Source organism: Cricetulus griseus, chromosome 2, assembly GCF_003668045.3.
Source record: "Cricetulus griseus strain 17A/GY chromosome 2, alternate assembly CriGri-PICRH-1.0, whole genome shotgun sequence".
NCBI classification, from domain to species: domain Eukaryota; kingdom Metazoa; phylum Chordata; class Mammalia; order Rodentia; family Cricetidae; genus Cricetulus; species Cricetulus griseus.
Window position 1 is genome coordinate 281,580,415 of NC_048595.1, and position 144,179 is coordinate 281,724,593.

A 144,179-nucleotide genomic window follows, 5' to 3' on the forward strand; every position below is an offset into this window, starting at 1 on the left:
ACTGATGGAAGTGGAGATGAAGAGAAAGGACGGGTGGGAGAGGCATAAACAAACAGTGGGTTCTACTTGGTGCCATAAGGAAGTGGTGTTATGGCTATTGTTTATTGTCTGTGGGCTTGGATTTATGAAGAAGGCTGAATAACTAATAGAGACCTTAATGCTTTAATAAATGAGATTTTTATTTCATTTGTCAAGAAGATGAGCCACAAAATATATTACCATACCATACCATACCATACCATACCAAAGGGTCACATTTAGGTCCCAGCATCATTAAGAATGCTGGAGGGACCTCAGAAAACTTTCTACTTGGCCAGAGCCTTTATTCATTGGGGTTCAGGGAGAAAGACATTGTAGGGCACGTGCATAACTTAGGACCAGATATGGGGTTGATCTAATGGGATTTAGGTTTGTCACTTGCCTGATCCCTGGCTCTGGGTTGGTTTAGGGAAAAGGAAATATTGGCTGGGGGTATGAGAGTGAATCAGGAGACGTTTCAGGGCTTGGATTCTAGGTGGCAAGGGAGAAGGAAACTATTTGGTTGTTAGTTGGGCTCTTTGATTATAGACACCAATTAGATAAATACTGAATCTAAAAAGTCCAAGCTAAAGCATAGAGCTATGTCCTGGGTAGCGAGCTGAGAACTTCACACACATCACAGTGATCCTGTCAGCACTCTGATCAGTACTAATGTCCCCTTTTGCACTCAGTCGCTTCAGCAGTCTGCCCAAGTTCACATGAGTAATAGCAATGCTTGGAGTCAAGAGTCAGCCATTTGGAATAATTCATGACAAGCCCCTGCACTAACCATAGTGCTTGATGCACATAGCCTTCTCTGCTTGACTATTCCTCCTCAATCTAGACTCAGTGTGAATCTAATCCTGTTCAAAACGAGCTGTTGGGAACCTGGAGAAGCCTTCCCAGGGCTCACAGGGCCAAGGAGCGGTGGCCAAGGCACGGGGTCTGCTGTTTCCCTGTAAGCCCTCAAGGATTTTTGCCAGAAGAGCATAAAATGTATGTAGATAGTGTGGCCTGTGTTCAGCATGTTTTAAATCCAGAACAGTGAAATATGTGGCTTAACCCCTGTCCCCTCTCAACTTTTGGCTTGCCTCTCTGATTATTATAGCCCTGAATTTTGGATGCTCTCATATCAGAAGCAAAGCACAAATTCCCCATGCCTCTGAGCTCCCTGGGAGAGACTCTGAAGTCTTGCATCTGTAACCACCCTCTCCTTCATCGTTCTCCAGCATAACTCTTTAGTTGATGCCAAATGCCCTGCGTATTCCATGGCCTCAGCCTAACTTTGTTCTCTACACGTGACCACCTCTTAGCTCTGCTTTCTGCATGAACTCACTGGTTGCTTCCTCTGCGCTTCTTGGGTACATGTGTTATAAATCACATATGCATGTCTATAGAGCACCTGTTTGCATAGAGCTAAGAGGATTCAGAGCCACAAGTGGCCCAGCTCAGGCTTTCAAGGACCTTGTGACTAGTTTAAAAGGCAGGATAAAGGTGCAAATAGTCCTTCAAAAGCATATATGCTGTGGTGCTTGAGAATTTAGAAGTCTCCCTGACCAGTTAGCACAGGCTCTATGGATTATTACTATCTTGCCTGCCTCGGTCTTTCTTTATGTTCCTCATAGTCAGTTTACAGGTTTTGAAACTTTTTCTAGACTGAGAACACTATTTTGGAGGGGCCTCTGCTAAACATACAGCAGAAATTTCTGTTTTGTATACAGCATTTGTGAAGTTCTGTGGGGACAGTACCTCTCCTTGCATGCAGGGCTCTACTATAGTTCTCTACAGAGAACTCTGAGCCCCAAGAGTTGACCCATCAGAATTCAAATACCAGTGTCACCACTTACTTGTTGAGTAACTATAAAACATACTTCCTAGGTAGTGCACACCTTTAATCCCAATACTCAAGAGGTAGAGGCAGACAGATCTCTATGAGTTCAAGGTGAGCCCAGTCTACATAGCTAGTTCCAGAGCAACTAGGGCAACATAGTAAGTTACTTCCTGTTCAGTGTCTCATCTTTCTCAAATACAAAACAGAGGTGACAGTAGCACCTGCCTTTGGAGATTACTGTGAAAATTTAAATGCATTCATGTAATGGGGGAGCTTGGAATGGTCAAGACTACATAGAATGTACTCAACGGTGTTGGTCCTGCTGAGCAGCTATTATGACACAGCTGTCTCTGTCCATTGGGTGGTTTCCTGGGTAATTCCTAGCAACTGGAGCCACTTGCCCTTGAAAATTACTATTTATTTATTATTTTCTCCAGTTCTGGGGATCAACCACAAGCATCCCCCATGCTAGGCAGGAAGTCTACCACTGAACTGCACCCATAGCCAATAAGTCATTTTGCTTATGTACTGGTGAATTTCTATGAAAGTAGTTTAAAATCCTCAGCATAAGCAATCCCCCTGGAATATGGGGGGGGGGTATTTTATTATCTCTGCACTGACATTTTAATAGCCAATGATGGCCTTCAAAAGAATTGGGAAGATTGGGAAAATGCACAGGCCTGTAGGTCTCCACCCTGGAGTTCCTATTGTGTTTTTTGTTGCCATGTAAACCCTGGTGGTGGTGGTGGTTGTTTCAAGTTTATCAGCCTTCTGCTCCACAGTGACATTCAACAACTAGTTTCTGTTCCAAACAATAGTATCTGTCTCACTGAAAAAATCAGCCCTGATTTTCATTCTTTTCAAAATGACTACTCGGTGCTTCTGGGACTTAAATTTAGCTTTTAACAAGCCTAATTTTCCATATTTGATCATTCTGAAGACTTTGATTTCAAATACCAAACCGCTGTTAGTTGGTTTTAATTTCAGATAAGGGTGTGGATGCACTGGAAATGTATTGGAGATTGATCTCAGTCCTTCAGACTAGAAGCTTGCACAGTGAAAAGTTGTTTCTTCCACGTAGAGAAAGTCTGCTTTCTCTGACACTTCCAAATATAGGATGTGAGTTAGAAAACTCACACAAGAGGAAGCAGACTTGGATGGTGGGCTGGCTCCTCTGTTTATGAATTGTGTCACCTTGGATTTGTGATGTAGTGTGCTGAGCCTTGAACTGCTCATCTTCACAATGAAGACATTCTTCTGAGGGCTGAATGTGTCCCTGCGTATCAGTTGCTTATGCTGGCGTCCACACAGCCCCAGTTCCCTTATACTCATTAGTGCCATTTTTGCAGAGACCAGACTCCAAAGTTCCTATCGTGAATAAAAAAATCTAGTCATTGCAATTTCATTAGGATAAAATATGCCCACCTGGAATGGGGGTTTCGTGCATAAATCTCTAGAAATCGATTAAGTATATTTCTTTAAATCACCCATAGGAAAGAATCAGGGAACCATCAATGTAACTTAGACTTAGAAATGTGGCCTTAAATGTGGAGAAAGGGGAGCACTTCTCCACTGATGGTGGGAGTGCCAACTTGTACAGCCACTTTGGAAATCAGTATGGCGACTCCTCAAGAAAATGGGAATCAGTCTACCACAAGATCCAGCAATTCCACTCCTAGGCATATACCCAAAAGAAGCACATTCATACAAGGACATCTGTTCAATGATGTTCATAGTAGCACTATTTGAAATAACCAGAAACTGGAAGCAGCCTAGATGCCCCTCAACCGAAGAATGGATAGAGAAATTGTGGTACATTTACACAATGGAGTACTACTCATCGGAAAAAAACAATGGAATCTTGAAATTTGCAGGAAAATGGGTGGAACTAGAAGAAACCATTCTGAGCAAGGTAACCCAATCATGAAAAGACAAACATGGTATGTACTCACTCATATGTGGATTTTAGACATAGAGTAAAGGATTACCAGCCTACAATCCACACTGCCAGAGAAGCTAGTAAAAAAGGAGGACCCTAAGAAAGACATGCATGATCCCCTGGAAAAAGGGAAAGAGTCAAGATCTCCTGAGCAAATTGGGAGCATGGAAAGAGGGAGGAGGGAGCTAGGAGAATGAGAAGGGAGAAGAGGAGGGATGCAGAGGACATGAGGGAGCAGAAAGGTTGAGTCAGGGGAAGAATAGAAGATAACAAGAATGGAGATACCATATTAGAGGGAGACATTTTAGGTTTACAGAGAAATCAGACACTAGGGAAATGTCTGGAGATCTACAAAGATGACATCAGCTACAATCTAAGCAACAGAGGAGAGGCCACCTTAAATGCCCTCCCCTGATAATGAGATTGATGACTGACTTATATGCCACCCGATAGCCCTCATCCAGCAGCTGGTGGAAGTAGAAGCAGACACCCACAACTAATCACTGAACTGAACTGGAATCCAGATGCAGAGAAGGACGAATGAAGAGCAAAGGGGTCCAGACCAGGCTGGTGAAGCCCACAGAAACAGCTGACCTGAACATCGAGGAGCTCTTGGTCCCCAGACTGAAAGCTGAAATACGAGCATGGGACTGATCCAGACCCCAGAAGCATGGGTTTCAGTGAGGAAACCTCGGAAATCTACGGGACCTCCTGTAGTAGTTCAGTACTTATCCCTAGCATAGGTGTGGGCTTTGGGAGCCCATTCCACATAAAGGAATACTCCCTGAGCCAAGCCACACAGCGGGGGCGGGGAGGGGGGGCTAGGCCCTACCCCAAAGGATGCGATAGACTCTGATGACACCCTATGGAAGGCCTCACCATCCAGGGGGAGCAGAAAGGATATGTGATAGGTAGGGTTTTAGTTGGGGGTGGTGGTAGGGGAGGATGGGAGGGAGAAGGGAACTAGGATTGTCATGTAAAACAATCTTGTTTCTAATTCAAATAAAAAATCTGCAAAGAAAGAAAGAAAGAAAGAAAGAAAGAAAGAAAGAAAGAAAGAAAGGAAAGAAAGAAAGGAATGTGGCCTTAAACACAGTTATCGTTAACTGTGTTCACAGCAAGTCAGCATGGGGCCATTTCTGTGTTGGCTGTGCTTCAAGAAAAAAAAAATACCTTCTCAGCCTGAAATAGTGTCCCGTGTCCTGGCCGTATGATGTGGTTGCAGTCACAGTGTACTGGGGCATGCCTGCCTTCTGTGAATATATTTAAATCCTCATGTCCTGTAAATCAATTTTTGACAACTTAGATGGAAAATCTAGGAAGTCTAGCAGAAGATTTTAGCAAAATCAAGAAACAGACACTAACACCACAGACAGGGAGAGTGGAGCACTCTTGGATGGCATCATTTTCCCCGTCCCCAAAACTCTGTGCCTGGTGTGGAAGGCTGCTGGCTCTGGAATAAAATCCTCAGTTTCTAATTTGAAGTCATAGGCACTCATTAATCGTGCCATAAACACTTTGAACATCTGATTACACATACATGAACACACTCACACTTTTTGCCTTCTTAGACTGGTGGCCTGGGGTGCACTGGTGGCTTTTTCCTCAACCCTGTTGGCCTGGCTTTGTGGGTGTGTTTTAGAACAAGAACATCTCTGTGTAAAGTGTACTGGTTTAGTCTCAGAAGTGGAGGAAGGAGTAGCTGAGTCGTGAGCATAGTTTTGCGAGTGTCGTAAGTCCATAGATAAGAAATCTAGGAAGAGGGAAAGTGTCTCAGAGTATCTGTGGAAGTATAAATCTGAGTCCTCTGAGACTGAAAAGCTATTTATGAGGAGTGGGCTATTTACATATTATCTATTAAACAGAAGTCTTCATTGTATCACCAAAACAGTATGAAAAGTTATGCTATGTCCAATAAAGAATTTCTTGGTTTTAAACATATTGTTTTAAATATATATTTTATATGTCTAAAATGTTATACACATATATGTATGTTATGTATATATGTGTATATGTTTATCTGCATATATATGGAGAAGGTGAGTCATCTGGCGCTGGCTCTGGGATGGGCAGCCCTTCTATAGAAGTTGTGCATGGTCATTGAGAATTCAGATGACCCCAGCAGAGTTTGTCAGCTCTGTGGACAGCTGGAGGGGAGTTTGGCTTCTCCACCCATTGAGACATCTGTTTACCCTGGCCAGCCTCACTGTAGAGAGAGGATGCAGACAGTCCCCTAGAGTGAAAAGGGACAAGGCTGTGTTTTGTTTTCTAATACCAGAGCAGCTTTCTTATAAGAAGGATCAAAAATATCCCCACATTGGTGTCTGCTTAGGAATGTAATTCTAGACCTTTTTATAATAGACTCAGAGTCTGTTTTTTTATGAACTTGCAAGGCATTTTGTTCTGGGCTTTTTTTTTCTTCTTTAATATGATGTTATAGGTAAAGATTAAATGTTGATAATGCATTAAACAGTTTTCTGTGAATTTCAGTAACTGGAATTTTGTTACTACAGCTGCTTTTTAGTTTATAAGTTGTTTCTAATAATCCTTGGTGTTCCAGAATCAAATTATCATATAGATTCTTTTTTAGTACCTAGAGACATTGGAGCTCAGTTGTGAGTGGTCTTATCATCAAAGCCATCAATTTTGATCATATTATGTCAGTGATGTTTGTTAAGAAATCATTAGTATATTAATGATTTGATTCTTTAAACCAACTACACATTATAAAAACAAGACATACAGTATTCAGTTTTATTATTCTCATACACACACACACACACACACACACACACACACACACACACACACACACAAAGCCTTAGCTTAGGCTTGTCCCACTAGCTCTTTTAACTTAATTTAACCTGTTTCTACTCATCTATGTTTTGCCTCAGGCCTTTTTATCTTTCTTTCATTTTGTGTGTCCTACTTTGCTGCTTCCACTGTGTCTGACTGGTTGGCCCCTAGGGTCTCCCTGGTGTCTCCCTGTATGTATTCCTGAGCCTAAATTCCTCCTCCAATTTACTCCCCCAGCCTGGAAGTCCTGACTATACCTCTTCCCTCGCTATTGGCCATTCAACTTTTTATTAGACCAATCAGGTGCCTTAGGCAGGCAAGGTAAAACAGCAACATATCTTTATATAGTTAAACAAATGCAACACATCTTTACATTGTTAAGCAAATATTCTGCAACTCGCACACACATACACACAGGAAATCAGTGTATGCTCCAGGAAGCATGTCTTATATAATTTTAACAAATTGGCTGAAAAAAATATATAACAAATACAGTAATGGTAATTGCTAAAGACTATTTTCAGGAGTGTAACAGCACACAAGCACCTGTAAATGTGACTAGAACTTGGACAATGTGCAAAGTTCTAAGGCCTTTTATCTGTCCTTCCCTGACAATTGTGTGGGAGTTGGGGTGGGGGTAAGTGAATATAGAGACCACATGTCAGATCTTGAGTTCAGTTCTCCAAGAGAAATGAAGTGTTTTCACTGGTTACCCCTGTACCTGGAGATGTCTTCAAAAAAATTTATTTCAGTATGATTTGATCATTATTGCCAAGATGAGTCTCTGCCAAAAGAAAAAAAAAATCAAGTGTATTTCGGGCAGTTTTTTTTTTTTCCTGTAGTTGGTGCAATGAGACATTGAATATCAGATGATAAGAAGTTGGTAATGCTGCTTGTTGCCCATTACATGTCCTTGTCATTACTCACAACTAAAATGCATCTGGCATCCAAGTAGAAAATGGATGTTCCCTATGAACTGGATTGTTACCAGTGTCTACCATCGTATGTTAGCTCTATAGGCCGTCACGTTTGAGGAAACTTAGTGCAGGGTCTAAGAGATCCTTGTACATTTGGTTTTGTCTGGTTTGGGGTTGGGAGCGTGTTTCCCTCAGGATTTATGATTATTTAAAAGTAAAAGGGACTAGTCAGAAACTGTTCTGTAGAACCCTTACCTGGGAACTTCAGTGCCTGGCAGATACTCAAGAAAAGATGCTGTGACTCAATATGCAATGAGTACTAACTACCATGTGTCCAGTCCCAGGAGGCATCTGTGCAGCAGATAACTACCTGGTAGATGTCGGTGCTCCATAAATATTCTGGGATGCTGCTCTTTCTAAATCCCTTCTCCATGGGGGAGGAGAAGTTTGAGATTATGAGGCTGTCTACCCAACCAGATTCACACCATTTGGTTCCTCCCTATTCACCCAGGAAAATACCCAAGCCCTGATGACATTCTATGAGTACTTCCTAGGTGCCAGGACCAGTAGGCCATATACTTATTAAGTCACTGAAGCCTCAGAACGCTCCATAAGGCCACAGAAAACTAAACAAGGTTAGATGTAGCAAGCTTAAACAATAATTAAAATATTCCTGTTTTAAGAATACTTTATTAGGGATTTTAATGAAGGTGATGGACCTTCCCAGCTAACCAAACAAGCAAAAAAAAAAATCCTTTTGATTTATAATGTAAATAAATGAAAACTTTGAAATGGTCTAATTTTCCTCCCCTTCTGAGGATGGATACTGGCATTCCTCCATGGTCCCTGCTAGTTCTGCTAACTCTTATGTTTAGCATTCATAGAGCCAAACTTTAGATCACAAGTTTTGATAAATAGCTCCCAGTGAGAATAATATTTATCCTTGACAGTGAGAAGGTTTTTATTGTTCCATGTAAGCTGTGCTGGGGAAATGCAGAGGGTCTTGTGAAAGGCCACTGTTAGAGTGGGTCATGGGATGGAGGACCAGAAGGAGTCCCATGTATCTCACCCATGGGAGAGCTAATTATGCTGACATAGGCTGGCTCTTAGAAAATGCATTCAGCACAGCTGCCCTCTCCCTGTCTGCATGGCTAGCATCCACCCTTATCAGAACAATGCCACCAACTGAATTAGTTCTCAAAGTGCATCCCTAGCACTAAGGTTGCATTAGCCTTCTGAGAATTTGCTAGCAGTTCTGGAATCACCCCCTCCTCCACCACCCCACTCCCAGTTCCATGGAATTACAGGTTCTTCAGCGAGACTGTCAGTCGGGACTTGTGGTGCCAGCTCAGGGTTAAAACTAAGGGAACAGATGACCCAGGATGATCCTTTTGCCAGACTTCAGTTTCTTTTATAAAATGAAAAAATCATAGTAAGTAAGTTTACTCTAAGACATTCCCTCTCCCCCACAGCCCTAGGGTTCATGTCCCAAGCTCTCAAAATCCACCCATCTGTGATGCTAACTACATACCTGGCAGTGCCGTATAGTAATCGAGAAGACAGACTGAAATCTGACTGCCTTTATTCAAATTCTTTTTTTTCCCCTTGCACTACAGGTCTTTTGCTTATATATTATGGTTTCCAATTTTGTGTTTTTAACAGGATTTCTGTGTTTGCCAACGTATGTTCTCTGTGCTATATGTTTCATCTGCTTTTTTTCTTTGGCTCTTTGTTTTTCTGTTTGTTTTATCCTATTCATATTTGTTTTTTAATATTATTACTATTGTTGTGTTTGTTATTATTACTGTTGTTTTTCTAATGAGGGGGAGCAAGGAAGGATGTGGATTTGGATGGGCAGGGAGATGGAGAAGATCTGGGTGGAGCTGGGAGGAGTCAACATAGTCAGAATATATTAATCACCTAAAGTTGCTATGTACTGAGCTCTTGTTGGCTGAAAACAATAGTACCCATGCCTAAAGAAGGTAGTGAGGGATTAGCACACAGAACAGTGACCTGACACTTAAGAGGCACTCTCCAGTCAGCGGCCACATGCTGCCTTTCTCTACAATGTTCTGAATCATTGGGCATGGAAGTGACACCGTATACAGCTTTATTTCCCATGCTTGCGTGGCATGGTTTAATATGCATTAGGGGGCTGGAGAATTGGCTCAGCAGTTAACATTACCTGTTGCTCTTGCAGAGGACCCAAGTTCAATTCCCAACACCCACAAGGTGGCTCATAGACACCTGTACCTCCAGTTCCTGCCAACCTTCTTTAAGATGAGGTTTCTTACTGGCCTAGAATTTACCAAGTCAACTAGAATGGCAGGCCAACAAGCCTCCTGGGATATGCCTGTCTCTGCCTCCTCAATACTGTGGTTAAAAGCTTATGTAACTACTCCCAGCCTCTTTTACAAGGTTTTGTGGACCCAACTCGGGTTCTTATGCTGTGAGGCAAGTGCTTTACCCACTGAGCCAGCCAGCTCTTCTTATAGGAACAGCTGTCCTGTTGGCTTAGGGCCCCACCCTTGTGACCTCATGTAACTTTAATTACTTCCTTGGGTGTTAGGGCTTTGACAGCAACAATTCAGTCCACTGAGGGTTAGGTCATACCTGGAAGAAAGGCAGATGGGAATGTGTGTGTCTGACATTGGCAATTGCATTCATCAAGAATTCGGTCCACAGCACCACTGCAATAACTGGTGTAATAAAATGCCTAAATAGATTAAACTCTCAACATCCACAATAGATGGATGCAAAGTCTATTTTGAAGACACCATCAGAACACTCATTTTCACCGCTTATAAATGGTTTAGCTTGTCTTCAGGAAACAAAGTCGAGGTCATGTTCATCCATGTAGAAGATGTAAAGAACTCACTCTTTTTCTTGCCCATGGGGTTCCCGTAGAACCTGAAGGGCGAGCATGCGCAGAAGGCCAGGCACCAGCCTGTACTCATGGGCACTGAGTGGTGCTACCCATCCTTGCTCCACTCCTACCTTATTGTGCAAGTAGGAGGTGCCCAGGCTCCCCGGAGGAGGTTGCTGCAACCCTGTGGGCTCTAAATAAGCCTCAGGTTTGGGGAGGGAAAATACATGCACAGTAAATACTCTGAAGTCAGACCTGTTTGATCCCTGGAAGCCTGGAGAAGGTTTGGGGTCTCTGCTTTTCTCTTTCACACCAGCCTTAGGGGAAAGTGGTCAGGTTTGTTTTTCTACCCCTCCCCCTTCCTTCTCCCCCTGTGCTTCTGAGGGAAGATATTGAATATCAGAGAGGATCCTGTGTCTGAGAGTCCTCTCGGAGGCCTCTGTGTAATTTGAATTTTTGTCTTCAGGGTTCAGAAGGAAATAAACACTGGTACAGGGGACAGGATGGGGTTTTACTCCTTTCTAGGAAAAATTCTGCTGATGGACTAGTGCCTCCAGCCACCCTCTGAAGTGACGAGAGCAAAGGCTCTTCCAGGTCAGGGAGGCCCTCTCCTCATCCCTCCTTCCTCCTTGCCCAAAAGCCCAGCTGGGCAACACTGTTTGTTTTTGTGGGATTAAAACCTCCAGTCTTAAGTCTGAACTTCAGTCCTATTGCTTTTCAGAAGTCTTGTGAGCATAGAATATGACATGCAAATCCTGGCATTTACAACAAGTGGGCCTTGGCTTATTTTTCACAAGAGCAGCAAAGCCAAACCCCACTCCAGTTCCTCTGTAAGAGTGTATAAAGGGCCAGACCAGTTCTCTTCCCTGTCCCCCAGATGTCACCAGCCAACTCAGGGTCCCCTCTGTGGAGGCTGCGCATTTATTTGTATTGCTGTTTGGAGGGGCCTTCCCCCTTTTATTGTTCTTTGACAATCATTTAATGTCAAAAACGTTGACACTAGTTATCTGGGTTTAGCCAGCTCACCAACTAAACTGTTTCTTCCATCTAACTCCCTCGTGGAGACCCTAAGCACATTGAATTTTGCTGAAATTTTGGTTTATCAAACATCTGGTAGGATGCATAAGAGACTAACATATGACTAATGAAGTAATAGGGAAAGGACACAATATTTACTGCCCAGTATTACAATTAATATTCTTCCCGCCCTCCCATTGTGAACAGTCACTCTCTCACTCCTCTCAGAGAGAATAATTATGGTTTTCTGTTCAAACTTTGTCTCAGGCAGTAATATTGTACTTGTTTTTAACATCCCATCTCCATATGGCTTACACAGTGAAGAGAGATAAATAGGGCCTTCCTGCGTCATACCATTGGGGATTTCTAAGACCACTAAGCTAGCATACAGTGCAGTGTCCAGATGTGTTCATGTGTGCAGTGCAGGATCACAGGCCACGGGTCAGGCAAATTATAAAAAGGAGAGAATGGAGACAAGGCATGCATGTCTTCAAATGATACTTTGCCCAGCTTGAAGTCACAACTTCTCTTGGGGAAAGAGGGAGTCCTTGGCTCATCCCAGGCCCATAGGAACAGATGCCTATGGGTACAGATGAAGGCCAAACTTTGTCAGCTCAGTTGTCACTGTCATCGGCATTAGGAAAAAGACCTTACTTCCCTAACTCTACACCCATCTGCACCTCCTGAGGCCTCGCTTGAAGATACTCCCGCTCCCATTCTCTCTGGAGGAGTTCCCCTGGTGGCCATCAAACCTCTGAACAGGCTGGTAGCCCATACCACTCTTCTCTTTATGGGAGAAGGTCCCTCTATTCTTCCATTGGATGAACAGATGCCACGGCTAAGTACGGTCATAGTATTTCCGGGTTTTCTTTGGTTTTGCTTTGTTAGCTACCAGTCTCTTCTTCCCTTGTGAGTACTCAGGGACTTCTAGGTTCCCTGGGAGTCTCATTCACTGTGTACACCAGAAACAAGTGCTTCCCCTGCCCCTCAAGGCCTGTGCCCATTCTTCTGCCACATTGCTCCTCTCTCCCTGATCTTCTCAGGCTACCAGATCTTTCACTATTACCACACAATCAGCCTCACCCCGGCCTCCCACATAGAATTTGTTATATGCACCTAAATAAAAGCTGAATGCCACTTTTAGTATTGTCAGAGTTCTCCTTCCAGAGGACATCTTAGCCAGGCCCCATGTAAATCAGTTAAACAACCGAGAAAGTAAACTAGAGCGGGGACAGCCTCAGAGTGTCTTTCAGTCTCACTCACCAGGCCCAGGCAGGTCACCTTGTTAGAGTGACTTTGTTTTAACTATCATGCCTGATGGTACTTGAAGAGGACAGCACCCTGGATGACTTTGAATCACGACATTTTTTTATCTTCTGAGAGCATCAGTTATGGTTTGTGGGCTGTGTCCAGCACAGCTCCAGGGACAGAACTGACAGGGAGGCAAGGCAGTGAAGGAAAGCCTAGCCTGGGACATACAGAAAAGCTGGGGCTCTGTAGCCTGGGCTCTCTGATGGAGAAGCTACATTCTCCCTGGAAACTCAGCATTTATTGTATGCAGTTGAACGGGGAGGTAAGGTTGTTTCATACAGCTGTACAGAGAGGTGGGGTTATCACATACAGATAAACAAGGAGTCAGAGTCATTCTATACGCTTGAACAAGAAGGCAGGGTCACCATAGGAGCAGTTTCTGGAGGGAGCAGTCTTCAGGCTGTAAACATCCAGGGAGAGAAAAACCTACAGTGGACATTTTCTGCACCCACTAACAACATGGGGGATAGCTTTGCCATTTTCCTAAGAGTCCAAGGCACTGGAGTCCTTGATATTTCTGTCCCCGTGTCAACAGCATACATCCACTCATGAATTCCCTCACTCAGGTCTCCTCCCTCCCTACATTTGTGTTCTTATGTTTTGTTTTGTTTTGTTTAATCTTTTGTCTTGTTTTTGTTTTATAAGACAGTGTCTCTCTGTGTAGCTCTGGCTGCCCTGAACTTGCTCTGTAGATCGGGCTGACCTCCAGCTCACAGGGTTCCACCTGCTTCTGCCTTCCAAGTGCTAGGTGTAAAGGTGTGCTCCACCACTGCCCAGCTTGTTTTGTTTACTTTTTGAAACAGAGTTATGGTAGCCCGGGCTGGCCTCCTGTCTCAGCTCCCTAATGCTTGGGAACATAAATTTTGCAATCGTATAGTTGGTTCAATTTCTTTTTTAAGGATTTATTTTGAGGAAAGGGGGTGCATGCCATATGTATGTGGGTGCCTATGAAGGCCAGAAGAGAGGGAGAGCATTGGATTCCCTGGATCTGGAGTTACAGGTAGCTGTGAGCTGCCTGATGTGTGTTCTAGGAGCCCAGCTCATGTCTTCTAGAAGAGGATCAAAAGCTCTATATCCACTGAGCAATCTTTCCAGCCTCTAATTAGTTCAGCTTCTGTGTTCCTGCCATCCAACCCAAGGCTCTATTACAGCAAGTTGGGATATAGCCACCAAATTGGGACAATGCCCCTGTGCTAAAATGAGCTCTTTTTCCTTTATTATATGGTTTTCAGAGTGTCATTTTGCAGAAAGTGGGGCAATGTCAGTGAGCAGCCACAGCTTGACCTGAGTTACAGACGTGGCCAACCATCAGATGATGCTGCAGCTTTGGTGCAGTGGTTCTCAACCTTCCTAATGCTGTGGCCCTTTAATACAGCTCCTCGTGTTGTGGTGACTCCCAACTATAAAGATTATTGTCATTGCTAATTCATAGCTGTCATTTTGCCACTATGAATTGCAATGTAAATATCTGTGTTTTCTGATGTTCTTAGGTGACCCTCAAAGGTGTCTCAATGGTTGAGAACCACCACTCTAGAGGGAGTTGTGCCCTTGCTAATAATTGTGTTGGGCTGAAATTATGGGGAAGAAATTATGGGGATTTTAATTCAGCCTCTCTACACAAAGATCACACATTCCTGGCCCATGTATCAGTGCATGGTTATGAATGCTGGCAGGACCACTTTTAGGAGGCTAAAGTCATCTTGTAACCTGCAGGAAGATGGTCTGTGAGTTCACAAGTAGGTCATGATGCCAAGGCATTACCCAGAATCATGGAATCTTTGGTTTGTTTCATAACCTTTGGAAAGGTGTTTTTAAATGCTAGAAACTTCAGGTCTTTCATCTTAGTAGTTAAGGTAGAATCTGGGTCAAAGAGATGTTAGCCACTCATTCACAGTGACAAACGTGTCCAGGAGAGTTGTGATTCCACGCATCTCAACCCAGCATCTCATGTTAGACACTCGACCACAGTGACAAATGTGTCCAGGAGACCTGTGATCCCACATATCTCAACCCCGGATCTTGGGTTGAGAGCCCGCATCTCTTTTCATGAGCACAGTAAATGATGACTTTGATTGTACAAATCAGTTCAGCTTTCAGGGATATTTTGCTTTACTAAATCAGAGGGTGATCAGTAGGGTGACCAGTAGCCACTACTTGAAATGGCTTAATTCATTGAGGCTCATCATTTTGCTATGACTAATTTGTATAGACCCTGAAGTGGATGTTCTGTTCAAAGCCATATGAACAACTGGGCAATTGTCTCCAGCCTCAGGTCCCCTACTAAGCCACTGAGTGGACTCATCGGCTTCCCCTCCATCAGCCCATTCTTTTGTGACTCCTTTTAGATCACTGCTCATTTTGGCCTGACTGTGCCTAATGTAAGCGCTGGGGATGGGAAATTTGCATTGTGGTTTATATTATGAAAAGACCCCATCCAACTGGCCAGACAACGACAAAGTCATGGTTACTGTCTATGCAGCTCTGCCCAGGGTTTGGAATAGGAGAAAAGACATACATACAGATAAAAGGAGAGGATCACTCCAGAGTGGGGAGGGACAGTTTCTAGGAGAGGAACTATTAGAACAAGCATTGTCATTCATTGTGTTGTATAACTGTGTGGTGTTTACACACAAGAAAAAAACATAGGTTGGGTGATCACCATGTGTGTGAGCAGTTGGTGCCTACAGGAAATAAAGGGTCTTTTATTCCCTGGACAGATGGGTCTTTTCTCCCTACCTGGGACTCCTACCTGATTCCTCTCAGGTTTCAGGTGTTTGTTCACACATCCCTTCCTCAGGAAAGTCTCCCCAGATTGCTTCCAACAATCCCTGTCCTTTCTTCTATGCTTCCGTGACACCTGTGCCTTCCACACCTACACTTCTCATCAGGTCACCTGCTCAGATGATGGTTCTGTGTCTGGCTCCCTGGCTGAACTCTAAGTCTGCAGAGGACCTTTAAGAATGGTATTTTCAGTGTTTTATAGTAGTAAGTTGGCCTGAGGACTATAGTGGAAGCAATGGGAAAGCGGAATCTTGAGACACCTGGAGGAGGTGGCCAATGAAGAATTTCGAGCTAATATCCCAGGATCCCCAGAGCCAAAAGGTGCAAGTCTCCTCCTTGTCCCTTACCAGGACTGTGGAGGAACCACTCAGAAGTGGTCACCATTGGACATCAGAGTCCAGATACATAACTGAATGGAAGAAAGGCCCCCATTTCCTCTCTTCTTATGTCATACTGCTGGCTCTTCCAATTAGCTAAACCTGCCCGGATACCTAAAAGGAAGGGAGCAAAGTGTTCATCCTTAAGGACAAAGTAGAGCCCTGGGAAATTGGGGTGGGACGGAAGTGTGTTCAGCACATGGGGGTTGCCATCATGAGAGCTTATTTTGTCCCCTCATATTATAATTATGCCAATAAACATATTCATCAACAAAAATGTGAAGACAAGAACCTAGTGGGAAACAAACAGGCTGGCTTCCACCCCACCTCACCAAAAACTAATATTTACCTGAGGCCACCCTCCCCCCCTCTTTTTCCTCTTCTCTCTTATATTTGCACAAGGATTTGGTGGGTTTTTTTTGAGACGAACCACAATAAGTTTGGCTACACTTGTTTTAGGACCTAATTAAGACCAACCTGTCTTGGAACAGAGCTCCCTCTCCTTTCCTTTGTTCTGTTACTACAAACAAGTTACTTCATGTGCCCCTGTGGGAAATGGGATGAGGCAAGCACCGGGGCTCCCAGAAACTTTCAGCAAGTTTGACTCCCTCAGCTTGGATCCCAAGTCATTAAATGTAAGATGAAAGATGAGCCTGCTGTGGGATCGGAATGGGAAGTATGGGGGAAGGTAGCCTAGCAGAGCTGGAATTTACTGTCCAGAGTACATACAGTACCTCTCTCTCTCTCTCTCTCTCTCTCTCTCTCTCTCTCTCTCTCTCTCTCTCTCTCTCTCCTCTCCTCTCCTCTCCTCTCCTGAAGAACAGTTTGAGAACTTGGGGGAGAGATGAGCTAGAAAAACGGAGCATGCGTATATAGTCACAGTTGTTTCTATCTGCAGCGCCCCTCACAGCCAGCTGTCTGGCACTCATCACACTTAATATGTATTTGAGGCTTGTCCCATCCTGCTTGACAAAAGCTCCAAGAAGGGGAAATTGGTGTCCAGGATCAGCTTCCAGTGTGGAGCCTGAGATTTAGTGGCTGCCTCTATGTGAAGGCAAATGAGGGGCGAGGCTGTTACAGCCAAGAGGAAGGATCTTCAGGCCGTTGCTATGTATATTGTATTGTTCTGCCTTCTGAATGGCAAAGATCAGTTCACCATGGCAACACATGGGCAGTTCAGATTGTTGTAATCACATGTTCGGATCTGTGGTCCCTGTTGCCTCCTTTAGTTTAAGACAAAATCCCATAGAGAATGGAGTCGTCTCCACTCTCTCGGGAGTAAGCACTGCTCTCCTGCAGCAGATGTTTCTTCTGGCCTGGTACATGCTCTACCTGAGTGGGATGGTTCCCCATGGTTAAGATCAAATGGATATACACGTCCACATCTCTCTCCAATCCTAGAGATTATACTGCATTCTCTCAAATGAATCCATTTGCTCTCAGGCTGTGCATCATAGAGGTCATCACCCCTGTGTTGATTTTATTTTGAGGGCACAGGAAGAAGATTTACAAGGACCCACACTCGAGCATGCACAAGCAAACACACACACACACACACACACACACACACACACACACACACACACACACCGCGTGCCCAAACACCACTGCAGTGATTCCTGGAGGTGATGCAAGTGGGGGTAAAGGGTCTGAACAGGTTCCTGCACTGATTTACATTTGTTCAAAGCAGTTTGTCCATGTCTCCCTGCAAACTTAGGCCATCACCTCTGCTGTTTTGATAACTGCCTCTGAAGCCACCATTACTGGGACTATACAACAGCTGGAAACAGTGGGCCATGAGACTTCCTCTCAGCCCAGCACACCCACAGAGCTGTGCTTGCAAGGAGAGGGGGAAGCCAGTAAACAGGGCTTGTTTCTTATGCTGGCGTGTGAAAATGATGGTTCCTCTGAAACTGTAAGCATTCTTTTTATTAGCATTTTGGAAATACAACCGTGGGGCTTCAGCTGTGCCCCCAAGTCCCCCCTCAAGTTCAAGTGCATTGTGACAGTGTCTGCAAAAGTCTAGATTGTGTGGAATGCCTCTGGCTACAAATGGGTTTGATGTGTGTTATCTCCTGGTTGGGGGGTGTGTGTCTAAAAGCCAGCTACATTCAGCAGGGATAATTCTTCCATTGTGCTTTGCACAGAGAGTCCTCCTGGGTGTCCTTAAAGATAGGACTGATAGATTGTTGAAAGCAAGAAGCTATTTGTAACATATTTGCTTGCTTGTTTGCTTGCTTGCTATCTAAAAGCTGCTCGGCTCAGAAATAACTAAGACATGATTTTGTTGCTCGGGAGAACAAAAGCCAATGTCCTAACCAAAGGAGAGCACAGCATAGAGCTAAGCCTTGTCCCCAGCAGAGGCATGAGCAGCAGAGGAAGGCCTGCAACAGAGCAAGATTTGAGTCCAGAGATGAGTTGGCCCACCCCATTCCCTGCGTGGCTGACCATGGTAGGAATATGGGAGAAAAGCTAAATCCTAAACCTTTTGGGAGGGTGGACTATGAAAACCAGTGTTTTGGGGAAAAAAATGTGGGTGCTGTGTATTTGGTCGCTCAGATTAGTCTTGTCTTGTTTTGGTTTTGTTTAAGACAGAGTTTCTCTGTGTAGCCCTGGCTGTCCTGGAACTTGCTCTGCAGACCAGGCTGGCCATTAATTCAGAGAAATCAACCTGCCTCTGCTTTCCGAGTGCTGGGATTAAAGGTGTGTGTCACCACCAGCTGCTCAGATGTTTGCTCAGAGTCTTATGATTACTCCTCAGGCCTTATGTTTAGTGCAGCAAGGCTAGGGGCTGGAGGAAAAGTGGGACTTTTCCATTGATTGACATGAGTGTGTGTGGTTCGGTTTCTCTTGGATTTAGTGCTGCAGTACAAGTGGAAAAGACTCATATTTCTCTAATAGTTGAATGATTTATATCTACCTTAAACTGCTGTGTCTTCTGCTGAGAGTCAATACTTTCTGAATTGATGAAAACGCCAGATGCCATTGAGGCCATGTCACTTTACAAATAGCCCTTTGGAAAGAAAGTTGCCAGGTCTTTTCCCACACACCTTTCACCTTTTGTTTGATCTGAAACTTCACCAATGAGGCTAGGGTAGCTGGCCAGTAAGGCACAGGGATCCCCCGGTCTCCTCCTCCCACCTCATCATCATCGCTGAGATGATGTAGGTGTAATTCTCTCTGACTTTTTCCATGGGCTCTGGGAACTGAACTTGGTCCTCGTGCTTGCAAAGTAAACACTTTACTGATAGAACCTTCTCCCTGGCCCAAGAGTGAGTTTCTAACATAGGTTATGCACCCTTATCTGAAAATCTGACTGTGAAATCAGAAAAACCACAAGAGCTGAAAACATTTGGGGTACTGACATGAAGTCACAAATGGAAAATTCCAGATCACAAAACTTCATTTCATGCACAAAAGTATGACAAATGTTGCCTGAAATTAATTTCAATATATGTACACAGGTGTATATGCTACATAAATGAATACATGTTTGGACTTGTGTCCCATGCCCAAGATAGATGGATTATGTATGTATAAATATTTCAAAATCCAAAGAAATCTGAAACGCTACCCATCCTAAGCATTTTAGACAAGAGACAGTCAGCCTGTGGTGGGATTCTAGGCTGTAGCAGACTCCAGGGAGGGTTTTATTTTTTTCATTGGTGAAGACTTCCTCACCCTGCTGACTTTCTCTGTTGGCCTGAGTTTTCCTTTCTTGCTAGCTTTCATTCTGGTGGCTATAGATTTGTCCAGGTGTGTGATGCTTTTACAAGTCCCAGTTCCCCATTCCGGATGACAAAGTGGGAAAAGTCCCCTTCTCCTGGTTGTATAACCAGTGCTGATAGAGAATTCAAAAGAGTTGCTTTGCAGCAATGTATCTTTATCCACTAGCAAGGACACATGTATATTTACGTGTCTAATATCACTGTGCTTGAAAAAAAGTTTGCTGAGCAACAACTATTTCTTTACTTGGTGGCAATGCTGGAGAGTGACTTGGGCAGCAAGAACTGGCAAGGACAACAGCCCTGGTGCCTTCAGTGTGTCGGAGGCCTTTTCCTGCTATATGCACAGAAGGTGGAAAGATAGCCTTTTCTTTCCAAGAGCTGTTACCTGTCCAGTTAACGGGTATGTGAGTGTGAGCTGGGAAGGCCTGGAATGCAAAGCCTTTGTAGATTTCAGAGTTCAAGTCGAGCCCAGCTGGGCTGTAAGAAAACAGGACCAGTGTGGTGAAAGGCCCTTGACTCTCCCGCCTCCCTGCTGTTAATCGTCCTTTGAGCCTATATGCTATGCATTTGTTAATTCATTTTGCCAAAATTGTGGTACTGGTATAAATACAAAGATACAAAATGTGTATGTGTGTCCTGGTCTAAGGAAAAAAAATACTTCTAATTTAAAAACTCAGATTCAAACTACTTTAATCTTTTGTTATTTGTAGGCACCATGTACTTGGTTTCGGTTACTAGCACGTTCCTTATATGAGAGGTCTTTGTATGAGTTGGTGATCTGAAAACAGGAATCATCCATAACCTAGCTCATGACCGTCCACCTAAGAGTGGTCTGGCCTGTACTGTCACTTCAGATCTGTCCTTCAGAGTCATCATTTATCCAGTGGGTAAATGCAGCAAACCACCTATTGGCCACATACAAAGCAGCTAGGCTATAGTGTTTCCTGTAACACATATAGCATCTCTCAAAAAACTACTAAAACAAAACAAAAACAACAGCGTGTTTGAGAAGAGGGAGGATCCAAGGGCAGAAATATTTTCTTGAAAGATAAAAGTAGTTAATTTGGTATCCGAGGATATACCCAGAATGCATACAAGCCAATAAGCACCTCTGCATATTTGAGTCTGTATATTTAAAATCTGCAGTAAGGAAAGATTGCTTGCCTCCCCCTGTGATAGTTCAGGGAGGGGAGAAAAGAGAGAAAATGATTAAATATGAGACTGCAGTACCTATTATGAGCATAATAAGTAACAGTCTGACCAGTAGGACCTGTAGTGGGATGGGGTGGCTGTGAAGACTTAAATGGAAACTTGTAAGATGGAGGGTATTGGGCTGAGTGGAAAGCAGGGTGTATCTGGGTCCTGGTGTGGGGTGCTAATGAGGACAGAAAGACCACTGTACAGTCAGAGGAAAAGGTAAGGCTGTTTCCATAGTCCAGGGGCTGGTGGTGAGGGGCTTCCTCCCAAAAGATCTCCTAGAACTCTGGATCTCCATCAATCTAGTGGGTATGAGAGAGTAGCCACAGCAACACAGTGACTTCCACACTTGCATTGCTGTCTGAAGCAGTGAGTGAAGAAGCCTGTGGATGTTCAGACTCAATCAAAGCAAATAGGCATTAAAACAAATTATCCTATTATGCTGTTAGCTTCAAATCACCTAATAGGCATGATAGAAATTGCTGTATTAAAGATGATCTGCGAATGCTGTTTCTCATAACCACCGTTGAAGGCTTTCGGTGGAACATGCATTGAAAAGTGTCTGATCCTTTTAGGTCATTGAATTTAAGGCATCCACAGATAAGCAGAATCCAGTCTTGGGTATAAATATATAACTATAAACCTTTATTGGAACTTTATCTCAAGATAAATGTAGTGTTTATTTTATTTTATTGTGTGCATGTGTATAGGTGTGTGCATATTTGTGACATGTGGCATTTTAAAAGACAAGTAGACTTAGAAAAATTTAAAATCACAAATAATTTGAAGTATAATTTACTGAAATGTAGGAATTAGATCATTCTGTATTTATTACTTAGCATTTATAAATATAAGACCACAGGATTTAGCTGTTTCCCAAAGAAATGCCTCCACATTTTGATTTTAGACATTTGTCTACAGACAATTTTTTTTTTTTAACTCTTGTTTAAAGTCCGGCACAAACGTAGTATCTAACAGAATCTAACAAGCAGCCTAAGGCTGCCCAGGGCATCCTTAGCTGGGCATTAGTCAGCCCTGGACACCCCTTTTAAAAAAGTTCTGCTAAAGTTGTGCGAATCACTTTCACACAAGCTTGTAAATCAGGAAGTGAACTTGAAAATATCTGACATCCAAGGAGCTAGCTCATTTTGATGTGGGGCTTTGGAGAACTGTGGCCTGAGCCAGAAGGTAAAAGCCAAGGAGCTTTCAGACTGTGGGTTTTATTTGATGTGCACAAAAGAGTGGAAGCCGTAGGGTGTCGCTCAGTGAAGTGTGCGTTTTCGACTTACCCACAGTGGTGCCTATTGTCCTATTTCTCAATTGAATGATGTCATGTTTCATTTAAGGCCCTCAGTGATGCTGAAGTCTGTGGTCTATGCACGAGGGGGAAAAGGCAGCCAGAAAGTTGCAAATCAGGTTTTTTTTGTAAAGCCTTTGTGTGTTGGGTTTGAGAGATAAAAGCTGACTCATGCAATATTTCAGTGGAAGACTCTGCACAGACTAGTAAATGCTTCTTGTTTTACCTGACTGAGTGCCAGTGCGGCCACTGCACCAGCTGAAGGCAGACGGCATGTTCAGCCTCGGTGGAGAACAGGTAGGTGCTGGTAGAAGTGTTCCCAGGGAACTGATGCCAAAACCCCTTACTCCTTACCTCTCTGAGCAGCTAAAGCCACAGCAGCCACAGATAGAGGAGAAACCCTCACAGGGAACTTTCTTTAAAATGCTATGCAAGGACAGAAGCTCGGTTGGAGGCAGCACGCATGTCCCCTTGCAAATGCCCTGAAGTTATCTGACAATGGAATTCATCCAGATTACCGCCACCCCACCCCCTGCATCTGAACTGCTGTTGTCCGTCCATATTAACTGCTTTTTGTCTTGTTTGAATTTCGTGGGACTTTGCTCGTTCCTTAAAGTTAGTTTGAAATAACTAGAGCGCCCGTGTTCTTGGCTCCGAGGAGAAATTTCCAAGTGTGCATTGAATGCTCCACATTTTAGTATCTTTTCTTATTAAGGTTCTGGCGGGCCGAGCTGGGGGGACAAAATGTATGCTTGCAGACTCCATGCTTAGCAGCTACAGTGATGCAACTTAGATCGAGTCTCACAGCAACCAAAGTGGACTAGGGAAATGCAGTTTGAGTTTGCTTGATTGATAGAAAGTGCTTTTGATAAGAAATGACTGGGATGGAGAAGGCACTTGGCCTTGTATTCGATGTTATTGTCTACTGGAACCTAGCTTTTTATCGTCTTACTCATTATCTCAACTTTGTGATGTTGACATTTTTAAGGGTGTATAGACTTAACTTTATCACATATTGTATATGGAAATCAAATTGTTTTCATTTAAAATGTTTAAATATTTGATAAGATGGGGACTGTGGTTTTAATTTTTCTTAAGTAATTTGGACAGATTTTGAAAGATACACAGTTGTTGACAAAGACATTTTTTAGATAAACAGAGGAAAGGAAAAAGATCCGTTTCTACTAGGGAAAAATCGTGCTATTATTTGACGATACATCGTTTTGTAGCAGTAAAATAGTTAGCATCTAAAATTCAAAGTTGAGATCACATTGTTCACATTTATTAAGCCATTCATCTTTTCTTAGCCAGGGATTCTGAATACACAGTTTCCTCTACCTTTAAGGATGTAGGAGAGCCTGACATTGAATCGTTTTATGTTGTGCCTTCCAGAGGATTTATTTATTCTGACCTCTATTGTTAGGCATTTCAATTTCCCTTCCTCCTTTGTCATGAAGAAAGTGTTTAATGTGCTTGGAGAGGGATTTATTTATGAGTGCTGTTGCTAGTCCATTGGAATTCTCTCCTTTTTCCTCCTTTTTCTTTAAGAAAATGTTATTTGGCTTTGTGCCTCCTTCACAAATATTGGGACATTATTTGCGGAGATATTGGGGACAGAAGTGTGTTCCACACAGATGAGGCTCTCTCTCTCTCTCTCTCTCTCTCTCTCTCTCTCTCTCTCTCCCTCTCTCTCTCTCTCTCTCCCCCTCTCTCTCTCTCTCTTTCTTCCACGTGCGTGCGTGCGTGTGTGTGTGCGTGCGTGTGTGTGTGTGTGTGTGTGTGTGTGTGTGTGTGTGTGTGTGTGAGAGAGAGAGAGAGAGAGAGAGAGAGAGAGAGAGAGAGAGAGTGCGTGTGTGTGTCTGTTTTTCACTTACCGCTTGAGTCCAGCAGTTTCATGCTAACAGGAAAGTGCACTACAAAGTGTATCTGCAGCTGGTTATTTTTTCAATCGAAATTAAAAATAAAGGTTGTTTTGTTTGCCTATGGTGAAGTGAGTGATAAACTTTTCTGGCTAAAACCTGGCATCAGTGCCATATAGGACATGGTTAGCATTGAGTTATTGCTTATGTCTGTCTGAAGTTAGAAATGGGAAGTGTTGGTGTTAGCTAGTGACCTGCTGGTTACTTCAGGGCTGGAGGTATGGTGCAGAAGGTTGCACCAGGCCTGGGAAAGCCATCTGTACATGCGCGCGCGCGCACACACACACACGCGCACACACACACACACACAAACGTAGGCCTGTTGGGTATAGATACCAAGTGTTCTAGACAAGTAGCTAGACTGTGTTCTTTAATTTCTCATCTCTAAGCTTCCTTCTCCCCTAATGGTTTATCAATCCCTAATGAATACAGTGAATGACTATCTAGAAATCAGAAACCATAGTCTCCGTTTCATGGTTCAACTATGAGCACTGTGTGCCCAACCTCTCTGAGGTTGTTTTAGTTTTTATTCTCTTTTTATAAAATCTTTTAAGCATGATGAAACACATGAACTTCAAGGATCTTGATGGGAGAGGGTAAGGGCAATTTTGATGTAGATTTGTATTATGGAAGGTGGATCTGCTTGGGTAATCTTGCTGCAAGCCAAACCACTCCCAGACCTCAGTAGTTAGAGACGGGGATAATCATGTATAACCTCGAGAGTTGGGAATTCGGGAGACACTCTGCCAAGTGGTTCTGACTTGGTTCCTGCCAGAGTGTGATGTCATCTGGCATGGCAGGGATACACGCGCTGAAGGCTTCTCACTCCAGCAGCTGGAGCTGGAACAGCAGAGGTTTACAGCATCCTGGGGCTTCTCAGCATGTCTCACTGCTTGCTGCCCCCAGCATGGCAGCTCCAGGAAGTAAGACTTGTTCTGTGTCAGCAAGCAATTTTTCTTCCAAAATTATTATGGTTTAGTGTTTTACATCTAAGTTTTGTTTTAATTGCTTTGGATTGTGTGTGTGTGTGAGTAGTAGTAGTAGTGATAATAGTATGTAAGGAATATTGCTCAGCCATGAGAAAGGAAATTCTACCTATCACTTGTGACAACATGGATGAGCCTGGAAGGATTGTGCCAAGGAAAATAAAAATAGTCAAACTCACAGAAGAAAGAAGTACAAGGGTGGTTACCAGGGGCTGAGGAGACAGAAAAGGAAATGCTGCATGGAGCTACACAAAGGTCTAGCATCTCCATTTCACAAGATGGATACAAACATCACAGGCCTATAGTTAATAATCCTATGTTGTATGCTTCAAAATTTGTCAAGAGAGTATATTTATTTTTAAGGAAAAGAAGGTTTATTTGGGTCACAATGCCAGATTATAGGTCATCATTATGGGGGAGTTGGAGTGGCAGGAACTTGATGTTTAATAAAATACAATAATAAAGAAGGCACAGTGATATTTGGGTAGTAGTTCTTCCGAGGAACTGGGTGGAGGGTTGAATGTCAAGAATAGCAGTGAGCAGAAATTGGTGTGCTCTACTGCTACGGCAGGAAAGGTCTCAGTCTTGACTTATAGCTGTCTCCTTGGGAATTGTAGGCTAGGAAACCCTCAAGTCTTCACATTGTACATGTAAGCCAGGTGACGTGGAATCAGGGAAGTTTATGTATTAACGTTGTCTCAAGGCGAGTTAGAGGCAGCAAGTAGTGCTCTTGATTTCAATGGTGGCATTCCCAAAGAAAGAAATTAAAATAACTGGAGTTCAAAAGACAAATAAAGAGAAGCCAAGGAATGGGATTGCTTCCCCTACAAAGACTCATTGGGAGTAAAATATGTGAAACCCTGTCTTTTTACTGAGAATAATACACAGAAGATGTGGTATGGTTAACCAGTACATCTAGTTGTCAGAATCAGCAAGCCTCCAGGACCCTTGCAAGTGCTTCTACCCTAACTACCTCCAGGCTCACCAAAGATGAGTCTGGCCATGAGCCCCATATAGGTAGAACTGGCTAGCTTCATGGCAGAAATGGTCAGACATGCAAGTCCGTGAGCCACTGTTGGCAAGGAGTTCTCCAAAGCTGTCTAATTTTCATCCTTGACTTGGGATTTAGGAAGATAATGATGCTTTAGGAAGGAAAGCAGAGTAGTATACAAACGTTAATCTTTCACTCAACTCAGATAAAAAGGCTCCGGGCAGAGTTTTCTATCTGGTTCAATTTACTATGGAAAATTAGTCACCCTACTCTCATTCCATTTTTCTACAACAGTTCTCTCTCCTGCTCTTTCTCCTTACTCCTAATAATATTTTACATGCATGAATACAGTAAAAAAGAAAAAGTTTCACACATCATTCCATTCACTATTACTTAAATAACAATGGATAAGCAGGTAAATTTAAATCTTTTAATCATTATAATTTCAAATTATGTGTATGTGTGTAACTGTGGAGGGTTATGTGCACATGTATGCAGGTGCCCACAGTCTCCAAAAGAGAGCATCATTTCCCCTGGAGCTGGAGTTACAAGTGGTTGTGAGCTACCCAGTGTGGGAGCTGGGAATCAAACTCACGTCCTCTGCAAGAGCAGTATGTGCCCTTGAGTACTGAACCATCATCTCTCCAGCCCCTAAGTTTATAGATTAATGTAGTTATCTAGATGATCTTAATATAAGCTTTATTTTTGGTTGTGAGCCTAGCCTTTAACAGCTGAGCCATCTCTCCAGCCTCAATATAAGCTTTATTTAATAATAATAAAAAAACACAAGCTACACATAGTTTAAACTGGCTAGTAGTGATATTTAAAAAGATAAAATGTAAAATTTTAGCAAGAATTTAAAGTTATCTCATTATTCTAAAATACTATTTCTACAGATAATCAATGTAACACTATTAATGAAGTGTTTGATAATTTTGTCTCATATTGTCATTTAAATCCAGCATGTATTGTACACATGCTACCCACCTCAATTCTGGACCATCTCCAGTGCTCAGTGGTCCCATGTAGCTAGTGACTACTATGTTGAACAGCACAATTTTATAAATGTTAATCATTGGAGATTTTCATTAGAAAGAAGAGTTCATACAGTAGAAATCTCCAATTATTTTGAGGGAGGTGAGAGCAAGACTGGACTGTTTTTATGAGGCATGTTGTCTTATGTGAGAAAACTGTAATTACCTTCTAAATCATGAGTCAACATAAAAAATGTTACTCATTAACTTAGCCTCACATCTCATGCCATTATATGATTTTAAATTTCTTATTCCTGTCTTTGGTAGTTTTAGAAGATATTTAGCCAAGTAAGGTTGGCTGAATACTACAGACACCAAATATCTGCACTATTCTGTTTTATAAGGTATCTAACTGGCAATTGCAGAACAGGCTGGTCCCAGGGGCTTCAGTGGCCTGGTATAGAAGCATCCTAAGACCAGTGCCCACTCGTGTTTCTGTTTATGAGCTACCCAGAAGGGGTCATCTGTGAACTTCACTCACTGTCACATTCCATTTTTGCCTGTCTTTGACAATATCCCAAAGATGTTCCCATCCATAGCAGCACAACTTAGACTCTAAAACCAAATTCTTCTTCCTCAATCTCGCCATCTTAGAGTGAAAATAGAAAGAAGAAATGGTAAGGAAGAAGTGGTTCTGTCTGTTGATATAGTGCCAGACTATTTCCTAGACCAGAGAGAGGACTGATGCTTGTCTAGTCAGGAAGCGGGGAGTTGCCCTGGAAACCAGCCTGTCTCCATCTGTGGGGGCTAATTGTTCGATCTAGACCTTTCCAGGTGTCCACGCTTGAGTAGTGAGCGTATCTAACCTACGTTGATTTTTAATCATAGCCTAGTTGGACCTTTAGGATCTTAAATGATCCTTGTTTCCCAAGAAAGTGGGACCAATATCAGAGTCACAATTATGGTAGATGCCACTGAAAGAAACCCGACTGTGTCTGCCATTTGTAAGTATTCAGGGCTCTCTCTCTCTCTCTCTCTCTCTCTCTCTCTCTCTCTCTCTCTCTCTCTCTGTGTGTGTGTGTGTGTGTGTGTGTGTGTGTGTGTGTGTCTGCACAGGTCAGGCTATGTGGCCTGCAAGCTTGAGAGATTCTTCTGCCTCTATCTTCCATCTTGCTATAGGAGCTTCACACACACACACACACACACACACACACACACACACACACTACTGTGTCAAGCATTGTGTGGGTTCAGTGGTTTGAACTAACACCCTCACACTCATGGTGCTTATACCCACTGAGCTATCTCCCCAGTGTATCACAGTCTAGATTTGTCTTAACAGAAGTTCTGACCTTTGGCAAGTGCATTCTGCAGCAAGCAGGTCTGAATGCATGGCCACTTCTTGGATATTCACCACACTCAAGTTGAATCAAGCTTTTTCCAAGCTTTTTAGGTCAAGTGCATTTTAACTACAAACTAATCCATGTTTTATAGGCTATAAAGTTGTTGTAGAGCAAGCAGAAAGCATATTTCAAAAGCTCTAAAAATTCATAGCAAACTCACACCATGTGGTGGCGGTCTTATTGAGTGTGTTCATCTCCTGTTACTATTCCTTGTTGTCAACAAAAGTGTTGTATTCACAATTTTAACATTTTTTTCATAGATTAGCACTAATATTTTTCTGTGCATGTAGCCTAGGGAAAGGACGGGGATCTGAAGGAATTACAGTCTAAAAATCTTGATACCAACTTTTTGATGTTTGTTATAAAGTCAAAATAAGTTCACATTCCTATCAAAAATGACCATAGGTGATGGTGCATGCCTTTAATCCCTGCACTCAGGAGGCAGAGACAAGTGGATCTCTAAATTCAAGGCCAGACTGGTCTACAGAGTGAGTTCCAGGACAGCCAGTGCTACACAGAGAAACTTTGTCTTGGGCAGTTGGGGGGGCATGAATCTATATATTTAATACATCGGTTATATTATAACATTTCCAACATATCCCACCCCCCTCTTGTTTCAAACAAAACCTATAAACATGGATTTTGGTAGTGAGGTGACCTGCCAAGATTGAAGCCAATTCCATTGTTCATCAAATCCCTTATCATAAGGTACAATCTCATTATTATGGGGGGGAAAATACTGATCCTGCCTTGACAGCTAAAAAGATTTGGATTCTTGTATGTCTCGTAAGAATAATTTTGGAGAGTTTAAGTTCAGGTATGGCCTTTTGGAACTCAGGATAATTTTCTTCTACTCTCCACTTGGCAGATTTACCAAGTGTTTTCCATAATATAACATAACTCCACTTGTGTTAACAACCCAGCTGTGCTTAATTTTTCTCATCATTTAGTTCCTAATTTAAAACTGTTGTTATATGACTTGGTGTATGGACTGCCGGAGTTACTCCAATAGCTCTCAGATATCGTGACTTAATAGACACTGCAACAACCATGTTTATCTGTTTGTCTTAGGCAGATGAATTTCCTATGACATAAATTTGTTTATTTATTTGAGAGAGAGAGAGAGAGAGAGAGAGAGAGAGAGAGAGAGAGAATGGGCAAATGGGCATAGCACATTACACATTGAAGGCATCTACTGGGCTGGCTGGAAATGTGGGACAGCTGGCAGAAGTCGGCTCTCTCCCTCTCTCTTGTGATCCTGGGGTTCAAAGTCAGGTAGTTGAGCTTTGTGTGAAGTGTCTACCAGCTGAGCCATCCTGCAGTCCTGGCGACCCAGTTGTTAAGATGGGCTTTAGGAACAGACTAAGGTGAAAGATCAATTTGAGGTAGGATGTGGGTCTTATTATTTCAGTTTGTTTTCTGTGCCCCGCTGTTAGAAAAAAAAAAAAAAAAAACAGAGCCCACATAGTTCTATTTTCAATGCTGTGTGTGAGTGGAATGTGCATCGGTCAGTATCAATTAAGCCGAGTTGCCATACCCCAGGCCTCTTGCTTAAACATGGTAGAATTATGGTGGAGGATAAAATCTAAAACAACCTTTTGCAGGATGTTTGTAAAATCAGTCTCCCTTCTTGGCACGCAAGAACCATGCATGATGTTGATTAAAGTTGCCTGTTCTTGTGCCCTGACCGCTGAGGCTTTAAGTTGGTAAATCTGGACTCATCTGCATATGTGAGGCAGTGCAGGTGGTCACATTGAGAAAGGGCACCCAATGGATGCCCTGATTCTCACAGTTTAGGGCATCCTGGCTGGTTCTGTGATCTGTTAAGTTGCAGAATCAAGGTTAGGAGGCCTGGGGCAGAGCCTGAGGCTGCATTTCCAGCTGGCTCAGAGGCTGTCCTGCTTCGCCCATCCTCCTCCTCTGTCTCAGCCTGCCTTTCTGAGCTAACTTGCTGCCTCTCGTTATAATGATGCCCCGAACCTGCAGTGGGTTTTGACCTCCTTTCTTCCTTCTGTTCAGAGGGTGCTCACTGACCTTCCTTTTGTCTTTTCTATCTTTCTGCCATGGAAGCAGATGGACATCACCGGCTGCAACTTGAAGTGCCATCAGCTGTAATTCAAGTCCCCGATTCCAGGACCACAGCTGATCCTTCCCGGTCCCCAGAACCAAAGACCATGGAGCTTTCGGACAGTGACCGACCCATCAGCTTTGGCTCCACCTCATCCTCAGCCTCCTCCAGGGACAGCCATGGTTCCTTTGGCAGCAGAATGACTTTGGTTTCAAATAGCCATTTGGGCTTATTTCACCAGGATAAAGAAGCTGGGGCCATAAAGCTGGAGCTAGTTCCAGCACAGCCATTTTCCAGCAGCGAGCTGCAGAGGGACAACCCTTCCGGGACACAGGACATGGATGGGGTCAGGGAGAGGCAGCCTGGGACCCCATGGAGAGTGGACACGAATGGGACACCCCAAACCACTGCAGACTCGGACAGCAGCCCCAAGCTCCTCTATGTGGATAGAGTGGTACAGGAAATCCTGGAGACAGAGAGGACCTACGTGCAAGATCTAAAAAGCATTGTTGAGGTAAGCAGACTCTACAGGCTTTTAAGTTTTTCAAGCAGGAGAAACAGGCTTGTAAAATATAGAGGAAAGTGAAGGGCTTTGTTTGGGGTGGGGATGCTATCTTCGATGATGCCAGAGGAGAATACTAAAACAAATTCTTAAATTAAGAGCAACCCAATGCTGTCACCTGGTCAATGGAGTAATTAATAGTTACTTAGCAAATCAACTGTATGTCAGGGGCAATGGTGATGATACTGTGCACATATTCAACCAGCATATGGTTCTGCTAAATCCAAGCCAGGGGTCTCAGGGTGCCTCTCAGCTGCGGAGCAGATGATAATGGGAGTGGAGGGTGCCCCAAGCTTCTTGGTGAGTAGATGCTAGATGTCTCTGAACTCAACTGTTGTGACCACAGCCACAACTCTGTGTGTATGTCTAGACGTTTCTGAAACTACTGATCCCTGGATCCTGCCCCCCAGAGAGGCTGTGAGTTCTGTATCCTGGAGTGTGGGGCCTGCAGGGTGGAATTGGTAAAGACCTCCAGGACCATATGCAGTTCCCTAAAGCCACTGTTGAGGGGGGACTCTGTTACTTGGTGTTTGGGGAAAGGGAGTAAATGAGGGAAACAATTTTATAAATTTGTACAAATGATTACCATATTAATTCTTTGTATAAATTATTCAGTGGGAACTTAGTTCAGCTTATGTGCCAGATCACCTCCCCTGAAAATCCAGTTGTTAATTTGTCTGTGAGTTATAGATCAGTTTCCAGGGGTAAAGATTAAGTAGAGCTCAGATATTAACTCAATTTTAAGAATATTAATACTTCTAGGGTAAATCTATGTATTACAAAGATACTCATTTTGCTGCCTAGTGATGCACCACCTTCATTTTTCTAGTAACTGAAGCCTGTTTTAGATTTTTTTCCCTGGCCTTGAGCTCCTGGGCTGAGCCCCCAACCTCAGTCCCCCAAGGTCTGGGATTTACAGGTGTGCCCCACTGCACTAGCTTCTATCTTACACTTTCAGTTGAAAATGTGTTTCAGAACATTGTGGGATATTGCTGATGAACACATTCGCCACTATGTGCACACATGCTTACAGCTTTAGGAAAAGACATTAAAAAGCATGATTGTGTGTTGAGTTCCACAGATGACAGACCCAGACACTGTACCCTAAAAGCAGCTATGACATCATTCCCAGTAAAAACAGAAAGCTAACTGATGCTCAACCAAAACAATATGTGGTACCAAACGGACTAAAGTGGCTCAGTTTCTAATTTCCAACTGTGACGTCATTTAAGCTTCAGAAGAAATACCTGTGAAACTGCCAACAGTTTTACAACCTCTTAGGAAACTTAACATTATTAAAGCTCTTATTGGTTTGTGCTCATTTTTTTTCTTATCATTTTCTTAGTAACTTTTCCACAAAATCAAAAATCATCTGCTATGAGAAAGACCTTGAGTCACTCAACTGTCATTCGTCATGTTCCTTTGTCAAGGCTGCTTGATAAAATTTGGGTGAGGAGAAATAAGATATGAATGGGAGAAACCAGATAGGGAGAGGTGGTTTTTCCTATCCAAGTTTCACCCCATCAATACTGTTTGAAGCCGTCTAGTTGTCTAGTTGTACCTGCCTTGCCTCTGTGTAGACTCCTTAACGCTCTCTGCACAGATGTTGGGGAGCTTTTGAGCACAGGGCAAGACAGGTATGAGTATCAGCTTCCTCTGCCCAGCTTATGCTTTTGTTTCTCTCTGCTTTACTTTCAATTGGTAGTGTTCCCAACCGAATGAATTTTGCTGGACCGGATACATTTTAGCTATATGTACCATCTGAGCAGAACCTCCACAGCTCAAGTTGAGGTTTTGTCATTAGGATTTATGAACAGTGATATTTTGTGAACATTATTGACACAGACACTGATTTAAGAGATGACCACAGTTCAATTTGACCTGTCCCAACCAGCTGATTCTTAAGAAGACAACCTTGTAACCTGAGTGGTTGGGTTCCACATGCCAGTTATATGGACAGAGAAAATACCTTTTCCACCCCACCCCCCCATGTGCAGAGACATTGTATTAAACTAATCCAAAATCCATAAGTAATATTTTTCTTTCTCTTGCCAGATAGGCCCATGCCATCATTACTGAATCCTAAAGCTTTTGGAACAATTGACTTTATGTGTTGGTTTTCTCATCTCTATTGCTATTTATTCTTCATGATTTTACTCACTCCCTCAATCTCTGGACCCCTGTCCCATCTGCCATGGTGGCTCTGTCTCATCCACTGCTCCTTTCAGCATCTTAGTCATTTTATCTTTAACATTTGAAAAGGGCAAATATCATTTTGGCTGTCACCATACCCAAAGGAGCAAAAGGTAGCCCTTCCCATCTTTTTATATATGGTTCCGATATTTCATTGTTCACCAATGAAATGAGGCAATAAACATGAAAACAAGTTGAAAACAAAACTGCCAACCATACACTTTGTGGTGAGATGGGAGTCTATAGCCAGAGGGTTTCTTTCATGTTTAATGGGTCTTTGACAGACCAGGCAAGGTAGGATTCTTTTAATCTTTTCAAATGATCTGTAAAAGAGCCTTCAAGAGCCCCATGAGATTGGATCTCTGATAGAGCTCACAGCCTCTTTTACCCTTTTAGTGAATTTTAAAATAGTTTAGAATGTTATATAATGCTGTGTAATTGGAAGTCGAGATCCCACTACAAATGGCATCTTTGAACTCTGAGGTAACAAATTAGGCCATCTCTGAGGACGTAAAAAGACATGTATACTTAGTGGAGGTGGATAATATAACATGAATCTTTTCCCCCATCACATACCAGAGACTTAAAATGCTTTTCAAGTACCTTTATCTACAAAGTATTTTTTTAAGAAGCTAAGAAGTGAGTTGTATAGCCTTAATGTCCAAAATTTTAACAATCAAAGCCTTGAAATATTGTTTGTAATGGCCAGTGAGATGGATCCAACAACCTGAGTTAAGTCCCCAGGACCTACATAGTGGTCTGCATATAGTGGGCCTACATATAAAATATGCTATTTAGCATATAAACTAATTGGTTCCATCATGATATTTTCATACTTGTATAATCATCTTCTTAGTTCATATTTGTTCCCCATTACCCTCTCTTTTCCTCCTTTCCCCCCAAATAGTCCCTCTTTTAGTGTCACATGTGTGCATGCCTGTGTATGTGAGAGTGGGGGATAGGGACGGTGGGGGGGAGATTGATACTACATACAAAAGAAAATGTAGTATTTATCTGTCTGGATCTGGCTATGGCACTTAGCATGATGACTTCCAGTTGAATCCATGTTCCTACAGGTGACATCATTTTATTCTTCTTATGTGTTTATGATGCATTTCCTTTACCCTTCCATCTGTTGATGGGACTATAGACTGTTTTCATATCTTGGCTGCTGTGAATAATGCCACAGCAAACATAAATGATGGCAGGTATCTTTAAATAGTAAAGGCTTAAGAATATATACCTTGAACAGGGCGGTGCTGGTGCACACCATTCATCAAAGGCTCAAGTGTCAACCTCTACTCATAGTACATTTGTCTATTGAGTGGATAGTGTCAAGACAGATGAATAGTGAAGAATGATTTCCATACCTTACTGACAGGAGATCCATGGGAAACTGTTCTGCCTGGTGCCGAACCTTAGAGGAGGGTGTTGGTGGTATCACATTTGTCAGAAGGACAATGGCATGTCTCTCTAGTTATACAGAATGAAAGAAGAATACCAAGGCCAGGCCTTGTGCAGCAAGTTCCACCCAGTTGCTGTGACTGGGACGAATGGAATCTGAGCGGGCCTTTGTTCTGGGACACCCTGCCCTTGAGGACAACAGTGTGTTGTAGAATCTGGAGACTTTCTAACAAGGCTCAGCTCCCCAGTGATCTTGGGGAAGACAGAATTGTTGGCTGTGGAAATGGCAGTGTGTGTCTCTACTAATCAAATGGTTATTTTGGGAACGCTTTGGATGGGCCATATGCCCTGCACAGCTACCAAAGGAGAAGGGCTATGTACTGAGCTAGAAGGCTGACCCAGAAGGATCAGCTCAGATTTCATTGTCATTCTCTTTGCTTGGGTCCTCAGTGTCTAACTCTCCTCTAACTTAAGCAGCATTTATCATGCTGACACGTTTTTTTAATGGGGCTCATTTAGATGGAAGATTTTTAATACCAAGGGGAAAATGTGTTCCCTCCTAGACTGTAGGACCTGGCAGGGATATTCTTCAATGAAGACCTATTCTGTGGGTGGATTTAATAAGGAATTTGCACTGTAGTACTTGGCATAACTTCACCGACATTGCTTAATGTGGTGTCTGAGCACTTCCATGTAGATGCCTCTTTGTCTTTTAAGAAGTCTCAGCATAATGAGTGCATGGGGTCTTTCTCAAAGTCATTCGAGATTCATGATCCTGAATCTCGAAGATCACCCTGGTGATCTCCTCCTTGTGTTGAAGATATTCATAGAATGCGCTACACACAGAATTGACTTGAGTGTGTTCTCGTCCTTTTTCATTATTATTACTGTCTGGCCCCTTGTCCCCACCCTGCCTTGCTTTCATACCTGAACACCTCTTGAAACACAGAGTAACTACGAGTGTCCCTCTTTTCTACTCACAGTCAGCTAATGTGGGAGGGAGGACCTTGTCATATGCTCTCACCAGACTCCAAGGGAGGCGAGGACCTGTATCCTAGCCATGTCCCCAAAGGAGATAGGAAACATTTGTATCAGCAACTGGCGTTTCCCACCATGTGTTTTATATGGAACAAGTATAGTCTCACTGGCAAACCTATACCATTGTGTTCCCACCCCACCACCAAAAATAGTAAAGAAGAAAATAGGACAGATATCGATCATGCTCATGTGCTGAGGTTGTTATTGTCCCAACTAAATAGAACTGACAGCTCTGAACCCACATGTACCTGCAGCTTCTAAGTTGCTGAAACTGTGTCTTTGTAACAATGAAATCACTAAAAATGACAGTAGCAGCAACTGAACTGTTGATCATACACCAGGCATTGAATATATGTGTGTGTATGTATATATGTATAAAATTATATGTGTGTGAGTCCTCATAAAATATTATAAATGAAGTCTTAGGCCAGGTGGTGGTGGCACACACCTCTGCACTCGGGAGGCAGAGGCAGGCGGATCTCTGTGAGTTCGAGGCCAGCCTGGTCTCCAGAGCGAGTTCCAGGCCAGGCTCCAAAGCAATACAGAGAAACCCTGTCTCAAAAAATAAAATTACATTAAAATATTATAAATGAGGTCTTCCTCTAGGACTCAGATAAGATGCAAATCAATGCATCTCCTTTTTACTCTTTTTCTCTATACTTTCTCCCATTACCTCTAATTAAACACATACACTTTTGCTTTCTTACTCATCCTATCCATTCAACTGACATTAAGGCTCTTTGGAATTCAGCATCATTATTAATACTTCAAGATAAAAAGGAGGGCTGCTGGGTACAGCCTAATTTAAAGGCACAGGCTGTTTATCTTGATTGTGTTCTGGAAACCTTATGGGTAGAAGGGAACCAAGGAACAGAAGTGACAAATGTATCAGCCACCAGATACTTATCAGAATTTCATGTGGGAGTTTCAAGGTTCTTGGCACATTGCTTAGGCCCTTAAGACATTAGAATATTTCCTTTTATATTGTCCTTCCTTTCTATTAAAGACAATTCTAAAGGCATTTTGATAAGTATGACTACTTAAAGAAAAAGTAAACAATGAGAAAAAAGGTCGTTAAAATTGATCTAGTCCAAGGAGAAGCTGTGTACTAGGCAAATCCACATTATCATGAGTGCATTCCACAGAAAACTGAGTTAACATGCATCTTTATAATAGTGAGTGTTTCGGGAAGATTCTACTTTTGTTGTTAAACTTTACCAGGGTATCATTTTCAAATTACTAAAGGCTTTGGTGATGGTCACATAAGAATCACCAACAACACGTAAACAGTTATGGACATAATAACATTCTAGAATCTCACTCCAGCCCCTGAGTTTCTGACAGTCCTGACATTTCCTGAAACTGGGGGCTCGGATGAGTAGCTGAGATCAATCTAAGGCTCTCCAGGGTGCTGGGGTCCAGGGGGCAGGATTCATTTCACAGAGCTATCTTCCTTGTTTTCCTCTGGTTCTAAGAATATATGCTCTTCACATAGATTATAGATAGGGATGTTTTTTAGCACTTGTAACAGATATCTAAAGCCCAACAAAAGGAAATGCAGGTGATAGAGGGGAAAAGCTGTAGGGGTTTCAAAAAATGCCTAACAGTTCTGCTATAATAGGATGTGCATATTCCTTAAAAATCATTCTCCATGCAAAGTCTCTTGTGGGAGAAGGAATTATGGGAAAATGGAGTTTTGAGTACCAAACTCAGTACTCAAAAACTCCATCAGTAGAACATTTATAAAAAAGGAAGCTAGCAAAACTGGAGGCATTGTTTATACATAGTTATATATAACCAGTTATAGTACATATAACTAGTTCATAAATAGTTATATATATATGCATAGTTAATACATAGTTATAACATATATAACTAGATAAATAATTGACAAACACATGCTGTCACAAATGTGATTTGTGACCTTGAAGGAGAAACTGAAGTTGACTGTGGAAGCTCCAGACTCCCAGCCCCCCACCCTGTATGTGAAAAGAAAGAGAACAAAAAGAAGCAAGGGAAAGAATCAGAAATCAGAAGCACAAGGGAAAGAACAAGAGAAAATTATAAGGTGGGCTCTGAGGACAGAGACCTTGGAGGAATGTGCAGTCACCACTCATGAGCTAGGGTGGAGGAAAAAGGCCTGATGTGGGTGGAGAATTAAGGCTAAGATGGTGGAAGCTGGTGGGTGGTCAAGGTATGTGTTCATACTACGTGTTCCTGCCTGCCTTCTGGAACTGGACAAAAACTTCATGAACAAAGGGAAACTTGAAATTTTAAATTGGAGTCTAATTGTTCTTTAACATATTATATACATCATGAAAACAAATTCGTATTTTGTAAGCAAGGGTTCTATTAGAAATGACTCACTTATTCTTTGGGATATCATAACTCACCCTAATTTTCAGGAAAATTACATTCTGCAAAAACTAACCTGCATTTGGGAGACATTTCCTATGGCTAGGTGTGTCTGCTAAATCAAAAGTGTTACCTGCGCCTGGTAAAATTAATCGTGGAAGAGAATTTACCCAGATCTTGAGAAAGGCCTGAAGACAATGCAATTTCAATTTCTCGCCTCTCCACAAAGACTATTGTGCCCCTTAAAGCCAATGACATCATTCTATTCAGCACCTTGAACAGAACTGCTAAAACTGTTTTTTATAGTGCTGAAATATAAATAAAAACAACTGTGTTGCTTTTGGGTGTGACCCAAATACCCAAGGACAGGTTAAAGGGAGAAATTGCTTATTTTGGCTCACAGTGTTCTGAGGTATCAGTCTACCATGGTAGGAGAGGTGTGGCAGAGCAGAGCCACTCAGAAACAAGTAGAAGAAACCAGAAAAACAAACCAGAAGCGTTTTGCTAAATGTCTCACAGATACCAGTTAAGCTGAGTCCATATGAAAACTCATGAATGAAGTTTCCTAGAAGCAAGCTACTTTTGCTCAGTCTTCTATGCCTCCAGCATTAACAAAGAAAATGTAGAGCATGGGTGTGTGGGAAAGAAAGCGTTTGTGGCTTTGTCTGTCTTTAGTGAGTAAATTCAGAGAATAAGATAGAGGAATCCACAACAGTTAGGGTCACTTTCATCTCGGGGTGAGGCAAAAGCAATTCACAACTTACCCCCTCCCTCAATAATGTTAGTCCAAATCACTTCTAAGGTGAAAAGTCACTTTCCTTCTCCTGCAAGAACAGGTCTTCCTGGGTTTGTCCATGTGTGGTCACTGGCAAACCAATTGGTCCCTCTGGGGGCCTCTTTTACACACCTCTATTCTGAGGGGGGAGCTGCCTCCCAAGTCCTATTTAAAACAAAATAGGGACAAGAAGGCTATGGATAGGATGTGTAAAGGTACCCATATTTAAACTATCCAGCGTGTTCAAAGCTGACTTTGTATTCTCCCACTTAGAGAAAATTCCTACTTCAAAAATAAGCATTAATCAAACATCATAATGATCCCTCATGAGAAACAGACAATTAACGGTCATCAGGTAGATTTGTGCCTGGGATAGTAAGCCCTGTAAAAACCTTCAAAGGGGCTATTATTTGAGCAATTAAAAGCTATCACTTGAGAAATCTCATTTGGAGGAGCAACAGAAACCTAAGCAGGGATTTTCTAGAATAGAGGCTGCTGGGGAGATGACCATGGGAATATCACAGCTCCCAGCCAGCCCTGCACTGCACTGCAGCCTAGGCTGGTGGGATCACATCTGTATGGCTAGGAGGAGCTCTCCTCAATGCTTCTCATATTCCAACAACCATTCAACATAGAGGTCCCTGGTCCTGGAGAGATTTTTTTTGTTGTTCTTCTTATAAACAAACAATAACTTGTAAAGGCAATGTAAATCACCCATCACTCTCTCATCCTCAGGCTGTAACAAAATAATGGAAGTATGGGCTTTCAGAGCTGCCGGACTGAGTCTGAACCTTTGCCATTTCCCAATGAAACCCTCAGGTTCTCAAGAATTTTAAAAGATTTTTTTTTAACCTGAAAAAAATGGGACTAAGCAGATGGAATCCTTCATGTACAATGCTTACATAGTGCTAAGAAAACAGTAAACATTTTAGGGAGAGTCACTATTCTCATTAAATTAGCTCTTGTATAAAACCAATCACTTCTGGTAGATTTTAAAGTATTTTAATAATGGCATGCCTGTATATCTATATCAAAGTTTTAATTAAGAAAGCTATCTTGGCCAGGCCATGGTGGTGTCTGCCTTTAATCTCAACACTTTAGAGGCAAAAGCAGGAGGATCTCCATGAGTTTGAGGCCAGCCTAGACAAGACAGTGAGTTCCAGGACAGCCAAGGATACAGAGAAACCCTGATCAAAAAGGAATTTTTTAAAAAAGAAAATTAACTTTGTATGTGGTGGGGGAGAGAGAGAGACGGAGGGGGGGGAGAGGTAGCTCTCTCCTCCCACCATTTGGGTCCCGGGGATCAAACAAGCTCAAGCCATCGGGCTTGGCAGCGGTGCTTTTCCTCTCTGAGCCATCTCACTGACCCTTAAATTTGTACTTTAGAAAGATAACGCTACATGGACTGGAGATAAGAGATGGCTCAGTGGTTAAGAACACATGCTGCTTTCCCAGAGGAATTCCTAGAACCCACATCAGCAGCTTACCCCTCCCTATAACTATACTTCCAGCCCATCCGACTTTCACTTCTGGCCTCCCTGAGAATCTGGATTCACACGTATGTGCCCACACACACACACACACACACACACACACACACACACACACACACACACACACCTAATTAAAAATAAAGTATCATTTAATTGAAAGATACATATGTTTTGCTGTACTTACAAACCTACATGTAATTGTAATTCATTTCTAACATATCAAATGATAGGTTTTCGTAGTGGAATGAATTTATTCCTTCAGGGTTTCGATTTGGGCTGAATCGAACTGAGGTCAATTTAATGGACAAAGAAGCTCCTGGTCTAGACTCCAGGCTCATGTGACAATCAGCTGTGTGTCCAGAAACAAATGGCCAGTTTGATGTCAGCTTCTTCCTCTGTAAATGAGTCTAATTCAGAAAGCCTTCATCTACAGATGACTGGCAATCACATCCCCACCAGCCTCAGCTCTCAAGAATGCAGCCCAGACACAAATGTGTCTTTTGAGCTGCCAAAATAGATATTTCAAACACTAGACAGTAAACCCTGTGTCTTTACCCAAGAGGCCCAGGCTGTCACTAGGAGCCTATTTACCCTACATGTCTAAAATAAGCTTAATTACTTGGTTTCATAGCCTACGGCGAGTAGAGGGATAAGACGAGGTGGGCGTGCCAGCACCAACAAGTCAGGAGAAAGACTTCCTCAAAAGTCTAAAGCAAGACTCTGGAATGGGTGCAATATCATATCAGTCACACTGATGAATTTGATTAGTGAATTAAAACTCAGAAAGCAGATAAGAGTTATCTATTTTATTTTATTTTATTTTATATGTATGTTTTGCCTGTCTTCCCCCCCCCCCTCTCTCTCTCTCTCTCTCTCTCTCTCTCTCTCTCTCTCTCTCTGTGTGTGTGTGTGTGTGTGTGTGTGTGTGTGTGTGTGTATACCACATGTATATGTGCCTGGTGCCCAAAGAGGTCAAACCAATGTGTCAGATCCCCTGGAACTGGAGTGATAGTAAAGTAGACACAACTGAATGTCTGTGCCCCTATACCAGCAGTAAACACACTTACAATGTTGTGTCACCATCACTATTGTCAATTTCCAGAACTTTGTTAGCATCCCAGGCAGAAACTCTGGACCAGATAAACAGTAACTCCAGAGGCTGAGATGGCTCCGTGGGTAACAGTGGCTGCTCTGCTAGCAGGGGACCTGAATCACCAGAACTCACACTGAAAGGGAGGGAGGGAGACAGGGGGGAGGGAGGGACAAAGAAAAGAAAGAAAGAGAGAGAAGGAAGGAAGGAAGGAAGGAAGGAAGGAAGGAAGGAAGAAGAAATGGAAAGCCAGCCATGACTTCATGTGCCTGTAACCCTAGCACTGGGAAATGGAGACAGGCAGATCCCAAGGGCTCTGCACACAGCCCCGATAGCTGAAATAACAAGCTTCCAGTTCAGTGATTGGTAATGACAATAGGAGTGATAGAGGAAGTCACCCAACGACCTGCGCTAATCCCAGAGTATACATACATATATGCAGACAGACAGACAAATATGTAAGTGCAACCTGCTGAGTCCACTTTTGCTGTTCGTGCATATATGGTTTCAGGTCTGAGAGCTTTGGATGAGATGACCAGTCAGGGGCTCATCATTTCTGGGCAAGGCCAATTCTCCCTCTCTCAGCAGTCTTTAGTTGTCTATAGTTCTCCGTCTAGAGATAGGACCTGCACTTATCCAGCACCAAATATGAAACAACATCTCATTAAAAGAAAAAAAATCCCTACAAGGAAAGGCGAGGGGGCTCTGACAGTGACAGATACACAGTGAGACACTGTGGGCATCACTAATAAGAAACAAAACTCAGGGCTTGTTGAAGAGGCTGTTTGCTTTATCAAACTAATCTATAAAGAAACCCATTCAAAAGGAGTCCACAAAGGAATGGAGAATGGATGCAGACTAAGTTTTTCCATAAGCAGCCTTCAGAAGTGTGTGGTGTGTGTGTGTGTGTGTGTGTGTGTGTGCACATTGAGAGAGGGCATTCTTTATACTTTAAAATATTTCCTTTTGTTATTTTTAATTAACACAGACAAACAGTGCCCTGTTATTGTAGATTAGGCCTTCTGCATCACAGGGGTTGGTGTGGGATTTTAGCCGTTACCCGCAAAGTCTTTGCATTCATATTAATCTTCATGGAACGAATTCCATATAGCTATTTTTTGTGAAAGTAAAACTACTTGTATTTTAATCAGGGAATTAATGAAGCTTGCTCAAAGGTTAAAAAAAGATCTCTTTCTGTGTCAACAAGAAAAGCAAAGAGTGTCTCTTCTGTTTTGGTGCAGGGCTTGCCTTTGTGCAGGCACTCAGGCTACCAGCAATCTGTTAAGTGGGAGGAGAGTAAGGCGGGCTCTGTGAGGTAGCCCACAATAAATGCAGAGTTGCCAAGCAGAGGGCCCCTTTTGTTCTGGTTTTGTACAAAGCAGGGGATAAATCACTCCCCCTGGGGTCTCTGTTTCAGGCCTGGACAATGGTGTTGCAAAGGGTGGAGTTAATCTACTTTTGATTAGAAAAGCATTTCTTTTCTTGTGTGGAGGCAGGAGTTCAGCCAGTGTGGGTTAGAGTTAAAAAGGAGAAGCAGGGCTGAGAGCCTTTGTCATCTCCCAGAGATGGTGTTGTAAGAGCTATCCCCTGTGACAAAGGAGGGAGCACAGGAGGAATGTTGAGCTGGGTTGAAATTCTAAGCAGCTCTTGTCACTGATGGAGAGTGACAGGGTCTCTTTTAACACTTGCCTTTCTGGATCTTTACCTGGCAGCAAAGGCTCACCTTGCAGACTTATTCTGTTCCTCATGATGGATAAGCTGGTGGGCTCACAGTTCCCACCACTGCTCTCATCATTCTGTGTGAGAGCCAGAGCTCCAGAGAGACCTGCTAGCTCATGTGAGGAATATTCTAGAATTACTAAAATAACCACCCAAGAGAGCACCCAATTCACAAAGACACAGGGAAAGAAGGACCATAGAAGAATCTCAAAGGATGAGTTAGCTAGGTGTTTTAGTTTGCTTCCTCTATCGCTGTGATAAACACCAGAAACAAAAGCAACCAAAGTAAGTGCAGGGGCAGAAAGCAGGAAGCTGGAAGCAGAAACTGCAGCAGAGAGCATGGAGGAACAGGCTTACTGACTTCACCTTTCTTGTAGCTCCCAGGAATACCTGTACAGTGGTAGTACTGCTCACAGTAGGCTGGGCCTTCCCACACAACCATTCATTTTTGAAAAATGCCCCACATACGTACCTATAAGCCATCTTGTTGCTCAGAACTTAGAGACAGCATGGCAGAGACAAACAAGAGATGGCGAGATTGGAGAGTTGATGCATTCACAGGACAAGGTTTTCATAGGTAATATTTTGAGACATTATATGGATAGTTGTAATATCAGTTTGTTGTTTGTACTGCTGAGGATTGAACCCGGAACCTTGTGGGTGCCAGGCAAATGCTCTACCACAGAGCTATATCCCCAGCTCTAATTTTGTGATCTGAATGAAAGTAGCCTATGTGCTTTTTGCATAATTGCCATTTCCATTTTTTGCAAGACAGCAGATTTTGTGGAGACAGAGTGTGGCACTTAGGGCCAAAGGCAGGGTTCTTCAGGGAAGGTCTCGCTCCAGGTGGGTTCCAGGCACAATATGATGCTAGTACACCAGCCCACCAGTCATCCCCTTCTGAGTCCTGGAGAATGCTGGTTACTGACCTCTTTTCAAGACTCCATTGTTTTAACTCTTTAGTGGGAACCATACAAAGCCAAGCCTAACATGGCTTACCACCACAGCCCTATACTAGGTGTCTGGTACCAGGGGTTCTACCCAGGAAGATAAGAGCCACTTTGGGTTCAAAAGAAAATGAACTCTATTTGCACACTGAAAATTTACAATAAACAATGCTCCCATGTGCTCCTCTGCCACCAGCGTCAACATTGATAGTGAAGTACTTGCTACCAACCATCCATCCATGGTGGGAGATGACCCTATAATTGTTGGGAAGACACAGCATCAAGAGCCCTGTTACCATCTGTGTGGGCTCACAGTTCAGAAAATGGAAAGCTAAGCTATTCTCTTCCACCTTTTTCATCTTTCTAGATAATTCTATCCAGGTAGCCCCTATCTTGGTGGCCAGTTGAAACCTTATTTTGTGTCAGGGTCAGAGTTCCAATAAATTCAGCACTAACAACTCAAGGCTTTGTCTTTAAAGCTGTTTCTTCTCTATTGGATGAACCCTGAGAACACAAGCTAGGAGATTTAGCTACATTGTTGTTTCAGGCTTTATAGACTAGCTGGGGAGGTGTTTTAATTAAGCAAGTAACTGATATGATTCGATACTGTCTAATTTAAGTTAAGCATATGATACTGGTAATGTATATGTGGAAAAGCCATATCTGTTTGAATGGGCCATTACTTGGTCTTTTTATTTCAAAACTCCTAGAATTCATTTCTGGGTAGGCTGGAGGTCATTATTGGATTTGTGACCAGGAGTATTTGGCATCTGAAATCACTAGCCATTTTTTCTGGCTAGTGAAGCTTTTAAGCTACCCATGGAGCAAAGTGAGTTGCCGAGCTCATGGAGGGAGTTGGAGCACCTTGAAAGAATATATGAGAACGCATGTGCATGGCCTGTGTTACTCTGAGATGTTTGCATCATCTACGTGCTCCTTTGTGAGACCATGGAACGTGCACCAATACACAGTGACAGAATCCTTCTCATGCTGGTCCTGAGCCCTGATGTATATCTGTCCGCTTCCGTATGGCAGCATCTCCTTCTGACTAGGGCTGTGCTGGTCAAAAGTGGTATTCTTTGTGGCTTCACACTGGGTATCTCTGGATTTTCTTTCAAGAGGAATGCCCAACATACCAACCTCAAAACACAGGATTTTCAAGCTCTTATCATGGAAATGGTTTTGTTTCTGTCTTTGTTTGTTTGTTTTGAGACTTGAAAATTAGCACAGTACTGAAACTGCAGGTGGCAGGCAGAAGTGGCTGGATGACCTTGAGTTGAGAGCAGATGCTCATGAGCAGGTCAGAAGACACAGTAGAGTCTGGATGTTAGATGGCAGGACGAGGGAAGCAGCTACAGTGGAGATTAACTGATGAAAAACCATACCAGGAGTGAGTGTGTACAAACATCTGGCAGTGAAGAGTTGGATGTGTACATGGGACTGGCAGTAATTGAGATTCAATCTGTAGTGGTCCTGGCACATAGTAGGTGCCTGGTAAGTAAGGGTGGTTGTGTTTGGTAGATTCCTAATGAAAATTACATTTAACTCCTAGAATAAAGAAGTAGCGGTTGTCCCTCTTGTTTAAAGGTATGTGTTAAAGAATAAAGGCTTTGACGTGGGATGCAGGGTTTCAATGTTTGGCCAGCCAGCGGATCCCTGTGTACACACGACTTGGTAATTTACTCTCTGAGTGACCCTGGAAGAATTGATGGGAACTTTCTAGGCTTCCAGAGAAAGGGAGTCAATAATCGCCTAGGGTGTGGTGCAAACTAAATGAGACAATGTATATAAAGTAGAGTTGGTAGCTAGCAGTAAATCTGAGAAGAATGATGGGTGGTGATGATAATGAATATAAAGGGAAGCTAAAATCCTAATTATCTTATAATGTACTCTTTTTTTTTCCTGATGTTAAATTTTTTTCCACAGAGAACAACAGCAGGTTGTTTCAGAGTTGTCCTCATGGGTTTAAAATAAGAGGAGACTAGTTTGCACGGAGCCTAGCAGGAGTGACTCCACTCTGGTCTGGTCTGCAGGTGACTAGAGCTGGAACATGTCCCAAACAGCAGCCTCCTGTGGATTTGTTTTTACACCTACCTGGTCAGTGCCCACCAGGAGATGGGGCCTGTCCCTTTCTCTAGTGGATTCAGGTAGACATTGAACAACTGGATCAATTTTTATAAAACTCTGCTCTGTAGACTCTGTTCTGCTTAAAGATTTTAGGAGAAAAGAATCCAAACATCCCCAGCTGTAGTGCTTGTCTTTCTGCTCAAACAGGTCTGTTTTTAACCAAATCCATGCTCCCTCCTCCCTCCCTGAGTTTCTCCTTCGGGGGAGAGCTGCCAGCCCACACCTCCCCCCTCCACCTCTCCTCTCCTCCTCCGGCTTCCCCCTCGCCTCCCCATTCCAGCAGGTCTAGTGTCCTGTCTCCTCCCTGTGAGGAAATCTTAGCAACCTTGTTCAGAGGGAGGAAGGGGGACAATAGAGAGCCCTGAGCAAGCACAAGTGTCATTTGTCACAGCTTGACTAGAGGGCCATTCCTGGCATTTTTCACTGGTTTCATGTATTGAAAATGTTATAGAAGGTAAATGAGGCTGAAACCTCTGGGTTTATTACTCTTTTATCAAAACATCCCCTAGTCCTTAACAGACATCCCCATATTGTCAACAGGACCAGCCTCTGTGTGATAGATTAGGAAACCTGAAATGAGACCTGACCTCATGTCAGCCAAGGAGCTGCCTCTAACTCTAATACTGGGTTTGAGGCCCCCCACACCCTTTCTCCTCTTTCCATTCCCCATTTTTGTCTTTCATCTTCCCTACTGTTTACTTTCTTTCCCCTTTCTCTTCTGCTTCTTTTTCTCCCTCTCTTCCCTTTCTTCCTTTCCTTCTTTCTTCCTTTCTCTTTCTTCCTTCCCCTCCTTTCTTTCTTTCTTTCTTTCTTCCCTTCCTTCTTTCTTCTCTTCATTCTTCCTTCCTTCCTCCCTCCCCCTCTCTCTTTCTCTCTTTCTTCCTTCCTTTCTTTCTCCTCCTCTTCCTTCTCCTCTCCCCTCCTCCCTTCAGAGATACAGACAGATCTTTGTGGTGTTCGGTGTCCATGGAGCTTCCCACCCTGTTCTATATGGATGTGTAGGCTTCATGCCATAGACTTGAGGCAGCACTGTCTCCATGGTGCCAGCTTTTGTGTGGGGCCTGATGGAGCAGCTGAGACCCTCAGCTCCCCCTCCTTTGACAGTGTCTTCCTCCCAAATAAGCAGTGGATAGAGAAAGATATGGACAGATATGGGCCTGCATATTAGACCTCTTGGACTTTATCTGCCAACCAAGCAAGGATTCCCACTGTAACATTGTTCAGTGGCTTATTGAGGGTGGGGGAGTTCAGGGGATTAAAAGTTTATATACTTTGAAAACGGATTCTTCAATACTCTCAAAACACTTTGTAAGTAATGCTTATCCCACTCAAATTGTCATACCGTGACTCAAATTTTAAGTGTTTTTCTCCTTTGTTTTTGTCTTGTGTGTGTGTGGGGGGGAGCAGGGATAGAATTGTCATCATTTCCCACCCCCTAAATACAGTACCTAATGCATAAATAACATTCACCTCCAACCTTTCCTGAACACATAATAACGTTATTGGATGGAATCTTATAGCTCCAGGCTTCCCGTTTCCTGCTCCCTTCTGTGTCAACAGCCTGTCCATGGACGCACAACAGTTGCTAGGGAATTTGGAGTTTTTGCTCTTGGATTCTTAGTCTTGTTAATAAAAGAACTTAGAAATATTTGGAAGGAAGCTCCTGGACAATCTTACTAGAGTTTGGGAGAAAAGCAGGACAGGCAAGCTGTAAATCTCAGCAGCTGCCGGGGCAAAGGAGACAGAGAAGAGAGTCATCCCATTTGAGTTAGGCCAGCATGCTAAGCAATGGAAGTCAACAGGCAGCTGCATGGCAGAAGCCAGATGTGTGCATCAGCTGGAGGGCAGTGGGAGCTTCAGAGGACAAATGGGAAATCCCAGCATAGCTGAGAAAGCGTGCTTAGACTTCTGGTGAGCATCCAAAAGAAAATAAATAGGAGGAAGGGAAAGGGGAAAGTTAAACTTTTCTAAGTTAGGACTCAGAAAGGGGCCAGACTCTGCATTGTGGATATATATATATATATATATATATATATATATATATATATATTATATGTATATGTATATGTATATATATGTATATATATATATCATACAATATACGTGTGGTGTGTGTGTGTGTGTGTGTGTGTGTGTGTGTGTGTGTGTGTGTGTGTGTGTGTCCTCACTAAAGGTCTCATTATTTCTCCCATCTTCTTAGCATGACTTTAGGTGAACTGGCCCTTCTGAGGACTGGTCTTTGGCTAGGAAACAACAGACTCAGCTAGATTAACTCTTAAGGAGACAATGGTATGTAGTGTTTAATATTTGAAGCAGATGAGAACATCATGTCTCCTCTCAAAGCTAGATTATTTATTTCATGATTTTGACCAAGAGGCCTGAAGAATAGCAAAGCTGGTGCTTACCTTTCTAGTGTTACCAAGGAAACACTAGAGGAATGGAGTCCAAAGCCCACCATGAAGCCCATAAAGCATGTATCCATCCTCTGTGGTCTCCTAAGCCATGGATCCCTGTAATATTACTATCTTCACAGCAGGGGAAAACCTCCAGGATCTTCCCATCACTCCAAGGCCCCACCTTCCAGGACTAGTGGGCTCCACTAGTCCTGCTGTCTGTAGCCAGCCTCGGCTCTAACCACCTTTCCCACCTCTGGCCAGGTCCTGTCACTCCTCCTCAGGGATCTGACTTTTGTTATCCTGAACCTCATATCTAGCTGGCTGTATATTATGTGCTCTGTCTTCTTTTCTCTGTATTCAAACCCTCTACTCATTCTCAGAGACTTGGCTACTCCCTCCTGTCCTTTATGAAGCCTCTCTTCCTGTGATATGATGGAAGTTTTAAGGATGATATCCTAGGCCCTGGCATCCCTGACAAACTAGGCTCAGCTATTGGTCCCAAGAATGCCAATTAAAGAAACCAGTTGTTCCATTATTCTTTAATGGAATAATCTTTTTGGACATTGTGGAGATGTGTCTTTGCCAATGTCCCTTTGGACTGGTTTAATAAAAGAGCTGACGGGCCAATAGCTAGGCAGGAAGACATTAGGTAGGAGAGCCAAACTGAGAGGAGGCTGGGAAGAAGAAGGGTGGAGTTACAGGGTTGCCAGCCAGATGTCGAGGAATCAGGAGGTAGGTGAATATGCCATGCTAAAAAAAGGTACACATGATAGAATGTAGATAAGAAATATGGATTAACTTAAGATGTTAAGAGCAAGTTAGCAATAAGCCTAAGCTATCAGGGAACGATTTGTAATTAATAATAAGTCTCTGTGTGGTTATTTGGGGAGCTGGCTGGTCAGACAGGAAAACTCCACCTACAAGTCATAGTGAAAAGCTGGGAAACTAGGCTTATTCAATGTGGGGATATTGGGATGGAGAACAAATAAAGGGATTCAATGATGCTAATCCACCAGTGAGCGTGGAGGGCAATGGGTATGCATAACTAAGTAGTCCTACTCAAGGTATGTCTTTGCCTATCATTGATCCAGCTTTGGGATGAGTGCCTCCTGGGAAGCAAGTTCCTCCTCTGGCTGGTACCAGGGCTTCAGCCTTTCTCTTCTCCCTAGTGTGGAAGTCCAGCAAGAGTTTGGTCCTTTGGAGTCTACTGTTTTTCAGTAGTCTGGTAGCACAAGTGTCTCTTTAAAAGATATTCTTCCTGCCAGGGTTAATAATCCCTTCCTGGAATTGAGCACTTCTGCCTTTGTGTGCCATTGCTTTCTGTACTGAATGTGTGGGTCCCTTCTCTACTGGACACTTATCAGCCATTTAGCCAGAGTGTTACAGGACCTGTCTGTTGACACATTTTCAGCAAGCCAGGGAGGGAGCTCCTTGGAGGAAGGGATCTGTATGATTCAGTTTGTAAACTCCCAGCTTGTAAAACAGAACTTGGCACCCGCTCTTCATGCACTCAGAAAGAGCAGGCAGGAGGACTGGCTGGGTGGGGGTGAGTGTGCTTTTATACTGTACATCAATATACAAATATAGGTCATTCTGATTTCAGTGGAATCCTGACACAGCACCAGGTGGTGGCCAGGAATGGCTTCTGGGAAATGGAGACGATGCTTTCTCCAAACTGAAGAATAGCATCACCACCTTCAAGGAAAAGGAAAACTGTAAGGAGCTCTATCAAACGAATAGGGTGCAAAGTGCTAACAGCAAGAGCTGGACCAAAAAGTGCCACAGAAATCCACTGTGTAAGAGTGGATATATAAGCAAGAGGATTAGGAAAGAAGTTTCCAGTTTCCTTTCCATAGTGGGGTTGTCTCTAAGCTGAAAAGAGTGCGGGAGGAAATGGATCTAAAACATTGAGAGGCACTCTAGCTATCTGTCTTGTAAATAGTTATCTTGTGGCTTATCTCTAGTAAGTGCTAAGTGGGTTATAACATTGTAAAACATGATTTGAAAGAAGAGACAGGTTAGAGGACATTTCTTCAAGCACCTTGGAGAAATTGTCCCAGTGATCTCTGTAGAATTTTCCATAACATCCTTTGTTATCTAGGCCAGGATTTCCCCAACTGTTGTGGTGTGTGTGTGTGTGTGTGTGTGTGTGTGTGTGTGTGTGTGTGTGTGTGTGTGTGTGTGTGTGTGCTGCGTTATAGCTTTTGTTACTCACTATTGCTTTTGTAAAGTAATTAAACAGGGAAGAACAAGATATGCCAGTTGTGGGGCTGAAGTGGCAGCTCACAGCGACCTGTAAGGACAGGTCCATGGAACATCAGATGCACTCTTCTGGCCTCCGAGGGCACCAGGCCCGTGTGTGGTGCATAGACATGCAGACAGGCAAAGCATTCATGCACATAAAATAAAAGCAATAAAAATATTAAAAATGCATATCAGTTGTAGAAACAGATTTATTAATAAGCCAACAGCTAGTCAAACTCATATCAAGGTGTCAACATACCTCTTCAGGTTCTGTCTTTATGCTGTTATGGATTTGCCAACTGCCTCCTGGCCACTCCCACACTTCGATGGGCACCAAGTTAGACTCGATCTTGATATTTTCAAATAAGAAGCCAGAGAAGGGCAGACATGTACAACCTATTCAATGAAGGAGATCTTAAGGACATAAACTACTTAAAAACTAGATACTTCAAAGCAGATTTTTAAATCTCAAAGGGGAAATGAGTGACAGAAAGGTCTCTTTTGGGTGTCCCTGTCTACTTGCTCCTGCCCTCAAAGCAGAGTGAAGAATTCTGAGCCAAGAATTCTTTCCAGTGTAGACGTCTTCTGTGGGTTGGTTGTGAGCCGTATGATAGCCATAGGTGCAGACATGAAGCCAGTGAAGTTAACGAGCAGCATGCTGGGCTCTCGTGGGGTCCACTGATGTCCTCCCTCTGTCATTTGAGTACAGAGTGAACTGTTATTAGGCTGAGCTTCCAGCCTCTCATTTTGGCTTCAGATGATTACAGCTGCCAGGGCAGCACATGCCACAGTAGTTTCCAGTAACTAATTCAGGGTTAACATCCCCTGATGTTAATTAAGATACTTAATTATGGTCAGAGCAGAGAACAAGTTGTGGCCATACAGCTTTGATCTGTTATCTAGAATGACCTACAAAAAATTTGGACTCCTAATGGCCTATTTTCTCGGCATTGTCAGAAAAGCAAGCAGCTTTTAAAAATATAGGGTCTCTGCCATGAGCTCCCACAGTTTCAAACTACAGAGTTTTGAAAGGGAGCCACCGGCTTCATCCCTAACGCCAGACGAAACTCTTCAAGGATTGTAACTGGGCTTCTCATTCCCAGCCTGCTGTAGCCAGTCATGTGAATCAGGCCTCTAGTCACCATCCCAGTTGTACTTCTCAGCCTGAGGTGCTGCATGGACCAGGTTCTCAGGCTAGATTTCCTTAATTTTACATGCAAAATATTCCTTGAAAATGTCTAAGTAGGGTCTGGAAAGGTGGCTTAGTGGTTAAAACCACTCGCTGTTCTTCCAGGGGACCCAAGTTTAGACCTAGCACCCATGTTGGGCAGTATACAACTGTCTGTAACTCCAGATCTAGGGGATTAGACATGTCTGGCTTCCTTGGGCATCTGCACTTGTGTGGAGTACACACACAGAAATACACACACACACACACACACACAGAGAGAGAGAGAGAGAGAGAGAGAGAGAGACAGAGACAGAGACAGAGACAGAGACACAGAGAGAAACAGAGAGAGATAAAAATAAAAGTAATAAAGATCTTTAAGTATCTAATGACATACTAAGCTACTATCAAAAAGAAGCACGTGATGAAGTTGAGTATTAGACCATTTTTACCTGCCTCATGCAATTTAACAAAAATATCAATTTGTTTTGTTTGCCATATCTTTGGGGAGGAGTACATGCCATGGCCTGGGTGTGGAGGTCAGAAGACAACTCATGGGAGTTGGTTCTGTCCTTCCACCTTGTGGGTTCTGTGGTGGGGGCATACTCGGGTCATCATCAGGTTGCTAAAAAGTGCCTTTACCTACTGAACCATCCCGTTAGCTCTCTGTGAATGCTTCTTGATGAAGAACGGGTTGTACATGTTGTTCTAAATGTGCTATTGCTTCAGTTCTGTCATGCATAGCTGCTCTTGGCTAGACATTAACTCCCCTGCACATGCATAACTTCCTTATCATTGTCCCTCTCATGATAGTGATAATAAGCTTCGCTTTCGGGGGTTTCAGGGGTTGCCAGGGGGAAGGGGGTTGCCAGCCAACTACACAGAAATCTTGTCAGCCTGCTTTCTTATGAGATGTTCACTTCCAGGAAGGCAGGGAGGGAGAAGGGGAGAGAAGGAGGGAAGGAGACAAGGGAAAAGAAAAGCAGTGACCAATAAAGCCTGCTTTAATAGATAATAAAAGTGTCCTTTTTAGGAGGAAAGGGACCCGAATGAAAGCCTATTTGGTGTAGACAGTGCCCTGTGCTACTTTAGGAAGTAACAACAACGCCTTTGCTTTTACAGAAGGGACAAAATGAGTGAGAATAAATGTGGCTCAGGAAAAAGCATGGGAAATGAGAAGCTGATGGATGTAGAACCCCAGCTTCTTCAGTGGGTTCCTCTGTGCACCATCTTGTGCTGGAAAATGGGATACAGTGGGGAGGTGTGCTCTGCGGGCCCTGCTACTTTGCACATGTACCTTCCCCCCAGTGCTGTAGCACAGCTGCCCCCCAATGCTTGCAGATCACATCGTGAACCTGGAAGGAAGTGGAACTACAATGCACATCCTGGGGAGGGGACTGCATTTATTTTTTTATTTTATTTCAGCTGTTTTTATTTTTTTTAAGTCTGTCCTTGCTTTCTATTGAGTCCATTCTTCAGCAATGGTGGGAGAGGGGAACATTGAGTTATGAACTCTTGAACACATAAGAAGCAGAAAGCAGTGTCCCCTCTCTCAGCAATCCAAACAATGTCTGGGCTGTGTTGGTTTAACCCTCTGTGGGTCCGACTGGATGTAGGATGTATTTAAGAACCATGTAAGTGTTAGGCATATAAAATTATTTCCATTCCCCGTGGCTCATTAATCCAACTTAACACATTTAACAAAGGTGAGTAATGTGCTTATTTTTTTAAACCTTCCTGAATTGGCATGGATCTGGGTTCTATGTGTAAAAATTTGTCTTAAACAACCCTATCACACTTTGAATTTTTATTTCTGATTTTCCACTATATGAACTTCAAATGTGTATGACAGCGCACGTGAAATCCAAAGAACAACCTGGGGCATTGTTCTTCAAGTTCTCTCTGCTTTGGTTTTTGAGACAGGGTCCTCCTTGGCCTGGGACTGGATAAATAAACTAGGCTGGCTAACTGGCCAATGGACAAGTTCCATCTGTCTCCACCTCCCCAATACTGGAATTACCAGCATGTGTCACCATCCTGGGCTTTTTCATGTTGGTTCCAGGGCTTGAACTCAGGTCCTCATGCTTGCACAGCAAGCCCTTTCCAACTGAGCTATTCCCTGCATGTTTTCATAGTCATATAAATCATTCAAAGACATAGGAAATTCCCTGCCCAAACTTTGGAATTATCACTAATGGTGGCTAGCATCCATAGAAGGAAGCTCTGATGGACTGGGGAGATGGGGGATACTTTAAGATAGGCCATGCTCTCTCTCCTGGCTGCAGCTCCACACTCTTTAACAAGTAAGTATCATACTCATTAATGAGAGAACATCTGTCTGTACTCTGTGGTAGAGGTAATGAGCACATTAGTATCATAATTATTTTAAATAGATGCCAATGATTCATCCTGCATATTAAAATGTCTTAGAAAAGATCAGGAGTCCTAAGGCATCCTTCTCATTGACTTCACAGGATTACCTGGCATGCATCCGGGACCAAGCAAAACTTCCCCTGGGGACGGAAGATAGGGCTGCCCTTTTTGGAAACATACAGGATATCTACCACTTCAATAGGTAAGTCAATACACACAAGGTTGTTCTCATGTAAGAACGTTATAAATTGTTTATTTGGGCCAATAAAGACAAGCTCCTCAGAGGCAGGATCTGCGTCTCTTTTGTCTTCTTGGTTCCCTGATATTTAGCACCAGCCCAGCTTTTGGAGGCTGGTTTCTCCAGTCCTGACGATCTAGCTCATAGGAAACACAAAGGCTACACCGGGGTTTCACCTGCTTGACCTTGTAGACTCAGAACTATTTTGTATCTTCGGAGCCCATGCTTCTCCTCCTGGGTCACCCACTGAGGCCCCCAGGAAGCTCTCCTTTAAAAATACAATGAGGGTATACAGTTGGCAGATGGCTTGCCGAGCATACCTGAAGCCCAGGTTTCACTCTCAGCAGCAAATAAAACCATGGGTTCTGGGCTCACCTGTGGAGGCAGGAGGATCAGAAGAGGAAGATCATCCTCAGCCATGCTGTGAGTTCAAGCTCAGCCTAGACTCCTCAACACCACCTCTCAAAACATGACAAGCAATATCTGGCCTAAATGACATTCCACTCCTCCTTGAAAAGTTCAGGAATTTATAAAAAGGGGGACAGAAAGACTGTGAGGGCAAGAGGTGGTGGATGACTCCAAGGAAATAGCATTTTCCAGACACAGAAGGGCTGATGTGCATACGAACTCACAGAGACCATGACAGCATTCACTAGACCAGCACAAGCTCAAGCCAGATAAAGTCCCAGCATGGAAGGGAAGTGGGCATGATGTCTCACCCCTCACCAAGAAGTGATTCGAAAGTGATAAGTTGTGGGGAGAAGGAAAATCAGTTTTCTGCAGTGGAGTGACACTGGGTAATCAGTCACATTTCTGGGTGGGCCCAGTGCCCAGGAGTAGTCAACCAGCACAAATTGGACTCCTCGGGGCTTGTTGTTGTTATTATTTTTACAAGAGAAAAAGAACGTGAGGTTGAGTGGATAGGGAGTTTGACAAGGGATCAGGAAGGAGTTGGGGGAGTGGAAAAATCTGATCAAAATATACTATATGAAATTCTAAAATAATAGATAAAAACATTATTTTTAAAAGCAGTATGTGGATCCTACTTCTGGAAAGTGACTCATTGGTCGGGGATGGGGCCAGAACATCAGAATTTTCTAAAAGGCCTTCAGGTCTTTATAATGTGGGGCCACGGCAGAGAAACACTATCTGGATAAACCACCAGCAGTAAGATGGTGAGAAACACATCAAAAACGGCAGAAACCACATGCTTACTAGTGATGTGTTGGTTTTAATGCAGGCTCCTATTTGGCAATCCCAGGAGTCCCCGGATAGCATCACTTTCCAGAGCCCGCTAATGACATTGTGACCCAGAAAGATGCTGAATGTTGAGAGGTCCCTGCCCTAGCTCATCTGTGGTTTGGCTGTAAAGTGATGATGGCAAGTACTTGAGGAGTATTTCTTTGGGGCCAGAGGCCAGGCAAGCTTTAGAGGCATCTTTCCCCCATGTATGTCATCAGGGCCCACTCAGCCCCATGCCTTCTTGCATAGCAGACACCTGCTCTTCAAGCCCTTTATGAAGTTCAGCAAGCTATGGCTACCCTCAGGAGGGATTTTCTTCACTCCTTGGAATTTAAATGTCCGTGTGTCTCCTAGTCTAAGGAAAGAAAAGGGGGAGTTAGCAAGAAGGGACTCGGCGGTGAGGCCCATTGTGCAAAAGATGGATAACTAAGAAGACCTTTCTATTCCTGAGTCCATTCTCCGTTCTTTTCTGTTGGATGTCCATTGACCCTGGGAGCCGTATACCTGGGTCAGAGTGAAGGAATACCCTGATGCTGATGTACTTACAAGGCATGGGTGCATCACGCCGTAGCAGCCCATCGTGTTCATGCCAGTGTCTGTGGTGGTCACGTTTGTGTATTCACCGTTCATGCAGTGCCGCAATCCTCTTAGCAGCTCTTCAATGAGACACACACATTTCATACGTGACAAATCAGCCTTTAAGATTGGGAGGTCCTCTGTTCAAGGGTGTAGCACAAGCCCGAACCACTTTAGACACTGCTTTTGTTCATTTCTAAAGTCTTCCTCTGTTTCAAAAAGTATCTGTTCTTTAAATTTGCTGTTGAATTATCTGGATGCTTGTTTGTTTATTTGTTTGAGACAGGGCCCCACCATGTATTGCAGGCTGACTCTGAACTCACTGTGTAGCCCAGGCTGTCCTCCAACTCACAGTCTTCATATGGTAGCCTCCAGGGTGTTGGGGCTACAGGGGTTCCAAGAGTAAGGGTTACAGGGGTTCACTCCCATGCTCAGCTATATAAAGTAGAATCATCTCTTTTGTTTTGTCCCCATTTGTTTTGATTTCTGTTCTCTTGTATCTCAAATCTAAATTTATAATTTAAATGACCTTGTGGTTGTTATAGTTGGTTAAGTAAAAACATCAGTGTGACCTTTTATGTCACTGCTTATGCATCTTTAATGACATTCCAATTGATTTCCAAATTGCAACTGTCTGGCAAATCATGACGGAGCTTTAAGTAATAGACTCTAAAATTCTGTTGTTAATTTGTTGTTAGATTCCAGACTTTTCAACATAGTATTGTAATAATATAATATAGGTAGACTTCAGTCTCAAAAATTAAACGGGGATATTAGATTAACCTGAAAAATTCAACTGAATGGGTTTTATTTTCTAAGACACATAGATGGAGCAAATCTAAACCTGAAAATCCAAAATGCTCCAAACTGGAAACTCTTTGAACACTGCCACAAGTTGAAAGTTCCACATTTGACCTCGAGTAATGCATCATAGCCATAACACAGACCCTCTGAAAACTGTACAAAATCACCTCCGAACTGCATGTACCATCTGCAGGTGAAACAGAAGAATTCTGTGTTTAGACTCAGGTTCCATCTCCAAGATAAGGAGGACACTACGTCTATGCAGATATTCCAAACTCCAAAAACACTTTTGGTCCCAACCATGTGGGTTAGGGAACCCTTGACCTGTATTTCCCAAACACAGAAAAGAAGTATAGAATGATATAACAAACCCTTGCTTCTTCAAAGCTCTTTTGTACCACATTTACTTTTTAAATTCCTTACATTTTAAAGGTGGCAAATATCTCACTGCAAACCTCTTATATGCCCTTCTCTAGTGTCATTCTGCACTGTGTAGAGTGATACACTCGAATGCTGGTAAACCATTCCTCTGGCATGGCACTGCGAGAGCAATCTGGAATTGACTGGAATTGTGGGGTTATAAGCCATAAGAACTCCCATCCCTGTATCATCCTCTCATATATTTAAAAACTGGTGAAACAAATGTCTTAGATGCCAAGAGTCTATGTCACCACTGAAGAAAGGATGGGAAAGATGCAGTATCATTTAAAATAAACCAGCTTTACCCGGATCCATGTTTCCTTGTAACTTACAATCCAATATAGTGCTTCATTTACAAGCTGGGTTTGTTTGTTTTCCTGTTTTGCTATATTGTGGTGATAGTACCAATGTTTCTGGGGATGGAACCCAGGGTCTCACACATATTACACACATGTGTGTTCTACCTCCCAGCCACACACCCCGGCCTTGGGATAGTAGTTTTGCCATCATTACATATGCGTTTATTTGAAATATGTTGCTTGCTTCCCCTTGATTCATATATGGCATAAATGCTGTCAAACTCTTACAGATTATGTCACTCAACATCATTTTTGAGCTTTAGTACTCCAGTTTATATAATTGCCACGTGACTCTTCTCAGGGTAGCTCTGTGTTTTGAGTTGGGCCAGTTGCAATAACAATGAGGTTTTTAAGAGCTGGTTATCAATTCTGTGAACCACATGAGTGCAAGCATCTTTTCTAAAAGACATGTCTTTTAACTTTAATGTGGCTTCTCAAAAGACAAGTTCACAATTCACAACACAAAATGCACTTTTGAAATTAGACCATGGGGTTGGGTTTAAAAAATATCTCCCATTTTCGGGTGATAAACATAGCATTTTTTTTCAAACACTCCTAAAATTTTGCTTCTTCACATTTGTTTTTAATCTTAGCTGGAAGCTGATGGGTAGTGTAGTAGTTGTCAGTAGACCCAAGCTCTGATTACACATGCCTAGTCAATGGTCCCATCACCACTAACTGAAATACACAAACTCTCCACACTAAGTTGCATTTCCTGTCCTTTGTATGCCAAGTTTACATGGGTATGTGGGTAGGAGTCTGGGTTCTGAATCCTCTTAGTCTCCCTTTCCAACTGCTGGTGCCATGATGCCCAATTGGAGGCCTCTTTGCTCCCCTTCAACACTAATTTAGTTTCTCTTGACTTAGTCCTACAAGCGGTTTTATTGTTGTTTGTTAGTTTTTCAAAATTCATGCAGTACTCAGTTGGTACTTTTATAAGTCTAATGTTAAAAATGACAGCTTTACATGACCAAGACATCCTATCAATAGCTGTATGTCCAATTATTTATTTGCTTTTGAGACAGGATTTCATGTAACCCAGGCTGGCCTAGAACTTGCTATATAACCGAGGATGACCTCGAACTCCTGATCCTTCTGACTCCACCTCCCACATCCCAGGATTACAGATATCCACTTGGTCCCATCTACCTTTTAAAATGTCATATAAGAATATTTAAAATGTCATATAAGAATATTCTCTCCCACATGGAAACATGTAGCTTTAAAAATTAGCTCCTAGAGACCTTAAAATGCTGACATTATCTTGACTAAAATTTTTCTATTCTTTTAATTAACTATGTGCTCTCAACAAGGAATGTTTTTGACTCTTATGTATCTCATCATATCCAAGGATCTTTCCAGGCTTCCCCATGATGTCTAACAATGGCTTGTAGATACTTCTAGAAATCTATGCAGTCATTCTGGAAATAAGGTGAATTGTTTTGTCTCCTTTTTCAGTTCTTTTTCCCTTTGTCCTCTTCTCACCCCACTGCTTTGAAGAAACTTTCTCCCACAATGTCACCATCCTTATCTTCATTTTGACATCATCAGAAGCATCTCCCTACTGTGAATTAAGTATAACGAAACTGAAACACTTCTCCACTTTGCTAGAGTTTATCGGGAATATTGTGACTATTGAACATGACTGAATGCAGGGTTTGGCTTCAACAAATTTAGCATATTATTTTATTGCTATGCATATTGAGTGAACTGCATCAGTAGACAGTCTGATTGGAATCATATACATACATCATTTCAAGAATAAACTCCACCTGCCCATGATGTCTTCTACACCTGTATACTGATGAGATATTTCATTCCTTTTTCATAAATAATAGCATGTTTTATGTTCTTTCATTGTCTTTGTTTCTGTTTTTGAATAACGTGAGATTTAAACCTTTTAAATCTCTCATCACAAAATGCAACTGAGACTTCAGTTTGGTCTACTCAGTGGCCACATCTCTTACTGTATAATCCTCACCCCCCCTACCCTACCACCACCACCACCACCACCCCCATTGCCCCACCAGCCCTGAAATTGAAATCTCTGGTTTGGTGTCTGGAATAAATCACCAGATGGTCAGAAACTGGGTTAGTTAAAACAAGCCACTTGAGCCCTAAGATCCCAAAGCTTTTAAAAACTTGTAATGCCAACCAAAGGGGAAAAGAAATGCAAGTTCTCTTAGAATAGAGAAGATATCTAAATTGTAACTTGAATCTCTTCTTAAGGATGAAGTGTGAGGAAATGCAGGCAGTTCCTCCAAATTGTATTTTCATGTCTAAATTGTTGCTTGGTAAATTAAAACCATCAAAGCTCAAAGCAGAAGTTTCCATTTTCCTTTGGATCTTGTCTTCACTCAGTATACCTGTTTTGAGGTTTTACTATGTATAAAATGCTGGACTATGTCTTATGACTCAGACATGGATGACACCATTGTACAGACAGGCAGTAAGTCATATGCTCAAGGAATGGACAGGATGCTTTGAAGGGCTCAGGACCATGCAATTAATTTTGTTCCAGGGTCTAGTGAAATCTTCACAAATTAAGCTAAATATGTCTTAAGCCAAAAAATATCTTCGGGCTGTGATTTTTTTAATGTAATGTAATAATTCATCAGAACATATAACAAGGCAGAGAGAGGTTGGACAATTTTCTTTTGAGTACATTTTCAACCTACCACAATGACTCCTGGGCTTTATACCCTGAGTGGTAAGAATCTTTTTATAGACAGTCTTCTTTCTGTCAACTGGGTTCAAGGCTAATGTTTCTAGTAGTGAGTTCTAGTACAGCCAGGGCTACATAGAGAAACTCTGTCTCAAAAAAAAAATTAAAAAAGAAATAAGATAAACAACAACAAAAAGTTTAGTGTATCAGTGAGCCTAATGTGATGTTTCCATTCCCTATACACATGAGTCTCTTTGGAAATTACACATTAAAATGGCTTAGTTAGGTGGTGGGAAAAGGAATGCCTGGAGCTTATACCAGCTGGAAGAGGAGAAGCCCATTCCTGTTCCTCATTCAACATAAAGCAGTATGAGCTTGCAGCCATGATACAGTTCCTGCCTTCAGGTTCACAGCAGTGGGCAGAGAAAGTATCGCATATAATTCGATCTTGAAAGAGAACAAAGCTATCACTATTTGCCTACTAGGGCAAGTTCAGAGGCCTGAGCTCAAGAAGGAAATGATATCATTTTCTTGTTCGTGATCCCATTCAAAAGAGAGGACAGATTTAGAGTAATTACTCATGGAAAAGAGAGCATACCGAGATCCTGAAAGCAAGATGGCTGTAATCCAATTTTAACTGTGAAAGCGATCTCTGACACTGTCCCTGTGGACATGCCTGTCTTGTTGCCCACTGCTACACTGCAGCCATGTCTATGGTCATTGGCCCATTAGAATGTAATTCTGGGTGGCCATTCCTGTTTCTGGTGTTTGGTTACTGCACTGAGGCCACAGCTGTATCCCACAGTCTTTCTTATTTCCTTCCCTGTCTTCATGAGTCCCACATTCTCCACTCTTCACCAACCTCTGCTGCCGAGGCTTCCTTCCTACATCTCACACAAGAACCTACCAAGCTCTTTCTGACTTGAATTTGGGGATTCATTTCTTAAATGATTTCTTCTAAGTCTCTTCATGCCCTCAGATATCAATCACCCACTCAGAGAACAAACTTTATGGCCACCCAACCTTCCACCATTTCCACCCTGCCTCAGTTTCCCCTCTTTATTGACTTTAGATCATGTGGTACATGTGGTATTGACTATTTTATTAACACTGATCACCTATGATCAAAGCATAGGCACATGAACCATAAGCAGGTCCTTAGAGCCTCTCATTATGCCCAACAGAGAAATCCCCCGGTCATTTTTGAATAGCAAGCACACAGTTTTGTTTGGATAGTAGACCTGGTGCAAGAACATGAGAGAAAGAACCCCTACCGTTCTCATTTACAGCGTGTTTATGTTATCCAAGCAAAAGGCTCTAAAGAAAAGATTGCCAGATGGCACCAAAAGGGTCTTCCAGGTGGGTCTGTAAAAACTGCAGGGCATATAATCTCATATTTAGTTTCCTTAAGTTTGCTGAGAAAACGCCTCCTTCAGTAGCCCCACTTCTGGTGGAGTGCAGAGGCAAGTTTCAGGAACCTTCCTTCTGTGCATAGCTTTGCCATTAGTTATGATCTGTGTGACCTAAGATAAGCAGCTTTCTGTTTATGGGCTGTGATTTCCTCACTGTGAAGCTGGGTTGGCACTGTTGGAGCTCCATGTTCCCAGCTCTGTAGTTCTCAAGTGGCGAATGCTGGTCATTCATCTATAGGTGAGGCTCACCTAGAGCCAGGGTGGATCCCAAGACACTTCCTTCTCCTCAGAAAGTCCACTCAAGGTGAAATTTAATGCTGGGAGAGAATGCTAGCAGCATAGAACTTAGAATGTGGGGAGTTGTCCGTAGCCAAGGAATATTTCAAGTAAATTCAGAAGTACGGTGTTCTGGAACCCTCTGAACATTCTTATCTCGCCAGAGAGAATATTGATAGGCCCGGGCACAAAACCTCCAGGCAGAGCAATGTTCCCTTCAGTAAAAGAGAACACCAATCTCAAAGGCTGCATCCTCTGTTCTTCTTTGTCTCCTCCCTTTCTCTCCCCCTCCCAGTGTTCAGGTCACAGTGATCAGGTTTTAGCTGTCTCTCTTTTAATTACATCCATCTTTCTGTAAATAACACAAATATCTGAGTGATACTTGCCAAAATAATCTTGCAAAGGAGATGTTTTTAATACGAATATTGGGGGGAAATGTTTGAAATTGGGACTATGTAGTGGATATGAAAGTGATAGGATGGCCCCTTTGGTGTGGTTTCTGATGCCAGCAGACTTGTAAAAATCCACCACTTGTTGAGTTTCAGTGGACTGTCAAAGTATCAGCACCCTTGTCTGAAGAAGCCATTAAAATACTCCCTCATCGCCTAATGACATGGCTTTGTGACTGCTTTGTTTTCTGTAGATTTCACCCCAAGTAATAGATTATAGCATCTTGAATTCAGAGGCAGGTAAGAGAGTCCAGCTGGAGTTAGAGATAAGAAATGTACAAACATGTCAAACCTGTTCCTCTGTTTTATAAAAACTATCTCACAGGAATATTTATGTTGATATGATTACCTTCTTATCAGTTCATTAGTATTCAGTTTTAATTTATAGTATATATAGTATCATATATATATATGTATATCATCTATTTTAAGACTATTTTGGAGTGTAAATAAGTCCCATTTCTTAAGATATTGGCACGAAGGTCACTATGTGATGGAGCTTATCTCATCAAATTATGTTTTCTCACTTGAAAGTGTCTTAGAGTCACTACTGGTGTGATGAAACACCATAACTAAAAGAAACTTGGAAAAGAGGGTTTGTTTTGTTGGTTGGTTGGTTGGTTGGATGGATGATTTACAAATCCTGAACCACTATTTACTAAGAAAAGCCAATGCAGGAACTCAAACAAGTGAAGAACCTGGAAGCAGAAGCCAATGCAGAGGCCATGGAGGAGTGCTGCTTACTGGCTTGCTCATCGTAGCTTGTTCAACCTGCTTTCTTATAACACCCAGGACCACCAGCTCAGCGGTGGCACCACTCACAATGGACTGGGCACTTCCCCATCAATCAGCAATTAAGACAATGCTTAACAAGCTTGCCTATAGCCCATTCTTATGGAGGGATTTTCTCAGTTAAAGTTGCCTTCCCTTAGATGGCATTATCTTGTGTCAAGTTGACATAAAATTATCCAGGACAAATAAAGATTCCCAGGTTTTCATAGGATAACTCTTGTGTGGATGACAGAAGCCAAAATCATGGAGCAGAGGAACAAGAGTTCAGCAGAACACAAAGAACAACCAGAAAAACCATCACCACCATCATCTTCACCATCATCGTCACCATCATCACCATCATTATCCCCATCATCACCATCATCATCCCCATCATCATCACCACCACCATCATCACCATCATATCCTTATACTACATAATAGAATATTTTCACTTGTGAAATGAGAACAGAAGCATAAAGAAACATCCAGGTAGCATGTTCAGACAAAAACCAGCTCCAATCCTCTAAACTTAGAGAGACTGGTGATATAAATAAGAAAATTATCAATAGATGGGAAATGAAGTTCAGATCTCCTAGAAAGAGAAAATCAGCAACATGATGAGGGAAAGATGAGAAAAATTAGAAGATCAAGCCAGAAGATCCAAAAGTGTGAGTAACAGGACTTCTAACAGCCACCAGTAGAAGGATAGGCACATCAAACACTGGATTCCAAAGCTGTAGGCTTTAAACTCCTTGGTCCCAGGGTCCCTTGCATTCCTGCAGGTGGTTAAGACCCACAAGCATATTTGTTTGGGTTTTATTATGTCTTGTTTATTGTGTTAGGAACTAAAGCTCAGAAGTGATTAAACTATCAATTTATATTATAGTAATAATAAACCCACACATTTTGGCAAGTGACTTGATGACTTATGCTTTGTGTTTTTGTTTGTTTGGGAACTATTTGACATTTTTGAAGCTCTCCTTACTGTTTAGCTTCATAGCAAACATCAGCGTCCTGTGTGTGTCTGCTCCTGGTTTCTGTGAGGCAAGCCAAGTCATACAGCCTCTGGCAACGTTCACTGTATTCTCAAGGGAAAATGGAATGGAAAACTGAGCATTTTTATGGATTAATGTCCTATGGGTGTCCTGAAGAAGGGAACTTTAGATACTACAATGAAGGTCAAGATCACATCCAAACAGACTATGTACATGATCAGAGACCAGACCCACAGCTGACCAGCTCAGCTCAGAGTCTCAGAACTATGTTAAAAAGAAAAAATGTCACCATTTGGGGAGAATGGTGATACTAAATCCTCAATAGCGGCATTTGAATTAATGAAGCTCCGGGAACATCCAGAGGAAATTACTCCAACCAAGCATCTTGTGTCCCATGACACCATTGGCCCAAGTGAGGAGAGGACATTTACTGAAGAGGAAGACCCAGAAGATTGACCTCTTGTCACCATCACTCAGGAAGCTTCCAGAAACTGTGTCTCCCAAAGGAGAGAACCCATGGAAAATGTAAGGGAGCCAGGTACCCAACACAGGAGGCAAACCAACATGATGAACCACCAAGAGAGTCACAGAACTGCCCAGCAGCTGGAGAATGGCCCATGCCAGGCAGAACATTAAAACAAGGCTCCAGAAAGGAAGCCCTCTAGCAACAGTACACCACCAGAGGGACCCCACTAGAGAAAATGTTTGGTTGCAGTGAGTTGACCTTTATCCTCCTCACACACAGTTTGGCAGGAATTAGCAGGGTGTACTTTGCAAACAAATGGAGACATGGAAAGGAGAAAGTTTTTATGACTTATAAGGTTGATTTTGTTTGTTGTCTTTGTTTTTCAAAATGGTTTTCTCTAGCTTTGGCTGTCCTGGAACTCACTATAGACCAGACTGGCCTGGAAATCACAGAGATCAGCCTGCCTCTGCCTCCCTGGTGTTGGGACTAAAGGCATGTGCCACCACTGCCCAGCTTAAGATTAATTTTTTTCAAATCAAGTTATAGTACTCTATGAAGAAGTAACAGATCTCCTTTTTCCTTAACCATGATTTTTTAAATCCATCTGTGAGATTAACATTTTTGTCAATCTCATACCTGATAGTATAAAAACAAGTCAGAAATCTTAAAACAGGTTATTTTAACTCCAGAGATACCATGGTTCTATAATAAAGGAAAAGAAATCATGGTACATGCTAAACCTAAACCAGGAATATTATTTCCATAGTATTCTCATTGTCTTAAAGATGTGAATTTGGACATTTCATCTAGTCAGATTACAAAATACATAGGGTTAAGAAGATTAGGGGTGGAACTTTAAGAAAATGAAGAAGGAACCAATAGCAAAAACAAAAAAAAAAAACAAAAAAAAAACAATGAAAACCCATCATCGGAGTGCTTATAATTAGGGACCTGATCCAGGAGGAACAATGAATACTTCTCAGCAGCAGCTGTAGAGAATTGGATACACAAAGCAAGGTGCTATTTTATCCATAGAACTGTTTGTATTTTTATTAAATGTATAGCATACCCTAAGGATATCTAGTGAGCAAGCAATTCCACTTTCAGAATTTTGTGCAACATCGGGAGCTTAAAGGGTTACGTAAACAGATAGCCATGAAGCATAATGGTCCTGCCACAAAAACTTAATGACTTTACATTTAGGCAGAGATGCCTCCTCTCAAGCTGTATCAGTCCTTTGAAACATTCCCTCTGTTGATAAATTTATCCATGTGATTTGAGCATCTTATTCTTCAATGCATTAGAAATTCACTGAGACTGGGAGTGTATCCCACTTTGCTTAGTGTATGTGTGTATGTACACACACACACACACACACACACACACACACACACACATACACCTTGCACTACATGTATACCTAGGCTGCTCTTCAATAAATGAATATGTGTGAACAACTTTGGCAACTGATGTCAAATGTCTGGGAAACTTAACTCTTACGAGGGCATATCTTTGATGGGAGAACTAGTGGTCCAGTTTGTGTCTAAACTCCTGCTACACCCATGACCTTAGACAACTCTTATCTAAGCCTTGGACACGGTGCCAATAGACCTTCTGTGACCCAATTACCTGATTTCTTGTAAATGTCATTAAGAAGGCTTAAGTTCCATAAAATGTGCTCAACCTGAAGACTGCAATCTAATACTTCCTGGCTATGTGTTTTGTTTTATTAGTGAACTTCTTCAAGATCTGGAAAACTGTGAAAATGATCCTGTGGCCATAGCAGAATGTTTTGTGTCCAAGGTAAGCTCCGTTCATTTTTCAAGGCCAACCAAGGCACACAATGTGTGCAACTTGTTTTCATTTTAAAGTTAGGATAAATGGTTGTTCAATATTGAGTTAAGCTGGCCAACTAACCATGAACTTTTTGCTTTGTTCTCATAGGGTGTGGTGTGTGTGTGTGTGTGTGTGTGTGTGTGTGTGTGTGTGTGTGTGTGTGTGTGTGTGTGTGTATTACAGAGGAGGAGTGTTAGCTCCAGTATTCCTAGAGTTTTTATTGTAGTTGGGTAATGTTATTCATTTTTTCCTTAGAAAGACTTAAAGTTTGAGAAGAGAAAATCCAGAATAGAGAATGTAAAGGACAAAAATATCTATGTATCATACCTCTAAATCCACTCTAAAAATGCCCAAGAATCTACGTTTTGTGTATGATTTGCGTGGTACTAGCATGGTCGATGCTGTCATCTTTCAAGAGGTAAAGAGCAGCAAACCTGATTTCCTGCATCTTAAAAATGCTCTGGATTTCCTATGTTCTTCTTTATGTGTCAATGCAAGACATGGGCTTGACATGAAGATGGGTGTCAGCAGTTTCATGCTCTGGACTTGGAGGGCTGATATTCTGCTATATCCCAGGCAATCCACATGCTGCTGCCTGGCACACACAGAATCTGGTCTTGTTCAAGTTTCCCTTTGAGACTCAACAGCTTTTCTCTAGAAAATGTCTAGAAGAAATCAGAGAAATGTCATGTGATTTCTGTATGAAGGTTTGAAATGAACAAGATTGAAGCAGGTTAATAGCGATTAATGCTCTGAAACCAACCATCAATTAGCACCTTATTGAGAGCTCCGAAGTCCAAGGTGAACTAAGATGCTGCCCCAGCCTTTGCTGGCTCCAGGTAGTTAGTTCTACACAATTAGCTCCGATGGCCACAGACTCATCCAAGTGGCTGGGAATTCAAACTCAACAGCTCTCTGGGTTTGACTAAAATCACTAAATGGCAGTCAGTGGGCCTGTATATAACCCCTCCTGTCTTTTTATAGCTTTGTGTGCACCCATGTAAAATGGTACACACATACTTACTCGAACCACTTATTTTTCATAGCTGCCCCCTTTGTAATGGATTCCCTTATAGGATAGGTATTGGAAAAAGACAAAGAAATAGAAACAGGAGAAACAGTATAAAAACAAAAAGAGAGGCTGAGCATCTCGAAGATGTGCACATGCGCAACACTGACGTTTTAGAAAACATTCGGCTTTTACTCCAACTGTAATCACAGGCTGATTAAAGAGGTTCCAGTGTTCCCTTAACTCTGGCTTAATTACTCACATAAAAGTTTGTTTATGTGCCTCCCTGCCAACTCCCAAATCTCATTTTTCATTGTAATATTGCCAAGTTTAATTAGAAGACTGACTTCAGCGCTCAGCACTTTCACATGGGAGCAGGAGTCTGGTGGGTGTGCCAGGCTGTGCACTGCCCACTTCTCACTCAGCACCCTGACATTTACATGAGGTTACGTTTCTCTGAACTGCCACCGGCTGCTCTGCTCCAAGAGGAATGGAAAATTGCTTTAATTGAGAGGTCATTAGCAAAAGAGGTAAAGCTGGCAGTTGACTTCTGCTTTTATGGAAATTGCTGGGGCTTACTCAGAGCGCCATCTTTGGCCTGCCTTGCTTATATGGTGTGTGTAGGCTAAGGAAGTCCTTGGCCAAAGAAAGAAAATAACTGTTTCATCTCACTGCTTCCAGAAGAATAAGGATGGCAGTTGGCTTGAGGGATGGAAGTAAGCATTCTCTCCTGGGCCTGATGCCCTGTGCATCCTGATGTGCACTCGGGGCTCTGGAAGCATCTTGAAAGACTTGAGTCTGTCCCCAGATTGCCTTCTTAGCCACCCTCATACTCATCCCTCATTGAACTGTCAGCACGGCTTACACTGGGCAGCTGAAGGAGAGATTGCGTGACTTCCAAGTTCCCCTTAGCCTCCTCTCCCTCGGTGCTCATCACCTCACATGAGTGTGTTCCTTCTTCCACAGCTGAGGAGGAGTATACATCCACACACAAAGACGCAACCAACACTCAGTGCACATACGTGCATGTGCATGTGTGTGCGTGCACACATATATACATAAATACAAACAGACCACACACACACACTCACAAGCATGTGCCACATGTTGGACTTATCAAGAAATTGCTAGTCCCCTTAAGAGTCTTATCCTATTAAAGAGACAGATGTCCAGGCTACCTAGTGTGAGCCCATCCCTATCAAGAGATACCTGGCTCAGCCTCGATACAGTGGGGAGGGCCTCAGTCCTGCCTCAAGTGAAAGACTTTGTTGATTCCCCATGGATGGGAGGCCTCACCCTCTCTTAGGAGTGAATGGGGGTGGGGGTGGAGGTGAAACAAAGGTGGGGGAGTGGGAGGGCAGGAGGGAGAGGTACTGGGATTGGTATGTAAACTAAGATCGATTGAAAAACAAGAAAAGAAAAAGAAATTGCTAGTGTTGAAACTTCATGTCATGTTCCCCATATGCTACTTGTGTACTATGTGCAAGAAAATGTCCCTGGAGTCAGACTGTAAGGGGGAGAGAGAGGCTTGTGGCAGAAAAGCACTACAGTCACAGACTTCCTTTCTCTGTCACCCATTCAGCAGCCGTTGTGTGTCCTGTGTGCTCTCTTCAGCAGCCCTGTACCTTATAGCTCCCTTTTTTGCATAACTGCCTTATTTCTGCATGTTCTCTGATTATAGTCTGGAAGAGCTGAATAACTAGAAAGCAATATCTGCTTTTTCTCTAATTTGTATAATGTGTTTCCCTAAATGCATCTTTAGAAGAGTTTGGGCTGGCATTATACAATGAATAATGAATGACATTTAAGCACTAACGGGCTTAGGGGCTGTTGAATATAAATAAGTATATATATTATATATATATGCATATACATTCAACAGATACAAACACAACACACACACACACACACACACACACACACACACACATATTAAGGTCTACATATGCTTGCACATCTAAGGTCATCCCTGCATTTAACCCTCTGTTAACAATATGCCACTGATGGAGATAAAACCTCAGGAACAGGAACAGGAACAATGTCACAAAATTGAGAGGCTCCGGGGCCTGATTAGGGACTAACGTATGGACACTGACTATATATGTGTCAATTGCAGCATACCTTCATGCAGGCCATTGTTTTCAATGTGGCATGCCCCATGATCCTAAAGGTCTCAAAATATGAGGACCGGTAGCTGGATGCGGTTCTATCCCGGGATGAGAAAAGCACAGTAACTCTGAGCCAGTGTGGACCAGTGGGGGAAGCTTTAGTATGCTGTGTTCTTGCTAAAGGACCTGAGCAAATCTCTTTGCTTTTCTCATCCCTGTAGCCAGGGCTGTCCTGCACAGCCAATAAATGCCTAACTCAATGCATAGAGGGTCCCGGGTGGAGGCTTCAGGGGGGAAGGTGTTTGCTGGACTCGCAGGATAGTATTTGCTGTGTGAGTCTGTAGGGCCGTGGCCCATTGAATCTATACATTGTTAGGAGAAGCCCAAACTCAAGTAATTTATATTCTCCAATGCTTAGAAGTAGACAGCTAATTTAGGATTGGTAAAGTGCTCTATTGGAAAATGTGGTGTTGGCTTTAAAACACTGTTTAGGCTGTAAGGAAACAGATTCAAATTAGCCCAGATGCTATGGAGAGGAATCTGGCCGAATCTAGTATTTAGAAAGGGGAATTTACCCTGTCACCTACCAGTCCTACTTCCAGAAAAGCTAGTTATAAACTGACAAAATGTCAACGAGTCTGACATGATACTTGGCAATAATACCTGATCCTCCAAAGACTACAGACAATCTAAACAAAAAGCTGCTTGAATAATCTTTTGTATATTCAAGCAAATAATGGAGCATTGTGGAGCAATGCAAGCAAATAAGGAATGTCTCCATATACCGCTTGGGGGAGGCCGTTAAGTGTGCCCAGCACAAGTTTCTATAAGCATGGTCCCCCTGTCCCTGTGACATCAGCACCACAGGGGAGCTTGCTAGAAATACTTGCAACCAACAAAATGAAAAGCTGGTGTTCAGTCCAGAGTTCTGTTTTCATAAGCCTTCAGGGATGTCCACTCAAGTTCACTCCTACAGTGTGATTTGCTAAAGGATGCCTATGTTTAAGAATAGATAACTGATAAGATTTTAAAAAATTAGGAGACAGGAACTGGATATGGAGACTGAAATCACAGGAGGAGAATCAGGAGTTCAAGGCCATCCTCAGCTGCATAGCAAATTTGAGGCTAGCCTGGGCCACATGAGTCTCTTTTTCAACAAACAAGCAAAAAACAATATGAGGAAAGGAAGGAATCACCTAGAATGGAACAGAGTGAGTTAACTTCTCTGAATATGTTTTTATCTGTAAAACTGGATTTGCATTTGTATATAATACGAAAGCCCAAACTAAGACTTATAAAAACAGGCTCTATACCCCAAGAGTAAAATGATGAAACAAACACAAAAAGGTGTCCATGCATTTGGTAGGTAGCCATGCAAAAGAAATTCTGATTGATTTGGAAAATATGTGGTGGCCAAAATACAGCCATCGTGTGTTTTTGGTGCTGTCCCTGTTCTCCTGTGAAAATTGTGGAGTGTGCTATGGGATAATGCAAGAAAGTATTGATGTTAGTGCTCTTGAGAAATGAAATTGCCAGGAGAAATATAGAAGCAGGAATGCTCCAGGCTAATTAAGACTGTAGCTCTGAATCTTAATGACAGGTAATGTCACCCTCATCCCAAATTCTTGGGACCAGAAATATTTCTGATGTCTTCAGATCTCAAAACTTACATATACATAATACAGTGTCTTGGAGATGAGATGCAAGTGTAAACACAGAACATGGATGTATTTCTTTCCCTTGGTGGTGTAGGGAATCACCAAAAAGACTAGGTAGTGGGTGTCACCGCTAGTTTTCTGGTTTATTCTTCAATGGGGTCTGTGCTCCTTTCCCTGAGGGTGTAGAAAATGTTTTTCAACTTTGCCAATTTCATATAACAGAGAGCACTGCAAATGGTGCTTGTCCACAAGGATTCAAAGGAACTGGGATGATGGGTCCCCTTCTCCCTTCCTCCTCTCTTTTCCTTCTCCTTTTCTTCCCTCTTCCTTTCCTCCTCTTCCTCTCCTCCTTCCTTCCTCCCCTCTCCTTCACCTCTTCTTCCGTCTCTTCCCCTTCCTCCCTGACTCCCCCCCATCCTTTCTTCTTTGGACAATCTTACTGTGTAGTCCAAGCTGACCTCGAGCTAACAGCCCTCCTGACCCTGCCTGGCAACATCATGACTGACTTGACAATTGTGTTCTTTCCTCACCATAGTCCACAGAAGGAAGAAGCCAGTTTCATATATCTTTGTAAAAATTCACGTCATTCTTCATTGACCTAAGTGTGCTCTTTCTTTCTCTTTTGATCCAGTTTGTATTGTCTGACCAATTTCCTCATTAATAGATGAAATGAGAAACAATGCTTGCTTTATATTTCCATAGAGTTGTGACCCTACCTTTTTAAAGAACTGTCCAAATCACACGGTATCAACGTATTATTTGCTGTAATATGAATTCAAGGCTGAAAAGACTAGGAGAGCCTTGGAAGTGGAGATTTTTAGAGAGGGTGAGATGGGGGTCCATTTGCTAGTCAAACCTTCATTACTTTTGGGGCGTGGTTGCTGGGCTAGGTGCATGCAGGTAGGTAGCCTTGGGCTGTGCTCTCAAGTGATGTTCAGTAGGAGAGGGGGGTCAATGGGTATTATCTGTCAGGAGGGTAAATGTGGTCCCAGCCCTGACTATGGTGAGCCACACAGATAAACAGAAAACATCAGTATCATTTGGTTGGTGCTCCCGGAGAGATGAACACTGGGCATGGTGGATGTTCACAATTAGAAACAGCTGGCTCAACCCAAAAGCTCAAGAAAAGCTTCATGGAAGAAATGCAGCCTGAGCAGGGGGTTGGTGGCTCACACCTTTAATCCCAGCACTCAGGAGACAGAGGCAGGCGGAACTCTGTGAGTTCAAGGCCAGCCTGGTCTCCAGAGCAAGTGCCAGGATAGGCGCCAAAGCTACACAGAGAAACCCTGTCTCAAAAAAAAAAAAAAAAAAAGAAGAAGAAGAAAGAAAAGAAAGAAAGAAAAGAAAGAAAGAAAGAAAGAAAGAAAGAAAGAAAGAAAGAAAGAAAGAAAGAAAGAAAGAAAGAGATGCAGCCTGGACTCATTCTCAAGGCAGACCCAGGGGCTATGCCATGAGGAAAAGCAGCAATGACCCTGGGTAGAGAGAGCTACACATGCAGGGCTTGAGCGCATGCAGCAGCTTTCTGGTCTCCCATGCCTACTCCAATATATTTGTTCTTACTGCATGGTGTTTAAATATAAGCCACTTATATTTCAGTAAGCACCTTGGGGCAAAGCCTTTATTTTCATCTCTTCCCATTTGTCTTCAGATTCACTGTGACACAGCAGGTGTTTAGAGTGTTTACTGGACTTGAGTTCAAGTTATGGGGATTCTGGGTCAAGAGCTGTGGGCACAGATGATGGCCACACAGGCTCAGGGCATGGAACGATGTGACTAGAACAGTAAAAGCTTGATTGCTATTTCTTGTGTTGTTTTTGAATGGATGTTGTTGTCTGTGCTCTGGGGCTTATGCAATTCTCTTTTGTTCCCTCACAGAGTGAAGAGTTCCACATTTATACCCAGTACTGCACCAACTACCCAAGGTATGGCTTGGAAAGGGGTAGAATTCTTCTCCCTTTCATGTGGCTTGGAGTCATTAGATGCAGCGTTGGGCACTGTGTGCCTGGCACTGTGTTGAAAAGACCATGGGAAATGCAAAACTGCTGAGAATGGACTATGAGGATCTCAGATATTGTTTGATGCCTTTTGGACTGGGAGGATCCGTAGGCCTGGAGCAGGGAAAATTCATGAAAGACATTGAATAAGACCAGGAGCATCACTGCATAGCTCCAAAGGAAAGTTGATAAATCTGTGTTGTTGCATAGGGCTTTCTACTTTTCTGTTAGCCTTTTCTTATGTGTGCCACAATTTGTGTATCACAGCTGGGGAGAAAATGTGTTCTGGTTTTGCTTGGTAGGCTTTATGAGTTTTCCAAGCTTTATATAAAGTTCCGAAAAGACACATCATGATTGTTCGGCCTGAGGAAGGGGGGCCTCCAGCTTCCCAGGGCCGTTGGCTCAGTTTTGCTTGTATCTAAGATTGGTGGTGGAAGGACATTCAAGGAGCAGCCTGGACAATGTACTTATCACTAAGTAAGAGCCAAAAGGCAAGGCTACAACTCTAGGCGTTTCTTTTCTCTTCACAAGACATTTATTGGGCATTTGACTCCTGCATAGTGTTGAAAGCTATAAAAACAAATGCTAAAGTAAACATGCACATTGAGTGATGCAGAGATTCTAGGAGATAAAAAGGATGCAGGACACCCACCCCCATGCCAGAAAACCAACAGAGTCTCATCAAATGCAAACCCATCACCACTCCTTCCTTCTTCCCATTTTATGGATGACCCTGCTGAGGGACCCATGACAAACTGATGAACAGCCCAGTAAGGATGTCAACTCCAGCCTCCGGCCACCCATCATGATATCTTCATAATGTTCTGGAGCTTTCTGTGAAGCAATGATCTGCAGGCTCTTACAGACCAGCTGGAGTGAGGACTGGGGTGACTTGCACACCATTGGTCAATTTTGGCAGAGATGGTCCACAGGGATACAGTATACATTAGAATCCTTGCAGCTGCCAAGGGAAGGCAGGGCAAACAACCCTAACCTGCAAACCAGGAGTTGCTAAAAGGCTAGTATGTGGTAAGAAGCCTGAAGTTCAGAATTAGTTTTAACAACCACTTCCCATGGCAAAATTTTATTCTCCTGTAAACAGTGTTCAAGATATGACAGTACAGTTGTTCATTTGGGTGGACAGCCATGTTTTTCCTGGGTTTCTCTTTAAGACAAACACCCTGCATGCATGTTCAAGCATCTGTCATAACCTTTTCTATAGACACACCCATAGTTTGCAAGGTTACACTTAAGCATGTTTTTTTCTGATACAGTAGGAACTATAGGATGCATCGGCAAAGTCTCAGAGTCCATAAGCCAAAATGCCATGCAGCAGGGGAACCACAGAGTCGGCCCACAGCCTCTCCACAGGAGTTCTTCCCAATAAAAGGGGAGCTGTTCAAAACCGACAAATCAGCTGAATCTAATGCTCAGAGGGCTGGCCTGTGAGGGTCTGTCTTTGTGCATTTTACTAAGAACATAGCATCCAAAGACATAGCCTCATTAGAGAAACTTTTTCCAAACTTCAGAAGGTTTTTTCTGACTTACTGATGAAGCACTATGCCTTGCCATCATGGACATTTTTGGGATCCTGGCAAAGTGAACTTGCGTGCAAGAAGGATTTTTAAGAACCTGTCATCCATGCTGCACTATTCTGTGCTTAGTGTAGATCTGCAGGAACTAGGACCCAACATTCCTGCCTTCAAGCAGCTGGTATGCTTTGGAGGGGCAGACCCCGATTGCATATACCAATAAAATAGTATAATAGTGCAGATTAAGTAATACCTAAATGGAAATTAATATGGCACAGGCTCGGTAATGTGCAGTAGAAGCTAAAGACACATAAAGAAACAAGAAATGGCTCCAGCAGGGACAGTTAAGGATAGTGTCCTGGAGAGTGTGTATTTTCATTTTGAGGCTGCCTTTAAAGAAACCTGTCATAACAGAGGCATGTTCTCAATAAAGAAGGCATGTCCAGTTCTTGCCCAATGTGTGGCTTTCATATCTACAAAGAAACATTTCCGTGCCTGTCTGTAGGCAGTTTGCTCCGAGACTTGAGATGTCCTTGTCCCTGTCTTAGCAAACCAAGAGTGCCAAGATTTTTCTCCCCCCTCTTCAGACCCAGGCTGGTGGTTCTAAATGTGGCCAACTCACAGAGGCAAGTGACTTCTTCCTTCATGTCAATCACACCCCGGTGATTTCACTGTGAAGAAGTACCTCCCTCGTTCCCTGAGGGACAGGCACAAAGGAGGTCATGCCATTGTTCTCAGATGCCTGCCCTATTCCGGAGCTTTCTGGGAACCTGTCATATGCACAGATTTGTAACAGATTCTGATCTTGAGCAAGAAATTGGGCCATCAGTCAACCACCAGGCTACTGAGCAGCTGCACTTCAGAGAAATGCCCAGTTCACACAATGAAGAGTTTAAAACTCAGGACTCAAGGGAGAAATAAATCCTTTTAAACTGATATTTTCTAAAGAAGATAGCACAAAGGGATTCTAACTGCTTAATTACAAGACTTTCCAAGGAGTCTTGTTTTGTTGTTTGGCTCCATCTGGTCATCTCAAGGAATCCTGAGAACATGGCAGACTTGGAAAAGAAAAGAATAAAATGATTCCTGCCTGCATCTAAGTTATACCACATCAGGATTTTAATTTGTGATATCTGATCCTCTTAACTAGCTTGGTGTGGAAGTGATAAGTATCTTTAAACTGTGGCTTTGAGAGGCATTGGGGATACATCACTTTGAGAACAGCAGAAGGGACTCCACCTGCCTTTTCTGATATCCTGCAGTGAGACTATTGAGGAAAAGATTGACAGTTGAGGGTGAGCAGCTACTCAGGGTTTTTCTAAGAAAAACCAACTCTTAGAAAGTGGTAGAGTAGGCATATTTCACAAGCCATCTGAGGTGGGTGACAAATACTCTGATAAGAGACCAAGTCTGAGCTAAAAAAAAAAAAAAAAAGGAACTGTTTGTTTTAAACCAGAGTTGCTGTGCCTTGTAACCTGACCTGTGGGAACTGAATCCAGATGCACACCATGAACACTGTACAAAGACATCTGGATGGGGCACGTGTAGAACTAAAATCCAACGCATATATCTCTTGTCAAGCTACAGTGTCCTGGTGTGGGGCTGTTGTGTCCTCGAAGCCCAAGTCCATGCTTCTGTGCCACTGAATTCAGTTCCCTTTTCTAATCCAACCCATCCAAAGGGACACCTTTTTCTGACTTGCACAAGGCATTCTAGCCAAGAACTAGCTCTGTGGCTACCCTGCCTATTGTAGGCTATTTCCACCAAGACTGACCGGCATTTAAACCTCTAACACCCATGTAAAACACAGCATCGTCATGATGAAAAGCATGTGTTCTCTTGCAGGTCTGTGGCCGTGCTAACTGAGTGCATGAGGAACAAGATACTGGCCAAGTTCTTCCGGGAGCGCCAGGAAACTCTGAAACACTCACTGCCCCTAGGGTCCTATCTCTTAAAACCAGTTCAGCGGATTCTCAAATATCATCTCCTTCTCCATGTAAGTCTCAGCCTGTGCTAGAACTCTTGCCAAGCGATGGGGGCTTGGGGTGTGTATATTAAATTGGGGTGGGGGGCGATGCCAGAAAATGTTGCATTTGTGTGGAAACATTCTCTATACTCGTGCTTTACAACTGCTTTGAGGAATTAGAGATACTTGTGTACTAGGGCTAAAGCCCCATCCACAACAGCCAAGCTGACAGATTAATTTGAACTTGGATAGTGATGGAGCTGAGGAATGTCTTGTGCTGGACAGGGTCAGTTTCGGGCAGAGAGCGAGCCTCCTAATGAAAAGCAGATTCCTTTCCCAGTTTTGCTTCATTTCCATAAGACCCAATTCAGTAGGCAGCTGGAAGGGAAAACTGTTTGTCATAGGTTGACCCTCATATGAAAGAAAAGGGAAAGTGCTCGAAAGGGGGGCGGGCAGATGAGCAGGGCCATGAAGGATCTGTGAATGGGGCTTAGCCTCACTTCTGGCTATCAGCCCTCTCTGGTGGTTTCCACTACTTGTGTAATAGTCAAGAAGGCTTTAGCAATAAGATAGCTGTAGATGTCAAATTCACCTCTCATGCCCTCTAACAAAGTTTGGAAAGATGGAGAAAGTTCTGTTGAAGATCATTTGCATTCTGCCAGTAGGATTTGCTTAGCTTTGCAGTGGGAGAAAATCACAACAGTGGGCTTGAGGAACGGAACCCTTAGGAGAGCCAGTCTGCCTCCAGATCCTCTAGGTGCCTCATTCGCTGTGGCTAATAGCCATTCGATTAAAATAAGATAGTGTTTGTTATTCTGTGCACTAGATTAAGAATCCTTTCCTAGAGGGATTTTAGAGATAGAGGAAGGAGGATCAAGACCTTGGTGACATCCTCAGGTAGACAAATGGTTTGGGCCCTGTCTGTGCTATGTTAGACTCTCCTTCAACCAACCAACCAACCATCAATCAACAAACAAATAAATAAAAATTTTAAGTAAAGGAATTTTAATCCAGAGCTCTGTTTTATCAGCATGCCTGGTATCTCTCCCACCCAACTACTAACCCAAGCCCAACCCTGTCTGGTTTCCAAGATCAGACAAGATCAGGCACGTTCAGGGTGGTATGACTGTTGACCGTGTGTGGTGTCTGTTTTGAAATGATTCTAGGTTTCTAACTTGGGCAATCATTTCTGGTTTGCTGAGTTCACATATGTAAAATTTTACCAAAAATGTCTTCACCTACTTGCTTAAGTAATTCATTCTTGGAGAATTGTCTGTTGTTTTTATGAAGCCACGCTGGAAATAGTTCCTTAATTTTGTAGTTAATCCTAATGACCTTCTAGATTTAGTTTGCTAAGTTAGGGTCCAGACAATTCTTGAAGAAAACAAATAACACCTTCCCCAGAATACATCTCTGCCAAACTCTGTTAATATGACATAGAAGACATTAATCTTCTAGAGAATCAGGTGGCCATCAATCAAGAGAAAGCCAAGATCTCAGCTCCCCTGAGTAATCAAGATCCTTACAAAAGCTTAATTGGTAGTTATAAATGACTACGTATGAAGGGATAAGGCAAGAATGGTAACTGAATTAGTCCCAAATTATCTTCTTGTCACCTTCGAGCTGCTTTTGCTTTTACATGTGTAGCTTAGAATATCCCCCAGAGCTCACATCGATTCCAAGTGGAGCCACACATGTGCATCCTCACAGGAAAACCCCCTGAACTTCTCTGTCCTTTTATTGATAGATAGAATTGGCTCTTTAACTAAAAGAAGAGATTAATCTTGACCTTGGTTTTACAGGACATTTTTCTAAGGTATTTTAACCAGTGAGCCTGAGAATTTGGAAAGAAAATGCAGATTCTTCCCCATGGTCAAGCTAGATGAAAAAAAACTTGAATATTTAATTTTTAACAGTGTTACGATAAAGTAATGGAATTCAGATGATGGGTGACAGATCTCACAAAGCATCTAATGGCCAACTGCTCTCTCTCTCTCTCTCTCTCTCTCTCTCTCTCTCTCTCTCTCTTTCTCTCTCTCTCTCTCTGGTGCTGAACACTGAGGATCAAACCCAGGCCTGTACACCCTGAACAATGCTCTATCACTGAGCTTTACACAGGGTGCCCAATATATATATATATATATATATGTATATATATATATATATTATATTGTTTTTTAAAGATTTTGCCTTTGATAATATGAACTATATTACTAAATGCTCTCTTGTTCTGGACACCACTAACTACAGTATCTCTGTGTGGCTTACTGCAGGGTTTGTACCCTTTATATTGATACTGTAATCTGCCGGGCATTGGTGGCACACGCCTTTAATCCCAGCACTCAGGAGGCAGAGGCAGGCAGATCTCCGTGATTTTGAGACCACCCTGGTCTACAAGACCTAGTTCCAGGACAGCCTCCAAATCCACAGAAAAACCCTGTCTTGAATACATATATTATTCCTGCCCATTTTGTGGGGTTTTTTTGTGGTAGGTATTTATGGTAAAATTATCTCTTACTTAAGGAATGATGCTAATATATAAATGAATTATATAAGTGTATATATACATATATACATACATATATTCATTCATATATGTGTGTATACATATACAATATATATTTTTGCACATATATATGAATGAAACTGAATCTTGAGAAGCCATTTGCTTCATTAACTACATGGAAAGAATCTAATAACTGATTTTTTTTAAAGGAAATAGAAAATCATCTTGACAAGGACACAGAAGGCTATGATGTTGTGCTTGATGCTATAGACACGATGCAACGAGTGGCCTGGCACATCAATGACATGAAACGGAAGCATGAGCATGCCATCCGCTTGCAGGTGAGCCAGGTGACAGTTCCCGGGAAGTGCTCCCACACCAAGCTGCATAAGTAGTGCCCCTCATTTATAGTCCTCACCTTAGTTCTCCCTGAAGGCGGGTCAGGGCATGGATTATACTGACCATTGATTAGGGTGGCTACATAAGACAAAAGTCATAACTTTTAAACTAATAATTTTCTTATCGCTCCTTTGATGACCCTGATTAAATTTACGTCTCCCAAGGCTTTACCTGTTATCATTATAAGTCAGTTACAATTCTTGCTGAAAGCAAGTTTGCTCTAAACTACTTAAGGATTTTTAAAGCCACTGTTCCTCTCTCACTAGTTGATGTAAAACCATGACATAGAGTGTTATGGTGGTCATAGGGCAGGTGATTCAATGGGCAGACTGGAGATTGGAGCAGCTCCTGTGCATGTCACTTGAGACATAGAGATCAAGCACATCATTTTAGTTTCTTCGACTTTAAAATGTGACAAGGAACAGGTTTGACAAGGTCCATCCAGCACCAATATTATGAACCCCAAATTCTCAGGGACCTCCTCCTACCCCTGCAGAAACTTCTGTTTATGTCCTAGACCCCTTAGAAAATAAAGCCACTTACACACAAAGAGCTGGGGAGAGGGCTCAGTGGCTAAGAGCACTTGCTGCTCTTGCAGGGATCCAAGTTCAGTTCCCAGCACCCACACAAATGGAGGCTCACAACTATCCATAATTCCAGTTCCAGAGGATCTAACACCATCTTATGACTCCATGAGCACCAGGCTCACACGTGATGTACATTCGAACATAGATGTAGGCAAAACATTCATACATAGAGAATAAAAATAAATCTAAAAAAAAAAAAAAGGCATGTGGCCCACCAGCTAGTTCCAAACTTGTGACCCTACAAGGGAGATAGAAGGATGCAAAGTGAACCCACAGCTATCTCAAGGCAACACAGAATAAGTGTTCCTCTCCTAAGTCAGAAAAAAAAAAAAAAAAAAAAAAAGGCTAGATTTACCTGTAAGCCACCAGGGCTTAGTGTGATGTCACTGTCAAAAGTCAGAGGATGACAACATCCTATCCTCCTAAGCTATGTTTATTTTTTTTCCAGCATTAACAAAAAGTTTAATCATTCAAGTGTGTGTGTGTGTGTGTGTTTTAACAAACTTAATATCAGACATTGTTTACAGAGTCAAAGTGGCTAAATGGCTAATTTTTCATAGTGTGTCATTCCAAAGATTCCACTAAATCAGACCCTGGCTCAAACTTGACTCCATTTCTACCATTTCTGTTTGTAGCCAACGACAGTTACTTTGTTAATTTGATTGGATGTTTGGAAGTGAGATGCACCCAGGGGTTTGCACAAACTACTCAAATACTCTACTACTGAACTGCATACCTGGCCTCCCAGTGAAGATTGTCACCACTTGTGGCTTTTCTTAATTCAGCAGTACTTGTGAATATTTAGTTTTCAAAGTAATGAAATCAGCTTCCTTAACATTTTTAATAGGCAATGAATCCTAAAGAAATGTCAGTCCTGTCACTTACTCATATTTTTTAAGTTCCATTGAAAGGGCTAAGACAAAGGGGCAAAGGCATGTCCATTTTCCCCTTCTAGATAAATGAACTTCTAGTTGGGAAAGTCCTGAGAAAATGTTTGTAGTTTTACCCAAGCTTTAGTTGTGAGTTACTGGTGTAGGGTATGGCCTCAGTTTCTAGAATGTTCTCAAGTTGAACATTGGAGGTTTTAATTCATAGAGAAGAAATGAGAAAGGTTAGAGGAGGGTGTCATCTACAATGCCACCACACTGCTGACCGCCCTGTAAAATGTTTGAAAGGTATAGTTGCTGATACTGGCCATAACACTGGATCATTAGTAGTGACTGTTTGCCTGGTATTGGCAATCCAGCAACTAGCAATTTGATTCATTCCAGGTAACCCTTGACTGTGGCCCTTGCCCCATAAATATTAACTTATGTCAGTCACTGTCCTTGAGGTTTGCCGGGTATCTAATTTGGGGGAATTTCCCATTTCTCAGGAGATCCAGAGCTTGCTAACTAACTGGAAGGGGCCAGACCTCACCAGCTATGGGGAGCTGGTACTTGAGGGGACCTTCCGCATCCAGAGGGCCAAGAATGAGAGGACGCTATTCCTGCTGGACAAGGTGCTTCTCATCACAAAGAAGAGAGACGACACATTTACGTACAAATCTCACATCCTGGTGGGTCCTCACGGGGTGGCATGAAACTCCTGGGGGTGGCTTGTCACGTGCCCATTGTGCCTCACCCACTGTGCTCTCTGCTTCAGTGTGGCAACCTCATGCTTGTGGAGGTTATACCGAAGGATCCTCTCAGCTTCAGTGTCTTCCACTACAAGAACCCCAAGCTGCAACACACAGTTCAGGTAACAGGCATCCTTCCTAGGCCCCACATAGAAGAGGTACGCAGAGCCCAGCCACCATCTCATGTCTCAATATTTAAATCTTCTGTAGGCCAAGTCCCAGCAAGACAAGCGCCTCTGGGTACTGCACCTGAAGAGACTGATTCTGGAGAACCATGCAGCAAAGATCCCAGCTAAGGTAAGAGAGAGAAGTCAGTCAGCACCCAGCAATGCTGGCTGAAAGGGCCCAGGCCCTAGCAAGGAGTCTGACTGGAAGCAAGGCCAAACTTCAAAGTAGATCCTGTAATCTCAGCAATCAGAAGTCTGAGGCAGGAGGATAGCCAAGTAAATACCTGTCCACAAAGGCATTTCAGAGGTTGAATATATATATATATGAATGAGAGGGAATGAACAAAAGACTATTTAAAAAAAAAAAAAGCTTATAGAGAACTAATAGAAAATACCGGAACCCCTCTGAGGAGGCCTGAGAGCCTCAAGAGGCTGTGTTAGGTCCTGTGGGAACAGCAGGAAACCAAGCCCAGTTTGGCGGGAAAGGAATTGACCAGGAGAGAGCAAGCTGCCCGCCTAACCCAGACCTGTGTGCTGGACGTGGGGAAACAACTGTGCTGCAAGCCAGGTGGCCTGGGGCAGAAGGACAAAGTGTTCAGCTGTAGCCATTGGGGGGAGGGAGGAAAATGCCTCCTACCTTCCTAAAGGATGAGGAATGTTCTTATGAAGTTGGGGAGGGGGGGGACCCAGGCTGAGACAACAAAGCAAACACAAACTGGAGTGACACCCTGCTCACCAAACACAGCTGGTATTGGGACCAGAGGGCTGGGAGATAGGACAGAGGTGAGGGTGGGGAAGTGGAAGGTGGCCAAGTAGCCTGTGGAGCCCAGCACAGGGAGCAGATGCAAGACAGGCCGCCCAGGCAAAGGGAACAGATGTCACCTTCTGAGATTGCGCTTGAGTCAGAGGTTGCAGGAAGGGCTTGGGGCTGGGAGTTAACCAGACCGGCTCACAGAGGATGCCTAACCGGTTAGATGGGAGCAGAGGAGCATCTGGCAGGGTGAATGGAGGTAGAAATTCAGGTTCTGGCAGCCCAGGATTAAGAGCAGCAGTGATTGAAGTCCTATAGTTTGACAGGATGGGCCACAAGAATGTATAAAGGAAACAGGGACTCCTGGGAATCCCAGCAAGTCATGTGCTGGGGGTGGGGGGTGCTTGGAAGACAGCCAGAGGGAGCTGTGAGGACCCGGAGGAGGGCGTCCGATGGGGGGGGGGCGGTGGCAGCAGAAAAGCTTCATTGAGGAGTCAAAACAGATGCAGAATATAGATTGGAAGGTGTTTACAGTGATTGAAAAGAAATGAGAAACAGGCTGGGTGGAGACTATTTTTTCCACAGAGTTCAAAAAGGTATAGTTTAGAGGGCAGCTCAGTCAAAACAAGGTTTGCTATCTGGGTGAAAAACAAGGCATGAGTCAGTGAGCTGTCTGAGAAGACTAGGAGTAGGAGGCAAGAGGCAGCAAGGGTGAGGAAGGGCCCTTGGTGGAGAGAGCCATAGCAGAGGTTGTATGCACAGGTAGCCTTGGAAAGAGTTGAAAGAGTTGAAAACATGTTCCCTGAGTAAAGAGTGAAGAGAAATGGCAGGGGAACCCTGAGGGGAGTCAGGAAAACATGAAGGCCTGGAGACGCTGGTGTGGGTGATGAAGTCATCCCCTGGAATGGAGAGGAGACAGGATAGGTTTGAGAAAGTGGAAAGGGTCAGACTCATTGCTAAGGAAATGGTCTAGTTACTCAAGGTGACTCAGCTCCTTTGTGAAAGGCACCAGCAACCCACCTGAGGCTGCCATGTGAATCGGTGTGATGGTGTCATGTCACGACAAATTGCTTAGCAACATGGAAACTGCTGTAAGGAACTGTGACACTCATGAGTTCCTCTCCGGGGGTGGCAGTTGGGGAATGAAAGGTTCCTACAACAAGAAAAAGGGCACATGTTCATGAACCCGTAGCTGTAGTGACTATGATTCCTGGCTGAGTGGAGAAGAGACCATGGTCCACTGGTTCATTGGGAAATACAGAATCTGTAGTTGAAGATAGTTCCTAGTACCCTACCTGGAAGGCTGGGCAACTCTGGTGTATTCAGGTTCTAGGATGGATTTAATGCCATGTTACTATTGTGGAGTAGAGAAAATGGTTATTAGAAATATAGTAGCAAAAGCCTAAGATGAAGGGGTGTGTAGCCATCTATGAAGATTGTGGAATGTATATGATGGGGCCAAGAGAAGAGAAATAGAACAGAAAATGGGATCAGAGTTGTTGTAAGAGTGGTACTGGGTGGGAAAAATCAGAAGGAGTTCTGGGAAAGAAGAAATTTGCCGTTGGTTGGTTGGTTGGTTGGTTGGTTGGTTGGTTGGTTGGTTGGTTGGTTGAGAAAGGCCCTCACTATGTAGCCCCCCCCCAGGCCAGCCTTGAACTTGGAATCCCCCTGTCTTGGCCTCTTGAGTGCTGGGATCACAGGTGTGCCCAGTATGCTCAACTTGTCTTCTACATGTTCTGAAAAGATTTTCAGCCTTGGTCTCTAGGAGCTGTGCCAGTACTGGCTTTATGTTCAGGAAATGAGTCCGCAGAGGTGTGTGCTTGGACTGAAGTGTGGGTTTCATTTCATCAAGCTTTGTGAGAGACAAGGGAACTCACGCTGAACTGTGATTGACTTCTCTCATGGTTACTCAGAGGCAATGCCCTTCTGAGAGGTGGCACCATGTCTTTGATATGCCCCACCTACTGTTTACAAGAATCCTGGGAAAATCAAATTGCCTAATAAGATTCTGAAAGGCAATTATAGTCAATTATCAAATGAGACAGCTCACATGCCTGTCCTCTTCCTTCCGTTCTGTGTTTATTCCTGGTGGTTTTCCCTTGATGCTTAAAACAATTAATGCAGACACACAATCATTCTTTTCACCCAAGTTATTAGTCCACTTAGAATCTAAAATGGATTTTAATTTACAATTTATTAAACACATATACTTTGTGATAATTACACTGTATTCTTACTTAACACTCAGTAAAATATCTTAGAGGTGGGGCATGTTCTTCCCATATTAGAGAATAGAAATCGGAGGTTCAGAAACAGGAAATAAATTGCCCAGGTTTTACAGCAAGTGCATGGCCAAATTCAGATTCAAACCTAAGTCAAATTCTGCCTCAAAATCGCCTCTAAACCATATTTTCCCCCCTCTAGAAATGAAAATTAACCTATTTAATATACTTTATCCACTATAATGTTAAAAATAATTTCTTGTCCTAGTTAAGTAGGGTTGTTAAATGAAGGGTTTTTTTAAAGATGTTTCATCAAGACTATTCAATTGTTTTCTTAAAGCTTTCAAAATATATTTATTTCTATGAAATCAAACAAATGCATAATGAGACACTGAACAACAAGACATGTATAACCCTGTCTTCTGATGTCAACACAACTGTTGATGATTCACTAACTTCTGCCAACTCCACCCAGACCGCTAGCTCCCTGATGGTCCTCTGCTGACACCTAGTGGACATCATGGGAAGAATTCTTTCCTGAAAAAATATACAAGACTTAAGGGGATTATGACTTAACATTACTAAGGGAATTTCTCAGAACTAGTCCCATGCCCCATTTATATATATATATATATATATATATTATATAAACTGAGCCAAATTAATTGAGCATAAAGATGAAGTAAGTGCCTTTTCATTTTAAATACTAACCCAGAACTAGAAAGCCACTCTCCAGAGATTAAGCTACCATTTGGGTTTGAAATCAGTTCCAACTAGTAACCTCAAGTTCCATATATAAAATAGAAATCCAGGTGTATGAAATAGGCAACTATTTTTCTCAAAATTTAGGTAACTGTTAGTTTTTATCTGTCTGTACCTCCATCCTTATTTTTTTTTTAATTATGTGTGATTACCACTCAGCCCAAGTAGTTTGGCATGATATCATAGATTGCAACAAATTAGAAACAAAGTCATTTTAGTTATTATAGCATAGTGTAGGTAGATTAAATTATATTACCCTTGGGGAAAATGTAAACAGCACTGGAAAGCAAGAAATGCCACCTCAACTGATTCTCACCCCACCTCTAATCAGTTGGCAAAATGGTGGGTTAAGACAGTTCAACTTATTTCTAAGACTCTGAGCATTAGCAACATATGACAACAGTAGCAGCAAACCCCAGAGTATTCTGGGTATGACTGCTAAGTGTATGGAGAGCAGAAGCCTCAAGGCATCAGGCTCCATTCCCCAAGAGGGTAGAGACAAGGGCTATGCTGTGTCTGTCAGTGATCCTAATGGCATTCAGAAAGGTACATCCTGCTATTCCACCTTACAGTTGAGAAAGTCCATCCAGAGAGGTTAGAGCCACCCCCTCGGGTTGCTCCGGGACATGAGAGCAACTGGACTGCAGCTATACTTAGTATGCATGCAGTTGCTATTTGGCTTTGTTTGTTACTCTCCTGAACAATACAGTATAAAAACTATCTACAAGGCATTTACCTGTTGAACATTATAAGTAATCTAGGGCTGATTTAAAGTTCAGAGAGATGTGTACTGGCTCTGTATAAAGGTGGCCTCTCTGTAAAAAGGAGTTGGGTGTCGAAGTCTTGTTCTTGCTTCATTTCTGTTGCTGTGATAACCATGACAAAAGAAGCAGCTTGAGGGTTTGTTTCAGCTCACAGTTCAGCTCACACTCCTTTGTAATAGGGACATCAAGGCGTGAAGTCACTAGTCACATCACACCCACAATTGAGAGCAGAGAGAAATTAATACTTGAGGGCCTACAGCTGAGCTCACAACCTCTACTCTTAGATAACTCGGATTCAGCCCCAGGGTTGTGACCCATACCAATTGGCCTTTCCATACCAATTAACAAAATCACGAAGATAATCCCCCCATATGTCCCATAGGCCAACTTGATCTAGACCAGCAGTTCTCAATCTGTGGGTCATGATCCCTTTGGGACTCCCCTAAGACCATTGGAAAACACAGATATTCACATTATGATTCATAACAGTAGCAAATTTACAGTTATGAAGCAACAACAAACTAATTTTATGTTTGGGGGCCACCACACCGTGAGGAACTGTATTAAAGGGTCATAGCATTAGGAAGGTTGAGAACCACTGTTCTAGACAGTCTTTCATTGAGACTGTAGTCCCAGGTGAGTCTAAATTAGGTCCAGGTGACAGTAAAAACTGACCATCAAGTCTTCATTGTATTGTACCAAGTGAACAGCATCTGCTAATCCCCATGGGGACAGTCTTTGTGGCCCCTGAACTATATGTTAATGCCTAAAAGAAATAGTGAGGGGTTTTTAAAAAATATTTTGTTTTTTAAAATCCGTTTATGCCAATATGGTAAGATCTCTGTCTTGCCGGGCGTTGGTGGTGCACGCCTTTAATCCCAGCACTCGGGAGGCAGAGGCAGGCGGATCTCTGTGAGTTCGAGGCCAGCCTGGTCTCCAGAGCGAGTGCCAGGATAGGCTCCAAAGCTACACAGAGAAACCCTGTCTCAAAAAAACAAAACAAACAATAAAAAGGTCTCTATCACACTTGGTAGTTTAAAGAAGAAATTGGAGAAAAAAATTCAATTATATCTACATTTTTTTTTCTCTTTCAGGCCAAGCAAGCAATACTTGAAATGGATGCCATCCGTAAGTGTTATTTTTGTTTTGTTTTGTTTTGTTTGAGAAGGTGCTGTTGTCTATTTGTGTCTATCGCATTCTTATCTCAAAGCTTATAAAATGTCAGTTATGAGAAACTAGCAGCTGTTCACTCCATCTTAGCAGCTGGAGCAGACATGATCATCCCTGCCTAAGACGCTGACTGGTTTCTACTTTGATTCTCCTGGTTTACCTATGATGTACTCGATGGCTAGTCACAGTTTCTGAAGGTCCTAAAACTTTCAGATCTACCTCCATGGAGGACTCTTACTCTCCACCACAATTAAAAAAAAAAAAAAAAAGTCCCTTCTGATTATCCACAAGAAAGTTTGCCACTTGAGAATTACTAGTATTTCTGATGTAGCACAAAATTCTAAAAATTACAGCCACCCTACATGGTCACCATACCCTTCTCTTTGCAGACCATCCAGGCTTCTGCTACAGTCCAGAGGGACAGACAAAGGCACCATTTGGCGCCTCCAAAGAAGGTGCTGCACCATATCGGATGCGTCGGAAATCTGGTAAGCAGGAGGTTGCCATTGAAGTGGAGCTATAATTCTGAGAGGAAGACATGGGTACTTTTCTGACTGACAGGCGTTTTCTGGCTGGTGGTTCAATACATTTAAGGCTACCAAAACAAAAACAAAACCCCTCTAGCCTTTCTTTAAAATACCTCTCTATTTAACTCACTCCCAGTAAATATAAAATATGTCAACCAGCCAGGCATGATGGCACACACCTTTCATCCCAGACAGAAGCAAGCAGATCACAATGAGTTGGAGGCCAGCCTGGTCTACATAGTAAGTTCTGGCCCCAGCAAAGCTCCACAGTGAGACCCTGTCTAAAACAAACAAACAAACAAATAAAATGTATCAATCAACTGCTTTTGCTTTGTACATAATCTCACCATTGGCATGTAATCCCTTACGCCCTACTTGCTGTTGCTAGTTAAAAGCACACCTTGGAATGACACTCTCAAGAGTATTCAAGCCTAACATTTTGATATGCATTTGCTTACTGTTCTCTTAGCTCTCTCGAATCTTGGTTTTATATGAAGGAGTGTTTACAAAGTCCACTTTGCCCTATAGGCAAAGAATGCCAGGATAAATAGCACTTACGATTTCTATTTATAAGACCCTTCTGTGAGGAAGACCAAAAAAAGAAAAAAAGAAAAGAAATGAATAAATAAATAGCAGTCTCTTTGATAAAGCTATGGTATATGCAGGTGGAAAGAAAAGGGAGAAAGAGATCCCAGGAAGGAGAGAGACTACATAGAGTCCAAGATTGATACCCTTGATGGAATGTGAGGCCGAGCCAGAGAGCTGGAATCATCCATGCAGAGCCCTAGGATTTGGGCCAACAAGCAGCCACTGTTGGCAGCTCAGCCTGGCTGGACAAGGGATGGATCTGAGGTGGAGGAGGACAATGTACAGTGGAAAGAGAGATGAGGACAGAGAGGTGCAGATGGAGCCTGATCCTGAAAGTTTAGCAGGCCATGCACAAGTGTGACTATGGCAAGGCAAAGGAGGGTTTTAAACTCTAAGCACGTATATCTTTAATAGAAGTTGGCTTCAAGTGAAGAACCAAGTAGGCCAGGAGTCCCCTCCACCCTACCCCCAGTGCAGCAGCCATGCTAGTCTAGAGGAGAAATGATGAAGGCCTGGATGTAGGCTGGTGACTTGGGTCAGGTTTAGTGATGCAGACTGGTGACTTGAGTCAGCTCACTAAAAGCTTTCTAGACTGGTGTGGGGAGGGGGGAGACAAGATAAACTGAGAACAGTGTCATAGTCAGGAGCTTTCAAGAGAAAAGTCACTGGTAAGCTGGTAGCAAATCAGGTGAAAGTTCAAGAGAAAGCGGTGAGCTCAGATTGAGAAGAGAGAGGTGACCAGACCGAAACGTGGGTTAGATACGCAGCCTGGGTTATAAAATCACAATTTGACAGCTGATAGGCCGTAAATGGAAGCTGAGGACGTTGTTCTGATGCTTGGTGGGTTGACAAAGTGACACTTGTCCTTCTGTTCCATGACTCCTGACTCTTGAGAGTTTATCCTACCACTTCAGCAGAGTGAATTGCTTGCACCTAAAGTGTCAATGAGCCCTGAGAATTTGAGTAAATGGGACAGAGCATTTCTAGAGCTCGGGGCTAGGGACATTGTAGTTGATAGAGTGTTTGCCTAATATGCACAAAGCCTTGGATTCTTTCCCCAGCTCCACATAAAGGGGGCTCCTGCCTGTGATCTTTCTTTCTGTAATCCCTGAACTCAGGAAACGGAGGCAGGAAGATCGGGAGTTCAAGGTCATCCTTAGCTATGTAGCTGAGGCCAGCCAGAGATGAAAGCCGCTCTAAAACAAAACAAACAAGCAAAAAGAACATTTGTAAAGCTCTTAAAATGTCGATAAGCTACTAATTTATTTATGAGGGAAAGTATTGATTTGCAAATGATACCGGCTTTACTCTCCCTTCAGAACCTTCCTCACGGTCACACAAAGTGATGAAGACCAGTGGTGAGTCCAAAAATAGAGTTGCATTTTTCATTCTTGGTCAAACCATGTAGAAGAAAATTATGTGTTAGGTGCATTGTGTAGATTGAGGGGGGGGGTGATAAGCAGATTGCAGGAAGATTAAATGTTTCTATAAGCAAAAGTGTCCTGTTGCAAAATAGTCAATTTATGCAAGTTATTTGCAACATATCTGACAGACATGAAATTAACATCTGTCCTAGAAAGAAATGTTATCAACAAAAGCAAGAGGAAAAGGACCCTTAAATATGTAATAACATATGTAATATATGTGCTATATATGTCTATACATATATTTTCTATTATTTTCTATTCTATTATTATTCTATTCTATTCTATTCTATTATTTTCTATTATTTCTATATATTTTCTAGCTTCCCAGAAGAAACAAAGTGCCAATATAAATTAAAGTTTAAAAAGTCACCTGTATCAGTAATTAAAATTCTCCATTTAATGGGAGAAATGGAGGGAAGGAAGCTATGAATTTGATGAAAAGACACTTTAAAACTTCTTGATGGGAGGATAAATTTTTACAACTTTTCCTGAGCAAATTTTGGTAATTCCTATCTAAGTTCAAAGGGTCATTTGCCCTTGGTCTAACAGTTTGACCTCTAGACCCATGTAAATGTGTCAACAAGTGTGACCACAACTCTGTAGAGCTAGGCCTTGGTGTGATGGAAGTCTGTGTTTTCAAAGGTTAACTCTCATTCCATGTACTCAAGGAACCTGGTACAAGTCCTATATTCCCCCTGGTGTAGAATATTAACTACAGAAACAACCACAGTTTATGGATAGACCACCTTGCACTATATAAAGGTCATTTTCAACTCCATAGCAAGTTCAAGGCCAGCCTGTCATATATGAGACCCTGCCTAAAAGCAAAAAGAAGGAATATTTCTAGAACTCTTAAGATACCACCAAGTGACTAGTTCTTTATAAGAAATAGACTTGATTTGGGTTTTTGCAGCATTTTAATAGCACAATATAAAATATCTGTCTAGTAGGAAATAGTCTATTCATACCTATGATGGAATGGTCAGCTGTTGAGAAGAATGAAGTCGGTCTCTATCTACTAATACATCCCTATTAGACTTAGCAGAAAATATACTGATGTGTATTCCCTCTTTATTTAAAAACCAACAAAAAACCTTTACATTGCAATAAGGTGGGAGATGGTAGGTGTGGGACCCAGAAAAAAAAATGAACACCAGACTCAACTGTACCTCTGGGGGGGGGAGAGAAGTGGTCTATAAGCTTACCTAACTGAACACTTGTAAAGATGAAATTTGTGTTACTAGGGTGTCTATAAGATACCTTCATAAATCCCTCTCCATGACAGGGCCAAGGAGATCTTGTAGATAAAGATTTCATCTTCATTTAAAGCCCCAAAATGTCTAAAAATTAACAAAGGCATGCTCCTGTCTTCAGGGAAATCTATGGCACAGGCATTCTTTTTCATATTTTTGTTAGGAAGTTTTGGGAACAACTTACCATGAACTGTTGCTCTCATGGATACAAAAGATGACTTTGGTTCGTAATGTAGAGTGGTTCTGCTATGGTAGAGGATGTAGAGCAGATAAGTGAGGGATAGTTTTGAAAATTGGACCCAAAAGACATGAAGCTCTTGAGCTTCAATTATTAGCAATGTGTATACAAGCCATGTAAAAATATGAATGCTTATCCATATACGAGTTACATTTTAAATTCTCAAACTTAAAACATGTTTTGTTTTTCAGAAACTGCACACGACATCCAGAAGGTAAGCATGGCCATATTTCTTCTGAAGTGTTTGCTGTGGGCACCTTTCACCTCAGGGTCCTCCCTTATTGGTCTCATTGCCAACCTGAAGTGTCACCATTTACTTTATGTTTTGACATTCTTACTCACTTTGCAATTTTAACTAATTGCTCTTGATTTAAGGGAAAATGAATTCTTTTCAACTTATTTCCTCCCCATTTCATCTCTTGCAGTTTGAGCAATTCTACCCACCCCTGTGGCCCACTTCTCCCCTCTGAAGCTGTAACCACCTTTAGACAGTAACCTTCACTTAAAGCTAGTGTGGCCATCTCTCACTGCCCGGTACCTCTTCCATATTAAAATCAGCCCCCACCTCCTGGGTATAGTTCCCTTCTCATAGCACTGGCTGTGTCACAAGCACATAGCACATAGCACAGTCACAAGGATGAGGTGCCCTTTGGAAAACTATGGTCCTAAGATGGGTACAGTTGCTCACAAAGTCCCTGCTACTCAGGGAAACTGAGGCAAGAAGAATGAATGAATCCAGGAGTTTAAGATCAGCCTGGGTAACATAGTGAAACCCATCACAAAAGAGGAAAGAGTCGCAACTAAGAATATAAACCTTCTACTGTTGGAGCAGGAATAATGTGTGATACAATGAAACTTTGCTATGTCAAGTTGTATCTAAGTAGGGCTGTGTTCCTCTGACAAACCATTAGGAGATGGTAAATGTTCACTAGAAGAGTTTAGAATGCCTGAGGTCCTGGATTAAAATCCACCACTGAAGGAAATGGAAACTGTTTTGTCCTCCTGGAAGTTGTGTGCCAGGTTTATTCCTTGGAAAGGGGAGCTGTTATATCCTGATGAGTGACTTTTCCAATATGGCTACTGATGAGTTCTCTTAATTGACAGTCCCTAGAGTATTTATCGTGGTTTCTCCTGGAAGAGCTAAGGATACATCCTCCTTATCCACAAGGATGTGGCTCTGATCATCTCTTCCCCAAATCCCATTTACACTACAATTTAACACAGGGACGAAGTTACAAAGGCTTTATCCTCATTTAAAAACCCTAGCACTTGGAAGGCAGAGGCAGGAGGATCTCAGGTCCAAGCTAAGCAGGGCTACACAATAAGACCCTGTCAATAAAACAAAACAAAACAAACACAGAGAGAGAGAGAGAGAGAGAGAGAGAGAGAGAGAGAGAGAGAGAGAAACACAAACCTACTTTCAGATATCTAAAAATCAGCTTCTACTTGGGAGGTGATTTCAGTAGCTCTAGGACACGCTCATGTTTTTTCAGATACTATTTGTTTTCATTTGAAACTTTATAACTTTATTGATTCTTCCTTGTGAAACTTATTTTCTGATCATTGCCTAAATTGGTCACCAAAGAAAGTACCCTGGTCTTTACTGCAGCTATGATAGAATCCTGGCACCAAGTCCCTCTCAGTACCTACGTAACTGCTAAAGTTAAAGCTTTTCCATCTCAATCCACTTCAGAACTACTAAGCTTTGTAAAGACAAAAGCCATGCAAGGAAAACAAACAAGCAAACGAACAACAAACTGCCAGTGTACTGCTTCAGTAGCAAAATTCGGTCTCCTAACAATAATGCGCTGTGTATATCCTAAGTGTGAAAGCGGACTGGCCTATCGCATTGCAACAGTTGGGTATTTCTTCCTACATATACATCCTGAACCCCATACCCTCTGTCTGTAGTGGCTAAGTTCATACATAAGCTGGATTCAAATGTATTTCTGCTATTTATAAACATCTCTTGATAGCTGTTTCACCTTAGCAGGCCTAGCTTCCTACTTTCAAAAATTATCAAGACTTAAGGTGATAACATAATTTTTCAAGATGCCTGCCTAATACGCTATTTGGAAAAAGGTAAATATACCATAAATGATCCTGTTATCAAATTAATAAACACCCAAAATGAACAGTGTGGAAAAGCAGAGGGAAAAAAATGGTCACCTTGGCCCTGGTAAAATTGAGGTTTCTGGCTTATATACTTCTATATTCTGACTAACCTTACATTGTTTATTTCTTAATCTCAGAACTTCACCAGACCTCTGAATGATATATTGGATACAATGTTTCAGCTTCATCTTCATTATAAGTAGTTATGGGGTACCTGTGTTTTTTTGTTTGTTGGTTTGGTTTGGTTTTTGTTTTTCCAGACAGGGTTTCTCTGTGTAGCTTTGGAGCCTGTCCTGGCACTCGCCCTGGAGACCAGGCTGGCCTTGAACTCACAGAGATCCGCCTGCCTCTGCTTCCCGAGTGCTAGGATTAAAGGCGTGTGCCACCAACGCCCGGCTTGGTACCTGCGTTTTATAAGCAGTCTTATCAGTGCAGTCTTAATGAAGGAAAAGGAAAAGATGCTAAAATTTTGGTTAAGAAGATTTATAAAGGCAATAAAAGTATACATAAATATTTTATGTGTGAATGTGTAAAAATTAATAAGATTAAATGATGAATTCTTGTATGTTTTAAAGTTTTAATAGAAAAAACATTAGGGTGAAATTTTATTTTTGTGCTACCTACTACTTTCTTCCTTTCTGGTGACCAGACTGACAAGTGATGAGCAGTTCTTATTAACTGGACATTTCCAGTAGGTTAATTATAGAGCTTTAATCAGGAAACGTGTCCCTCCCTTGTCCTACTTAATTTAAACAAGCCTTAACTATTTCAGCTCTTTGGAGCTAGTTCTTCTGTGTATGGAATGGTATCAGGGGTCATCTTCTCCTGTCTCCAGTTCCCATTATAAAACCAGTCTGCTCTCTTTGCATGTTGTTATTCTCGGGAGATGGCATTTTGCTGCATTTAGGATAAATTTGGCATATTTCATCTCATCCCAGGAGATGGTATTTTTTTAGATGGCCAAGCTTCATCAGGAAAGGCTCTAAGGGACAAAATGTTCCCTTGTTTTCTTTGATTAGAAATCATGGGCCTGGAGAGATGTCTCAGTGGTTAAGAGCACCCTCTGTTCATCCAGAGGACCTGAGTTCAGTTCCCAGCACATGGTAGCTTACAACTATCTGTAACTCCAGCCTCAAAAGATCTAGCACCCTCTGTCCTCTGCTGTATATATCAGCTACATACATGTTACACAGGCACATGTACTGCCAAAATACCCATATGCAGCAATCATGGTCATCTGGATTTTTACTTCCAAACAGATAGCTAAGCATTAATTAAATATATTTTGGCAACAAACACTAAAACACCATTATCTCAACAGTGGGTTAAACTCCTGTCACAAAGCCTCCTTGCCTGGAGTCTATAAATTAAGGTTAAGCCCACAGCCAGCCTTCAAGTTTAAGGAAACCTTGAAGTGTGTCATCAAGTCACCAGAAGGGGATCCTGATGGGACCAGATATTGTGAAAGACTCTCAGGAGTAAGAAATTGAAATGGAGTCTCCCTAAAGTCTTGCATACAAGCAGGTGTTAAGGCGTAAGCCCCAATGCATACTCACTTATGCGATGAACATCTACCACGCTTGCCATTGTTCAATTCTGTTCTGTTTGGGACAAAGATTTTGGAGTCAGTTAGGTTTGAGCTCTAGCCTTACTACTAACCAGAAAAGAAAGTCACTATTTCAGAGATTGGATTTCCTCAGTAAAATACTGATATATCCGTACCTAGCTCATAGACTGACCGTGAAAACTAATTACAGACGATATCTGAAAATTGCCTATAGCCAGGTTTTTAAAATAAATATCCCTGCCCTTTCTGCCCCCTTTTCAAAAATCTGAAATGCTCTTCAACTCAATTGAAAACCAACAATGTCTGGTGACCATTTTCTATAAAACTGTGGCGGTCTATCTACATAGGTGTAATTCCCCAGTCCATACAGCATCCCATGATACAATAATTCAGTCGATATGTGTCTGTCTCCTTCAGGTTTCTAGAGAGGAAGGCTCTTCCCCGCTGACTTCAGCCACACCTTCTCCTGCCCAGAGGAACAGCCAGCCAACCAGCACTGCCATTATTAGTATGCTTCGTGGGGGTGGTGCCGTCAGAAGCCTCTGGACGGATCACCACCTCAGGCAGTCCTTGTTTCCCAGCCGCCGGTCTCCACAGGAGAATGAAGATGATGACGATGATTACCAAATGTTCGTCCCTTCCTTTTCTTCCTCGGATCTCAATTCCACCAGGTTGTGTGAAGAGAACACTTCCAGTCGCCCTTGCAGCTGGCACCTGGGACTGATTGAACCCGCCGAGATCTCCAGCTCCGGTCACAGGATTGTCCGACGAGCCAGCAGTGCTGGTGAAAGCAACACATGTCCTCCTGAAGTAAGAATTAGGGACAGTGATGGATCCCAGTACTGTCCCAGGAGAGAAATGCAGAATGGCCCTCAACCAGAGGGACAGGGAGCAATGACTCCCTTTGGGTCATCTGTAGAGCTGACAATTGATGATATAGATCATGTCTATGATAACATAAGTTTTGAAGACTTAAAGTTAATGGTTGCTAAGCGGGATGAAGCCGAATCCTCTTTCTCCAAATCACCCAGAGACTCTGTTCGCCCCAAGAGCACCCCAGAGTTAGCCTTCTCAAAGAGGCAGGCTAGCCACAGTACAAGCTCTCTCTACCCAAAGAAAGAGGCGGCTCCAAGTGGTCAAGAGGCATCGAGCCAAAGCATACATGAACTCCAAGTAGTGGAAGAAAACATCTATGATACCATAGGGCTTCCAGACCCACCATCCCTGGACTTCAAATGTAGCACCCTTAAGCAGCCCAAAAAGAACAGCTTCCTGGGTCTGGAAGCTGATTTTGCATGCTGTGACAGCTTGAGGCCATTTGTCTCCCAGGACAGCCTCCAGTTCAGTGAGGACGATGTGTCTTACCCTCAGGGACCCTCTGATACTGATTATTTGAGTTTGTTATATGATTCTCCCCGCTGTAACCTGCCTATTGCAGATAAGACTCTGTCAGACAAACTGTCTGAAGAAGTCGATGAAATCTGGAATGACCTGGAAAATTACATCAAGAAAAATGAAGACAAAGCAAGAGACCGTCTCCTCGCAGCATTTCCTGTCAGCAAAGATGATGTGCCAGAGAGGCTATGTGTTGAGAGCAGCCGAGAGCTGAGCAGAGACACAGGACATGCCACATCTATGCTGTCCCTTCCTGGGAACCAGGCTTTCCTCACTCCTGGGAAAAGCAGGGTTGCCAGAGCTAGCAGGGCCAACTGCTCCCTTGGAGATGACTTGATTTCTACAGAAGGCTCCTTCATGAGTCTTAACCAACTCTCTCTGGCCAGTGAGGTGCCTCCTATGGACAGTCCCTATGACCTGGCCAACTACAGCCTGCCCCAAGCAGACCCAGAAAACCCTGACCTTGGGTTGGAGGCCACAGATAAGACCAAGAGTAGGGTCTTTATGATGGCAAGGCAGTATAGTCAAAAGATTAAGAAGGCAAATCAGATTTTGAAAGTGAGAAGCCCAGAGTTGGAGCAGCCACCATCCAGTCAACATAAGCCCATTCCCAAAGACCTGGCGGCCATCTTGGAAGAGAAGAGGCAAGGAGGGCCTGCCATTGGTATGTTCGTGCTCTGTTCTTCCTTCTTGACAGTCAGGTGTGGGAACAGGCTTCCCAATTCTAACTGTCCTTAGGGTGGACACACCTGTGAGAACAGCCATTCAAGTCTCATATTACACAGACCACAAAGCCACCGTTGACTGTAGTTTACTTCAGTTAGATCATGTAGACTAGCATGACCGGGCCTCAGGGCTTGGTACACATGTAATATTACTATAGAGTTGGTACTTTTTGGAAAAAGTTTCTGGAAGGGAGCCTGAAATGTGAAAGAAAGAAATGTTTTAACCTATGAAAGAAGCAAGCATTCCCCTGTGAATCTGCAATGTGTGGAGGGAGCAGGTGCTCCTCAAAACCACTGAGGTTGGGAATCAGCTGGAATTTAGGGCTGCTGTTTGTTGTGGAACCCCCAAAAGTGCTCACCCCTAGCCCAGAGGTGAGGGGATGGTTCAGTTGGTAAAGTGATTGCCATACAAATATGAGAACCTGAGTTGAGTTCCCTAGTGCCCATGTAAGAAGCCGGGTGCAGCATGACATGGGCTGGGAAGGCAGAGATAGGAAGGCCAGTCAGTCTAGGCTCAGGGAGAGACCCTGTCTCAGAAGATGAGGTGGTAAGCAACTGAGGAAGACATTCAACATTGACCTCAGGCCTCCATATACACAAGCCGCAAACATGTACACACAATCCAGAAGTGCCCACTTCTGCTAGCAAAGACAAAAAAAAGGCTTTTTTTTAAAGACTTATTTATTTATTTACTTACTTACTTACTTACTTAATCTTCTGTGTGTGCCTGCCTGTATGCCTATATACCGTGTGTATGCAGTGCCAGAGGAAGCCAGAAGAGAGTGCTGGATCCTCTGGAACTGGAGCTGCGGTTGTGAGCTGCTGTGCAGGGAAGTCAAACCCAGGTCCTCTGCAACCAGGGCTCTTAAGCACTGCCCTTTATCCCTAGCCAACCCCACCCCCCATTTTCATGCAATTTTCTAAAGTACAATTCGTTGACCCCCACGAATTTCAGCTACTAGGAGGTGACTTTACATAGCAGCCAGCTACCATGCATTCAGCACCATCTCACTTGGTTTTGTCACTTAGTGATTCCAGGAAGCTTAAGTCTTCCGCCGGACTTCCTTTGTGGACACAGCTGGGCTTTTAGATGTAACATGGACAAGAATCGGGTACAAGGACAAATGGTTCCTCCTGTGACACCTTGAAAGACAGAACGATGATCCATGAGAAGCCTTGAGATGCGAATGAAGCATGAGGCTTGGTGAAAGAAATTACAAAAGGGATGTTCTTCTTAGGAAATCTTTTCAACCCCAGATACTGATTTCTGGGGTTGGGGCTAGGAATCTGCCTTTATTCTCTTTGAGACGGGGACTCATGTAGCCCAGGCTGGCCTCAGACTCCCTGTGTCACTGAACCCCTTGAACTTCTGCTGGGATTGGAGGTGGGTGCCCCACACCTGGTTTTACATGGCACTGGGATTGCATGTGGGTGCCCCATGCATGGTTTTATATGGCACTGGGATTGAACCCTGGCTTAGCCAAGTACTCTTCCAACTCAGCCACATCTCAGCCCCTGGAATCTGTATTTTAAAAGCCACCATATTTTAAGAAATCCTACGCTTGTTGTGCCCTGTGACACGGCCTAAAATTCCAGGCCTTAGGGTGTGGAAACAGGAGGATCTGTGAGTTCTACCCAGGTCTAAGCCAGCCTGGGCTACATAGTGAAATCCTGTTAAAGAGAGAGGAAGGAAGAAGGAAGGAATGGAGAGAGGAAGGGAGGGAGGGAGGGAGGGAGGGATGGAGAGAGGGAGGGAGGGAGGGAGGGAGGGAGGAAGGAAGGACTATTTTATGATAAATAACTACCTCAGTATGAAAAGAGTCAGTTTTCCAATTAAAAGCAGAAACCAAATCAGATACGATGGGACACACCTATAATCAGCACCCAGGAGGGCAGGGCGGGAAGGTCTTATCTGTCCAGCCTGGGCTACATAGAAAAACTTTGTCTCAAAAAACAAACAAACACAGAACCCCACAAATATGGAAACTAAAACCAAATGGTATCAACAAGATCAGCAAATCGGCCTCATGACAAGGCACATTTGTACACATCAATGCCACTCAGACACATGGGTGCCACTAACCTCCTTTCTCCGACTTCTTTATCTCCATGGAAACTAGACAGTAGGAAAGAGATGTCTAAGTCCTAAATGAATTCAAGACATTCATGGGGGGGGGATATGCCATAATTTAAAGTATTAATTATTAAAAGCTTTCATTTTCAGTGGTTTCCTATCAGATAAGGAAGTGATGGCTTAGACTTGGTTTTTGAAGGGTTTTACAGAATCTTCAAGATGTTCTTTATAATAAAATTAAAGTAAAAATTGATTTCTGTGTGACTGTGAGAGAGACTAGAATGCATTTCTTTTCCCCCTGGCAGTAGCAATCTTAAAGTCATTTATATCCTCTTTCCAATGCTCGTCTTGCCAAGCAGGTTGTTGAATAGTTACAGAAAGTGACTGATGTCAAACTGCAGGAGGACTTGGGGTGGGATAGAGTGGGGTGGGGTGGGGTGGGGTGACATAGGTGACCTTGGGAGAAGTTGCATAGTGGTAATTTCAGCCAGTAGCTGAGGCCAGGCCATTGTTTCCCAGGTTCAGAGAAAATATAATACTAATATTTCTGATGCTGATGAAGGATTGATTATGCATGCTAGCAGATTACAGTTTACCACTAATAGCCAGGGCCAACCTGCCTGGAATATGAGCCAGCCACTAAGATGCAAAATTCTAAGCTTGTTTGAAGCAAGCCCCTCAGACCTAAAGAATTGGGACCTATAACTTCTTTGAATAGAATTCTTTTTACCCACCTTTGAAGTATTGTGGTCTCTGTTTGGGGTTCCTTTTGCTTTATTTTTTTTCTTCTGGTTCATCCTGCTGTCTTCTTGGGGTACCGGAAGATCTCTTCTAAGCTTTGTATCTGGATCTTATCTTGACATGGTGGGCTGCTAGACTGTCATGGACTTCCTCCTCTACCAAAGAGGAGCATTCCCTCCCAAAGTGTCTTTGTGACAGTGTTGTCTTCCCCTCCTCATGGCAGGAGCATACCCCTAGGGCCTGTCATCTCTCAGACCTGGCTCCATCTGGGTGATCAAGGCCACTTCCTGTGCCCACTAGGCTTTCAATCAGTTGACATTATGACTCCTTTTCTCTCTCTTGTTTATCTGGGCACAGGACGTCGTAATCGAATGGACCGATTCTCCAGACTTCTGCGCATGGGCCTTGCCACTTTGCCAGGAGCTTGCTCTCGGTGTTGTGCGGAAGGAAGAGCACCCTATTCACCTGCTGAAACCCTCGAGCATCTTTATTGAACTCTGTCCCCGGGGTCTACAGGCCCCCGGTCACATGTCCACCTAGAAATCACCCAACCAGGTCCAGTTGCTCCCACCTTTTAGAGACTATTGTAGCATGTGGCCATCTTGTTCAGCAGATAGTATTTGAGACTAAGGAGACTCCTTGGAGTCCTGTATTTTGGGTGATATTTTCATATAAGCTTGAGAGCTTTTTATGTAATGTAGGAAGGGCACAATTCTCTGCTTCTGTTTATATTTGAGCAACATCAGAAATATCGGTATTTTTCTAACCCTCTTTCTTGAAATCAACATGCTTGATATTTCTTTTTTTTTTCATGCTTGATATTTCATGCCACAAGAATTATTTTAATTTTTAATCATAAAAAGAACTCCAACTTTCAAACCTTCAGGGAAAAAAAACAGAGAAATCCTGATATTATCATGTAATAATAATGTTTATGTCCTATACAGACAGTAGCAGAAGTAAAGTCATAGGCAAACTTTAACCCATAGACTAGCCCTGGGTTTCCTAGGCTGGAGATGTCAGTGGTGGCCAGCCATTTTCTATGCATCTGGCTAACAAGGTCTATTTAATCATAGCTTGAGCAATGGAAATTTGTCTTGTCCTTACTGGCATCATGCAAGGTGTACACTCTCCCTAGTGGGAACACTGAGACAAGAAATCAGTTTTCTCTTCTAATGAGCTACATTATATTCAGAATTTATCAATGGTCCCCCTCTTTGTCATCTAAAGATTAAAGTGCCCACTAGGAATTTTCTATGGAAAGCATTTTAATCCAAGGCCATCTTCCTGCTGTGGCCTGATTTGCACATTGGCTTGACTCTGCTGCGTGGTCTCAGGAAAGGCCCATAAATTGAAGTCCTATGCTCAGAAGGAAAGGGTGAAAAATCCATGTAATGAAATAGTTGAGACCAGTTTCCTTCTAGAAGTTTGGTGCTCTAAGCAAAGTATACAGCATTGTTCTCTGAGACCAAAAACTCATAGATTACCTGCAATAATAAATTAGCCATATAGTTTTTCTGTTTGAGTGCATGCATCTGAGTTACAATCAAATTAAATGCATATAAGACTTTGAAAATGTATTCATTTATTTTATGCATATGTGTGTGTGTGCCCGAGTGTATATATATGCACTGTGTGCATGCAGGTGTCCTCAGACACTAGACAAGCATGTCGGATCCCCTGGAACTGGAGTTTACAGGCTGTTGTGAACTGTCCATTGTAGGTTCTGGGAACCAAACTTGGGTTGTCTGGAAGTACAGTCAGCACTTAACAACTAAGCCATTCCTCCAGCCCCCATAGAAACTTATGAAAGAAGTTGGGAAAGGGGTTTGGAGGAGACTAGGACTTGTGGAGGATTTTGAGGGATGGGTGAGACTTGGTTAAGCAAAGATGAGGAGAGTATGAGAGGGAAAAGGCCTGAGATGTACGAGTATTTTAGAGATTATGTATTGTGTGAATATTTTCACATTATGTTACATTAGCTGCACTACAGTCAGGAGCCATGTCCTCCAATAAAACTTTATGGGTAAATTTATGCCAGGATACTTTTATTTGAATTGTGCATGAGTTCTGCTTTCCCTCAAATTGTCATCTCTTTAGAACTCTGTGGAAGTTAGTGCCCCCTGACTCAGCTGTGGATCAGTTTGGGGCTATACATAGTGTGAGAGCCATGGCTCCAGCTGAACCATATGACTTTGTCTAAAGTCCCAGCTCCCTGTGGTTAGGTCTCATAGTTAATGCAACATGCCAGGCTTGGGGAGAATGGCTGGCACAGAACACTGCAATGCAAGTAGATGGATAGTTAAGTAGTATCTCTTGAGATGCTGCTGCATTTGAGTTGGTATTAAGGAGCAATATTCTCTGTCCTTAAATGCAGCTTGAAACACAGTCTGAAACCCAAAGCATCTGAATATAAACTCTAATGAGACATTACACAGATGCCTGGCCCCGATTGCTGGGAACAGAGGTCAAGGGGTGAAAGGATGGAGGGGTTACAGCGAAAAGCACAATTTACAGTGAGGTGTCTCCATCTTCAAGGAAGTCAGGCTGAAGAAATAGCAGAAATCCTGCTAAATGTCTCTCACTGAAATTTAAAGGGTAGGACACCAACAACAGGTGACAAAGCATGTGAATAGTTCTATTACATATAATGCCATTTGCTGGTTGTCATAGATGGGATGAGCTTCCTTCGGAGATGCCATGCAGATGCCATGCAGATGAGATCTGAGCAATATGCCGGGTGCACAGTGTTCCTTGGTGTTAGGATAGTCACAAGTGCCTGGAGCACAGCTGGGAGAAGCTCCTGAATCGATGTCCTGATGGCTCAGGAGAATGTTCTCCATTGCATATCACCTCCATTGCATGACCATCTAGGTCATGTCTTTAGAAATGCCTGCACTCTGAAGGGAGGAAATATGGAGAAGGGGCTGTGGTTTAATTATAGATAGCAGGTGCTTTCTTGGAAGTAACTGCCAGGTCCAGTTCTTAAGTTAGTGCCAGATAGTATTCAGTTAAGGAACACTTGAGCAAGGGATCTGTTCTTGATGGTTTAGAGACATGGGTTTTTAATCTTGGCTTTGGAGGAATGGGAACGGATACATGAGCTAGTCCTGATTTGAGCTAAAGGAAAGAACTTTCCTATGTTCTGGCTGCCAGGCAGCAGTGGTAGAGTGTTATTTGAAAACCACGGGTATTGGAACAGCTGCTAGGAGCCAACTTCCCTAAGAAAATTTGTCTGAGGGCAAACAAGAGTAGCACGAAGCCAGTGGTGACTGCAGAGTTGTGATCCTGTTTGTTTTAGTGGACATGAGGTATTTTTATACACCAGAACATACGCTCTAGCATTCTCATTTGACACTGATTTGTTTTTAGCATTGACACTATTTTATGGATTAAAGGAATTTTTATGACACATGCTGGACACTTTCAGATCTGCCATTCAGATAAAATAGTATAAAATTCAATCAAATTAAATGAACTCTTTTTTTATTAAACTGTGGGTTATTTTATTAGCATTGTATTCAGTCACTACTTACCCTTAACCTTAAGTCTATTGTCTGTTTTTTAATACATCTATTAGGGTTTTATGTCCTTATATTTAAGCTTTCTAGCAGGGATAATCCTATATATACTTATGGTTTCAATATATGCCTTCCAGGTGCCAGGATTGCTGAATATTCCCAACTGTACGACCAGATCGTGTTCAGAGAGACACCTATTAAAGTTCAGAAGGATGGCTGGGCGAGGACCCAAGAACCCTCTCTCCACAGGCCTATGTCACCTTCCCAGCCCCATCGTGGTGGTGAAGACTGGCTTTGGCATTCGCCCTACAGTAATGGAGAGTTAGCAGATTTCTGTCCCCAGTCTGAGCAAGACTCAAAAGCAAAATATCCCACGTTAGAGATCATCACCAAAAGCATTCCCAGACAGTTGTCGGCAGCTTGTTCGGTGCCTTCTCTTCAAGTGTCAGACCCCCTGCTGGGCCCTGTGCAGCGATGCAGTGTGGTGGTCAGCCAGCCCCACAAAGAGAATTGTCAGGGCCATCTTTACAACTCTCTGGGTCGCAAAGCCCAGCCCTCCAGCAGGCCCCAGTCATCTTCCTCAATCCTGATAAACAAATCTCTTGACTCCATCAACTACCCAAGTGAGACAGAAAATAAGCATCTGCTGTCTTTACACAAAAGTCCCAGGGGTGTGAGCCAACAGGACTTGCTGACAGGCGTGGTGGACTCTTGTCAACAGGACACTGGAAAACGCTCTGATCTCACACTTCAAGACTCACAGAAAGTTCTGGTGGTAAATAGAAATTTACCCTTAAGTGCCCAAGTAGCGACACAGAACTACTTTTCCAATTTCAAAGAGACTGAAGGAGATGAGGATGACTACGTGGAGATAAAGTCAGAAGAGGAGGAAGTGGATCTGGGTCTCTCTCTGAGTCAGGGCAGGAAGTCTGACCCAAAGACCCCTGCCCCTGACTGTTCTGGTAACCTTTGTAGACACAGTGCACCTTGCTCTTTGAAAGAGCCAGTGAGCAGCAGGCTTGGGCTTCCTCCTTACCTGACACCATGTAAGGACTCTGACAAATTGAATGATTATCTGTGGAGGGGGCCATCACCTAGTCAGCAAAACATTGTCCAGTCTCTGAGGGAGAAATTTCAGTGTCTTAGCTCCAGCAGCTTCGCCTAGGGTTCTAGAACTGTCCAAATCAGCACCTCGGGCTTACAAGTTACCAATGGGAAGAGTTGTTTTGTTGTTGTTTTTTAAATATATATACCAGTTTAAAACATTTTGCAACACCCAGAGGTGTGAAACATGCCCTCCTTTCTATATAGCATGGCTCTTTGAGCTGGCCCCCCATATCCTGAGAGTAGCGCTCATACAACTCTAAGATTAACCCCACACACACACCCCAAAGAGTTTTATACTGTGACTCAGAGGTAGCACGAGTCTCTTCCACAGTTTTTAAAAAGAGAAACTAGAGTTATTTAAAGAATTCTGTGTGGCATTTCTGTTATATTTATGGCAAGACTCAAGAATGATGTATGCCAGGGACCACTGATGAGGATACAGCCTCATCATGTGTTTTAAGGTTTCCACACTGGTGTTCCGATCCCATTTCATTAAATGCCAACATGACATGACTATTGAAAAATCTAAAATGTAGCCCTAGGACTAACTGGCTATTAGAAAAATAAAAATATTTACCTGTATTCCTAGACAAGGCCCATATGGTGTGCCACTAAGTATGGTAATTCTACAATTTCTGGAGTGAAATAAAATAATTCTTTAATGGCTTAAAGAAATCCAAACTCAAAGGAATGCAAGCCAACTTAATTATTAGATAAGATAAGGGAGACTTCTGGAAACAGCCTGATTATTTCTTCATATTATAACTAAAGGAGACTTGCTCCCCACAAAATAATCCAAAACATCCCACTATGCTACTATATATGCCTGTCTCTTATCAATACAGAGTAAATCCTCAGTTAAAATAAGACAAAATGCATCAAAATGACCCATCTAGAGCAGTTCTTCATAGACAGTTTCTTGAGCTTTGGACTGAATACCCTACTTGAAAAGTCTTCGCCACAGACACAGGCTAGAGTTTAGTTTCTAAACAGTCTGTGGCATAGGCCTCTTTCAATGTTTTGGAACATAGAAAAGAATGAGCCTCTGATTGTTGGATTCTGGCTAGTAACTTCATTTACGTTGTAGTTGTAGTTTTATACAGCATTTCACTGTGACAGCCTACCTATCTAACTCCTTGTCGATAAGAATGGAAGATGCAGAAAGAGAAATGAAGACAGATATATTGCTACTTCATAAAGGCATTTTAATGAAGGCTCCATAGATACAGTCAGACTTCTATCTCATAGTACCCTTTCTCTTCTCATTTTATACAGCGGAACATTCTGGAGTCTTTCCTCACCCTCTCACTCTCCACTTTAACTTATTTTTCTTTGTTTGAATTAAACAATCGACTCCATTGAAAAAGTTGAACTAGGAACTGTAGGGAAATATGCCAGGCTATCATTAATGGTAAGCAGTAATCATGGATCACTGACAGCTTCCCATAATTCTTTCCCTCTTTTTACTTCCGTCCCCTTTTACTTTCAACCTGTGCAATATAAAAATATGACCATCCTCATGTTACAAATAAGATCCTACAGTGTTGTTGTTGCTTTGCCTTTCTTGTCCTCCGAACCCTTTACTCTTCCTGTAGTTACCAAAACAATTGGGGCTGAAGGTGACACTTGGTGGTAGAGCCCTCACCTCATGTTCTCAGGCCCCTACTGATCCCCAAGCACTGAATTAAGTGGTTCTGAAAACATTTTTTCATTGCTTTTATTTAAGCATGACATTAGTTTTCCAGATAAAGCAACAGCAGAAAAGATGAGAACTCTGTTCCTAGAATTTACTGGACAAGTAGAACACATTTGTATCACTTGTCTTTGTTTGCTTGCTTGTTTTTTTAAAGTCACCTGACCCTTTTTCAAGGATGTAGTTTCCTGTTTTCTTTTCTTTTCTTTTTAGTCTGTATGACCCACATTCCAATATAGTCCAGGTTACTGTTCTGTCTGAGTCTCAGAAATTATTAATTATTCTCACCAGTGTTTTGATGCATGGTTTGGTGTCACCTACAAAGGTGGATGTCATAGTGTACAAAATGTCTATGTATGTGATCCTTTGGGTTCTAGGATAAATCTGTAGTATTAATGATCACCTCTGTGGACCAGGCTGCAGACTTTGAGAGCCGTGTGTGTGTGTGTGTGTGTGTGTGTGTGTGTGTGTGTGTAGGTCTGTGTGTGTGTGTGTACATGCTCAGATGCTCTGTCAATGTTATCAATTCAGTGCTTTTGTTTAAAATAGTTTTTTGGAAGGTAGGGTGGTGATGTATATACTTGGGGGGGGGAGTTTTATGTACTTAAACGTTCTTACTGGATTGCTGTACTGAAGGCTCATATATATATATATATATATATATATATAATATATATATATATGTTCACTTTTCACCTACTTTTTTTCTTTGTGGGGAAAGCAATGCATCTTGGAAAACATAGTTTAAATACTGTATATAAGACAATGAAAGTTAGTAATGCCCATTATTTAATAAAGTTTGTAAAGTGCAAAGTAAATTTTTGTTTGAATTGTGATTGCGCTACAACACATGATTTTTTTTCCAAACTGTTTGGCTATAATACTTTTGTCTTGCCTTGTGAACCAGAGAGAAAATGATTTGAAATAATGTCCTATTTAGCTTTATCAACTTGACACAGCCAAGAGTCACTTAAGAAGATACCCTCATTTAAGGACTTTCCTAAGTAAGATTGGCCTGTGGGCATGTCTGTAAGGGATTGTCTTGATTATTAATTGATGTAGGAGGGTCCAACCCACAATGGGTGGCACCATCCCTAGGCAGGTGGGCCTAGGCTACATAAGAAAGCTAGCTGAGCATAAGGTTGTGAGCCAGAGAGCAAGCTAGCCAGCCTCATTTCCAATGGTTTTTGCTTCTGGTCACTGCCTTGAGTTCCTGCCTTGACTTCCTTCAATGATAGACTATGGGCTGGAACTGTAAGTAAGCTGAAATAAACCCTTTCCTTCCCTTCCCTTCTTTTGGCCATGGTGTTTCTTACAACAACAAAAAGGAACTTGGGCAGAAGATGTACTAAGTCTCAATGGGCTCATGACAAATCAGTTGTCTAGATTGCTTTTGAAATAGTAAACTTGGTATCTGAAATGGTTTTTGTTTTCTTGACAGGAGGTTAAAATAAACCCGTCACTAAATTAAAAACCTTTTCATTGAATAATGTAATAATAAGACATCCTTTTTATTATTAAATTGAAAAATTAATCTAAATTTTTGGTTCAAAGTAAGGCTTGCTTAGTTCGTACAACTTTATATTTCATTTTTTTCTTGAATAGTTTAAAATTATAGAGACAAAAGCATGTATCTATAAATGGGTTATTACTGAAGCTTTTTTAAAACAATCCATTTCCAAATATAAACAAGCCCTAGCCAATTCAGTTGAAAACACAGGCTGCCTGATTCCACCCATGTGGAAAAGCAGTTGAGCATCTTCCTTTAGTGAGGCATCTCTAAACATCATACTGAAGAGGCCTCAGGTCTTCCTCATTGTGATGACTGGAAGTCAAGTGTTGTTTAGAGAAACCGGTGACAACAACAAAAAAAACATGATGTATATAAATTCTCTTCATAAATCTTCAGAAGGAAGGGGGGATAAATGTGCACTAAGTTGTCATTTGACATTAGAAGAAGACTGAATATGAAGAGGAAATGTCAATAGTCCTTTATGAGCTCTTAGTCCTCTGTGTAAGCTGTGGCTTTCTCTAGCTGGCCAGGTAAGGCTACACTCAATTCTTTCACTCAGGAATGAGAATTCAGTGAAAGAAACTGTTACTATATTTTTGCAATGTTTATGTCAATCAATATGTCTTTCTCAGAAACCTTGTGTACATGAGACTTGAAGCTTTATTGTATGTTGTTCCCAAGTTGCAAAGATCCCCAGAGACCACCAGGAAGACAGACCCACCAAACTGCAAAAGCAAGGTTTTATTGTTCATCCAACCATGACAGGGGCCCCATCTGGCTAGCCGACACAGCAGCCTTCAGAGGGAGCGAAGTTCCCTGTCTACTGCTAGGTTTCAAAGACAAAAGTTACAGGATTACATCATTAGGTAGGGGTTGGTTTCTGATTGGTTGACATTTGGGAACAATCAGGAGAATTTCTCAAAGTCATATTTTGGCATGAAATACCTGTGTACTAATTATTCTCATTGGTCAGTGCTGAGAGGGAACATTTTGTGGTTTCTATGGCTTTGTCATGTTACTTGCAGGTGGCCTGTTGTTCATATAGATACCAAAGTTTTTAGAACTGTATCCTGGAGACTACAGGGGAGGTTTTGTTCTCCCCTGGAGTTTCTTTTGTGGCCAAACAGTTCCCAGGAACCAAGTATCTAGGAGGCTAGGGGGCATCTGGAATTTTTTTGTGTTCAGTTTTGGCCCTAGGCTCCGAGAGGCCAGAGGATCTGGAGTTTCCTTGTGTCAGAGGCCTAAGTGTCTTTTCTGTAGCCTGTCATGGCTGCTAAAGCAGGGGTTGAGTGAGGGTCTGGACTTCATTGTACATATTAATTTTTACTTTAAAAAGTCTCAAGACATAAGTATATTCTCATGGTTTTTCTTCTCACCTCCACCCCCATAACTAGCATGGAACTCCAACACTACTTGGTATTTTGTTACATTTAAAAATTAGGTAAATACAGCAGGCAGTGGTGGCACACACCTTTAATCCCAGCACTTGGGAGGCAGAGGCAGGCAGATCTCAGTGAGTTCCAGGCCAGCCAGGGCTACACAGAGAAACCCTGTCTCAAAAACCAAAGCAAACAAAAAACATAGATGAATGCAAAGCCTCACTGTACAATGTAGAGGAGAGATTTTTCTCTATCTGCCCTCGGTCTTTACCTGGACACTCTGGTTGGATCCAGGGACCCACTTAATACATAGCCAATAACATGAGAAAAATATTAGTTTTAGTAGTTGTATGTAGACTTGGGGATATTTACAGAAGAATAAAGAAAAAAAAAAACAAAGAAATGGCATAGCACAGTAGTTTTAGAAAATCAATACTTTTGTGAAAGAATGCAGGGACAAATAGATTTTTGGGCCAGGGCAGGAAATTTGAGAGATATTATTAACAGCTAGAGTCAAAGATGGAGTTGCAGATACAGAAACTGAGTGAAAATGAGTGCTACTTCAGAGTTTTATACAGGTTCAGTGCAGCCCCAGTGACCAGTCTCTGATATCAAGGCGATTCTCCAAGAGAATCTGTATGGCCTGTTGTAGGTAAGACAGACTCAGTGAACCACTCTTGAAGTCAGGAAATTTTCAGCTGATTGTGTTTTAAAACAATCAACTAAGCATATTCTGGGATGGCACACCCTTCACTCCTTCCATCATTCTACATAACTAAATTAACTTAGGCTGTTACTTACACTGTATTTGGAAGCTCTTTTGCAGGAGATCAAAGTCCCCTTTTAGATAAACATTCCACATGGTAGCACATGCCGTGTTGTCTAATTTAATCCTGTCCAATGCTTTGTATGGTTTCTGAACAGCACATGGCAATTTGTTCTTGACCAACACGTGTTTAATGATTGACTAGACAAAGTCCAAAACTATTGAAGCCCAAAGGAAGAGAAAACAGTCAAATCAGGGGCATATGGAGACAAGTATGAATAACAAACAACTAGCTTTTAGAAACTCATAGCGAGGCTGTAGTGATGACACCGTGGTGAAGAACATTGGCTGCCCTTCAGAGGACCTGGATTTGGATCCCACCACCCATATGGCCGGCAGTTAACAACTGTCTAAAACTTCGGTCCCAGAGGATCCGATGCCCTCTTCTGACCTTCATGGTCACCAGGCATACATGTGGTGAACATACATACATACATACATACTTTCAAAACACTCATACACATAAAACAAAAATAAATCTATTATTTAATTCATAGCACCACCAGTAATACAATGTCACCTAATCATGGGAAAGTGGCACACAGATACAGGAATAGAAGTCAGGTGGTATGGAGGAAGCAATCACAAGAGGCTGGGTGTCAAAAGGCATGGCTTGCCTACTTTACAATGTGGTGCATACCACAGGCAAGTCCCCTTTATAGACTAGAAACAGGCCTTATTTCTCAGACAGTGGCTTTGTTCACATACAGAACACAATTTGAAAAGACAAGGGGCAGACAGACTCACTAATTCTAAAGCCATGTGGTTTTAGTATAGCATAGAAGAACAGGGCTTTGATAGTGATCAGAACTTCTGCTGTATGGGCAAACACAAGCCCCCAAATGCCCGGTTCGCACAGCATCCATGTGCAGCTGTCCACGGGGCTCTCACAGAACCCCCAACAAGACCATGGTGTAAACAAATTCCTTCTTCCATAGGCAAGTTAAATTGGAGTCAATGAGCTGCTGGCCCAGAGGCTGAATCTAACTTGTGCAATGTGAAAAAAAAAAGTTTAAAATCTAAACTTCTAACTTATCTAGAAGGAGAAAAGAGAAGGGAGTGGGGGCTGGACTAGCCTGTTTGTTCCTGGGTTCTGGTGAGGCAATGCAATGAGATCTGAGGAGAAGATACAAAAAAATGCAAAATCAACATTAGTAATGGTGACTTGCTTTGACCCCTGGAGGAGATGGTTCCTTTGTTCCTCTTTATGGGCTTGGTTGACAGCTAGAACACACAGATGTTCTAGATAAACAACAGAGTATCTTCTCCTGGGGGAAAATGAGTGCCTGTCACAGAAAGCATGAAGAACACGATGTTCCTTTGGGGGACTTTCCATCTGGGGCAGCTCACTAACGACACCTACCTTTCTGGTCTCTACAAGCCTCCGTAGGATGCTGGTGTATGAGATCAAAGATTCTCCTTGACAGTTAGGAATTCCACAAGGCTCAACTACTGTTCATATCCTGATTCCTAAAGGATGCTTTCTAGCTCAGACTCCCTTTGTGAGGGACAGGAGGCTTTCCTCCAGAGAATCTCTACCTCAATTGTCCAAAATGGATGTCCTTTCCTCTGACCCCTCCTGTGCTCTTCCAAAGCATCTTCTCCAGATGCAATCTTGGATTACATGGATTCCTCACTGGCCATCTGGCTACCGTCTTCCTTATACTCCTCATTTTCACATCCCTCCTTCTGATTGAAGCCACCAAGGTATGTCTACACGAATGCAAAATGGCATCGTCTACTCAACTCTCCAGGATCTGTCTCTTCTTTAGGATCACCCACTCTGCCTGTTCTCCTCCACATGCTTGATCCTCAGCACCGAACTCACCGCTGAGAACCATGCAAGGAGTTTACCTGCCTTGGTTAGTAAGTTAGCCTGCCTTGGTTTTCCAGGTCAGGGACAAGGTCACTATTATATCCTTGCAGGCCCTTGTTCCCCCAGACTCACCACAGTCCTGGTGGGGGGGGGGGCGGGGGTACCACACATGTACTGAGTTTATTCCACAGATGAGAAATGCTGTATAACCTGCCCTAATCAATGAATTTGGCTGGAGAGATGGCTCAGAAGTTAAGAGCACTGGCTGTTCTTCCAGAGGACACTCACCACCAGTATGTCCTACCATTATCCCAAGTAGCCTCCTATTTTGATGGACACTCGCCTCTCAGTTTCTTGATTTGATCACTCCTGATGACCCCTGCCTCCTTTGTTTTGGCCTCTGCACAGAGTAACTGTTCTTGTTACAAAAAAAAATTTTAAAAAACAACATAGAAGCTACCTCTAACATTTTTTTTAATCATGAGTTTTTTTTTTTCTTCCCCTTTGTCCTCTTGATGCTTAAAAAATTGTGGGAAGATACACATAACACAAAGATCATCATCTTAATCATTTTAAGGGCATAGTTCTGGGGCAATAGCCTTTCGCAAGATTACACCACCAGCTATGGCATGGCAGTTGGCTCTTCTGCTTGACTTGTCAGTGTTTCTTATTTTCCCTACCCCTACTCCAGTCTCTAAGAAATTCAAGCTCTAGTGCTCGCCCAACTCCAGGCTTCTGTTCATGTGGTTCTTTCTTCCCAGCATCCTCTGTGCCTGGAAATCCTGCCAAGCTACTGGCCATTCACAGGGTTTCTTTATGACTTTGGAGCCAATACTGGAACTAGCTCTTGTAGACCAGGCTGGAACCGAACTCACAGAGATCTGCCTGCCTCTGCCTCCCAAGTGCTGGGATTAAAGGCGTGTGCCACCACCACCCAGCTTGGCCATTCAGCTTTTTATTAAACCAAACAGAGTGATCTATCTTTACACAGTGTATTCTAATATCTTGAAACAATTCCCCTATAGTGCAAGTGTGTACCATGCCTGTGTATGTTGGTTAGCCTTTCATCACTGGGACAAAATACCCAACATAAACAACTTAAAAAAGAAGAATGTTTTAATTTGGTTCACATTTCACTCCATGGTGGCTGGCTCTGTGGCCTTGGAAGTGGGAGCATGTGGCTAACAAGGCTGCTGACCTCGTAGCAGTGAGGAGACAGAAATGGGCAGGGGGAGAGGAGAGAAGAGAAGGATCTGGGAACAAGATTCCACCTTAGTTACCTATTTCCTCCAGGTAAGCCCTACTCTCAACATCCATTCAGCTATAAACTCATGTTCTCATGATTCAGTCATCTCTCAGTCATGCCACCAGGTGGGAAGCAAGCCTTCACTGCCTGAGCCTTTGAGAGGGGCTTTCATATTGAATAACCCCATGTAAGACTCCAAACGCTTCTCATTGGTAATGATAGCTCCCTGGCTTGGGTCGGCTGTGCCGGCTTTAGGTCCAGGCTGGGCACAGACTTGGAGCTTATTCACATCAGTGTTCTGAGTATTTGATTAAAGCATCTTAATGGTCCCATCACAGGCATTTGTTATTCTGAACTTTCAAGTTTTTTTTTTTTCTTAATTGCCTGTGAAGAATGCACATGAGTCATGATGGGTTCAAATAAGTCATTAAGGTTCATTGTCAAACAGTGTGAAATATGACATTCTATAAGTCATTTCTCAGACAGTATTTTAATTTTTATCCACTATTTCTTTAGTCAAGGCAGAGCAGCAGCACTGCTGACATGAATTCATTGTAACCCATAATTCCAGCAAATGACCTTAACGCCCAATATGAGAACAAACAAACAACAACAACAACAAAAAAACTCACTTTAAGACTAGAGCCGGGCAATGGTGGCTCACACCTTTAATCCCAGCACTCCGGAGGCAGAGGCAAACGGATCTCTGAGTTTGAGGCCAGCCTGGTCTACAGAGCAAGTTCCAGGACAACCTCCAAAGCAATACAGAGAAACCCTGTCTCTCGAAAAACAAAACAAAACAAAAAATCAGACTAGAAAATATGTTGATTGTTTAAAATGATTGGTCTGCAAGTGAGGGGACAGACTGTACCTTAGCATGTCACCAGATTAAAAGGTGGAATGCAACATTCTACAGGGCTGCATCACCATGAGCCCTTTCAATGGTGTTTTCCATGACTGTAAAGGATACCTGAGGAGGGCAGGCTTTTTTGTTTTGTTTTGCTTCAGTTTGGTTTGGTTTTAGTTTTTCAAGGCAGGGTCGTTCTGTGTAAGCTTGGCTGTCCTGGAACTCACTCTGTAGACCAGGCTGGCCTTGAACTCACAGCCTCCCGAGTGCTGGAATTAAAGGCCCTCACCATCACCGCCCAGTGTGAAAGGCAGCTTTTGGGGGGGATGCAACAGGAAAAATAAAAGACCCAGAGACTGATACTGGGGTTCAAGCTTCATGCTGAAAATCAGAAAAGCAAAGTAGCCAGCCACTAGCTCTTACCACTACCTCAAGCTGAAAGGGCTGATTCTGCTGCCTCTCTTCAGCGTGGCTGTAGAATCCCCAAACTGAATGTCTTCCTATCCTCAATCTGGCTGGAAAATGAATACCTGATATAGACTGCTGAAAACCCTGCTCCTATCTTTTTCCCCCTCCATTTAAATTTAAATTAGAAACAAGATTGTTTTACATGTCAATCCCAGTTCCTTCTCCTTCCCCTCCTCCCCTACTCCCCACTAACACCCTACCTATCCCATACCATTTCTGCTCCCCAGGGAGAGTGAGGCCTTCCATGGGGAAGAGGGTCTTCAGAGTCTGTCATATCCTTTGGGATAAGGCCTAGGCCCACCCCCATGTGTCAGGCTTTTATACCCCTATAGTGAGTGCTGGGATCAAAGGCGTGTGATCCCAGGTTCTGAGATCATCTTTGTTTGAGCTATTTCTCTTTAGGACTGGATCAATCTTGTGTAGATCTGGGTGGCCTTGGACTCACAGAGATCCATCTATTTCTTAATTCTGAGTCCAGGATTAAGGTGTGTACCACCACCTCCTAGCTTCTGGCTACTGGGATTATAAGTGTGTAGCACCACTGCCTGATCTCTATAGCTTGAGGCTGACTTTGTTTTTCTGAATCCTCAGGCAAGCTTTAATAAATCATAAATAATGTATACCCACCTCAGGGGTGGGAATTTTTATTATGAGCTCATGGCTTGAGACAAATGGTTGTAGTTTGTAGTTTTGGGGTCTATGGCAAGGCAGTATACCAGGGAGAGCTGTGTATGTGGAACAAAAATGTTTGCCTGTTGTTAGCTGGAAGGAAAGATGAGAGGCCCCAATATCCCTTCCATGGACACATCTCTATTGACCTAAATTCCCACATTTGGCCTCAACTCTTAAAATATCCTTCCATCTCCCAGTGACATCACAGGTTGGTGACCAGGTCCCTAACACACAGGCCTTTGGGGTATTTATCCAACCAGCATGTTTGCGGACACCTTCTAAAACACTATCTTCAAAATGGCTTACAATATGACTCACTTCCATCACGGGGATTTTTCATAGCAAGTTTTTATGGTTCCCAGTTCCACTCAGGTACACATTTTTTTTTTTTTTAAACATGATGGCCTTTCCTCTCTAGAGCTTTCAGATATATATCATTACATAATACACCCTCTTTGGAACCTGCTTGGTCTTGCAATTCAAAAGCATTCATATCTTCAAGATGGCTCACCAGGTAAAGACACTTGCTGCCAAACCTAAAAAGTTGAGTTTTAGCCCCAGAAACCTCACCCCACCACCACCACCCCACCCCGTAAAAATTCAAGTTGTCAAGTTGTCATCTGACTTCCACTTGGGGGCCTTCGCAGGTACATTCATGAAAATAAGCAAAATGTAATTAAAATCCGGAAAAGGAGGACAGATCACCCTAGGATTTGGCAGGCTCACAGCTCTACCAAAAAACCAACGACTTCTCTGCATTTCCAGGTTCTCCTGGTTGGAAATCAAGTGAATGGCACACAATTCCTTTTATCGGTTGGGCTTAAATGGCCTATCTTTCCAGCACACATGGCAGTGTGAGCATCCAAAAACTGTCTACCTTGGATGATTCTATCCCACCTTACTTGGGGACTACAAAGTTACAATCTTATTCCCACTTGGAATATAATAAACTTGGAAATGATAAACCCTGTAAAATGTAAGGCCAATGACAACCCGCATAAGGCTACAAAGCCAGCATTGCAAACGCCAAGTACTGACTCATTTACCCTTAGGCCACTTCCCATGTAATAAACCCTTCCTTCTGGTGTAAACTGGACTTAGAGCCACTGCCTCCTACAGAAAGTGAGCTGCATTCTGAAGACTAAGGGTGGCACCAAGTTTTGAGGCAGAAGGGTTGGCCATACAACCTCGGGGTAAGGGCTCAGCGCCACCCGGATGCCCCACCTCCTCTGCATTGACTTTCAGGCAACTCCAACCAGCCGCCTCGCGTCGGCTGGCCCCCGCCCTCTGAACGTCACGGCCACTAGGTACAGTGCCCCCTAGAGGCCTCTGTTCCTCCCACGAGGAAGAGCCTAGTCTTTCCTGCTGCTGGCCCGTTACTGTGTAGCTTGGCTCTCTCTGGCGCCAGCCCGGGGAGGAACTTGCTCCCGCATCTCAGCGCCTCCGGAGGACCAGTCGCCCCGTGCTTCGCAGCAGCATGAGCGCCCGCCTGCCTCTCCTGCTGCGCCAGCTCAGCCATCAGCAGCTGACCCCAGGCCCGGCATGTCGCCTCCGTAAGCTGTGTAGCTCCAGCAGCAGCAGTAGCCGGGGTGATGACCCCGAGGAGGTGCACGGGCGGCGGCTGCAAGATGGCCAGGCCTTAAGCATCCCTGGCCCCGGCAGTCTGGAAGTCTCCGGGACGGATTCCATCGTCAGGTGAGTGTCCGTATTACCTGCGCGCAGGTCCCCAACTAGGGACCCAAGGATGGGACAGCAGAGCTCTTCGTAGCTGGGAGACCCGAGGGACCGTTTCCGTAGGGCGGGAGAATGCTTGGTGCCAACTTGCTGGGGGGGGGGGGGGGGGCTGGCTCTATGCAGAGAGGGCATGAGGGTAAAAGGGAAACCCAGAGTATGGGACCTTGTGGATGAGGGCATCCCCCGGCCGGCGCGCGCCTCACGGACTGCACGCCCCGCTCCACGTGCGTCGCCCGCCTCCGGCTCTGATGCAACCGCGCCGGGCGTGGCGCAGACAGGAAAGGGGCGGCGCGGCCCAGAGCGGGAGCAAGGAGGATGGCCCCGCCATCCCGCCACTTGCTATCCCTGCCCCAAGAGGCTCCCGCGAAACCGCTGCGGAAGTCCTGGAGATTGTGGCGCATAGCCCTGAGCATCGTCGCTCAGAGAGCACGCAGGCTCCTACACGCTGTGTCTGGAAAGTTCATTCCCTGTCCAGCGGTGATCTGTGCAGGCGCCGAGGCTGCGTTCCGTCCCCACATCCCGGCCCGCTCCTCAGCCTTTTGCCCCTGTAGGGAATACCGGGAAGCAGGCCCTATCCAGAGAAGTGGATTTGCTGAGCCACTTAGGTACAGAGGGACCCGCCAAGCCTCTGAGTACCTACCCACCTGCTAGTGGCCGGAAAACCCTTACTGATCTGGCCCCCAATTGGGGCTGTGGAAACAGTTAAATGAGCAAAAATATCCGGCCCTGTTGCACATGCAACAAATAGTTACTTTTTTTTTTTTTTACAATAAACTAATCTAGATCTGCAAACTTTGTGTAATGGGCATGATAGTAAATAATTAAGGTTTAGTGGACTAAAAAGCAAAATTTAAAATATTACATAGGTACTTTTGTAACAAGGAGGAAAGAATTCCCGCGATTTTTTGATAAAATTCAACATTTTATGGACACTGAAATTTGAATTTCCAGTAGTTTTCAATGCAATGAAATATCCTTGTTTTTATGTTCCTACCTGTTGTTCGAAAATGTAAATCCGGGCTAGGGAGAACACTCAATTAGCAAAGCAGTGGCTTGGACACACGCTTGAGGACCTAAGCATCATCTCCTGCACTCATATAAGTCTGGTGGCATAACTCTTGTCACCTCAGTCCTGGGGAGGCAGAGACAGGCAGATCCCTGGGGCTCACCGGCTGTCCCCTCCTCCCCCCAGCAGAGCCATCCTAGACCTGCCTTGAAGGAAATGGTGGAGATTTGACTGAGCATCCTCTCACCTCTCCTTTCAGGCTCCCAATAGGAGGAGTTTTGCTCTGAGACACATGCCTTGCTGGAGGCCACCAGATCTCATCCTGGAACATCTCCAAGACCATGAGCCAAAAAAATACCTTCTCTCTTTATAATTACTTCAGATATCTTATTAGAGTAATGAGGCAGTGACTAATATACCTATGGACAACAATGGCATCTTTTAAGGATTGCTGCCTCACCAGTATTCTTATGACACATAGGATGATCATATGAAAAACAACAACAAAACAAAAAAATAACACTGACAAAAAAGTAAAAATAAAAAGTCATTCAGGAAAGTCAGATCCTCAATTTGAAGTTTGAGAATTCTTCAATGTATTGTTTTCCTTTTGCTGCATATGGATGAGTGGACTAATGATGAAACAATTCTGTGTCTAGGTAGTTTAAAACAAAAACTTTTCATGGGGTTAGAGAGATGGCTCATTGGTCAAGAGCACATCCTGCTATTGCAGAGCATCTGAGTTTGGTTCCCAGTACTCACATTGACTGGGTGACTCACAACCACCCATAACTCCAGCACGGGGGATGTGAGACCCTCTTCAGGCCTCCATCCATACATATACACTTCATTAATAATAAAATCTAAAAACAATTCCATTGATACTATAAATACATTTTTGGAAAGGAAAGAATATGCTATCGTTTAATCAACAGCAGGGTTTTTTTATTTTTTTCTTAGTGGTTCATAAATTGATGATGTGTGTCTTTCCTTGTCTATTTTAGATTTGATGGAATAATGTATATAAGGTAATCTTATTAATTTCATATTTGGCTCATGCATAAAATAGAAAAAGAACCAGGATAAATACCTGTCCTTTTTTTTTTTTTTTTTTCTGTTTTTGTTTTGTTTGTTTTTTGTCTTTGTCTATAGCAAAATACCACAGGCTGAGTAGTTATAGAGATTTATCTCCACTGTTTTGGAGGCTGGGAAGTCCACTGTCAAGGAGCTGGCATTCAGCAAGGTCCTTGCTACATCATAGCACAGCTGAAGGCAGAAGGGCAAGTGAGATGGAGGTGTAAACTCATCCCTTCCATCATCCCACGACAAAAGCATGAGTCCCATTCCACCTCCTCAAGGTCCCATCTCAGCACTGGTGCACCGGGATTAAGCCTCTAGCACATGAGCTTTGGGGACCCATTCAAACCATAGCAATACCCAAAGGAAACATCCAGAGCAAAGGCTCCAGAATGATCCCCAGGGTGGTTCCTCATTGCTCCTGATTTCTGGTCTTGTCACCTCCCAGCCAGATTGTGTGTGGTCCTCTCACCACACAGTCCTCACCTCCTTTTGGCCAGAAGTTAGTCATGTGATCCCAGTCAGATGCAAGAGAGCAACTTGGGAGACCCGGGTGGCCATGTGCAGTTGAAACTCAAATCCTGTTTCTGAAAAGAGGAGTGGAGAAGCACCGTCTGTAGGAAGGAGCTGGGGTCAGCTTTATCACGGATGCTATTATGTGGGATGTGTCTGCTAATGGCCAAAGCAAAGATTTATAACACGGCTCTCCATGGCTTTTACCCTGGACAGTTTCTCTAAACACTGTTGGCTGTCTTTGCAGGAGACCAGTTCCACATTCCTAGAAGGATCCTTCTTTTAACGTTAGAAGACTTGAAAAGTTAAGTGTGGACTTTTGTTAATGAGTAGTCTCAGCATTCAGGGATAGTGTACATTGGTAGTTTTCAGTAACATGGCCGTTGCTTCCTCCCACATTCAGGCGTGGCCACAGCTAGCCACCGGGAGAATGAGGAATGTGGTTTTTAGGACAAGGCAGCTTTGTGCTCAGCTCATAGGCTTTATGCAATTAGCCAGGCGGAGATGACTGAGCTGGAGGTAGGGGCAGAAATAGTAACAGCATCACTAACAGGGGTAGTATTAGAAGGATGCTAGCTTAAACGTTTACCCACCTATCTTTAGTAACAGGATGTTTCAAGTTTTAGCTACACTGTTCCCAGTCAGAACTGAGGTTTTTCTTCCCCAAGGACATAGACACATCTTTGGAAACATTTATGCTACTTTTTAGATGTATTTGGCTTGGGAATGCTCTTCCATTGTTTTACACTGCAGGAGTCACTGAAAGGAATAGAAACATGATACATTTGGTGGTGGTGGTGTGTGTGTGTGTGTGTGTGTGTGTGTGTGTGTGTGTGTGTGTGTGTAGCCCGGCCAATTTGTTTGCTTGTTTTAGTTTTTCAAGACAGGGTTTCTTTGTGTAGCTCTGGTGGTGGTGGTGTGTGTGTGTGTGTGTGTGTGTGTGTGTGTGTGTGTGTGTGTAGCCCGGCCAATTTGTTTGCTTGTTTTAGTTTTTCAAGACAGGGTTTCTTTGTGTAGCTCTGGTTGTCCTGGAACTTACTCTGCAGACTAGGCTGGCCTCAAACTCACAGAGATCCACCTGTCTCTGCCCCCCTGAGTGTTAGGATTAAAGGTGAGCCACCACAGCCAGGCCAATTTTTTTCTTATTTGTATTATTTCATTGTGAACCCCCTTTGTGTAGTTGTATCTTCTATTTGCCTATACTTCAACTATTATGTCTGCTAACTGACTTTTTAAAAAAAAATTATTTTATGTGTATGGGCATTTTACCTGCATGTATGTCTGTGCACCAGTTACATGCCTGGTGCCCTTGGAGGCCAAAAGAAGGCATCAAAACTTCTGGACTGGAGTTACAGGTAATAGTTATCCCCCAAATGAGTGCTGGGACTTGAATGGTAGTCCTCTGGAAGAGCAACTAGTGCTCTTAACTGCTTAGTCCTGCACAGCTGACCTAATCCTAGTGGTGGTTTACCTATTGAAATGCCCCTTTTGTTTTAGTGAGGGTTGGCAAGACTGGAGGGGTTTCTGTTGTGAATTCTCATGTTAAAAAGTTTATTGCCGTGACCAATACCTGACAAATACCAATACCAAAATGGGAGGGAAGGAGGGAAGGAGGGAAGGAGGGGAGGTGGGAGGGGAGGGAGGAGGAGGGAGGGAGGGAGGGAGGATGGGAGGATGTGTTTGTGTTTGTAGTTCAAGTGGATACTGTCGCCAGTAAAAGCGAGAAGGCACTTGGTTACATTGTATCCCAAGTCAAGATCAGTAAGAGTCAGCAGTTACATTGTATCCTAAGTCAAGAGTGATAAAAGTAAGCAGTTACATTGTATCCCAAGTCAAGAGCGATAAAAGTAAGCTGTTACATTGTATCCCAAGTCATGAGCGGTAAGAGTAAACTGGAAGTAGGGCCTGGCTATAAAACCTCCAGGCCCTGTCCCAGGAACCCACTTCTTCCTGTAAGACTCTAGCCCTTTAAAGATGGCAACAGCAGCTGGAGGCCAAGTGTTCAGACACATGGCTGTATGGGGGACATTTCCCATTCAACAGGGAGCTTTATAGTAGCAGGGAAAAACTGTGTCCAACAATAAGAAAAAGTTGAAGAGCTACTGAAATGTACCTGTTTCATGGGTGAGGAAGCCAACATCCATAGAAGACTTCTCTATGGGAGGCCTGGCTCTTTCCCAAAGGCCTGTTCCAGAACCCCTGGCACTAATTTAGAAAACACAATCCTGGGCCCCAGGCCAGCATACTGAATAAGACTTTCTGAACTGGAACCTTGATTTTTATCATGTTCCCCAGAGGATTCTTAGGCCCAGAAGTGCTTGGTGCTCACAATGAAGTACCTCCCCTGACTAAACAAAAATATGGACCCCGCTTGGCCTGTAGTAGCTTAACCAATCTGCCAGGCCAGGCAACAGTGCAGCATAGAAACCTGGAGAAGTGCATTTTTCCAAATCTGTCATGTATTAACAAAATAATGAAGTTACTTCCCTGGGGATTGAACTACTTCATCCTAAGTGTATAAAGCTAAAGTCAGACCAATAATCGCTAGCAGTACACACTTGCCTGCTCTGGGAGAGCAGGAAGGTTAACTCCAGTGCTAGTTTTGAACTCTTTGTGGTCTCCTGAGCACCCTGCTCTCTGTGTCCACCTGGATGGAAGCTCAGCACCTTCCACTTAGCATTCCGGAAAAGTGGCAGATGTTTGGGTTTTGGTAACTTACTACTGGTGGCACCTGGCTGAAACTAATTCACTTTTTGAAACTTGTTAGGTGTGTGTAATAAATGCTGAGAACAGTATTTATAGGGGCCTGAAGTTGCCAATGCCTTACAGTGTTTGTCTAGCTTGTGTGAGGCCCCAGGTTACCCAGCCGTTATTGGGGGTGACTAAATCTTTTAGCACTGAAACTGGACACTGCTTTGAGTAGCCCTTCAGTCTGTTTTGAGAGAGAAAAAACAGAGCAGATGGCTGGAGATGTGCCAGTGAAGACACGGCATAGAAGTGATGACGGCTTCCAAAATGACGTATCTAGAAAGTCCTAGAAAGGAAGTCTGACTGCCATATTTATATGTCTGCACATCTGAGAGGCACCTTTCCTCTCCAGGCTATGAAGGAGAATGTGGCCCTCACTGGGCTCTGAGCAAGACTACTTGCAGAAGACCAAGCTGCCCCAGCAGTGTAACATTGTCTTCAGAAGGGGCCCCACAGATACAGCGTCCTCTGCCTCCCACATCTGCAACTTCCCTTTCTTTCCCTCCTCTTCTGTCTTTGAATCCTTCCTTTAAGCTCTAGGACCTGGACTTCAGCTGGAGAAATGGTTTCTTTGTCCTACCCCTCTGTCCATTCATCTGTCACCATTTCCACAGACCTCTCCCCATGTTTCCTTTTCCCAAACTAATTTCTGCTGGGGGAAGAGAAGGGAATGTGGTGAAAGAATGGGACTGTGTAGAATAGAAAGCCAGACTTTAAATTTTGTATTACATTTATTTATTTGCGTGCATATGTAGTCACGAGGGCAACTTGGGGGAACCTAGTCAGTTCCTCCTTTTGCATTTGGTCCAGGGGATAGATTCTGGTTGTCAGGCTTGGCAGCAAGGACTTTTACCCACTGAGTCCCCTCATCAGCTCCAAACTGTTTATTGTATTAAACATGGAAAAGACGAGAGAAAAATTTAGCCTCCTGGAAATGAATGCTCACACTTAGCTTGCTTCCCTCTACATATTTTAAAAATCCTATTGTTACATTTCATCCAGAATTGGCTTTAATGTTTTGTTTTGTTTTGTTTTTAACTTTTTGGTGTTCTAAGACAGGGTTTCACCATGTAGACCAGACTGGCCTTGAATTCACAATCATCTCACCTCCACCTCCCTAGAGCTGGTACTACAGGCGTGTGCCTGTACATACTGCCTGCATCAGTAATCCTTGATGCCTCTGTGCCCTGCCTTCCCCCATGCTGTCTGCTCAGCCCTCTGTTATCTGATTCACTTATAGTAACAAGCTTTGTCAGAACAGGAACAATGCCTGTCCTTTCTAATCGTTAACAAAGAAATGACTATGTTGTTTTTCTTTCTCAATATAGAGAAGTCATTCACAATTCCAAAGAAGTGCTGAGTTTGTTGCAAGAAAAAAACCCAGCCTTTAAGCCCATTCTTGCTGTTATCCAGGTAAGCACTGAAAATGGTGTCCTACTATTTTACGATGTAATTTAGTAAATACTTATAAAAAGACCAGACATGGCCCTGCTGGAGTCACTCATCATTCTGAGACATAGGTGACTCATTGAGGTCAGTAGGTAGACACCCACATAAATCACAGGACACAGTAGATGCTAACCCACATGTGCTTAGGAATAGTTATCAAATATGGCTTACAAGTCAATCTATCTTGATTCTGGGGAAGACAAATGGCCGGTGCACATTAATGTTTTACAGCCCAAGTGTCAAAAGTCATGAGTGTGTCAGAGGACTTTGCATTCTGTGTTTATTCCTTGGCTGTGGCCCCTTAGTCCTGAGCTGCAGTTGGCACTGTGTTATTGGCATCCCTGTGTGATGGCAGGTGCAGGGAAATAACAGGATGGGCCAGGCCTGGAAGCAATTCAGCACAGTAGTTGGCCTGTTAAGGTGGTGCTTGGCAGGCTGTTCCAGTATTAGAATAGCAGCCTGGGTGGCCAATGGTACCTTGGTTTGTGAAACTACAGAACTGTGCTCATGTGACCTACATTTTTTAGGAAGTTTTCACATCCCCTCACAGCAGGGGAATTGGTTTAAGACCTTGGACTTCCTGGGAATTTGTTTACATGTTGCCATTCAACCTAAGTGCACATACACAGACATCCAAATTCCTGTCTTTGGTGTTTCATAGAGAGTGATGCTGGCCATGATGATGTTATGCTTATATGCCCCTCATCTCAGCTACTTTTCTATTGCTGTGACCAAACACCATAACCATAGCAGCTTATGAAAGAAAGCATCCATTTGGGGTTATGGTTTCAGAGGGTTAGAGTCTACAACAGAGCAACGGTATGGTAAGAACAACTGGGAGAGCACATCTTGATCCTAGGAGGCAGAGTGACACACTGGAAATGATGCAAGCCCAACAGTGACAAACTTCCTTCAACAAGGCCACACCTCCTAATCCTTCCCAAACAGTTCCACCAACTGGGGACCAAGTATTAAACATATGGGGGATGTTCTCACTCAAACCACCTTATCCTATAATATGTAATTTATCATTTTTAAATGATATGATTTGTAAGTCCAAGAAATTAATATGTACATAAATCCCAGCTGTCAGTCTAATTTTCATAGGCAGTAAGAGTCTTCTTTATTTTTCTCACCGTCTTTGTAATCAGGTCACTTGTGTTCATTGTATTCACAAACGTAATCTCTGTGTTGTGTTTGGTGCACATTGTCAAGGTGTTTTGACATACTGTGACATTCTCCCTTTGCTCCTTTGCCCTTAGGCAGGTGGTGATAACTTGATGCAGGAAATAAACCAGAATTTGGCCAAGAAGGTGAGAACTGGTGATTTTAGCATTCCATTAGAATTCCTAATGGCATATTCTCTTGTGGTGACAGAGAATCTTGTGTTCCTTTTCAGGCTGGTCTGGACATCACTCACATCTGCCTGCCTCCAGACAGTGGAGAGGATGAGGTAATGTCAGCCTAGCTCATTTCCTTTTCTCATTGGGCCTATCAGCATCTTCCAGGGTAGTGGGCACATCTTCAGGCGTGGCTGAGTTTTCAGGGGGAAGAGATCTCATCACCTCTCTCCCTCGCTGTTGGTTTCTACTGAAGACAAGCCAGGACATTATGTGATTGTAGCTGTATATTCTCTGTAGAAACAGCATTGTCTCATGAGAAAATAATTGGGCTGGGCATGTCTGGAGACTTGGCTCTGGTTTTATTCTGTCCTAGCAGCATCTTTGATCTTGGGCCATTCCTTTGGCATCTCATGGTCACCATAGCCATATTGATGCAATGTAGGAACATGACAGGGTGATTTTCAAGGGCCTCTCTAGGCTTACCATTCTGAGATTTCTTTCACTGGCATTTTGGGGACAGCTGAAAGAACCTCCATCCTGGACCAAATGCTGTAATTGTGTCTGTCATCATCACTCCCCAGTGTCACATTAAGTGTGGGAGAAACAGTCCTCATAAACATGTGACACACCTGGACCTTGTGCCATGGTCCTGGTCTAGGACATGAGCCCTTGTGGCTAACTTTCCTCTGGCTGGCTGTGGCAAGGAGGAGTAGGTTAGGATTCCTGGGATAGAAAACCTCAAATCACAGAATCTGGAATAATGAAGTTTTGAGTGTTTGTTTGTTTTGGGGGGTGCCAGGGGAAGGCATGATGTTTGGAAATCAGTCGTCACTGGCAAGGAAAAGCATCCCAAAGTCATGAGAAGTATAGTGCTTTCTTCCCACTGCTCTAGTGTCTCTGTGGGGAGATGGTGGGGTCAATTCTCCCTGTCATAGTTACATTCTCACCAGGTCAAAAGCAACTTCACTCAATAATGGGAGTTGTTCAAAACAATTACTGTGCAGGGTGGTAGTGGCACACTCCTTTAATCCCAGCACTTGGGAGGCAGAGATAGGCAGATCTCTGTGAGTTCAAGGCCAGCCTGTACTACAGAGCAAGTTCCAGGGCAGGCTCCAAAGCCACAGAGAAACACTGTCTAAAAAAACCAAAACCCAAACAAACAAAATGGTTATTGCTATAGAGATGATTAGGATGGGAAAAGACACCCAGCAGATACCTAAAACTGCAAGTAGTGTAGACCCTATATATAGCACTGTGTAGCTTCTCTATGGCTTATCTCAGTCACCAACATTGGTGTTCTCACGCTTCAGCACAGTTAGTCAATAAAAGAAAAGTTACTTAAGCACTAACACTGTGAAGCTATCATGGCTGATCCGGGAACCCGGGTAACTCCTGACTAACTAAGGAGCAGTCCCGTATGCAAGTATAAATGTGTTATACAAAGGGCTGTTACATGTCTGCTTAGCTCTACATCTCATTGTGCTACTCAGCAAGGTGCACAATTTCAAACTAATGAATTGTTTATTTCTGGAACTTTCCCTTGAGTGTTTTTTCTATCGCAGTTGATGAAGAGTAACTGAAACCTTGGAGTGACCTGCAGTCCTCTTCAGGGTTAGGCAGAGTTTTCTTCTATAGGGAGGAATAAGCCCATATGTGAGGGATGGAATGAGGGAGTGGCTTGGTGGCAGTAGATCACAGAATGTTGCTACCCAAAGCCAGCCTGTTCTCAGGGGGTCACTGTCTGCCTGTTCAGCCCGAGAGTGCCCCGAAGTTCAGGCAACTGGAGGGAGGAAGCTTGATCAAAGGTTGCTTTCAAATGCCTTTTGTTTTGCTTGGTCAGCGGGCCAGTCACTGATGAAATGGGGGTGTGCTTTTGTAGTCTCTTCCTGTGTCTTTAGTAACTGCCATGAAGTGAGTCTTACTAGGCCCTGTGGGGAAAGGTAAGAGGGTGAAAGTCCCCACTGTCCTCTTTCCTGGCATCTCAGGTAAAGCTCATTGTCCTGACTTATAAGGGAAAGGATAAAAGCAAGCTTCTGCTTACAGTCTTCCCTCTAAGGGTGTTTTCTGCAAACCACAATTTTGCTCCCTTGTGTCTGCTACAACCACATTGTCTGGCCAGACAGCGCAGGAAGTGGGGAAGGGGACATCAGGAGGCCTTTAGATCATTTCTAAGAAAGGGGGGAAGTTAGGTGTCAGACAAGCAGTTAATACTGTATCTGCTAATTACAGTAAGTACCATATATGAAGGCACCAGCAGTAACAGGATGCAAAGAAGTGGGTCAGCTGTTTCCAGGACACTCACTATGTACAGTCACATTTTCATTTCTTTAGACAACTTCAACTGTACAGCCTAGGCTAGCCATGAAAACACTATGAAGCCCAATGTGGCCTCAAACTTATAATCCACCTGTTCCAGCCTCCCAAGTATCAAAATTATAGATGCACACTCAGCACACTTGGTTTGACTATTTTTTGGTAAAGATTCATTTACCTCCACTCCTTTTTTTTTTTTTTTCTGAAATTTTTGATAAGTGAGTATGGCATTATATTGAGTGTTTCGATTTATTAAGCCTTTTTCTATTTCCAGTTTTGTTCTGTTTTTATTAGTACTAAAGCTAATTGCTTACTTTATCCTGAGTCCTTTTAGATGTAGCCTCTGACCACCCTCAATCTGTAGCTCTTCAACCTGTTTGTCCCACTTTGCTTTTCTTTACATTGTTCACCATTTTCAGAACTTATATTTTATTGTGGTCAGGGTGAGGCTTGCTTCCCTATTAGCATATTCGGTTTGCCAGGGCAGTTTTGCTTACAGCTAGCTGTTAGGTCCCTGACTTAGAACCTGTACAAAGTAGATGCTTGGAGCATGTTTGGGTTTTTTTGTTTGTTTGTTTAACCTAAGTATGTGATGATGGGGTATGTACACATGAATGCTGTGTTCAAGAAGTTAAGAGACTGGATTTCCTGGAGCTTCTGAGCCACCAACGTAGGTGCTTAGTGGAGAACTCTGGATCCTCTAGACGAGCAGCAAATGTTCTTGACTGCTGAGCCATTTCTCCAGCTCCCAGCTTCACAAAATTTGTTATGTTTTGCTTTTTGTTTTTTTGTTTTGTTTTATTTAGTAGCAGAACAACAACACAAAAAAGTCATCCATGAAGGCATTTTAAAAACCTGTTGGTGAAAACAGCCAGCCTGTGGGTTGTAGCCAGGAACATTCTCAGCTATAAGCCCCAGGTGCTATCTGATGCCGCTGTTGAGGCCTCTTTCTGTGTTGGTCTCTGGGCTTGGTGGAAGCTACTGGTGTTTTGCTAAGTTTCTGAATTTCACTTGGTAGTCGCAAGGATGTTAGATTAAATATGCAAATGAGCAGTAAAAGGCTATGAAAAGGATTAAAGATAGCCCAAGATGATTTATCCCTGGATCTATAACATTTCAATGCACCACAATCATGGAGCTCTAACCAGCCTTGCAGAATTTTTAACATTCTATTTTATTTTACTTTTTCCTGGAAACTTCAGTTCACAGCTGAATGAGTGAGACAGGCTTTCTTTTTGTACCAAATAGCATTTCCCTTCTCTACCAGATAGTAGTGATAACACAGGTATTTTTGCCAATCTGTGAAATAAAAAAATGGTTAAATGACACTTCTTGTGAGTGGTATCCACATAATGGGTAGGAATCTTTCTGCTTCTGAGTCAGTGGTTTTGTTAGTGAAATGAATCAGTCCCAGTGCTTGACCTTCTAAGGCTTCTGGCATGCCACTTGGGTCCAGTGAGCCTGGGGGACCAGTTGGACTCATTACTGCCTCTGTTGAGCATGTGGTATCTTAGACCCATAGGCGCCATTGGACCTGGGTAGGGACTTGGATGCATGCGGGCTAACCTCCCCCAAAACTGGTATGTGTTTGACTTAAAAACAATTATTGACAGGGAACCATCTTTTGTCTGTCTAAACTGGAGTAACAGTGAAGCTTGGGGGTTTTGTTGCTTTCCAGCACAAGGCAGGACCATAGGAACTATGAAGCTATTAAAAGTTGTACTCATCCGGGTTTCTTTGGGGCTTCTCTAAGGCATAAAGGGGAAAGTGACTCTTCTTCACTGTGCTTCACACCAGAGTCTTCAATAAGGATTAAAAAGAAACAGATGCGTTTTTTGAGGATTCTGTTTGCACAGGTGTTTGTGTGCACATGTGGATACACGTGCAAACATGCTGCAGCCAGAGGACAACCTTGGGAGCCACCCACCTCTTTTCATTTTTTGAGGCAGGGTATCTCATTGGCTTGGGGCTCACCTACTAGGCTAGGCTATCTGGTCAGGGAGTCCAGGAAATCTACATGTTTCCACTTCCCCAGCACTGGGATTGCAGGTCCATGCTAGCAAGGTCAACACTTATTTTTAAAAATGTACATTCTACAGATCCAGCTGACCAGTGGTCACACATGTTACCAACTGTGCCATCTCCCTGAGCCTACGTGGAAATCCTTTTTCTCCCCCATTAACTTTTTACTGGCTCTTATTTCTATAAGAATGTTTTTCTCTTTAGATTGTAGATGAAATCTTGAAGATTAATGAAGACCCCAGAGTGCACGGCCTTGCCCTTCAGATCTCTGAGGATTCATTGAGCAACAAAGTTCTAGAAGCTTTGAAGCCAGAAAAAGATGTGGACGGGTAAGAAAATATGAAAGAAAATAATTGATCTTATTGATAAATAACTGTCTGTGGTGGGTTTTTTCTAAACTTCTAGTTTTTGCAACTCTGTCAGTAATTAGTTTTTTAAAAACAATCATTGTAAATAGCTTAGAAGGTTGAGAAGTTTTAAAATTCTGTGAATGGAAGTCATGTATGTTGGAAAATACACATCTATTTGGAGATAACTTTGCACTATCGTATCCATTCTGCAAGCTGCTGTCTTTTCTTGAGTCTTTGGCCAGCAATTATCCTCCATGGGTAATTTTACCAAATAGTGAAAGAAACCCTGAGACCCTGATTCTCCAGGAGCCCTGAAGCCTCCTTTACTCTTAGACTGACTGATGATACAAGTTTCTTCTTGATTTTTCAAGACAGGGTTTCTCTATGGAGCCCTGGCTGTCCTGGATCTCTCTGGAGACCAGGCTGGCCTTGACCTCAGAGATCTGCCTGCCTCTGCCTCCCGAATGCTGGGATTAAAGACGTGTGCCACCACTGCCTGGTTTATGATGCAAGTTTCTAATTAAATTTGAGGTGGGGGAAGGAATGTGACCACTGGGTGTTTTGTGGGATGCCATGGTATGATGTATCATCCACCAGCCTGCAGTGGACTAACAGTGTGTTTGCTAGGTAATTCATGCTCCAATTTCTTATATGGAAGCATGGGAAATACTTTTAACTGTAGATGAAATAACAGTATTTAGAACTGTAAGGTTGTAAACAAATTTATAGTTAGACTTCTGTCTAGTGTATACTTCAGCAGCTTGATTGAGAGCTTGGTAACTCACTGAACTGCACTGTTTTTTTTTTTTTTTTTTTTTTTTTTTTTTTTTTTTTTTTACTCCATCCTTTCTGTATGGCTGGTGTAGACCCAAACAAGGTTTAGAAAGCTGTTTTGTAAGGGCTGGGAGAGTGTGTGCATAGGTAAGGCACTGGGGTCTCCAGGATAGATACATGTATTGATGGATATATTGGATGTTTGGATGGATGATAAGACCTCCAATTCTATAGTAATCATAAAGGGAGAAGATGCTGCCGTGGACCGGGAAGCCTCTGGGTAGGAGGACATGGCTTCAGATCATTCATACAAGGGGAAAATCAATGAAACCTCCTTCATTCTGTTAACTGCTCTGGGTAGAGCACATCATCTTGGAGAACAGTTTGAATTCCTTGTTTTAGATCTGAGTGGAGAACAGCACACAGAAGCCACTGATAAAACATTTGGGCTTCCTTGTTTTCCCTTCATTCCCCCTGGAGATAAATAATGAAGCCAAGTAGAAGTCAGCCTTTGAGTCTGGAGTGATAGACTCACTCCTGAGTTCTCAAAGTGGACAGCAGACTGCAGTGTGTCAGGGCATTGCAGCCATTGAACGTCACTGGAGGTGTGACATGCAGCCCTGCATGGCCTTATGCAGGGTCCACTGAGTTTTCTGTGCTGCTCTGAGAAGCTGACGTCTTACCAGCTCGTCAGTCATCCATTCGCTGTTATTTGGGACTGATGTTGCCCATCACCACTGGAAGGATGATTTGTGACTCACTTGTCCTTTTCCTTTCTGATCCAGGGTGACTGATGTCAATCTCGGGAAGCTGGCTCGAGGCAACGCCCCTGAGTGTTTTGTTTCACCTCTGGCCAGAGCTGCAGTAGAACTTGTTGAGAAATCAGGTCTGGTGATCCCTCCTTCTGGAGTGATCTATTCTGTGTATTGGGGTTTTCTTTGCTTGTTTTTCAATAAGGATTTGTTACAGGCAGATTCTAAATGAAGCATAGAAGAGAAATGCTAATTTCTTTTTTTGTTGTTGTTTTTGTTTTGTGTGTGTGTGTGTGTGTGTTTGAGACAGGGTTTCTCTGTGGCTTTGGAGGCTGTCCTGGAACTAGCTCTTGTAGACCAGGCTGTTCTCAAACTCACAGAGATCGCCTGCCTCTGCCTCCCGAGTACTGGGACTAAAGGTGTGTGCCACCAACTCCCAGCTTGAGAAATGCTATTTTCTATTTTCTGTTCATTAGATAATTTTTTAAAAATAGTGACTTGCTGAAGTCTGGAAGCGCTAGTTAATGTTGACTTCATTTCTCTCAGTTCTTATTCTGAGATGTAAATAGACTAATTAAAAGCATTTTCCAGTAAGAGTAATCATAGGAGGGATGGCTACAAATGAACGTTAACATTTTAAACATTAGTTTCCCTCAAGAAGCAATCAAAATAACCACAGCAAAAATGTTTCCTAAATCAGCAAATTTGTCTCCCCATAGATATAGGTAAGTCCCACAATTAGACCTGACACGATCAAACAGGTGATTTTGCATAGAGATCCCAGGTGAGATTTATTAACAAGTGGGCCCCTTTCAGTAGCCAACACTACTCCATTTCTCTCCTTCTTTTGACCACCTATGCCTGGGCCAGGAAAATAGAGACAAATGTTTGATCTTTTCTGGTTACTGAATCTAATAATTGCTGTGGGACAGATCATGTATTTAATGGCTTCCTGACTGAGAACATAGAAGTTCACCTTTTCTGGGCCCCAGTTTGAAGAGAAAGGATACAGATGTGCCTCCCCCACCCACAAACATGCAACAGACAAAAATCCCAAAAATACATGGTAAAGGTCTATCAGTACATGAATTTTCAAGATAGACCTTTTAGTCGGCAACCACGAATATAAGTTCTGGGAGATAGGATGGTGCATCTTATGTAGGTCTCTGCGAAACGTTCTTAAAGAGAAATTACAACTGGTCCTATGTTTGTAAGAAACCGTAGAGAGAAAATAAGCCAAGAGACTTAGAACCATTGGGTGTGAGAGGAGACTCTGTTAGTTACAACCTCTCTCCCAGCACTTGGTCAGTGCACAGTGTTGCTTAGACAGACAAGTTCTGTGTGTTTGCTTTTGTCTGCTTTCATTATTATTTCATTTAATGTTTTGTTTTTTATCAACCCCACCTCTCATTCCTCTCCAATTCCTCTCAGACCCACCATCTCAATGACCCTTGCAATTTCATGTTCTTTAAGGAAAGAAACCTACTGAGTGCATTTAGTGTTGCCTAAATGTTTATGGGTTGTCCATTGTCTGTATCTTTGCAGCCGGAAGTGGGACCTTGTGAGCACCCACCCATGCTGTAATATTGACTAGATTAGTCTTGTGCAGGCAACCACAGCTCTTGAGAGCTCATGAGCAAAGCTGTCACGACTGGAAGATACTGTTTTGTGGCACTCCTCCTTGACCTGTTTCTTATAGCCTTTCTGCTCCCTCTTCTGAGGCATTTCCCTGAGAAAAGACACATTTTAAAAAGATGTTCTTCTTTAGTTAAAGCTATCTGGGAGGAAGTTTCTGAGGTGTGATTTTAATATTGAGTTCTCATTGGTTGGTAGGTGTCACCTTGGATGGAAAGAAGGTCTTGGTGGTAGGGGCTCGTGGGCCCTTGGAACCTGCCCTGCAATTCCTTTTCCAGAGAAAAGGTTCCATGACAATGAGTTCCCCATGGGCAACACCTCAGCTCCAAGGCAAGGTAGGTGTCATGTGCGACTCTATAACTTTGAATGCCTATATTAGACAAGAAGAAACACTGGCAATGTGTAAAGTGAACACTGAACAGGAAGTTAGAGGAAGAATGGTGGGAGGTCTTGAAGGATGAAGATAATGAAAAGCAGAGCCTATCCCAGCATTTGGAAACCTGAGACAGTAGTTCAAGGCCAGCCTGGACTACAGATGAGACCATATCTTAAAAAGAAAACTAAACCAAATAACAAAGGGCAATTACTAGCGTGAAACCAAATGCCTATGAGGGATCGTTAATAGAACCCAAAGCTGGTTCCTGGGAAAGATTAGAAAACAGACACACAATTAGCGCCAGCTATAATCAGAAAAAACAACACCCAATCACGGCCCTAGTCTCACTTCTGTTGTTGTAACAGATACTCTGACAAAGAGCAGTTTAGGGAAGAGGGGGTTTGTTTGACTTGCAGTTCAGATTGCAGCCCATCCCTGTGGGGAAGTCAAGGCTGGAACAAAAAGCACCAGATGCACAGTCAAAAGCAAAGAGGATAAATGCTGCCTTCTGCTGGCTTTCTCTTTGCCCTGTTCTGGACTCCCCTCTGCCCTTCTGCTTAGAGAATGGTGCTGCTTACAGTGGGCTGAATCTTCCTACATCAAGACTACATTTAAAAAGGGAAAAAGGTTGTCACAGATTAGTGATGTTTACAGCAAACATTTAGGTGGTGACTGCTGTCTTAAATCAATAAGGCAAAAATAATTGATCGAAAAATGGCAGATGGCCATTGATTGACATGTGGTGATTCATTGATGTACAAAAAGTTGCCTGGCTCCAAATGATTTGTGCTCACCAGCCATGCCAGCAATAAGTAAATATTGACAAGTATAAATATTGACAAATTTGTAGGCATATGGTAGCTGACATATTACTTACTGTAAAGACTTCTAAGTGAAATAAGCTCTTCGTAAAGTCCTTTAATAGAGTTTAAGGTACTTTTTGGCCCCGACATTCTCCAGTGTCTGAATATATCATAGACAAATTCCTGGACATACAGACATGGTCAGGGGTTTGGGGAGATGGCTTAATAATAAAGCAGTTGCCTGGTGTGCACATGGCCCTAGCTACAATCCCAGCACACAACAAAAGGGGAAGACACACACACACACACACACACACAGAGAGAGAGAGAGAGAGAGAGAGAGAGAGAGAGAGAGAGAGAGAGAGAGAGAGAGAGAGAGCAGCATGCATATGATACAAAACGGGAGCTCTGAAGAGGTGTACTGCGGCAAGATAGGAAAGGAGGAAGTCCAAGGAGACTTCTTTCCTTTTACTTTTAATAATAAAATTATTCTTGTTTCATTTTTCATCAAAAGCTCAGATTTGGGGTTGGAGAGATGGCTTAGTGGATAGGACCACTTGCTGAGCATGCATGAGGACCTGAGTTTGAAACTTCAGCACCCACTTAAAGAGCTGGACATGTTCTCATGCACCCATAACCCCAGTGATACAGTGCCAGAAACAAGAGGATCTTTTCAGCTGCCAGCCTAGGTATAATTTCATAGAGATGCTGTCTTGAGGGAATACGGCAGAGAGTGATAGAGCAGGACAGATATCCAGTGTCCCCCTCTGGCTGGAATTAAATGTGGATGTACTACATGCTTGCGCATGCCCGCAAGTGTACATGTGCGAACACACACAAGTTGGAGTTCCAGAGAAAGGAATTGGGTGACAGCTAGCATGGGAATTCCTGTGGTCCTTGGTGTGACTTTGAGAATGGAGGGAGGGAGGGAAAGCTTTCATCCTTCAGCTTGGGAGGGAGGAGTGAGTGAGGGACTGTCCTCCCCTGCTGAGGACTTCCCACCTCTCCATCTTTGTCTCTTGTTCTGCTCTCTCTGATTTCTCTCAGAGTCAGGCTTGGGCATTCACCCCAGTGCAATCATTCTGAGGCCGTTAGATTTCACTGAGCAGTGAAGGCTATCATATCACATCCTTGCTGGACTGTGTGATGGCCAAAGGAGACAGTTGGTCGATGGAAAGCACTTGGCAGGCTACCTGGCTGGTAATCAGGGCTCAGTGGGTTGGAACGATCAATCTTTCATTCTCTACCTTCTTCCCCTCTTCTCCTTGACTTACTGAGTTTCGTGTGTTATATGTTTAATAGCTAATGTTTATATGTGCTAAAGAAAATTGCTAAGTGTTTTTGCTTGAGTTTATCTATGTCCAGGTTAGGTGAATGTAAATGAAATAATATCCATTATAAAAGAGGAAAGGGTAGATAAGTAGCACAATTGGTAGTGAAAGACCCCCGAAGAGGCACTTTCGTAGAGGGAGACCCACACACCCAGGAATCAGCGAGGCCACGAACTGGATGCAAAAAACAAGAGGCTTTATTGGAGACGCGGGTACCCGGGGCGACTTAGCCTTTGTGTGGCTAAGCGCCCCGAGCCAAGGGAAAGGGGTCCTTATATAGGGAAAAAGGCGCAAGCTAGGAGCAGGGATTCTATTGGATAATTCTAATGAGGCATTGTACAGAGCTATTCCCATTGGTCAATGTATATGAGGCGCTATACAGGGTTATTCAAATGAGGCAAAGTACAGAGTTATTCAAATGAGGTGAAACACAGAGTCTTTCAAATGAGGCGAAATACAGAATCATTTCTATTGGATGGTTCAAATGAGACACAGAGCCATTCCAGATCAGCATATTCTCAAGGTCTGGTGTCTGGTACAACAGACTCAATTCCCCCTCCCTCCGCGTCCAGATGGCTGACCTTGGGGGCGGAGACCTTGGGACGGAGTGTTTCTCATCGGGCGGGGCTCAGGGGCAGGGCTCCAGGCCGGCTCCCTTGGTGTTCGTTCTCGTGCCGGCCCACCTGGTGCTCGCCCTCGTGCCGGCCCACCTGGTGCTCGTTCTCGGGCCTGCCCATCTGGTGCTCGTTGCTCGGCCCCAGCCCCGAGGCTCGGTGCCAGGCGGGGCGGGCCGGGGGCGCGAGCCCTGCCGGGGTGAAGGCTTGGGAGGCCCCGGCAGCTTCGGGGCAGGGGGCTCAGGGGCATTTCGAGCGGGTCTTTCATTCCCCCATTTCTCTTGTAACTGAATGGAATCTTCCATTCAGAGGTCTCTGGTTAGGTCTTTCTCTAAGCTTGGCCATGCTGCCTCTAACTATTCCTGTATGGTCTGTATAGGACTACCTCAGAGAGTGATGTTAAGGATTTCTCGAGTGCATTGACTGACTCTTTTAGGACCTGGATATCTGTGTGCATGGCTTGCTGTAGAAGTTTGAAATGATTAATTCCCTATGCCGGCTGCTATGCCCCCCACTGTTATCCCTCCTAATAATAGGGCCACGGTAAAGGATATTGGCTCCCTCTTATATCGGGTTGATTTCCCTAATACGCTGTAAAGGAAATAAGGAGAGGCATAGAGGTGATACCGGTGGAGCCCTTTTGCCATCCTCTGGTTACCTGAATCTTGTCCCATGAGGATGAAGGCTTCTAGTGAGCATCCCCTGTCGTTTCGCATCCCCATGCAAGGGAGTTCCTTTTGACTTAGCATTCCAACCAGGGAAAATAGACGGCGAAATTTCTTTCCAAACTGCTTCCTGCTGACTTTGGGACGAAGTTAGGGACCCCAGAAGGTTGAAATGCTAGTCAAAAGCAAAAAGGAATTTTAGGCAATGGGGAATCCATCAGGGGCTTCTGGTTAGCAGACACTGTTGTAGAGATAGGGGGTGTCCACATCAGCAGACTGGTTCACATCCATAGCAAGTCCAGGGCTCGCCGTCTACTTGGAACAGCTAGTAGTCCGCAACTGATATTCAGATGTCTGTCAGAAGCAGAAACCTGTTTAAGACATATTTAAACTAGGAACAGAGGTTAAAACTTATTTATAGAAGCCCACAGTGCAGAAAAAGCAGATATCTGGATATCTGTTCAAACAGCAAGAACACATTTATAACTTTGAGTCCTAGCAAAAACTACAGATTTGGGCTATAAGCATGTACATTTTTCTTCTGTCCAGAGAGCTAGGTATGGATTGGACAGGGGTGCCTTTGGCCTGATGAAAAGCCCTTTAAGTTTGTACTTAGATGACAACCAAAATAAACTTAAAAACCTTGAGCTTGTGCCTGAACAGTAGATAGTCATTATTTTATCAGCTAACATACTGACTAGTCTATAGTGGATCTGACTGTCTGATGCTGTCAAGCTGACAACCAGTAATATTTCAGAGATCTGAGAAGGGTATATTTTATCCGAATCTACTAAAAAGTGACAGAAGCCAGTTAGAAGCAGGTCCATATACATTTAGCCAAACCCAAGTTTCTCCATTACCGTTGGAGGCAGCTGTCTCAAAGAACAACAATCTTCACCAGGCCTATACTGTGAGAGGTTTTATTTTCTCTCTGTGGAAGAGGGACATGGAAAAGACTGACCTTGTTTTGTCTAGGCAAAGGGGTACAATCAATTTTCCAGCGTCCAGCAGCTTTGTCCACGGTCTCGGCCAGGTTCTGGCAGGCGGCAGGTTTTATATCTGAGCATCTCGTTCACTGGTCCAGGTGCAGGAACTGAGGTGCCTGTAATCTTCTTTGGAGATTTTGGGTCATTGTCAGGATCTGGCAGTCTGTCTGACATTATAACAATTTAAATGCCATATTCTGAAGATCTCTGAAGCATTAGAGGTCTGTTTGTCTGTTTTAATTACTTGCCTTAAGCATACATTAAGTATCTACAGGTGGCTAGGTAAGGTCTTATTTCTGTAAATAATTAGCACCTGCTCTAGAGAGGTACAGGTGATGCAAGGCCAGGGCAGGCACATCTAAGTGCCAGGATTCCTTAAACAGTAGCTTAACTTCTTTCTTAGGCAGGGTTTTTCTGTGACTTGTAACAACCTTTTCTCTGACCTTTGACAACTTTCCTCTGACCTTCTATAACTTTCCTCTGACCTTTTACAACTTTCCTCTGACCTTCTACAACTTGCTTTAACCCTCTGTAACTTTCTGTGACCTCCAACAACTTGCTTTAACCCTCTGTAACTTTTACCGCTTGCTTTAACTCTCTATAACCTTTTATAACAATCTTTTCTGCTATGACTTGCTTTAATCCTCTATAACCTCCTAGTTCATTTCTCTGACTCTCTTAGACATTTTTAGACAAGTTCTCTTTTTTTTCTTTCCCTTTTTATTATTTACGTCTCCTACAATTTTTTTTCTCATTTCTCAGTTAACATCAAAATTTCATCAAAGTCCTTTTTACAGTTCTTAATAACTTTAAGGCCGTTTAGATGTCCTGGCGGGGGCTCCTCAGTCAATTCTCCCGGGAGGAGTACCTCAGGTGTTTGCGTTTATGCACATCAATTACAAAACAAAGACCAAACAACACAGAACAGGTTTTCGCAGCGTAGTTTCGACAGAGAGTCGAAAGGAAGAATTGAGAGGGGGTCGGTCGAAGAAGGGGGCCCTCCTTCTTCGTCCCCAGTAAAGATTGCAAATCCCTCAAGCCGAGGGCCTTCTCCAAAGAGACTGGGAAGATGTCCAGTCATAGATCTAGGTTCAAAGTACAAATCCCTCACACCGAGGGCTCCAAAGTACAAATCCCTACAAATCCCTCACGCCGAGGGCTACAAACGCTACCAGGACGTCTCCTGGAGCCGCGGTCGGGAGTCCGAACTCGTCAGTTCCTCTCGGAGCCGCCAAATACAAATGTACACAGCTGTATACTACAAACGCAAGCGCAATTCACAAGACAGACTCAGACCAGACAAGACAAAACAGCAGATCCGCACAACACTTACCTCCCAAACGTGGGTCGGTGGTCCCTGAGTGGGGGTCTCTATCCCGGACGAGCCCCCAAATGAAAGACCCCCGAAGAGGCACTTTCGTAGAGGGAGACCCACACACCCAGGAATCAGCGAGGCCACGAACTGGATGCAAAAAACAAGAGGCTTTATTGGAGACGCGGGTACCCGGGGCGACTTAGCCTTTGTGTGGCTAAGCGCCCCGAGCCAAGGGAAAGGGGTCCTTATATAGGGAAAAAGGCGCAAGCTAGGAGCAGGGATTCTATTGGATAATTCTAATGAGGCATTGTACAGAGCTATTCCCATTGGTCAATGTATATGAGGCGCTATACAGGGTTATTCAAATGAGGCAAAGTACAGAGTTATTCAAATGAGGTGAAACACAGAGTCTTTCAAATGAGGCGAAATACAGAATCATTTCTATTGGATGGTTCAAATGAGACACAGAGCCATTCCAGATCAGCATATTCTCAAGGTCTGGTGTCTGGTACAACAGACTCAATTCCCCCTCCCTCCGCGTCCAGATGGCTGACCTTGGGGGCGGAGACCTTGGGACGGAGTGTTTCTCATCGGGCGGGGCTCAGGGGCAGGGCTCCAGGCCGGCTCCCTTGGTGTTCGTTCTCGTGCCGGCCCACCTGGTGCTCGCCCTCGTGCCGGCCCACCTGGTGCTCGTTGCTCGGCCCCAGCCTACCTGGTGCTCGTTCTCGGGCCTGCCCATCTGGTGCTCGTTGCTCGGCCCCAGCCCCGAGGCTCGGTGCCAGGCGGGGCGGGCCGGGGGCGCGAGCCCTGCCGGGGTGAAGGCTTGGGAGGCCCCGGCAGCTTCGGGGCAGGGGGCTCAGGGGCATTTCGAGCGGGTCTTTCAGTAGAGTGCTAGCCTTAGCATGAGTAGAGCCCTGGCTTCAGTCCCCAGCACAGCATGCCTGGTGGTGCCTGTGTGCAATCCTAGTGCTCCGGAGGAGGCAGGAAGGTCAGAAGTTCAAGGTCAGCCTGGGCTAGAGACTGTCTCAGATTAAAGATATAAAGCACTGCTGTTCGTGCTACTCACTCATGAATAACCATTCTGGAGTATAAAACTGGAAAAAAAAAATAGCAAGCCATGAGCTCTTAATGGTGGTTGTCAGCCATGCTCAGTACCAGGACAAAGTCCTATATCTAAACAGTTTGGGTAGGAGATGACTACCTACATTTGGAAAGGGATGAAGAAGGAACTTGACCAGGCATGGTGACATGCCTGTAACCCCAGCACTCTGGAGGCTGAGTCAGGAAGACTGGTTCAAGACCAACTTAGCTACATAGTATAAAATTTGAGTTTAGGGGAATCGTTTATTTGTAAATTTTAATTGAGACTTTAAAAGTCATTTATAATTTAGAACTATTTTCTAACATTACTAGGGCCTCTTTTGGGGGGCGGGGGTTCAAGGCAGAGTTTCTCTGTGGCTTTAGAGCCTGTCCTGGAACTAGTTCTTGTAGACCAGGTTGGTCTCGAACTCACAGAGATCCACCTGCTTCTGCCTCCCAAGTGCTGGGATTAAAGGCGTGCACCACCACAGCCCAGCATGCCAAAGCCTCTATTTAAAGAGAGGAAATATGTTGTTTTTCTTTTTTCTTTTTACCAGTGTTTCGCCTGCATGTGTGTCTGTGTGCAACATGTATGTGGTACCTATAGAGGCCAGAATAGGGCATTGGATCCCCTAGGACCAAAGTTATAGATAGTTGTGAGTTTCTACTTGATTGCTGGGAATAAGACCCAAGTCCTTTGGAAAAGCAAAAGCAACCAGCACTCTTAACTGCTGAGCTATCCTTACAGTTTCAAGTGTTTGTTTATCTTGAGAAATTGATTCAAAATCAGCAGTGGCGCCATTGGCCTGTTTTCTTAATCTGGAAATGAGTTTCCAATATGTATGTATGTATGTGTGTATGTATGTATGTGTTATTATTAGTAGTAGTGGTATATCTTTCCATTGCTAAGATACTTTGTAAAGCTTTCCATTTTAGAAAACAGCAACAAACAAACACATCAACTGTGACAATTACGGCAGAATCTTGATTGGCAGTTTTAGTTCACTGTGTCTGTGGCATTGGTGAGGCCTGACGGTATTCAGCAGAAAATCCCACAATAAGCCACTCCTGAGACCGTGCAATCCTGAGTAGTTCAGTGAACTTCTGAACCTTCTGCGCTTTCCTTCTTCGCCCTGCCTGAGGTGAACTATCTCTGTCTGGCCCCTCTGTGATCTACCCACGTGTTGTGTTGATCACCCAGTATCAGATCTACTGTGGCAGCTCTTGTATACAGATGACCTTTGCTTTGTTTAATAAGGACTCCAAGGCATGAAAGTAGTGGAGCTGGTAATTTGGATGTGGCAGGGAAACTCTAAACAGCTGCCTTTGGTGAAAAACTGAAAGCCGTGAGTGTGCACGTGAATGGTGTAAATAGAACTAGTACAATCTCTGGCTTCTGGCACCCACCAGGGGTCTTAGAATATACTCCCACCCTGGAATAGTGAGGACTGGTATATGCTGAATGACGTCTAAAAGTGCATATTACTTGTGGTAAAGGGTGGGGAATGAGGGACAGGTTAGAGAGTCCTACATGGAGGGCAGGGGTCTCCACCGACAGCTGGAATGGTGGCTTGGCAGGTGAGTCCTTGCTGATTTTAAGACAGTTCAGGAATGTGGTCTTGGAAGTGAATGAAACCCGTGTGTGTGTTTAGTAGTCACCACTTGGGGGCAGCCTACTCAAGAAAATTCAAGGACAATTATGTTGCCCGGCCCCACCCCTCTCTCTCTCTCTCTCTCTCTCTCTCTCTCTCTCTCTCTCTCTCTCTCACAGAGTCAAACCCTGTGCTTGCTTAGCTTGGCAGCCACTGGGTCACACCCCCTATTTTGCACTTTAAAACCTAGAATTTTTGGTTTGGAAGCAGTAGAAGAGGAAAATAAGCCAAAATGCCTTGCCCTGTGCTGACCAGCTGTGGTGGGAAGCGAGGATGCCTTCACTATGGTTGAATGTTTTCACAGCTGTCCAGAGACTTTGGCTGGTTGTAGCTGTATTTTTGAAAAACAAAGACTTTTTTAAAAGTACTTTTTCTTATGAAAATAAATCACCTGGACTCCTCTGTGGATGTAGCTCATCCCGACTCTGAGAGGAGGGTTCCCTAGCCATGGTTTTCCCTAGAGAATGGAGATGATGTGCTCTAGTTCACAGGTCTAAGAAGTTCTCATTAATAATTAAAATGCATTTTCCTCCTAATTCCTTCACGTTACATCGGTATCATTGTGAATCTGAGACACGTGGTTTTAGCAAAAGACTGGGAAGTGACACCATCATGACTTTGTCACTTTCGCTCTTTTGCATGTGTGTTGATGTGTGTCTATGGGTGTCTGTGTGTGTGGAGATCAGAGAGCAACTTCAGCTGTCATCCTCAGGAGCTGTCTGCCATATGAGATGGGGTCTGTCACTGGCCTGGAGTTCACCAAATACTCTTTACTGGCTGCCCCAGGGATCTGCCTGTCTCCGCCTCCTTGGTGGGGGATTATAACCCACCTTACCAGATTCAGGTACTCACACAGATGAGTCTATGCAAATCATTTTCATTCAGACCACCACAGAGACCTTCCACAGAGCTAAGCAGAAGCTAGTATTAAACTCTTGAACCTGAAAAAAAATTAGAAACCAACTCAACCTGTTTCCAATCTTGGGCATTTGGTTATAGTAACTGCAAATGAGCTGACACTGATGACACCTATAGTCTGCAGGAACTGTGAGCATGAAGAGCTGAGATTTGACTTCATGGACCCTTACAGAGACCAGAATGGACGTCTTTCCATAGCTTTATATCTTATGCCCACAGGAGAATGTCACTGAAAGTTAAGAAATTTTCTGACTCGATGCATGTATCAGTCTCAGGCTTCAAGGTGCAGTGTGCATTTCCATAGGTATCCCACAATGGAAGGGAGGCTGTCTGAATGTTGTCCGTATTTTTCACGTGCTGACGAGTGTGGACCCAGGTCTTCACCAAGAACCCCTCTACTTCCACTCCACCTTTTCTCACTTTCCTCCACACAAATGTATCTTCCCAGGCCCCTTGGCATCAGAGTGATGGAGCTGACAGACAAGCAACCCATAATCCCGTGGTTGGGAATTTGCCATGGTCAAGCGGTCATCTCTTTCTCACTGAGGATTTTACCTTGGTATCCAATCCCATCTGATGTGGGACAATGCTTTGTCTTGGGTGCTTATGAGTCAAGTGGTACCCTGTCCTTGGGCATCTGCTCCCTTGAGAGTGCCCCTGAGGTCATTGTTGGAGCACAGCTGGGAGATACAACTGGAATAGCTGCCAGCTGGGATAAATCTGACTCCAGCTGCACAGGGAAGACGTGCAGAGATATCAGGGAAGCTTTTGAATTCATTTTTCTCTGAGAGTCTCATTTCTTCTCATTTCACAGAGACGCTTAGAAAACCAGTAATTACAGAAAAGAAGGAAAACACAGATTGTGCACATTTGAAGGCTCAAAAGTGTCTGGGATTTTGGAGCAAAACTCCATTATCACAAAGTTTACATTTGGTGCACAGTATGCCTAATAGAAGGGCT

General features: G+C 43.2%; 2 protein-coding genes across 4 annotated transcripts in view; both read left to right on the forward strand.

The window, feature by feature from the left end:
* The first annotated feature begins 30,429 nt into the window (after nucleotides 1-30,429).
* Nucleotides 30,430-105,361, forward strand: Plekhg1 (pleckstrin homology and RhoGEF domain containing G1). 3 transcript variants are annotated; one of them, XM_035440402.1, is made up of 15 exons: nucleotides 30,430-30,930; nucleotides 54,402-54,502; nucleotides 66,710-66,779; nucleotides 73,463-73,509; nucleotides 76,959-77,109; nucleotides 79,795-79,926; nucleotides 81,947-82,129; nucleotides 82,216-82,311; nucleotides 82,400-82,486; nucleotides 87,950-87,983; nucleotides 88,415-88,513; nucleotides 90,460-90,498; nucleotides 92,250-92,272; nucleotides 96,158-97,799; nucleotides 104,334-105,361. In XM_035440402.1, exons 1-15 carry the CDS (start codon nucleotides 30,523-30,525, stop codon nucleotides 105,359-105,361), a joined length of 4,140 nt encoding a protein of 1,379 aa, XP_035296293.1. In that variant the 5' UTR covers nucleotides 30,430-30,522. The 3 variants fall into 3 exon arrangements, with proteins under 3 accessions (XP_035296293.1, XP_035296291.1, XP_035296292.1); XM_035440400.1 differs by lacking the exon at nucleotides 90,460-90,498 and having other exon boundaries at nucleotides 30,523-30,930; XM_035440401.1 differs by lacking the exons at nucleotides 66,710-66,779; nucleotides 73,463-73,509 and having other exon boundaries at nucleotides 30,523-30,930.
* An 11,719-nt stretch (nucleotides 105,362-117,080) lies between these two features.
* The window catches only part of Mthfd1l (methylenetetrahydrofolate dehydrogenase (NADP+ dependent) 1 like), a 177,030-nt gene continuing 149,931 nt past the window's right edge, over nucleotides 117,081-144,179 (forward strand). Inside the window, exons 1-7 of the mRNA XM_027400996.2 lie at nucleotides 117,081-117,458; nucleotides 124,170-124,254; nucleotides 125,553-125,603; nucleotides 125,690-125,743; nucleotides 130,173-130,297; nucleotides 131,878-131,978; nucleotides 133,678-133,814. Of these exons, the coding sequence (XP_027256797.1) occupies nucleotides 117,241-117,458; nucleotides 124,170-124,254; nucleotides 125,553-125,603; nucleotides 125,690-125,743; nucleotides 130,173-130,297; nucleotides 131,878-131,978; nucleotides 133,678-133,814 (771 nt within the window). The 5' untranslated portion in view covers nucleotides 117,081-117,240. The remainder of the gene's footprint in view (nucleotides 117,459-124,169; nucleotides 124,255-125,552; nucleotides 125,604-125,689; nucleotides 125,744-130,172; nucleotides 130,298-131,877; nucleotides 131,979-133,677; nucleotides 133,815-144,179) is intronic.

Excerpts from the sequence above, each read along its gene's own strand:
- Plekhg1 (XM_035440402.1), top strand. The coding sequence starts at position 30,523 with ATGGAGCTTTCGGACAGTGACCGACCCATCAGCTTTGGCTCCACCTCA. Across the intron at positions 82,130-82,215 it reads CGTACAAATCTCACATCCTG|TGTGGCAACCTCATGCTTGT; the intron begins GTGGGTCCTCAC and ends TCTCTGCTTCAG. Across the intron at positions 82,312-82,399 it reads AGCTGCAACACACAGTTCAG|GCCAAGTCCCAGCAAGACAA; the intron begins GTAACAGGCATC and ends AATCTTCTGTAG.